The sequence below is a fragment of the Melospiza georgiana genome, chromosome 9 (assembly GCF_028018845.1).
Source record: "Melospiza georgiana isolate bMelGeo1 chromosome 9, bMelGeo1.pri, whole genome shotgun sequence".
NCBI classification, from domain to species: domain Eukaryota; kingdom Metazoa; phylum Chordata; class Aves; order Passeriformes; family Passerellidae; genus Melospiza; species Melospiza georgiana.
In genome coordinates this window covers 3436390-3575595 of record NC_080438.1, presented here as the reverse complement: position 1 = coordinate 3575595, position 139206 = coordinate 3436390, and the positions used below count along the sequence as shown (strand labels likewise).

At 48.1% G+C, this 139206-nt stretch overlaps 9 protein-coding genes across 12 annotated transcripts in view; 4 read left to right on the top strand and 5 right to left on the bottom strand.

Annotated features, from left to right (window-relative positions):
• Positions 1–21866: 21866 nt before the first annotated feature.
• On the bottom strand, positions 21867–37539 carry DARS2 (aspartyl-tRNA synthetase 2, mitochondrial). Of its 2 annotated transcripts, XM_058029923.1 has the most exons (17): positions 37364–37539; positions 36206–36305; positions 35402–35468; positions 35047–35148; positions 33866–33961; positions 32365–32488; positions 31076–31122; positions 30286–30392; positions 29464–29533; positions 28739–28918; positions 28280–28387; positions 27043–27105; positions 26722–26874; positions 25654–25872; positions 24631–24741; positions 24339–24414; positions 21867–23275 (listed from the first exon to the last, which is right to left on the bottom strand). In XM_058029923.1, the coding sequence occupies exons 1-17, from the start codon at positions 37431–37433 to the stop codon at positions 23088–23090; spliced, it is 1881 nt and encodes a 626-aa protein (XP_057885906.1). In that variant the 5' UTR covers positions 37434–37539; the 3' UTR covers positions 21867–23087. The 2 variants fall into 2 exon arrangements, with proteins under 2 accessions (XP_057885906.1, XP_057885907.1); XM_058029924.1 differs by lacking the exon at positions 35047–35148.
• Positions 37540–37736: 197 nt separating this feature from the next.
• Positions 37737–42725, top strand: CENPL (centromere protein L). The gene is made up of 4 exons (XM_058029933.1): positions 37737–37862; positions 37981–38232; positions 39197–39739; positions 40616–42725. The coding sequence occupies exons 1-4, from the start codon at positions 37740–37742 to the stop codon at positions 40685–40687; spliced, it is 990 nt and encodes a 329-aa protein (XP_057885916.1). The 5' UTR covers positions 37737–37739; the 3' UTR covers positions 40688–42725.
• On the bottom strand, positions 42457–68856 carry KLHL20 (kelch like family member 20). Of its 2 annotated transcripts, XM_058029927.1 has the most exons (12): positions 68776–68856; positions 66789–66849; positions 59513–60086; positions 55340–55498; positions 54192–54286; positions 52910–53025; positions 51942–52125; positions 50538–50681; positions 50162–50295; positions 49091–49299; positions 46467–46573; positions 42457–44917 (listed from the first exon to the last, which is right to left on the bottom strand). In XM_058029927.1, exons 2-12 carry the CDS (start codon positions 66809–66811, stop codon positions 44833–44835), a joined length of 1830 nt encoding a protein of 609 aa, XP_057885910.1. In that variant the 5' UTR covers positions 66812–66849; positions 68776–68856; the 3' UTR covers positions 42457–44832. The 2 variants fall into 2 exon arrangements, with proteins under 2 accessions (XP_057885910.1, XP_057885908.1); XM_058029925.1 differs by lacking the exons at positions 66789–66849; positions 68776–68856 and having other exon boundaries at positions 59513–60118.
• Positions 68857–74984: 6128 nt separating this feature from the next.
• UCK2 (uridine-cytidine kinase 2) lies at positions 74985–94746 on the bottom strand. The gene is made up of 7 exons (XM_058029935.1): positions 94499–94746; positions 84599–84758; positions 83556–83652; positions 82530–82672; positions 78100–78197; positions 76250–76298; positions 74985–75371 (listed from the first exon to the last, which is right to left on the bottom strand). Exons 1-7 carry the CDS (start codon positions 94595–94597, stop codon positions 75232–75234), a joined length of 786 nt encoding a protein of 261 aa, XP_057885918.1. The 5' UTR covers positions 94598–94746; the 3' UTR covers positions 74985–75231.
• Positions 94747–99958: 5212 nt separating this feature from the next.
• Positions 99959–118538, top strand: TMCO1 (transmembrane and coiled-coil domains 1). The gene is made up of 7 exons (XM_058029939.1): positions 99959–100094; positions 100804–100881; positions 104239–104298; positions 107693–107739; positions 108338–108405; positions 111892–112036; positions 118212–118538. The coding sequence occupies exons 1-7, from the start codon at positions 100025–100027 to the stop codon at positions 118308–118310; spliced, it is 567 nt and encodes a 188-aa protein (XP_057885922.1). The 5' UTR covers positions 99959–100024; the 3' UTR covers positions 118311–118538.
• Positions 118539–118655: 117 nt separating this feature from the next.
• ALDH9A1 (aldehyde dehydrogenase 9 family member A1) lies at positions 118656–126662 on the top strand. Its single transcript, XM_058029928.1, has 11 exons — positions 118656–118888; positions 119529–119674; positions 120766–120895; positions 121168–121302; positions 121758–121954; positions 122714–122854; positions 123511–123699; positions 124619–124706; positions 125017–125158; positions 125638–125750; positions 125851–126662. The coding sequence occupies exons 1-11, from the start codon at positions 118696–118698 to the stop codon at positions 125943–125945; spliced, it is 1569 nt and encodes a 522-aa protein (XP_057885911.1). The 5' UTR covers positions 118656–118695; the 3' UTR covers positions 125946–126662.
• Positions 126663–126871: 209 nt separating this feature from the next.
• MGST3 (microsomal glutathione S-transferase 3) lies at positions 126872–131856 on the bottom strand. Of its 2 annotated transcripts, none has more exons than XM_058029943.1 (6): positions 131784–131856; positions 129599–129722; positions 128786–128859; positions 128118–128175; positions 127375–127447; positions 126872–127082 (listed from the first exon to the last, which is right to left on the bottom strand). In XM_058029943.1, exons 2-6 carry the CDS (start codon positions 129713–129715, stop codon positions 126967–126969), a joined length of 438 nt encoding a protein of 145 aa, XP_057885926.1. In that variant the 5' UTR covers positions 129716–129722; positions 131784–131856; the 3' UTR covers positions 126872–126966. The 2 variants fall into 2 exon arrangements, with proteins under 2 accessions (XP_057885926.1, XP_057885927.1); XM_058029944.1 differs by having other exon boundaries at positions 129599–129719; positions 131784–131854.
• A 1779-nt stretch (positions 131857–133635) lies between these two features.
• Positions 133636–136433, bottom strand: LRRC52 (leucine rich repeat containing 52). Its single transcript, XM_058029934.1, has 2 exons — positions 135815–136433; positions 133636–133901 (listed from the first exon to the last, which is right to left on the bottom strand). Exons 1-2 carry the CDS (start codon positions 136431–136433, stop codon positions 133636–133638), a joined length of 885 nt encoding a protein of 294 aa, XP_057885917.1.
• Positions 136434–138388: 1955 nt separating this feature from the next.
• The window catches only part of NUF2 (NUF2 component of NDC80 kinetochore complex), an 11416-nt gene continuing 10598 nt past the window's right edge, over positions 138389–139206 (top strand). Inside the window, exon 1 of the mRNA XM_058029929.1 lies at positions 138389–138511. Coding sequence (XP_057885912.1) covers positions 138389–138511 — 123 coding nt within the window. The remainder of the gene's footprint in view (positions 138512–139206) is intronic.

Here is a 139206-nt window from a genome sequence, read left to right as displayed (position 1 = left end):
GTGAGGAGAGCGAGCATCTCACACGTGCTCTGTGAGACAGGGCAGGAGATGGGAGACACCCACCGAGCCAAACTCCCCTAGAAAATGAAAGCACACGTTCAAAAATAGAAATAAAAACGAGTTACATAAAGAGAGATCCGCAGATGTGTCTGTGGCTCAGCTATTTGAATTGTCCCCTGTGTCAATGACAAAAGTGTCTCCTGGCCCTGCTTGTGGCTCCTGGGCTCGGTGGCTGCCGCAGCACAGCAGATGCTTCTCCTGCTCCCTCCCAGCCCCTCCAGGCAGGCAGGACACAAAACCAACAGCAAAGCAGGGCAGGGAGCTCCAGGCTGAGAAGGGCAGGCAGGAACCAAAGGGAAGAATTTCCCCTTTAAAGCACTTTTATTACCATTTCATAATTGTTCTCCGAGGAAACGCTGCCGTGGCCAGAGGCAGCTCCGCGGAAAGCAGCGCTGGGGAGGATGCTGAGAGTGAGGAGCAGGGAGGCAGAAGGGATTGGGGCTGACACAGAGATGCTCTGTGCAGCCCTGGAGCCCTCCCAGCATCGCTGCTCTGCTCTCAATGTGGTAGCGGCTGTGCACGGCTGGGCAGCTGGGACAGACCCACCCCGCCCGACAGACAGACAGACAGACAGACAGAGCTCCACAGCGATGCCCTGCCATGGACTGCCCCGTGCCTCGCAGGGTTTGATGGAGATCTGATGCTCAGCACGGGGCAGGGAGCCAGCCATGCTGACAGACAAGGTTAATTTTCTGCTGGGGGATCATCCGAGGTGCTTGCAAGCAGCCTGCGTTCTGTGAGCTGACTATTGCGAACGAGCTGTTTATTGAGTGTTAAAAATCAGCCCCAGAGCTCGGGGTTGCGGCCCCAAAGCCATTTATGATGGACAAGGTCTGCTTCTGCTCTGCTCTTATCTGCTGGTATTCCGCAGACTGGGGCCTGCAGGGCATCCAGGTCCCAGCGCAAGGATTTCCTGGGGCCATTCCCTGCTCCAGGGATACACAGCTGAGCCAAGGGGAGGTCATTCCCACCACAGCAAAACACCTGAGCACGTGTTTAGTTTTAAACACCTCACCCAGGATGAAATACAAACACAGCTAGCCACCAGGGTGAGCTGGGATTTCTTTCATCCATCTCTGGAGGCTGCTGCTGTAGCCTGAGCTGAAATATAAATGAGGCGAGCGAGATGAGCTCGTCCTCTTCCTCCAGCAGATTTTTCTTTCATAAAAATGTCTGATGCATCCAGCAGCAGCTTCTCCTCGGCAGAGTGGCTTCCAGCAGTGCCCGTGCCCTGCCAGGCTGCAGGGAGATGCCAAGGCCCAGATGGGCAATGTCCCCAGAGCCGCATGGCAGGGGCACAGAGTGGCAGGGGGACAGGGCAGGATTGTCACAGCGCTGCTCTGGGGGCTGCAGGGATGAGAGAAGGGCAGCCCAGCAGGGCAGAGGAAGCTCAGCCCGCTCATTATGCAACCTGTGGGCTCCCCAGCGGGAGGAATTCCACAGCATTCCGCTGGGATGGGGCACAGCAGCCCCAGAGGATGCCAGCACCACGGGCCCCTTGGATTTGCCAAATAACCCAGTTTGTTTCCCAGCTGTGCCAAATACCAGTTTGTTTCCCCCACCCTTGGGAGAGCAAGGAGCTGGCCCTCACTGCTGTGGGGGTGTTACAGCAGCAAATTTACAGGAGCAAAATAAACCCCCCAGTCCTGCTGGTTGTTCCCCAAAGGGTGCACATGCCTCTGCTGTCTGCAGATTTATCTCCAGCCTCGGCTCAGCACAGCTCTCTTCTCTCCAACACGGAATCTTTTCGCTCCAGTTGGTCTCGTTTTTAACCAGCTCAGCCCCAGCGCTCAGTCACAATGTCACAGAGACCCAAACACTCAAAGCAGACACAATCCACCATTTTAAAACCACAACAGCAGCGAAGCAGGGCGGGGGGAGATGCCGGGGTGCTGAAGATCTCCGAGGTGCAGGCACAAGCACAGGCTCAGGCTGGTGTTTTCTGCCAGCATCAAAGGCCCAGCGTTAATCCCATTGCAACAGAGATCACCCAGCGCCGGTCCCGCTCCTCCCCAGGCAGGGCTGGGCTCAGCCTAAGCAAAGCTGAGCTTTCCCCGCCTGCTAATTAATTCCCAGCCGTGCCCGTGTCCCTTGGACCATTCACAAGATGCCACGGGACGATTGACACGGGGGGAGCAGCACCGCGGTGCCATTGACGGGGCGACATCCCAGCATCGCCCTTCCCCTCCCGCTTGGCAGAGCCGCCCTTCCCCGCAGGAAACCGGGCAAGGAACAAGTCAAAAATCCCTCCTCCCGCAGGGATGCAGACAAGGGAAGGCCTTTCATGACACTCCTGCCTCTTACCTGTGTGCAGCTACCTGGCTTTTGGTGCTGCTTGGGGCCCTGAGGAGCTGCGGGCTCTTGGAGCATGGGGGCGGGTGTGGGACCTGTCCCAGCCCCGTTATCCCATCAGGAGCATCACGGTGCCCCTTCCCGGGCTGCCCAGCGGGGAAAGGGACGGGAAAGGGATGGGAAAGGACGGGAAAGAGATGGGAAAGGGATGGGAGAGGACAGGAAAGAGTCAGGGAAGGGACAGGAAAGGGATGGGAAAGATACAGGAAAGGGAGAGGGAAGAGATAGGAAAGAGACAAGAAAGGAACAGGAAAAGTACTGGAAAGGGACAGGAAAGCACAGGAAAGGGATGGAAAAGGGACAGGAAAGGGACAGGGAAGAGACGGAGACATAAAAGGGACAGGAAAGGGGCAGAAAAAAAGACAGGAAGGGGACAGGAAAGGGATGGGAAAGGACAGGAAAGGGACAGGAAAGAGATGGGAAAGAGATAGAAAAGGGATGAGATAGGGACAGGAAAGGGATGGGAAAGATTCGGGAAAGGGACAGGAAAGGGACATAAAAGGGACCAGAAGGAGAAAGGAAAAGGACAGGAAAGGGACAAGAAAGGACAGGAAAGGGACAAGAAAGGACAGGAAAGGGATAGGAAAGCGACAGGAAAGGGATCAGGGCCTCACACAACATCAGAGCGAGGAAAGGACTCCTTTATTTTCAAAAACTCTCACTCCTCCACATTCCTACTCCTATATTATCGACAAACAAACAAAACAAAACAAAACAAAACAAAACAAAACTCTCCTTTACTTTTAATTAATTTTAACTAACTAAAACAAAAAAATTCCCTAAACCATAGGGGTTTTTTCCTTTTCTGAAAACCTACTCTAAACACCCAAAAACCTCACACCTATAACTCACCAAAACCTAAACTACAACATTTCCAACACTGACAAAGTAATAAAAAACTAAATAAACCAAACTACAACCCACAAAAAAACCTTTCTAAATTTATAATCTCTTTTAAAACAATGAAAAAAATTATTATTTAATATTATTCTTTTTTATATTAATAAATACTTTACCTATTAAATAAACTTTTTTTCCACTTTTCTCCAAAAAAATATTTTTCCCAAACCAATTAAAGAAAAACCCTTAAAATTTACTTTTCTAAAAAAACAACCTTTAAAAATTTTCTCCCAAAATTACCCTAAACTAAAACAAATACAACTTTTGGGCTCCATGGTCTTTGTTTGCTGTCACCTGAGTGTGGGAAATAGATTTGTAGAGAGATCTTAAAGTTTGATAGAAGGATTATATAGTATATATTTGTATGTAATTTTTGAGATAAATGTTGGCTTAGAAATGTTATGGAATAGGATAGATACAGTTGAGAGAGAAATGAAATTAGAAATAAGTTTTAAAAGATGGTTTTGTAAATAAGACTAGATATTTTAGAGAAATAGAACTATGAAAGATGTATTGTAGTAGAACTTAAAAGGGGTAATTTTAGGTAATTGGTTTTACGGTATTTATAGTGTAGTGTAGTAAAAATTGGTAGGTTAAGAAACACTTATAATGTACTGTAATTAGGAAATAGTTGACTTTTGACTGTGATGGTGTGAATTATAACACCTGTATTGTCTCACTCTTCACATGAGACTGAAAATAAAATAAAAGTTTTAAAAACTCTTCTTAGCTGTTCTATCTTTGGCTAGAAAAGAGTTTAACCTGACAAAACTGGTGTTTTGTGCAAGGAATAAAATACTGGTTAGTTCTGTGTTGTGAATTTGTGTGAAGACATGAAAGCCTTCTTGATATATCATATATAATATATTATATATCATATATCATATATTATATATCATATATCATATATCATATATTATATATTATATATTATATATTATATATTATATATTATATATTATATATTATATATTATATATTATATATTATATATTATATGTTATATGTTATATGTTATATAATATATTATGATATATTTTATATTATGTATTATATATTACATATGTTGTATTACATATGGTATATGTTATATGCTGTATGCATATACATATATACATTATATGTTATATATCATATATGTTATATGTTGCATAGGTAACATGTTATATATGTAATGGTATATGGTATATGGTGTATGTTATATTACATATGTTACACATTATATACATTTTATATATAAACCTTTAAAATAGTAATAATAGTGATGATGATGATGATGATGATGATGATGATGATAATAATAATAATAATAATAATAATAATAATAATACACAACTTTAAAATTTCTCTACAAATTTATTTCCCTGGAAGGAAGGGGATTGCAGTGATAGTTCAGCTTTTTGTGGGTAACTCCATTTTTCCTTTGAAGATAACAAACCCCCAAGCCTGGTGCTCCCCAGGGACACTGAGGGATGCCTTGGGGGTGGCCTGAGCCAGGGCTGCACATCCCAGAGCACCAGCTCAGCCTTCCCCTCTCACCCCCATCATTTGGGTCGTCCTGAAGCAGGTCCAAAGGGCTGACAGGGCTGTTTGGGGGCTGTAAGACACTCCAGCTCCCCTTTGGATGCTGTCAGGGAGCTGCTGGCAGAGCCCCCTGCAGTCCCTGACACACCCAAAATGGGGGGAGCCAGAGATCCAGACAGAATCCTGCCCAAAGGGCACCAATTCCTCACCCCACTGATTTTATTTCTCTAAAACATTGAGTGTGTAGAAGTGTGATCCTCTGCGAGGGAGGGAGAGCTTTGCACCTCATGCCTTTTTCAGCTTTCCCTTCCCCTCCTCTGCTCCAATGTTCTGCCTCTCAGATCTCACCTGGGGGAGCTCAGTTTGGTCAGAAGGGTTAAAATAAAGTCGAGTCAGATGTTTGAGGTATTGTACCCTCCCCAAAAGCCCCACTCACCCGTTTCACTCCAAGGCTTCCCACTGGTGTTTGCAGACACATGGATCTCTAGCCACAGGGCTGCTGTTAATAGAAATCAATGGGTGATGCATGGAATTACAAGTGCAGAATTTCCAAGTCAATACCCTGCCCAGCAGTTAACCTGGGAGCACACCAGCCCCATCCCCACCTCTGGGTGCCTGTGTTCAGTCACACACCTTCAAGGCTCACCTGAAACGATGAACATTCCCACAGCAGAGGACAGGATCAGTCCTACCGAGCAAAATCCAGTACCCTGCCTGCTCCACTGGCCTCAGGACGTTGGCACCCAGCTCCAGGAAAGCCCCTCCTCACAGATCACCCTGCCAGGAGCTGTCAGAACAGATTTCAAGTCTCAGCATTCCATCAGCCCTGCAAGAGAAAAGGTCTCACTGTGGGTCTGTGGCTCTGGACGGATTCTCTGCCTGGAACAGCACATCCAGGGCCCAAGGGATGATCACTTCAGGGCCTTTAACCAGGTATTGATGCCTCAGGTTTGAGTTTTTACATTTTTAAAATTCTGTGCTGCTTTAGTGTGGGGGTCTGGGCTTCATATGAGGGGATGGTGAGCTCTGTGCACAGAGCAGAGAGACAAAACAATTCCTGCTCCAGCTGGGCACCAAGGACAAATGATCCAAATCTCAGGCCCAAGAGCACAAACAACGTGGGCTGGAGAGAGAAAAACAAGAAGGATGGGACTGCATGGGCTAAAGCTGGAACTGGACAATTAACTCTAATATGGAAATAGAGCAGAACTTATAAAAGTGAGAGACTCTGTGACTGGGGATCCATTTTTTGTGACCATTTTGGTTCATCTTGGGCGTAGCCCTGGCTGGGCTCTTGTGCTGCCCAAGGTGGATCCATTGAGGCTTTTTAATAAATCCCTACTTTATTCTTTAACTCCATCTAGTCTGTTCTAGGTCAGCTCTGACAAGACATCATATCCCATCCTCATTCCCACCACAAGAGCAGCGAGGAGCTGAGGTTTGGTGCCATGACAAAATCATTGTTTCTCATCCCAGAGAGATCCCAATGGTGCTGGGGAGCTGGATCCCTTTAGGATGCTGAAACTGGGAGCACATCACTGCAAAGGGGGGTGTGGGGCTCTCTCTTGCAGCACTCTGTATTACTGACACCACTAACAAAGCTGCCAGGAGTCTCTGAGGATGCACAGCTTTCCTACAGCCCAGGGCTGGGAGATTTCCAAGTGACATCCATCCTCTGTAGGGCTGTTTTTAATGCAGATACACTGCAGAGCTATCGGGGAAGGTGGGCAAAAACCATCTTTGGGGAAAATAATCCCCATATCCGTGTCTTGTGGGGAGTGAGGAGCTGCCTGCTCTGTGCCCCAAGCCAAACTCCAAGTCTCTAGGAGGACAGACGCTCTGGCAGCCTTATAGGCTGGGATCTGACTCTCCCAGAGGGGGAAAAAAAGGGCAATTCGATGATTTGTGGTGTCCAGGACTTGCAAGGGGACACTGTCAGTGCCACTCTCTGTCACCACCATGAAGGTGCCCCCCAGCTTCCAGCTTCTCCCTGGCTGACCCAGGATTTCCAGCTGCATGTGGAAAAGCAGGTTTGTTTTGTATTGCATGCAAGATCCTAAACTTAGCGAGCAAGATGTTAATTTGGGAGGGGAAAATAGGCCATATTTATGTAACTGTGAAAAGCTGCAGCAAAAGGCTACGGATCCAATGGGAGAGGAGCGTCTGCTCCCAGCTCAGGGCTTTTGTGAGAGCTCCAGCAACTGCATATTCATCTCCCCACACCCCAAAGAACCAGCTTTGAGGCTTTCCAGGCTAAGAATAGAGGTCTTGTTGTGTTTGCTGCTCCACGGGCTGGGTTTTTGTCCGGGATTAGAGGCACCAGGGTGTGGAGCTGCAAACGGCAGCATCTCCTCCTGCCTGTCAGCCCAGCAGGGATGGGGAGCACAGAATAAAGGGGGAATTCATTCCCAGCCACACAGGATGGCATTAGTGCTGGCCCTCTGCTCCCAGAGACATCCCCCGTGGTGGATGGGGCACCCACAGAACACGACTCCCTTGTGCACAAACAAAAACCCGAGCAGGGCAGCTGGGGCAGTGCCACCACTGAAATTAGCAGCTCGTCCTGGCTGTGAAGCTGATGGCTTGGAGCCACCTCGGGTCCCTGCAGGGACAGACAGCTCCCTGCCAGCCATTTCTGTGACATTTCTGTCTCTTTCCACTCACATTCTCTGTCCTACTTAAACCAGGTTGGGAATCCAGCAATGCCCAGCCTGGGAAATGGGAACTCCAGGGATTTTCAGACAGCCCTGCACTTCAGGGGTCTTTCAGCTCCAGAAATCATCATGTGGCACTGCAGGGAAGCAGCACAACACTGCTCCCTGTTTGGCTTTGAATTTGTCACCCTGGGGCTCTGGGAAAGCCCCTTAAGGGCTGAACTGGGCTCACAAATGGCAGCAAAGCCGTTCCTGTAGGGAAACCAAGAGGAAAAGGAATTCTAGAGGCTCCTGTGGCCTCTGACTCCACTATTCCCTGAGCCTGGGGCCATATTCCTGGACACACATCCTAAAGCAGCAAGGGATGAGACTTCCAGAAAGGATGGTGACCCAGGGCTTTGGTACCTGTAGCCAAGTGAGAGGAATGGTGGATTTGTCTTTACAAACAAGCTGTGGGTCTGCTGGGAGATAAAACCAGCACTGGGAGAGAAAAGAAACAATGGGAAGGATTCCACTGATTGATGAATGGATAAAGCTATTTGCTTTTGCAAATGAACTTGAGGTTTGCTGATAAGTGAAATTAGACACTGAAAGATGAAAGAAACAATGGGGGAAAAAAAACCCCTAAATTCCATGAGAATTAAAGATTAAAAGGGAGGGTTGGAAATTAGAAGGGAATCTTTGGTATCAGGCATTCTGGGAAGTCTGAACCTCTCAAGTACCTCAGAAATGGGGGAAACCCCCTAAATTCCATAAGAATTAAAAATTAAAAGGGAGGGTTGTACACTAGAGGGAAATCTCTGGTATCAGGTGTTTTGGGAAGGCTGAACCTCTCAAGTACCTCAGAAATGGGGAAAGAGAGAAGGGAAATGCAGCTGGGAAATTGGGATAAAAAGGAGGCTGCGTCCTCCAAAAATGTGAGAGACCCCAGGGGAATGCCCCATGGCCTCGCCCTTTATTGGAATAAAGTAAAAGGACTCCTCTGTCTCCTTTTTGGACATAAACCTCTGGTGTTTGTGGGTTAAATTTCCTGACAAAAGGGCAGCACTGAGCACAGGCACTGGCTGCAGACACCAGGATGACTCCTGTCCACCAGAACTCCAGCCTGGGAGGTGAGAGAGGCCACCATAGCACAGACTGAAGGCTATGACTGATATGAGGTGGTGTTTCCAAATACATGGGGACAGAAATTGGTTTTTTGAAACATGCAAGGAAATGCTCTGCAAAACATGAATCCCCTGAGAGCATGCACAGTCTCTGGAGAAGGCCTTTCTTGCTAAAACATCACATAACAGAGAAGTCTCTTGGGAAAAGACTCTCTCCTAAAATAAATGCCCCTGGGAGCAACTGTCTCAGAAAAAAAAAAAATAGAAAAAGAAGTGTTCTAAAAGCTGCTATTGATTCTGTATTTACCCTCTCTGCAGCAGCAGCACACAGAGCTCAGAGGTGAGCCATCATCTCCCATGCCCCTTCCTAATCAGAGCTGAGAAGGATCCAGCAGTGATCCTGCTGCTCTCTCATTTCCTCGCCATCACTCAGACCTGCTCACTGTGAGCAGCAGCTCCACAGAATCTGTCCTGGGCTCGTCTGTGCAGCACCACAACGGGGCCATCCCATCTGCTGCTGTTTGTTCAGCCCTTGCATTGCCAGAGGAACATCTGGGAATGCTGCTGAGCCTCTGCTCAAAGCACAGGGACACGTGGGTGTCTCCCCATGGGCTGTGTGACCCCAGCACCGTTTGGCAAAGAAGGAGAGGCCAAGAACCAAGTGGTGCCTGCTGGAATTAGCCACTCTCGTGATGCTGGCTGTGAAAAATGCGTATTTTATTATTGGCTTTTCGCAAATATTAAAATGAATATTATATGTGTTGTGTTGGAAAGTGATGCTGTATTAATTCTCTTAAGTAGTGTGTTAAATATAGTTTTAGGTTATAAAAATTGTTAAAGTAGAAACTATGCTATGTAGGATACTTTTTGTAAAGATAGGACTTGCACTGAGATAGCAGCCACAGGACACCTCAATCTTTCAGAGAAAAAGAATTTATTGCCCTCTTATCAGAAGAAACAAACTTTGTCCTGCCTTGAAGGCACTGTTAGAATTCAGAAGAAGAAGCTGACGATGACCAGACAGAATCCTGTGTTTGAATGGAATTTATGCATCATGTATGAGGTGTATGAATATGCAACAGGCTGTTGTTTTTAAGGGTTAATCCTCTGTTAACCTGGGTCTTTTTTCGGGCTGGTGCTGCCCAGAAAAGGTACCTGGATGTCTGTAACTCTTTGTATTTGTTGTCTCATATTGTCCTAATTCAAATTATCCAAATTATTATTACCCTAATTGTATTACTATTTTTATAACCATTTTATTACTATTAAACTTTTAAAATTTTAAAAACCAGTGATTGGCATTTTTCACACTGGCCACCATCCAGGCACTTGGCCAAACACAATCCAGACACTCTGACCCTGAGGATTGGCTGCCATGCCTGGAAAACCACGTGCCAGCTCTGACTAAGCACCTGCAGGTTAATTTATCTTTCACATTTCCATTGGTGTAGCTCAGCAAAACCCAGAGCCACACTGGCAGGCAGCAGAAAATTGCTAATGAACAGCCATGAGTGGAGAAGGCCTGAAAATTCTCCAGGAAATATTCATGGAGCAACTGAACACTGAGGATCTGCTGTAGGGGGCATTGGAGACCAACCCTTCTGCTGCTGGCAGGAAAGATTCTCTGGATGTCTTTAGGAGAGGAAGGCAGAAGCATTCTAAAGCCTGGTCTAGCAGCCTGTTAAAACCTACCTGCCCTCACTGTGGTTTAAGGCATAAATCTGTATTTATTGCCCAAATTCTGCATATCCTGCAGTCCCCTTTTCCATGAGCAGATGTGTGCAAACAAGGTGACCCCCAGAGAGGGGGTTATATTTCAGGGTGTTCCATCACCAGCAGGAAAATGAGGTGTTCCTGAGACAACAGGAGTTGATGCAGATCCATTCTGAGCTCAGACTGATTGCAAAGACAGCATGGATGCAATTCCCAGGACTTCAGCCAACACCCACAGAACACAACAAGGTACTGTGTGAATAACATCTCCCTAAAAATCCAGTTCTGGGGACATGGTCATCCTCTGGGACTGTATGGTTAAAACCAAAAGAAACAGGCAATGAGATCAAGGAAAAAAAAATACTGGACTTCCACAGCAACCTAAGCATGAGCATCTCTCTGTCTGGGAAAACAGATGGACAGAAATGGAACAGAAATGGACTAAAGAAGCTGGAGTGGTCACAGAGTGTCACACAGCACCTCTGAGTGGCCCAGGGCATCACCATGCACAGCACCCAAAGAAAACCCCATTTATTCACCCACATCAGTCTCTGCCTGCCCTGCTGGCAGGAGGAAGTGTCACCACGTTTCTCTTCACAGAGAAAAGCAAGGCACAACTTCCCAAGAAATTCCTGAGATTCACATTCTCTAAACCTCAGAGAAAGAAAAACCAGTTCTTGTCTCATTTACTGCTTCTGTGTTTGTTCACGAGTAAAATACATTGTAGAAGATTGTTTACCTAAAAATAATTCGTAATTAGATTCTGGTGTGAGTATTTTGATTCAGTGACCAATTGAATCCATGTGTGCATGCTGGGACTGTCACTGACAGTCACGAGATGCTGTGCATTGTACAATTGAGTGCTTGGCAGATTCAGTTTAGATGTAATATAATACAAAGTAATGTAGTATAATAAAGTAATTAATTAACCTTCTAATAAGATGGAGTCCTCCTCATCATTTCTCCCTGCCACAGAGGTCAGCTTGTTCCGATAATGTGAAAAATGCCAATCACTTGTTTTTAAAATTTTAAAAATGTAACAGTAATAAAATTGTTATAAAAATAGCGATACAATTAAAGTAATAATAATTTGGATAATTTGGATTAGGACAATATGAGACAATAGAGACAAAGAGTTACAGACATCCAGGTACCTTTTCTGGGCAGCACGAGCCCAAAAAAGGACCCACGTTAACAGAGGATTAACCCTTAAAAACAATAACCTGTTGCATATTCATACACCTCATCCCCGATGCATAAATTTCATTCAAATACAGGATTCTGTCTGGTCATCAGATTCTGTCAATCCTAACAGTGCCTTCGAGGCAGGAAGAAGTTAGTTTCTCCTGATAATGGAGCAATAAATTTTCTTTCTCTGAAAGATTCAGGTGTCCTGTGGCTGCTATCTCAGTGCAAGTCCTTTCTTTTAGAAAAAAAGTATCCTACATAGCATAGTTTCTATTTTAACATTTTTTATAACCTAAAACTATATTTAACACACTACTTAAGAGAATTAATACAGCATGACTTTCCAACACAACACATATAACATTCATTTGAATATTTGCAAAAAGCCAATCATAAAACACATGCATTTTTTCACAGATAAGAAAGCAGCTTTTCTGTGCCAGGCTGCAGCCAGGCACAAGGCAGCAGTGAGCAGCTCTGCTCCGGCCCAGCAGGGACCGGCATCAGGGCAGTGTGCAGGGTCTCCTCAGGACAACAGCCCCAAAATGGGGAATTTTGGCTGAGAGCAACAGGAGGAGCCAGCAGTGTGTGTGTGTTTTGCTGTCTGCAGGGCAGCTCACACCCAGCGTGGTGTTTGCCTTTGCACAATGGGCTCCGTTTGTTGACTCGTGTTCAGCTTGTGACCCAGCAGCAGCAGCAGCGTCTGCTGGCACAGCAGCTGATCCTGCTGGGCTGCTCCCTCCAAACCCAGCATCTCACACTCGCTGAGAGCTTTCCATCACCATTCCTCAATTTATCACAGCTCAAAACATTTCCTTAGGTTTTAGGAGAAAACCTACCTTTAGGAGGAAACCTACCTTTGGGAGGAAACCTACCTTTAGGAGGAAACTTGCCTTTAGGAGAAAACTTGCCTTTAGGAGAAAACGTACCTTTAGGAGGAAACCTACCTTTAGGAAGAATCCTACCTTAGGTTTTTAGTTTTTCTGTTCTGCTTTTAGCTTTATATTCAGTGTTACTGGGATCTTTTCACAGGGTGGTAAAGACAAAACAATCCTGTTCCAGCTGGAGACTCAAGGACAATCTCTTCAAACTTCAGGCCCAGAGCATAAACAATGTGAAAAGAGGAGGGTGGGCAAGCAAGCAAGGAGGATGAAACTTCGTAATTTGAAGCTATTAATTGGACAGTTAACTCCTATATGCAAATGGATTAAAACTTATAAAAATGTGAGATCTTGTGACCCATCTTGGGGCCATCTGGGCAGATCCACAACCAGAGCCAGTGGCTCTGGTACTGCCAGGGTGTGACCTTTGAAGGCACTATATACATATATATATATATATATATTTATATATATTTATATTTATATTTATAATTTTATATTTATATATTTATATATTTATATTTATATATTTATATTTATGTATTCATAAATATGTTAAAATTTATATTGTATATTTGTATATTAGGTAAATATATACGTATATAATTATTTTATAAAAATGTATATAAATAAAGTTGAAATAGAAATTTTAAAATATACAGCAAATATAATATATCAATATAATAGATATAAAATAGTATAATATGTAAATAAAATCTATTATTTCTATATACTGTATAAATATAATTATACTTCTAAATATAAATATAAATATAAATATAAATATAAATATAAATATAAATATAAATATAAATATAAATATAAATATAAATATAAATATAAATCTATTTTAAAATATACTATAAATATATTATATAAATATAACATATAAATATATCTAAAACTATAATATGTTACATATAAAGAAAAAATATATTATTTTTATATTATATAGATATAAATCTGTAAATAGGAATTAATATTTATATATAAATATATAAATGAAGAGACAGCACTTGAATAAATATCCACTTTATTCCTCTTAACTCCATCTAGCCTTTGTTCTAGCTCCTTAAGGCATCACACTAGCCTATAGATTCTCAAATTTGTACTAGTTTGCTCACAAATATAGGAAACAACACTTTCTATTCACTGTCTCAAACTGAATTAAAGGACCTGAAAATACCCATTTAATTTTCCTTATAGCAGCCTTCCAGTACCTAAAATGGGTTTACAAGGAGCCTGGAGAGGGACTTTTCACACCAGCACTTCCCCAAAACAACCATATGGTTTTACCTGCCCAGCACCTTCCAGACCTGTGCTTTTTTTTCAGTTTTTTTGTCCTCCTGCAAGTGAAAATTAAACTGATCTGTAATTACCCAGGTCCTCTTTTTTCCTATTAGAGCCAGGTACTGAGTGAGGTTTAGAGCAGCCAGGTTCCTCACCTATCCACCCAAATTTATCAGAAAGCACCACAAATTATTCTGAAATCACTTCAAAGCTCTTTATTGAAATTCCTGCCACCCAGGCAGCCTGATTTCCCAAGAGCCCTCTTGAATGTAATTTTTTTCCCCTCTATTCCAAGCAAAGCCCTCACTATTTGTCATTATCACCAGCAGTGCTACTCAGCACTTCTTTCTCTTGAACTTTCTAACAATGACAACTATGAAAAATAACCATTTTGGCCTTCTTGACATTTTTTGATAGTTCTTCGTGTCCCCAAGATTATCCCACATGGACATTAACAGCCTGAGGAGGACCAAGGGAAATACTGACCTCGTTTGTTGTGATTAGCAGGACCACAGAAAGGAAGGGTTGTCACAGTCAGAACAAGTATTTCTTACATTAATGGACCATGATGAAGCAAAATGCATTTTTCCTGCAGGTTTAGAGAATAAAGCAAGCCCAGGGTTGCAAAGGGGAAGTGTTTTTATTCACTGAGTAGTGGCACCTTTAGGTCAGTGTCACAAAAAGCTCATTCCCAACAGCCCAACACTCCATCTATCATGAAATGTTATATGGCAAATTTATCCAGCTCCAGGGAGGGAGGAAAAACCTCCAAACAAACCTGCATCGGTTCAAAAGCAAAGCCAAGTGAAATGCAAGAGTTGCCAAAGAGGTCATAATTCAAATTGAGCTCAATTAGAAGCATCCCAGTGTTTTTACAGGGTTAGGTTCAAGTCCTGACTGTGCACAGCAAGGTGAGTGAAGCACCTAAATCCTCTTTTATGATGGACACAGCCCCCAGCAGAATTCTCCTCCTCAATTTTCCCTATCCTCCTGGTATACTTAACAAATAAATGAGCACCATACATCCACTACTACATAAAAAGACATTTCCTGATTATGAATTTGTTAAAATTACTACAGTTTTCTATAACTGCATATTACATGGTGCCTATTCTTCACTATAGGATGCATAGTAACACAGAATTTATATATTTACACACAATTTGTGTAGATTTGTAGCTTTTAGTTCCCACTTCTGTGAAAGACTAAGGAAAAAAAGCAGCAACCTCTTTTAGGATTTCAAAAGGAACAGTAACCCCCAGGAAAGCACACAAAAATCTTCTGTGTCACTGGCTATTTAAAGAACAGCTTCAGTATTTCCTACTGTTGCATAATAGATTCTGATTATTTTGACACTTTTCAGTATTTTTAAATCTTTTTTAAGCTGGAGCCATGGGGAGGCAGCACAAATTAGCTGCACCTTATTTTATTCCTGTCAGCTAATTCCTAGATCCTCCAAAGCTCAGTTATTTAGTCCTGTTCCTCACCAGAACTGCAGCAGCTGCTTTGGGAAGCCATGCAGTGTTCTGGGTCCAAAATCTGCTCCTGGATGAAATAATGAAAGGCTGCTCATCAGGCACCCCTCAGATGCTTTGATCAGTACTGCCAAAGCAGCAGTGAGGAGCAGAAAAAAGGCATGGAAATGACCTTGATGTGAAGAAAAAAATGTCTGCAGGCTCCCAGCTTCAACAGCAGGTTTTTTAGGTAGCGTTAACCAAATTATAAACTCACAGAAATTGCCTTTTCAGAAAGCATCATTCCAGCAGAACATTCCTGACTACAAAGCACATTAATTCAGTCAGCACAGTTATTTAACTGGTGAGTCTACATTTAATAGGTGTTTATATTCATTAATATTTATCTCATCTTCCACAAATGAAATTAGTAACAGCATGCCAGAGATTTTCTCCACATGGCTCCTGCAAATGCATTAAACCCAGCTATCTCCAGAGGCAACTGTGGGCAGAGCTTGGCCCTGTGTGTTTCTGTGGCAGCTGTGCTAAAATTATGCTCCTCCCATTAAAAGAATCCTTTTTATTTTTGCTGGATCTGGCTTTAGTTATACAATATTAACAGTGAAAATAGGAGCTGAGAATTCAAGGCTTCATATGCTTTCAGTTTAAATTCTATTTAGAGAATTCTCAGGATTTTATGAGACATCTTAAACATCCAAATCAAGCTCTCACCTTCCATAATTGCTTTGCTATGAATCTTTTAATAACTATTTTGTTGTTATTATTATTAATTTATTATTTTAATTATATAATCCTTTTCTATGAATATGACAGGGTAGCTTTTATATAAACTCTTGCCTTGAAAAGAAGCATGGGAGGTTAGAGATGAGTGAGATTTAAAGTACTCAGAGAAGGAAATGTATGGGTTGGGAGGGATCTTAACATCTAATCCCACCCCCTGCCATGGGCAGGAGAACTTCCACTATCCCAGGTTGCTCCAATCCCCATCCAGCCTGGCCTTGGACACTTCCAGGGATCCAGGGGCAGCCTCACAGGGAAGAAAGTTCTGGAAGGCCACAATGAGGTCTCCTCCCCAGGCTGTTTCTGGGATGCTCCCTCTGGGACAATGCCTGTGGCACCTCGAGCCGCTCAGCCTGTCATCCACCCACATCTCCTCATGGCTCTCTGGCAGCTTTGTACAAAGCTGCTAAAAAGGCAATTCCTCAGTTAGCAGGGCTGCGTCATCCTCCAGAGAACTCCTGGCTCTGGGCAGTGTTTGGCTCTGGCTAATGCCTCCGGTTTTGGCTTTTATATTTTTAAAATTCTGTGCTGTTTTAGTGTGTGGGTCTGGGCTTCATATCAGGAGATGGTGAAGGGATGGGAAACAAAACAATTCCTTCTCTAGCTGGGGACCAAGGACAAATGATCCAAATCTCAGGCCCAAGAGCACAAACACCGTGGACTGAAGAGAGAAAAACAAGCAGGATGGGACTGCATGGGCTAAAGCTGGAATTGGACAATTAACTCCAATATGCAAATGGAGCAGAAATTATAAAGGTGAGAGACCCTAAGACCAGTCACCCATTTTTGGGTTCATCTTGGGTGCAGCCCTGGTTAGGCTGTTGTGCAGCCCAAGGTAGATCTAATAAATACCTAATAAATCTCTACTTTAGCTCTGTCCAGCCTCAGTTCTAGGTCTGCCTTCCCAAGGCATCCTGGCCATTGTTGTTTTGCCACTCAGAGTGAAGTGATGATGTGTGAAAGGATGAGACTCACTCAGTCCTCCTCCTCAGAGCCCTGCTGCTGTAATTGCTGTCAAATTAGTTCTGTTCATGCTGCAGGAAAAAAATCTATTGAAGGCTTTTCTTTCCCAGAATCAGCCTGGATGTCTTTTCTCTTTACATATAAATAAAAATAATGGCAAGGAAAATTGAATAGATGACAAACAAGGAGGTTGCATTTCAAGGGACAAAATCAAGGAGCTGAGGACTTCATCTCCAATTCCCTTCAAATTGCTCAAGTAAACAATAAAATTCTCAGGACTGAGACAGGGTAATATTAAAAATCCAGGAGTACACTGTGATTGCTGTTTCAGAGAAAACTGCCACTAAACAGGCCCCTTGTACCAACTGTTCTCAGAAATGTTTTTATACTGTTCACTTGGGCAATTAGAAAGTGTTGTCCAAATCTGCTTCTTGTTTTTTCAGATAGAGTGGAGTGGGATCTTTCTGAGCACTTAATATTATATATATATATATATATATATATATATATATATATATGTGTGTGTGTGTGTGTGTGATTTAATGCTAGTTTTTGCACCAAAAAAAATCTAATCACTGGAACTGAAGGTTGGTAAATACTAACAGCAGGATGTTGGGGAAAAAACCTACAAAAACAACCAACAAGAGCATTCAGCTTTGGCCATCCAGCTGTCCATGGGTATATGAAAAGTCACTGCACTGAAGTCATGCAGGGATTTCCTCAGGAAAGTAGGTGAAATTACCTAAAACTGTACAGCTTAAAATAAATGTGAATAATAAAAAAAAAGAGAGGATATTAATTCATGAAGTTATAAGCAGAACAGAAAACACATAAGAAATTTGAATATCATTACTTCTATAAGCTGCATGGGAAAGCGCAATGATCAGGTGAGAGGTTTAAATTAAGCATGAGGAAGTAGTTTTTAGAATAACACATAATTTAACAGAACTCAAGGCTATAAAAATGCAGAAGGGAGTCTGCAAGAAAGAGGGGGAGGTACTTTTTGCAAGGGCACGTAGTGACAGGACAAGGGGATAGAAGTTTAAAGTGACAGAGAGCAGGTTTAGATTAGATATTGGGAAGAAATTCTGCACTGTGAGGGTGGGCAGGCCCTGGCACAGGGTGCCCAGAGAAGCTGTGGCTGCCCCTGGATCCCTGGAAGTGTCCAAGGCCAGGCTGGATGGGGCTTGGAGCAGCCTGGGACAGTGGAAAATGTCCCAGGGTGGAACTAGAGGGTCTTCAAGACCCAACCCAAAGAAATTCTTGGATTCTATGACTCTATAAAATACAAATATTGTTAAAATATAACCAGATTTATGGTGGAACCACCCTCAATGCTTTTCTTCAGCTCTGCAGTGAACACCAAGGCTATCAAAACATAACAAGCGAGCTGGCTCCTGATGGGTTATTAGAGAAAAATGTGACCAAGCCATCTGAACAGATCTGTCACGGAGCTCTGCTCGCTGAGAACTGTGCCTGGCACAGCTGGTGACTGCATGGAATCATCATTTTTTAATTACTGAAAACAAAGCTTCCAAAGGAACACAACAAACTGGAGCACAAGCCTGGAATCAGAGCCCAAATATTGAGATGTGAAGTCATGTGAAGCTGACATGGGGGATTTGCATCTGGCCCTGTTTAGGTGGCTGTGGTTGTCTCTGCCTGTTCTGTGAGCACAGAGGCTCAAAATGCACCAAGAATGCTCCAAACACACCCCAGGGCAAGCAAAGTTAAGAAATAACTGGGGGGAAAATAAAAATCCATACATCTGAGAGCATAAATTCTCTCGATCCTTCTGCTTCCCTCATTTCTTTGGGCTGCCTGCATTCAGTGCAACATCATTGCTCCTTCCCTCACAGTGGGAGAGGTGGAATCCAGAGCAGCAGAGGCATTCCTGGAATTGGAAATGTACAAAGTCACACCTCCTGCTCACACCTAGGATAAAAGAGCAGGTACAAATCCAGCTGCAAACAGCTGAAACCATTCTTCGAATATTTCTGACTTTTTACAAATACTAATACTTTCTGTTTTCAGCAGAATTGGGAATTCATCAGCACTCTGAACCTCTGGGTATCTGCAGCACAGGATTACACAAAGCTGCTGTGATACATTGCAATTTGGTAAATTATATTGTAATTTAGCTAAACTCAAGAGAGATACCAGGACAATACAGGATTAAACTCCATATTAAATTCTGGGAACACTTTCTGTCTTTGTGGCACTTTATACAAATAAATTTACCCAAACCACCTGGGATGGCTGAAATCAAGGGCTGCAATTTCTCCCATGGCTTGGAAACTTTTAAGAAACAAAAAAAAAAAAAAAAAAAAAAAAAAAAAAAAAAAAAAAAAAAAACACTCACACTTTGGCTGCTGAGAATCCCCCCCTATTCTGGAGAGGGAGGGAAATATCAGCAGAAATTGATCTCTGCTTCCACAAAAGGGTAATATAAATTTACTAGAGGGTTGTTCTGGTCAAATCTGTTGAAACATCCAGAGTAGGTTCTCCTAGAGGTGAGGAACAATCATTTTACCAGTGTTTTGTTCAGATCCAACAGAAGAAAATCAGTAAGAGGTGGAGTCAAAGAGTGCAGAGGCTCCACAGGCAACCCTGGCTCCTGCTGGAGCACTCCTTGTATAAACCCATTGCCCACCCTGATCTTCACATCCCATCTGTGCCACTTGTGAAGTTGTCTGGAGAGGAGAGGATCATGTCAGGGAACATTCAACCTCACATTCTTACCTGAAGAATAATTCTTAACAGATGAGGATTTGGCATCTTCTAGCACAGCTGACAGAGCAGCATTTCTCCACAGGTTTGCCTGACACACAAGGAAAACAACAAAGAGCAGAAGCAACAAGGGGTCTGTGATGGTTTCAACATCTCTTTCCAGGATCACAGGCTGGCATCTTCTCTCCAGCAAGCAGGAGATTCTGGTCTGCAAGAGGACCAGCCCTGATTTCCATGGATTTCTTTGTACTGCCTGTCTACTCTTGCTCCTACCAAAACATGCAGTGTGCCAAGCAGATTGTGGTTTCAGGGATTTTCTGTAGATTTGGCTTGCACAAGCCCAAGCACAATCTTACACAATGCTCCATAAAACAAAACAAAACAAAACAAACCCTTAGCATCTTCTCTGTGGCAACATTCACACAAACGTGGCAAACTCACACTTGGAGAGCCTTGGGAGCCTCCTTCATTCCCCAATCCAATCACAAATGGTTTTCCTGCATTTGGGACACACCTTTTCATATTTAACCTAATTGTGGCAGGACAGCAGCAGCTCAGACAAGGTGTTTGGCTGCACTTTTGATTTCTACCTGCAGTGATTCCCTCATTTAGCAGTGGGTAAACAACCAGCAGCCAAAGCTGCTGGCACAACAGGGATGTGTATGGCTGGGACACAGCTCACTCACATGTTTTAACAAGTGCTCTCAAAAAGAATGTTCCAGGCAGGGTTACATTTCTGCCTGAGCCTCCCAGAGCACCAGCTTCCCCTTGAACACTTGATAATCCTGATTTGGGACTCAGCAGAGGTAAACAGCATTTGCCTTTGCAAGCAGGTGCTAAGCAAGCAATATGCTACTCCTGATTTCACAATTAAAAAGCAAAGTTCAGCACATTTTGTTTACAGTTACTATAAATAAATAGCCTGGGGGGAGTGAAGAACTTTTGAGAGTAACTTATTTCCATGACCTCAAACAAGCCTATGACATCCCTGCTTTGGGAACACAGATGATCCTCAAGCAAATTCCATGCAAATCTTAATCACAGTACCAGTGAAGAAACGAAATCAGAAAATCCAGCATCCCATAAAGCAGCAGTCTGAATACAACACATAGCCTGCAGTGGCTGCACTTTGCATCACCACTGACAAGGCAGGAGAACAAAAATATCTGCTCTAACTGCCCCAGGGTGACTCTCCTCCCTGCAAAAGCAACAACAAAAATTAAATAATTGTTTTTGAAGTCACAGGATGTCCTCAGCTGGACAGGACCCACAAAGATCATAAAGTTTCAATTGAATCTGCTTAGGGATCTGTTTTTCAGGTCAGCTTCTCTCTGAAAACTGATCCTCACTCCATTACTGACAGCTTCTGCTCAAAGAAAGAAAAAAAAAAGGTAAACTCCAGATGAATTGATTTCAAATAGAAATGAATACCCCATATGAAGAAAAAATGAAGGAATTCAGTGTTTGGCTAAAATAAATGTGAATACAAATCCAGGATTGTTCTGTTTTAAGTAATATTTAACCAGCTCTGAGACTGAAATAACAATCATGCCAGAAATAAAGAAAGTATTTTCGTTTTACACATGTAACTCCATCATTTTATAATCTGCAAAGCAGCAGCAAGTCAGCTCTAATGCCACTTTCTATGGATGGTATTCAAAAAAACCCAAAAACCACCCTTAAGGAGAGGAGCTGCCTGCATTACTGATTGTCATCAGCAGGACAGCTCAGTATTTAAATAATAACTGTGAACACCACCATGTAGTGTTACCCCATGATGTGGAGACTGAGAGAGTGGCCAAGCCTTGGAGCAGACCAGGATGTGACAATCTGCAGGACAGGCTGGAGCTCAGTATCAGCTCAGACAAGAACTGAAATCTTCCTTCTCTCCTCCAGCACCTCCTCTGGCATGTGCCTCCTGCTGTCCTTCCCAGCTGGGACACAGGAGCTCTCCCTCTTCTTCCTTTGCACCAGCTTCATCAAGGAAACTCTTTTCCTCAGTTTCTTCACCTCCACCTCTCCTCAGAACAGTCACTGTGGATGTTCTGGTGTGGGACAGGGATGATCAGTTCCCTGGGAGGAAATGGCTGCTGCCTCACCACCACTGCAGCAGCAGGTTTGCAGAGCTCACAGGAGCTCATGCTGTGCTCCCACAGATTTCTTGTCATCTCCTGGAAGGGCCAGGGGTCACCAAGCCAAACTGACAGCTTGCTGTTGTAGAGAAAAGCCAAAGCTACACTCAGGCAAAACCACACTGCCAGATAAACTTTATTTATAAACATACAAACTCTTGAATGACTGTGCTGAAAGCACCAGGACCACAGGCCCCAAAGACACATCAACACCTCTTGGATGAGTATTACAAGGACAACTGTTGCAAACATCATCCATGCTTCTCTCCCTCTCCTTTAAAGGGAAAACACAGCTGAGTGTGAATTCCCCATGGCAAAGTTCTGCATGATCTGTATCCTCCATCAGGAGACAAGTTGCTGGCTGAGCTGAAGTTTGGCTGTGCAGTGTTCAGAGCTCCTGGTCCAGCAGTTTTATTGTCACAGTGCTCAGCTGATGTAATTTAATGAGGATCATGATTTAATTCCTGCCAGGGAAGCTGACTATCTCCTCCAGATTGTAGGAGGAATACTTTACAAGGGACATGTAAAAATTGGGAAAAACCAGAACCCATCTTCCTTCCAATATGACACACTAAAGCAAATAGTCTCAATATCCTATGCTAAAATTATATTCTTTGCTATTGCTTTTTTGCATGTCCTTCCCATTACCTCCCAAAGATGAATTCCTATCAGGAAGATCCCTTATCTACCTCCCACTCCATCCAGCCCAGTGGAGTTGGACTGTCCCCACCCTGCCACAGCAGCTGACATTTCCTGCACTGAATCCTGGCCTTTAGAAGCTGTAACCACCTCTGGCTGATCAGATCAGCTTACACCCCTGGTGTGAAGTCAGTTTTTCTTTGCCTCTTTTTCTTCAAGAGGCCAGGAAACCTGAATGTGATATGGCTCCAGCTCTTCTGGAGTTCTTGGGAGCCACCTTCATTCACCAATCCAATCACAAATTGCTTTCCTGAATTTGGGACACACCTTTTAACATTTAACCTAATTGTGGCAGGACAGCAGCAGCTCAGACATGTAAATGTAAAATGTAAAATTTGAGAGCTGGGAAAAACCAGAACCCATCTTCCTTCCAATATGACACACTAAAGCAAATAGTCTCAATATCCTATGCTAAAATTATATTCTTTGCTATTGCTTTTTGGCATGTCCTTCCCATTACCTCCCAAAGATGAATTCCTATCAGGAAGATCTCTTATCTACCTCCCACTCCATCCAGCCCAGTGGAGTTGGACTGTCCCCACCCTGCCACAGCAGCTGATATTTCCTGCACTGAATCCTGGCCTTTAGAAGCTGTAACCACCTCTGGCTGATCAGATCAGCTTACACCACTGGTGTGAAGTCAGTTTTTCTTTGCTTCTTTCTCCTCAAGAGGCCAGGAAACCTGAATGTGATATGGCTCCAGCTCTTCTGGAGTGACATAGTCTGGAGCATTGCCCATCAGGTCTCGTCCCCTGAAGGATTTTGGAAAGGCAATGACGTCCCGGATACTCGGAGCGTCAACAATGAGAGAGATCAGCCTGTCAAGTCCTACAAGCAGAAAACAAATTGGTCAAACATTTGAGTTATGGCTCTGTATTACCTCCCCTGAGTCAGAAAAATCAGAAAGATTGAGGAGGTAATATCACTGAGCTTGAAGAAAAAGAGTGAAGCAAGAAGCAAGTAAGGGAGGAAAAAAATTAATCTCAGCTGGTAGCAGAGAAAGAGATTTGCCTCGAGAGCAGAAATGTCTACCAAAATAAAGCTTTTCAATATTGCAGGAAGCTCTGTAACACACTAAGGGCTGCAGGACACAGACAGCAAACACAGCATAACAAAACTTGGGCAGCTGAATGGCAGAACACTGGCAGGGCTCTGCTTTACAGCTCAGGGCTCTGCATCAAGCAGTTTGGAAGGATTACAGCTACTGAGAATTCAAGAGGAACAAAAGGCTCTGGGTGACTGGATGGAGGAAGTCAAACTGCAAGACCCCAGGTTAAAAAAACTTCATTCTTTGTAGGCTTTTTTATTTTGGTGAGTGTAGGGAGGATGTTGTTGGTTGGTTGGGTTTTTTCCCCCTCTTTCTTTAAAGCATGAACTTGCATTGTTCTAGGGAAAAAAACAAACCCTTACATTTTCTGAACTAATGAGCAAAGCAGGTGAGGAGAGAGGGAAGTGAGATGGCAGCAGAGGGGAATGGTGTGAAACACAAAGTGCCATTTCTGTCCCATGTCTCCAGGCAGGCAGCACAGGGATCCTGCTCTGGCTGCATAGGAATGGGAACAAAGCTGACTCAACCTCACTGAATACAGGGTTTGCAGATCAGCAGGTAAGGACCATCCTTAGAGCCACCAATGTCCTTGCTTAAAAACCTAAACCCCACTGTGACTCTGGAGAGGAACACCCCAACTTTCTGCTCTTGGTGACCAGACCTCTGTTTCTTTCCACAAAGCTGCTGCAGAGATGGAAGCAGCAAAGCTTTTCCTAACAACCATGAGCCTTGTTCCCTGGATCTAGTATTAAAAAAACAACCAACCAACCAACAACCAAAAAAAAAAAAACAAAAACAAAACCCCACTGAAGACCTGCATCTGTAGAACTACAGATCACTTACCTAAAGCAATTCCTCCATGAGGTGGAGCTCCAAATTCCAAAGCCTCAATCAGATGGGAAAGCACCTCAGAGTCCTCCTGCAAAATCACATGAAGAGGTGTCACTGGACAAGCAATGCTCCTCCTGTTAGCAACACAAGATGAAGGTACAATGAAAGCATCCATTGCTCAGGGCTAGGAGTTATGTCTTTATCTGAGAAGATGAGTGTTTCTTTCAAACTATGTAATTAATATTTCAATTAATCCGTGCTTTTAAATCTCCAAGAGATCATTAGAGGCATCTGTAGGTGTTACCTTCAGCACTTTCTCCAGCACAAAACGCTGCTGTTCTGCACTGTGAATTCTGATGGAGCCACCTCCAACCTCATTGCCATTCAGCACAAGGTCGTAGTGCTGGCTACGGACCTGCAGAGAGACAGGGACAGGCACTCTGTGAGGCTGGCCCACAGCTGCCCCTAGAAACAATCTGCACAGAGATTCACAGACACTGGGAATGAAGCCCTGGAAGGTGTAAAACTGCTCTCTCAGGGGTACGTTGCAGTTCAGGTGTCAGTCCTGCTGGAGGTATGGGGTGCCTCTGACTGATGTGGGAGGAGAACAAATCCTTTTGAAAGGTTGATCAAACCTGAAGCAAATGAGATAGGTCAGAATATAAGATTTTGGTTTTCTGTCAGCTCCTTTTGCTGGGGCACATGTGAATATTTGCTATTTGCAGTAATCAGGAAGCCATCTCTTCCAGACACATACAAGATCATAGAATCACACTAGGTTGGGAGGGACCTTAAAGATCCTCTAGTTCCAACCCTCTGCCATGGGCAGGGACCCCTTCCTCTATCCAAGGTTGCCCCAAGCCCTGCCAGCCTGGCCTTGAACACTGCCAGGGATGGGGCAGCCACAGCTGCTCTTGGCAATCTGTGCCAGTGCCTCACAGGGAAGATTTTTATCCTGATACCAATCTAAGTCTACCCTCTTTCAGTTTAAAATCATCTCCTCTTGTCCTATCACTGCTTGCCCCTGCAAAATACCCCTCTCCAGCTCTCTTCTAGCCTCTTTAGGCACTGGAAAGGACTCTAGTGTTGCTCCTGAGCCTTCTCTTCTCCAGGATGAACAACCTCAGCTCCTTCAGCCTTAACTCACAGCAGAAGTGCTCCAACCCCTTTGATGATCTTAGCAGTCACCTCTGGACTCATTCCAACATATCTACATCTTCCTTGTGCAGTCAGTCCCATGAAACATCTCTTTTTACACTAAACCCAGCTGCTGCTAGCCTGGTTTTCCATGTAAAAGAGCCAGCACAGCAGGCATGAAGTTGGTTACCTTTGTGGGATCAGAATACAGGAGGCTGACATCTGAAGGATGAGGGGCAGTGAAGGGGTGATGAGCAGATTCCAGCTCAGTGGGATTCTCAGCCTTAGGGAAGAAGAGGGGGAAATCCACCACCCAGAGGAAGTGAAAGGCTGTGGGATCACGGAGTGCCAGCCCAGCTGCCTCCAGGAGGTTGGCACTCAACAAGCGCAAGGCTCCTAAGGCAGAGCACTGCAACAGAGAGAAGGCAGAGATCAGCCAGGGTGGTTTCACCACCAGGAACTCACTCAAACACCCACCAGGCAGAGTGTTCCATGAAGGAAGTACCACAGACAGCATCAGCTGGAATGCATTGCTGCCTTGAACACTTTAGCCTCATATTCTGAAACGTATCACCTTCCTACCAAGGCAGCAGCAGCACCAGGGTTTGATAGACACCAAGTAAGGAGCTTGGAAGTTCGTGTTTTCCCAGCTATTTCATCTTCAGAACTTTCTCAGACTAACCTGGATTAACTGGGGGACCACATGTAAGATCCACACTTTGCAGACTGAGAAATGAAGGCACAGAAGTGAATACAACAAAATGTTGGCTATTGAGCAAAGCGTGACACTTTATAATAAAACAATGCTTTGTTTTATTGTTTTATTTCTCTCTGCTCTTGCCAGTAACATCTGCTGGCAAGAACAGAGAGAAGGGTGGAAACAGAATCTCTCACCATTGCTGCTAATAAGTCATGCACTTGTGGGAGACACAATTACCTAGTCGACCTCATTTTCCAATCTGTTTGATGCTTCAAAAATGAAGTTAAAAAAAAAGAAGGCACTGATTTGTTGCAGGGTTTTTTACATTTCAGGCTTCATTTAAGTTACAAGTCCTGCCTAGAATTTGACTGGGGGCCATGAAAGTAATAGGCACATTTCATGCTTTATCTGCTGTTGCTATAGCTGCCGTTCCAGAGAAAGAGAAAATTAAATGATGACCTATTTTAATAATAAGAAGAAGCAGACTGAGGTCAGATAACATCAAAACCATCATCAGCAACATTCAACTCACAGAGCCACCCAAGAAAAGCCTCCTACCACTTGCTTGTGCTCTCCAGCTGCCAGCAGCACCACATCACCCTCCTGCATGTTCAGTGCTTGGATGAGCTCTGACTGCTCCTTCTCACTGAGGAACTTGGTAAGCAGAGATTTCAAGCTTCCATCAGGTCTGCAGATAATTTCCATGATTTCCTGGAGAAAGGTTAAGGGTATGTTCAGTGCAGTGCTGCCCTCTCTTGACTTAAAGCATTACATGCTCAGGCTCTCTCAGCTATTAAAAACTGCTCTCCTACCTCCCTCTGCCTTTATCACACTTTGTCACTCACCATTCTCAAAGCCTCAGGAGAGTTTCTGTCTCACCTGGTTAAACTGGGATTTTGCAGACTCCTTCAATGATCCCAAGTCTTTATTTGTGAGATACCTCTGGGGAAAGAGCAAGAGAAGACACAGCAAAGATCAGCTTGGAAAACTTGACTAGATATCAAATCTACTGATTAAGCTGGTTGCAAACATCTCAATTCTTTTGTTTCCAGCTCAAGTTCTTATGAAGGCTGTGGAACAGGACAGGGTCCTTAGCACTGGGCTGGGTGTCTGCTCTGAGGGCTTCTTTCAGGAAAAGACCCCTCCAGATCTACACATTTTGCCCCCCTCTCACAAATAAATGTATCTGGTCAGCAGGGTCAGGTCACTGCCTCCAGCCTGAAGAAACAAGGCTACACCACCACACTGTGGATGGGGAATGCAGAGCTCAAACTGGAGGAAGAACAGAGAAAAAACAACTGGGCTGACTCTTGCATGCAAAGCCATGCAGTAAATGAGGAGCTGCATCATGATCTTGATTACTTTTCAGCTACTCCAGTGTTTAGGGTGGGTCTAGATGACACTTTTGTGTTGCTCTAACAAACACATCTGTGCCCTCTCCTGGGAAGCCACTAACTTGCACTTTGTGCCAAACTGAAAGGAATCCCAAAGGAAACCATGGCCACAAAGCCCTGCTCCCCAGATAAAACTCAGTTTTTAGAGGACTTGTTTTTTCCATACTACCCAAGCTACAAAGATGTCTACAGCCAGAATTAAATCTGTTTCCTTGCCAAAATGCAGGACTGTGTCAAAAGTCTTCCACATCTATTATAAACCTTGATTTTGGTCCATGATAAGACACAAATTGTACCCAAAAATGCAGCTAAAGCAAACAAGAGAAGGACATGGAACCACCTGATCATTCTCTGCCTATCCCAGAGCTGTGCCATGCCCAGCCCCTAACCAGGACAAATCTCCTGTCACAAGACATAATTTATTATTGAGATGCACATCAAAAAGCTGACAGAAAGCAAGGTGAGACCTGAGAGGGTTCCCTATCCTCATGAGATCTTGCAGCTCTGTTGTTTTCCTCCTCTTCCTAAGAATAAAATACCCTTCCTGTTCCCTTTTCATTCTAACACCACTCAGCCCCACCTAACACGGAGTACAACCAATCCCAAGCTCCCTTAAGAACACCAGAAATAGCAAGGAACATTTCCATACCAACAAAGGAATTCAAATTAGCATTTTATTTATTCCACACAAACCATAAACAGGATGTAAGAGCATCACTTACCACTCCCTGAGGGATACAAATGGCTCTGATGGAGCCATGTGGGTAACTGAGGGCATTCTGCACAAAATGAATGTTTGATCCTCGTAAAACCTCACTGACATCCACGATCTGACAAAGGAGAGAGCACAGGAAAAAGCACTGCTGGTAGGAATACAAAGCAAAAATTCCTGCATCTGTGTCTTAACACCTTCAACACTATTCCCTTTTAGAAGATTTTGCTTTTAAAATAGTCAAGATACGTTGCTCCCTACATCACCTTTAAAATCAAGCTTTATTAGAACATATATTTTTCACAGTCAACTGATTAAATCCTCTCTTTTTCAGCAGCAACAATGGAACAGGCACCTTGGGTAAATTACAGCACTCAAAACTCCAGCCAACCATGTATCCATGATCCAAAGGTTATTAAAACACTGACTGAAAGGAAAAGCTGCAAGCTTTCAATGGGCAAATCCTCACCTTCATCCCAAAGCGAGTGTCTGGTTTATCAGTCCCATATTCAGCCAGTGCCTCCTCATATGTCATGGAAGGGAAAGGAGTCACAATGGAGCCTCTTTCCTCAGGCCAGGAATGTTGCAGGAGGCCCTCTATGAGCCTCTGGATCCCAGCTTGATCTATAAATGACATCTCTATATCTATCTTAAAACAGAGAACAAGGGGGGAATTCCACATTAGCTACAGGTTGTGCTTTCACGGTGCTTCTTGTGAGTACATAGCCAGCAGAACAAGAAACAATACACAAAATGACATCACAGCATGACTGCATTAGGCCAGGAATGTGTTTAGGATCACCCTCCAGGCTGATGACTCAGCCAACAACCTCCTCAGAGAGTGAATGAGGTAAGGATGACAAGGACACAGAAGCAGCCTTGAGTGAACCAGGCTAACTCAGCCTAGGATTTCAAGGCTGAGGAATGGCATGTCTGCCCTAGCAGGACAGGAGGAGATTGTATCATCATAGTAAAATCACTGCTGCAACGCAATTCCCACATCTGCACCTGGGGCACTGCAGCAGCCAAGGACAGCAACCACGCACTCATCCCACACCAATTTCCAAGGCTGTGCCAGTGAAACACACACCAAAGCAGCACCAGACTGGCACAGACTAAGCCTGCAGAAGGGAAAACAGCTCTGAGCCACTTGGGGTGAGGAGCAGCAGCAAGGCAGCAGAGGCTGGTGATTACCTGGGTGAATTCTGGCTGCCTGTCAGGCCGTGACCCCTCGTCCCGGTAGCAGCGAGCCACCTGGAAGTACCTGCAGTGACACTGTGACTTAGACCATGATTTAAAGTATCCTCAACTCAACTGTGGCTATAGAACTGAGCACACAAAGAGAAGGAAAAAAAGAAGTAAACCAGAAAGAGAGGGCTTTGCTCCCACAGCAGATGATCTTTGTTCCCATCCCTTCAAAAGAATGGAATCATAACAAGCAGTATCCATCTCTATATCTTCCAGAGGCACTGGAGACTGCCAGGTGAGCTGTCCCCCAAGGGCAGCACACTCAACTCTTTATTCCACCTTCACTGCACTCCAGGACTCTCATAACAGCCATGCAAAGCTCTCAGACAAACCTGGCCTGCAGTTCACTGTGAACAATTGTCTGTCTCCCCGTTCATCCATTTGATTTGGAGAAGTAAGCCCAATTAAAAGCTTTGCACTTGGGCACCCTGACATGCTTTTCCTTGTCTCAGTCATGCTCAGCTGCCCAGCCTCACCTCAATTAATTCTGTAGGTTACTCCTGGAGCAGCTTTCATCACACATTAAATTTTCTGCCCTTCAGGAAGGCTCTGCTTCAGATCAGGTTTGCATTTAACACAGCAGTAAAGATTTCAGCTTTCCAGAAGGATACATTTCATCTGACTGTAAAGTCTTAAATACTTAAGGATCTCTCTTCAAGACACAAATCCTTGCCAGTGAGGTTTTTTGGAAAGTTTCTAAACTTCAAAGATAAAGCAATCAAACCCTAGACAGGACATGCAGAGAACAGGAGTTCAAGAAACTCTTACCTGTCCAGGCCTCCAACCATGAGGAGCTGCTTGAACTGCTGAGGACTCTGTGGCAGAGAGTAAAACTTGCCTGCTTCCCTCGAGGGCACAAGGAATTCTTTGGCTCCCTGGCATCAGAAAGAAAATTTACAGAGTTCAGCAAGTAAGTGGCCCCAATTCCTAACAGAGCAAAAGGAAAGGACCTATTTCTCCCATTATGAAATCCCACATGTGAGGAAATGGCTGTGTATACATTACACTTCATATCTGTTAAGCAACTTGGTCCAAAATATCTGAAAGGAGAATTCTCTACCTTCTTCTCTGAGAGTCTAATGCATAACAGACCATCCAAGACTGGGGTTTAAATGCAAGAACTCCAGGGTAGCTGCATCAACAATTCCTCAGCTACAGCTCTCTTCTCTCTGACTATTTTTGAAATGAAAGAAATGAATATAAGATCAGAAATTTAATTTACTTGAGTATGATCTCTACAATAACCTACTGGTTAAGAGATAAATGCTGAAAAGACAGTGCTTTCAAATATTCTGGGTTTATAATCCCAGGGTAGACTTGCATTCAACATGTGCTCTACAAGGCAGAAGTTTATCTTGTTTGAAGGTTCAAAATTAAGACATGAATTATCATCTCTCCCCTTTCTCTCCCTCTACTTTTAAAAGAATTTGTGGAGGATATCAGAAGGTTCACAAGCTGTTATTTAGCAAGGGAAAAGCAACGAATGCTGAGTGGCAACTGGAAATGATTCAGCCCTGACTGTGCAGCTGTAGGAGGCCAAAAAGCATCACATACATACCCCTGGGGTTCTTTTAAACAGAGTTGGAGTTTCTACATCCACGAACCCTGGGGAACAAACACAGAATATGCTGAGAGGAGGGAGAACTAACATGACAGAGTAGGCTAGAGTAGGGTTAGTCAGCAAAATAGGTCGTGCAGCACACCATGGAGCCTCCCCAAAACCAACACACTTTACTACTTCTAATAATTACTCCTGTAATGACAGATCTAAAGGCTCTGAGCTACTCTGATGTCCTGCCAGAACTGCTGATGATAGGACTCCAAACAGGCTGAAAATGTGTTAATTCTCTACCTATTCTAAACCAAGCACTGATTTTCCAAAATGCACATCCTGATTTTAAGAGAAGCAAAAGCCCTAAACAAAATCCATCCCTCTGACATGCCTCAACTGGGTGACCAAAAGAGGGCAACTACCTGCGAAGTGTCTTTTCTCATTGGAAACAGCTAATTTGAAACAGGTTGCTCAGAGCTTCATCCAGCCTAGCCTTGAACACTTCCAGGGATGGGGCAGCCACAACTTTTGTGGGCAGCTGCTTTAGGCCTGATGAAGAAGTAGCACCCACCCCACCATAAGCAGACATTTCCTCATTGTGACCAGTTTGGAGCAGCAAGTTGGTTAGGAATCTCTGCCAGCACAAGGAAAAAGCAGCAGGGAGAGCTGGAATGTCTTGAATTTGTGAGGGTCCCGAGGACGAGGTGAGAGATGAGAATCTGACCCCATGTTCTCGGAAGGCATATTATATTATATTATATTATATTATATTATATTATATTATATTATATTATATTATATTATATTATATTATATTATATTATATTATATTATATTATATTATATTATATTATATTATATTATACTACATTATACTATACTACATTATACTATATTACATTATAGGATATTATATTATACTATAACTATACTAAAAAAAGGATATAGACAGAAGGCTTAACAAGAATGAGAATGAAAAACTCATGACTGACTCCTCAGAGTCAGTTGATGACAGAGGACTCCAAACAGACTGAAAATGTAATTCTCCATCTGAAATGTTAATTCTCTTGACACAGATGACAGTGATTGGTCATTAATTAAAAACAATTCACGTGAAACCAATCAAACATACACCTGTTGCATAAACGATCTCCAGCCAAATTCCAAAGCAGCAAAACAGGGAGAAGCAAATGAGATAATACTGTTTTTTCCCAGGAGAAGCAATCCTGGTGAGGGGATTTTTCAGAAGACATGACAGTGGCAGGAATGATTGCTGCTCCAAGCAGCTCCCTCACCGTGCAGGTTGCAGAGGTACTCGCGCATCCTCATCACCACGCGGGAGCGCAGCCGCAGCGCCCACTGCAGCCGGGAGCTGCGCAGGTCCAGGTACCGATACTGCATCCGCAGCGCCTCCGACTTCTGGGGACGAGAGAGGGGCAGGGTTAAGGACAAAATTCAAACTGCACGGCCAGTGAAGGGATCCTAAAGCCACAGAGAAAAAGGAGAAGATAAATAAACGGGTGATGCTCGGTTGCCGCAATGCGCCCGTTACGCACAACCTACACAAATATGGCAATTGCTTGGAAAAAAACCCAAAGTGCCCACAGAAGCTGGGGCTGCCCCATTCCTGGAAGTGCTCAAGCCCAGGCTGGATGAAGCTCTGAGCAACCCTAAGGTTCCTTCAAACCCAAACCATTCTGGGGTTTCACGAATCAAATAAAACAGCCCCATTTCAAACTCAAAAACCCAGCACAGCCCTATGTTGGAAATGGCAATGCAAGATGTTTTCAGTTACCATCTATAGGGTAATTGAAAACATTTGTCTTTGTCAAGTGGGCAGTTTGATTTATCTCTCTCTTTGAGTGACCACATTCACACCTCCCTGGGGAGGGGACATTGCTGATAACAGCTATTGAATGTCACTGCATGGCTGATAAGAACTACAGCATCCCATTGGGAGATGTGAGCCCAGAGGGAGGAGCCAAGCATTCCTGCCTGGATACAATCTGAGGTTTCAAACATTCCTACCTGGATACAGTCTGAGGTTTCAAACATTCCTACCTGGATACAATCTGAGGTTTCAAACATTCCTACCCAGATATAATCCAGAGGTTTTGAGACACCAGCACGGCTTCTCCACGGGATTCCCCAGAGGAACAGCAGCTGTCTCTCCTTCCACTGGATCTTCAGAGGAAGAATACATCCTTCTCTACAGATCCCTGCTCCAGCAGAACCACCCCTGACACTGCAGGAGGGCTGCAGCCACAATTCCAATGGCACTGCCACCAACACCCTGACCCACAGGGTGTCAGGTTGGGTTCTGACTCTGTCAGTGTTGTTCTAGTGTACTGCATTGTTTATTTTATTCTTTATTTTTTCTTCTCTGTTAAAGAACTGTTATTTCCTGCTCCCATATTTTTGCCTGAGAGCCCCTTAATTTAAAATTTATAGCAATTGGGAGATGTGGGGAGGGTTTACATTCTCCATTTCAGGGGAGGCTCCTGCCTTCCTTAGCAGATTCCTATCTTTCCAAACCAAGACACCCCATTTCTTTCACTCTTTCCTTTGCCATCAGTGCTTCCAGAAATCTGGAATCATTCAAGCCCTGTTTTCTGCTTAGCTCTAATTGGAAATAAATCCTCCCAGCAAACAAACAAACACCACCTCTGTTTTAAATACCATCATTCCTCCCAAGTGAAGTGGGGAGAACCAGACACAGCTCTCAGATGTTTTACTATCACCCTGGGCAAATTCCCAATTTAGTGAAAAGCCGCCACTTTGATAAGAAAAACACACCTTGATAAAATCCTTGATTTCAAAAGGCAGCTTCTTGCAGGAGTTTAGGATCTCTGCAGTCTCTGCCTTCACTTCAATATCCCCTGTTGGCATTTTCTAGAACAAAAAGGCAAAAAAATTAAAACTCAAAACAGTTGGACAAAGGTATTTCACAGATGCTCAAAGGGAAAAAAAGAAACAATGTGATTACCCTCCCTGCCTTCTAACACAGTGTACAAATCAGAGAGTTTCTCCCAAGGACAGATTTCTTCCAGGTTTCCCTTCTGTTCAGAGAAACACAAGCCACCTCACCAAAGATGGCAGCTTCTTTCCCAGTAGCATACTGGTCAATAAACAGCAAAACCACACAGTGTAGGTTTCAGAGAACATGAGCAAAAGCAGCCCTTAATATGAGTCAAAAAAAGGCAAATTAGAGGAACTTCTCAGAACTTCCAGTTCTAAACATCAGTTCTCAGAACTGGTCTTCTTTTGACTCCATCCCGAGGGAGGACAGGCAATGCCCCTCACGTAGCACTGAGGCACAGCAAAGTTCACTTGATCCTGCAGGACTCTCACTATTTACCAGGGGAAAGGACACACAGCCTTCCCAAAATAACGAAATTAATAAAAGAAATAAAGGCATTGCTTGAAGCCTGCATTTTAAGTGGATATCTAAAAGACAGAGCAATAAGGAGCTATGATCATAAATACAATCCTCTTTTTAGACCTGCCAGTTATATGCACAGTCCTGAAAGATCAGTCTATAGCTGATTACAGCTGAGGAATGCAGAACATTAAAAAATTATTCAACCTCTGTTCCCTATACAGAGGATATTCCTACAGCAGAATATTCCTATTCTGCTGGGAGACCAGCAGAATCAATAAACAGGTGGAACTCGACACGACAATATTTATTTTCAAGCAAAAGCAATTCCCACCACACTTTGAAAGCCTGGAAAAGCCAGCTTTATCCTTGCAAAGGGCTGGGATCCAGTTTAATTTGTGTGTGCCTGTAATGCGCTCTGAGATTCTCCTGTTATCTGACACAGTGTGAGGTGACATCAGTGCTACCTGAGGATGGGCTGTCACACAAGCAGAATCTGTGACAATGCTCTGACACAAAGCCCACCATAATCCCACCATCCAGGGGTGCTTCCTTCAAGGAATAAAAACTCTAGGAGTCCCCCTGACCCCATCCTCACCGGATTCTCCTGCCCCTGGGGCCGGGGGGACACTGTCCCAGTGACTCTGACCACAGACTCCAGTGGGGCATTGGACAGCAGCTCCTTCACGTGGGAATGTGCCTGCAGGGAGAGGATACAACCTCAGAGGAACTCAAAGAACAGCACAAAGGCACTGAGGCCAAGCAATTAAACCCAAAATCACTCTTAAGGCAGGGGGAACAGCACTGATGCTTCTGTTGCAGGGTCAGGTCAGGGCTCTCACGACACTGCAATCTATTTGTGACTCAGAGCACTCAGTTTGGCAAAGTGGCTGCTGAAGCCAAGCTACCAAAGGAAAAATAAAAACACTGATTCATGTTTTGGTAGCACTTACCTCATCCTGAGGAATGATGACCTGGGTGAGTCCCTGGAAATCCCTCAAAACCAGAAACAGGCCTTGTCTGATCCATGAAAAGCACAAAAGGAAGAACATTTTATTCACAGATTTGGTAGCTTCTGCTTTTTAAAGCATATGGCAACCGGCTACACTTTCAGTACCCTGCAACTCATCCCAAAGCACTCACAAGTACTGAATGATGGACACTTCTCCCACACCTGAACAATTCATTTCACCTTGTGATCAGCCTCACACAACATACAAATAACCAGGAGAAGCAGAATTTTAACTTGAGCTTTCATGCATACAGAGCTGGGGTTCGGGACATGTGAATTTTCCTGCTGGGAAACATCATTCAGCTAAAAACAAATGAGCAAAAAACCCTAAAGTTCATGTGGAATAAAAACAACAACAACAAAATCCAATCATAAGTCAAGAAGGGGAACACTCGTCCCATAAAAAGTTCCACATGAACAATCCACACTGCCAGCCCCAGAACCATAAACCTTGATTTGTTCAAGCTGCAGCAGGGACAGCTGCCACTGTGCTTTATCCATCAAAAAACTGCCCCATGGGACATGCTCTGCTGTCTTTAAAAACAAGATCACCATGACCACATTACAATAATCCTAACTCCTTTTCCTGGGTCCCCATTCACAACTGCTCAAAGATGAGACACTCAGGACCTCCTAAAACCAAAGAACTTTTTAACCCATCACTGGAGAGCAATGCTGGATGAAACACAGCTTAGAGTGGATGTGACAAATAATCATCTCCATTTTCACCATGGTTTGCACTCACCTTTGATATTGAACCCATCCATACAGGGTCACCTTCTGTCCCACGTGAGCAGCACGCAGCTCTCCACATGTGTTGGTCCGAGTGACAAAACTGTTGAAGTCTTAAATAAATGTAAAAAAAAATAAAATAAAAAATATTTATTTTATATATATACATAATCTCTCACAGCTTTTGTAGATGAAACAGAATAAATGGAGTTTTCCCTCCCAATAAAATTTGTACATATATGCAGAAGTTACTTCTTATCTAGATCCGGACTATGTTTATGTCATAAACATGAAATTAGGCTAATCTAAATGTAACTTAAACAGGGATTTTTTCTGTTTCTCAGTTCATAAAGATACTTGAACATAGCCTTGCTGCAAACTGTTTCCCTGCACATTTTAAGAGCAAGAGAAGCGAAAGTCACAGATCAATCCTAAGGGGTGCTGACAATTCCACATTTAAATCTAGAATCATAGAATAGTTTGGGTTTCCAGGACCTTAAAGCTCATCTCATTCTACCCCCCTGCCATGAGCAGGGACACTTTCCACTATTCCAGGTTGTTCAGAGCCCCATCCAGCCTGGCCTTGGACATTTCCAGGGAATTGGAATTTGCAGCTCCTCTCAGCAGGACCAGGACCCCACCACCCTCACAGGGAAGAACTTCTTCCAATATCCAACCCAAACTTGCCCTCCTTCAGCTCAAAGCCATTCCCCCTTGTCCTGCCACTGCAGTTCCTAGCGGTGACACAGCAGAACAGGGCTTAACAAACCAAGAATTCAACACACACGGAGGACACTCACCATGGAGGTGTTAATCTAATAGCTCCTGCCTGAAACAACTGGAAGAAGGCCTCAGCAATGGTTACAGAAAGGTTTGCACAGACCCCCGTGTGCCTGCAATTATGGCCTAACTCATAGATCCATTCACAACCCCTTACACAATGTGCAAGAGGCTCGGTTTGCAAGGAGAAGCCTGAAGGATACCAATACCTGATCTATAAAAAATTCTTCATGAGTGCCTTTAGAATTAGAAGAGATTTATAAGACACTTAGTAAACTGATACAGGGAAAATAACTTGTGATATTAATCGATTCTGGGGACTATCCTGACCTGTACCCCGGGAGAAAAAGGACCCAAACCTCGAGGGGACGGGACCAGCGCTCCTCCTCACCTGGAGCCGCAGGTGCGGCGGCAGCGGCCGCCCGGTGCAGCGCTCGCACCAGCAGCCGGGGCAGCGCCATCCCCAGCCGCCCCTCAGCCTGAAACACGGGGAGGAGCGCCGCGGATCTGCGCGAAGCGAAAAACGTGAGCTCCGGAGGGGAAAAAAGGGAAACCACGGCCGCCTCCTTCCCTCAGCGCCGCCCGCCCCAAAGATGGCGGAGGGGCGCGCCCCCCGCGCTAGGGCCGACGGGAAGAAGTTCGAACGGCGGAGGCGGGCGGGTCGAGGCGGCGGCGGCGGCGGCGGAGGCGCGGGCAGGCCGAGGGGCGCGGGCGGGCTGAGTGCTGCGGCCGGCGGGTCGAGGCGTGCGGGCGCCGCGGCGGGCGTCATGGCGGAGGAAGCGCCCGAGGACGGCGCGGCGCGGACCCTGCCCAGCCTCAGGCGGCTCTCCCGGGCTCTGCCCTTCGGACGGAGCCATGGCCGCCTCATTGTGCCAGCGCTGTGCTCTCAGGTACGGGGAGGCACGGGTGGTGGCACCTTCGTGTTCCCTCCGTGTCCCCTCAGCCGCGCTGCGTCGCGCGGGAAAGTCAAACTTGAACCTTATTCCTTTTGTTTTGTTTCCCCGCTAGGAAAAGGCTGACCCGCAGAAAACAGCGTTCCTGCTGCGGAAAGCCTGGACGCTGTACAGCGTGACCCCTCTGTACGGCTTCCGCCGCGCCCGCCTCAGGGACTACGCGCAGCTGCTGAGCGCCTTCATCGCCGCCGAGAAGCAGAAGGGGCTGGCGGTGGAGGTGGGCGTCGAGCTGGACATCAAGGTGGCCCTGTCCAGCCTTGCCGACATCAGGGGCAGCGAGCTGGACCAGGCTGCCCTCCTCGTGCAGGTGAGGGCGCTGGTTTTGTTCTGATGGAACGCTCTGTCTTGAAAGGAAGCCCCGAAGTTAAACCCTAGCTGTGTGGAATAACTAGTGGGGCATCCACTGTGGTTTAATGAAACTGAATCGTGTCTATTTTTAAGTGAAACTGAACATTTATAGGCTTAAGCTGTGCCAGGGCAGGTTTAGGTTGGACATTAGGAAGAATTTCTTTACAGAAAGGATGATAAGACATCGGAATTGGCTGCCCTGGGAGGTGGTGGAGTCACCGTCCCTAGAGGTGTTTAAGTTAAGACTGGATGTGACACAGTCAAAAGCCTGGTCTAATGACAAGGTTGAGCTTGGTCACAGGCTGGACTTGATGGCCTCAGAGGTCTTTTTCAGCCTAATTGATTCTGTGATCTCCTCTAAGCAATTCATACAATAAAGAGCAAGTTTGAGTTCAACTTTTTAATAGCATCTATATAGTTAAACAGCAGCAATATGTATCTATATTATACAGTACAACTATACATAGCAATCTCTGTCTGATGTTTTAGCTCAGCAGTCAATTTACTGCCAGGACTTGGATGGCTTATTTCTCTTCCTGGATAAAGCATAATCCCACTTCTTGAGCAGAACTTAATATTTCTGAAATGCTTTGCTTCAAGTGGAATGTGCTACTGAAATGTCAGGTTCATTGTGGCAATGGTTGTAGGATGTACCATGGGAGTTAAGCAGCAGAAACTCAGATCTCAGGACTGTTCCTAAGGAATTTAAAAGTGCTTTTTCTGCTGTTTTCAACATAATTGCATTCAGCTTTTAGAGATGTCATGGATAGACTGAATAATTGTATGTGTTTGACGCAAGGCAAAATAAACCACTTGTAAAAAAATCTTAAAACTTTAAATCACTATCTGTTTTTAGCTGATGAAAAAAAAAAAAAAGCCATACTTGCTTTGCAGCATTGCAATGCTTCTTCTCCCCACCACAGCTCTCCTCGAGGTCACGAAGCTCCTCCAGGAACTCTGAGGACAAACCCGTGTGGTTGGGCTGGTTCTGCTCCGTGTTTGGAGACGAGCTTTCCGAGAACGTGCCCGAGCACTTCACCTGCCTGCCGCTGTTCCTGAGCCACGGCGCCGAGAGCTACACGGCCCTGGTGGGCAGCTGGTTCCAGAAGACTTTCGACTGCTGCTTCAGCCGCCTGGCCATCAGCCCCCTGAACCTCAGCTGGATGGTGGCCATGTGGGCTGGCTGCAAGCTGGACAGAGCTGCCTCTGCCGTGGAACTCGTCTTCTCCGTGCCCCGCCTGGCGCAGCCGCTGGATATTTCCTACGCCATCCACCCGGAGGATGCCAAAGCTCTGTGGGACACGGTGCAAAAAACGCCGGGAGAGATCACCCACGAGGAGGTGGATGTCTTCATGGACTGCCTCTATGCTCACTTCCACAGGCACTTCAAGATCCACTTGTCAGCTGCGAAGCTGGTGAAGATTTCCACAGCTGTTGCCGCGGCACACTGCGATGGGATTGTAAAGGTGAGGCCCTTAGTTGTTCTAATGCTGGCCAAATTAAACAGCTGTACCTGAAAGTCTCATGGTTCTTTTGCATGATTTCCTACAAGGAATTGTTAAACCCTCAGCTTTTACTAGTCATACTTAGCTTTAGAGGTGGGGCAGCTGCCAGTATAGTATTATATTACTGTGTTGCAGCAGAAGATATGTGCCTGGGGCAGAAATAGGTGTATTAGCTGTGGTATGAACAGGAAAGTTTCTTAGGCCATCAAAAAAGTCATTTTGGACTTAAAAAGATCCCAAACTTCACAAAAAGTTCCTAGCTTTCTAGTATTGTAGTTATTAAGACATAGGCAGAAGACTCCTTCACATGTAAACCTTTTCATAAAGGTGCTGGTCTTTCTACAGAGGTTATCTCCAATATCCTTCAAACCACAGAATATTAATTCTTCAAACAATAAAGTATTTTCTTCTGGGTTAAAGAACAGTTCGTGTAAATGCAGTTGTTTAAAATTAACCTATGATGGCACTTGGCACATTGTGCAAATGCAGTTGTTTAAATTTACCCTATGATGAGGAGCACATTGCTTGCTTTTATCTGCAATAGCTTAAAACTGCCTGAAACAACTTTTCCTGTTGCAGTTAAGTACACAGAGATATCTCAGGCTTTCTGAATGGTGCTCCTGTGGAATGTGTGCTGTGTAAATTCAGATATGGCTTTTCATAATGGGACAGGATTCAAGTCATATGCAGTATGGGAGAAGTAAAGCAACAACAGAGCAGGTGAATAAACACACAGAACACTTGGTAGTTTCCTTCCAAGCAGGGCTTCAGGGTGTGGAAATCTGGCAAATGCAATTGTTGCTTTGACAGGCTTTTTTCTCTTTTTTTTTTTTGCAGATTCTACACAGCCAGTACCTGCCTGGAGTGCTGATGCTACTGACTGAACTTGCAATCTCTCAGATACAGTGAGAGCCATTTCAGTAGCTCTTCATACTCAAAAGGCTTTCTGTTTGGACAGTCTGTGCTGAGAAACCCCCAGGAAACTCACTCCTGCAGCATCTTCTTTCCTCTCATTCTGGCTGACTTTGGACAGACTGCGACTCCAGCACTTGGCTGTGTAATTCCATGCACAGCAAAGTCAAGCAGACATTTGGCCCTGAAGAAGGGCTGCAATGCAAACTTGTGGCAGCTTCCTGAGCAGCTTTGTTTTCTCAGAGTCACTCATTTCATTTATGAGCAGGTATCAGCTCAGAGACAAACAGTGCAAGTTCTTGGTGCAACTCCCTGGCAGGTATTTCTGTTGTTTCTAAGTTGGTTTTCACTGGACAGCCTAAGCTATGCAGACCTTGCCTAAACTGTGACTACTCTTGGGCTACCCTAAATGCAAAGTTCAGCACACCTGAGAAAGGGTGCATGCTGTACAATCCAGGGCAGAAAAATCCACGTTTCTAACTCCTTTTTTAGCTTGTTAAGGGTACTTGGTAATGGTGATAATGTTCATTTATGTTCCAGTTGGGCATGAAATTGGACATGAGGCACTTGTCAGCCTGCTGGTCCTCCCAGGCACATTGATAGATAGGAAAGTGAGGATAGGAAAGTGTGGATAAGCTTGATAGTTACTGGGCTTTGTCCTGATGTTTGTAATCTTGGATGTAATCCTGTAGGCCAGAGAGCTCTCAGGGTTGGAGCTGTGTGCTAGAATTTGATGTTGGATTCCCTCCCTTCTGAAGCAGGTAAGAGGTCAGAGGGACATTTAAGGAACAGAAAGTAGCACCTGCTGAGAGATTTTTGTAATACAGTACTAAATAAAGAAAATCTTTTCCATCTTTTTTCTCAAGGAAAGACCACCACTGTCTAATTAAATATATCCTTGCATGGAGCTTATTTCCAATTACAGCTTACCTGACCAAACCACCCCTTGTTACTTATTAAATGCTTCTCTGAGCAACAAAATTCCAAGTCTAATTTCTTGCTTCACACTTGTGCAGCACCTCTGGGAGCTGATTTGTACCATGACCTTCTCCTAAATAGGGGTGCAAGTTTCCTTTCTCTTCCCAGTGTAAAACTGCTTAACACATAACTGCATGCCTAGTTCCCAACCTGTTTCCAGAATTAAACAAAGAAACATGCACATGGTTTCAGATTCTTTACTAGTTGAAGATGGATTTTTTTTGCATGTTAAGGCTGAAGTCTGTAATTCTTACCCTGGTAAAAGCAGCTAAGTGATCTTCTGAAGGTCCTGACAGCTCAGCAGCTACTTAAACTATCACTTCTGGTGCTTTAGTTTCCTTATTAGAAATATCTCAGACAAAGTTTGCTCTCTGGAGTCAGAAGAGCACTGGACAAAGGAGTAGAAGGTCTGGAAATAACTGGCACCTGTATTTGGTTTGAAAATAGGACTGTTACACCCAGGGCTAAGTTTTAAATCTAATGCTCAGCTCTTTCCAACAAATTTGCATAAATAATCTCTAAAAACCTAAATTCTTACAGCCTCTTTTAACCCCTTCCTTGAGCTGTCCTCATTGTTAAATGAGCAGAGATGAGATTTAGCAGACAGCACAGATACTTCCTTCCACAAAAAGCTGGCTCAGAGTGATGTGAAGGGTAACAAGAAACAGCAGAGTTTCAAGCCTGTCTTACTGGAATTTATCTAGGGGAAAAAACCTCCTCCAGCATCTTTGTGCATATAAACCACAGAAAAACACCTCCCACTGCTTTCATTCACCCCAAGGAACAAACCAAGAACAGCGTAGAAGAAATTTATTAAGATAGCACTATTTATACAAGTTACTCATGCTAGAAAAAAGCATAAATGATACATGTAAACATTTGTTTACAGAATACTTGTTTTCCTTGTAAAGGTGCAAATGATCTTCATATGTAAACACAAGAATACCGACCTTTAGGGGGGAAGGGGTTTTTATAAAAGTTTTAATGTCCCATTTATGACTGTAGTGTATTTTTTACTATATTCAAGCACATTAAAGTCTGAGTTACATGAATCAAACGATGAAGTTAAAGAACTTAAGGTGTCAGCACTGCCTTTTTCATCTCAAGAATTTACAGTCCTCTTTTTCAAAATGAAATTTAGTAAAGGTCCACAGTTAGATCAGGTGCAAAAGGTCATTCTTCCATACTCAATAGAAATTACTGTAAAAACAGAACTGTTGAGTCTTGAGTTCTTCCCTGCTCTCTCCCCACTCCTGGGTGACCCCACAGTTATTCACAGTGCCAGAAAACAGCCCTTCCCCTCCAAACTCTTAAATGATCCTCACACCTTTCCCTGCTCTAACCACACACAGGCAAAGTGCACAAAGACCACTCAAAGAGAGGGCTCCATCCATCAGGGTCAGGAATTCTACAGACACAGACAAGAGGGCAGCTGAGCTGAGGCTGGTCTGAGGTTTTCTTTCCCCAGCAGGAAGGAGCTGGCTGTGGGTCTGCCCTTCCAGCAAGAACACAAAAGAAGTGGGTATCAGAATGAACAGATGATACCTGCACCCTGCTTCAGACAAGAACTGATATCAAACAGGCAACAGGAAGAAAAAGGCTTTTAAAGGTGAGCTAGATTTAAGTTCTGTCAGTGGTTGCAGGATAAAGTACCAGTGTGGGTGTAGCCAAACTGTATTCCACACCCAGCTGCATTATTTCTGGCATTATTCCTGGGAGTGGTGGGTCCTTTGACACAGGTGGGAGCTGAGTGCAATGTTCTCTGTCCTCACAAAGTGACAGCTGCACCCAGCCTAAGGGGGGGTCATGTCTGCCAGTGGGCAGAGTCCTATCAGGGACTCCCCAAACATCCTATGACTCAGGATTCCATCATTTCATTGGGAAATCCCTTGCTCTGGGGGAAGGATTCAACATTCCTGCCTGGATTTGAGGGTCCATGATCTGGGGGTTTGGGGATCTGGACACAACAACCACTACTGGACATCCAAAGAAGGACCAGGCCTTTCCACAGGACCAGTGCTTTTAACAAGACCTCATCCATCACACTAACAGGACTGCAACCACTGTTTGGTCAGGACTGGTTTTAAGCCACTCTTTGTGTACTCATTGCATTTATTGTCATCTCTCTATTGAATTGCAACTCTGACTTGAAATCTCTCACAAGGTCTTTCTGTGGGGTTAATTCCTCCCCTGCTAGTTTACCTTCAAACCAGCACAAGTTCACACACAGGAGAGAGAAGAGGAGAGAAAAGCTGAATTTTTGTACAGTAAAAAGGCATTGCTTGAAATCCTTTCCCTCTCACCCTTTTTGGGCACTTCACTGATTCAGCTGAGCAACGTGAGTTCCAGTTCTGAAAAGATACTCAGGACAGCCATCTCACAGCTCTCCTGTCCTCTAAGAGACCCCAAATCATACCACATGGGTTGGAACCACAGCAGCTGGCAGGACACAGCCCTGCCCAAATCACCAGCTGGTCGAAATGCAAGTCACACATATACATATATATATATATAAAATACATATATATATGCACAGACAGATGTATATAAAAAGCTGGAATCATCGCTGTGAGCGATACAAAGGAAATACATGATACAAGTCAAATGAAAAAATAAATATACTCTGTGCACAGAAAAGCTTCTGTGCAAAGGTGGCACCTTGCAGGTCAAGTACTTTTTTTTTTTTTTTTGAAGCTCTCTGTAAATAAGGCAAAAGCAATGTTTTCTGTATCACTTTCTCTTTCGCCCACCAAACAGCTGCCACATCCACTGCTCCCACAGCAGGAGGGAAAGCAGGAATCCCTCCTCCTAGCCAGACTCCCAGTACAGAGTGTATAGGCTCTACATCAGCATCCTTTTAGGCTACAAGAACTGTTACAGTTTGGTTTATTCCAAAAATGTAGAACTATTTAGAAAAAATACGGACATAAGCAACACTTCTACTTTTGTCCAGTGGTTCTCTGGAGTCTGACAACGTGGTCTCCCGCGGGGCACACTCTCACAGAAGTCAGTTTTTATAATTCCATAGAAAGAGTTCACCGACAAAGAGTTACATTGGAGCTAGACCGTGCATACTAGAGCTGCAAAGAGGTCCAGTGTCAACAAGTCTCTTCAGTTTGTTTTTCTAGGAATGAGAAGGCAGGGGACTCCCTCCCTCTGGAAGCTTACCATATATGAGATTCACAGTGTGTCATTTTGATAACCCCCACGCCTCCGCCCAGCCGCCGGTAGTTCATCCCGCCGTACAACCTGCAGAGACAACATTCCAGAGTCACACATCCTGCTCCATGGGGACACCAGCCTCTGGGAGCTGCCATGGCAAACACTGAACCATCTTTAATGTCTGCTTAAAGTGAAGAAGAGCTTGTGGAGCACCCATCTTACACACTTCGTAAGTAAACAGCTGTATCTGCTCGTGCCTTCCTCTCAGAACAGAAACTGCTGCTTGATTTGACACCAAATTTCTGTTAAATAAATACTTCCTGCTCCCTGTCTGGTAAGAAAAAGAAATTTGTAAACTCTAGCTGACCTTAAGCTAGGTTTTGGGTGTCATAGGACTAGGCTTAGTCCTCCTAATTCAACTAATTTAATTTGTATGTCTAAACCCCTACATTCAGCTGAGCTAACTGAGATATAACACATCCCAAGCACCATCTGCTGACTGCCATGGTGTCTGCATTTCACAGGGATATCAGATCCCTACAGATTGCAGCTGCCTGTCCCCCTCTATGCCACTGGAGTCTGCTGGCAGGAACAGGAGAAGCAAGTTCTCCAAACAGCTTTGTTAAAGCCAAATTGTAGCAGAATTGTTTCTCAGTCAAGCAGCACAAATAAAAAATATCTTCAAGATGCAAAAGAAAGGGGAGACCACAGAAGCTGGTCACCTATATTGAGTTCAGTGGAGGAAAAAACTGATAGTTTTTTCAAGCTAATAACACCTTGAATAATCTCCCAAGCTGTGTGAATGCCTGCCAGGCAGTCACTCCTAACTCTGGGCTGTCACAGGGAGTAGCTGAAACCATTCCACCAAGGAATCTGATGCATGTACCACTTTCTCTCTCTGGCTTCCTCAGCAGTTCACAAAGTACTGTGGATCCATGGTTCACCAAACCAAGGGAAATTCCTCCACTGCTGCTCATGACAGCCATTCTTATCAGTGAAGGGTTAAACTACTGCTATCACTAGTAAGAATAGGACATTAATTTCTTTCTATTCCCCACCCTTGCCAGATCACCACAGCAGCAAAAATAGCCACAGGTGCTTGATACTTTATGCTGATTACATTTGGGAATAAATACACAAGCAATTGTTTTCAAGTATAGTTATGACTAGAAAGGCTATTTTTCCTCTTTCTTTTCTGCTCAGCATATATTTTGATCAGCAATTTCATATTATTTGCCTCAGCCTGGAGATTCTTCCAGTGGCTGAATCCTGCTGATTTAAAGGGGAACAACATCATGTGCTTGAAGTGTTTCAGCTCCTCCAGAAGGATTCAGAAATCACTGCCTCACACTGAAACTAAGAAGTGATCAGGCCAAATTCTACATGGTGGCTGTGAGTTCCTTCTGCTAAGGACAAGCTCAGTTTTACTGGGATGCAGGAGAGACTCAACCCAAAATGAACAGAAGGGGCATGGTGAGATATTTTTCAAAATGTGGTTCTTTCTTGCAAGAATGGGAATGTTGTGATGGCTCTACCCCACACAAGTTCTCTGTTATGGTGTGTACCACATTCCTAATTTTCCTGGGACAGCTCCAGCTGGATTTCACTGTCTGATTGTCACACAAACTCAAGTTACCTCCACGTATTGGCATCTGGATCAAACACCTCAATGGTCTTCAGGTACGTTGTGCCATCAAAGCCTCCCACTGCCATCAGCTGTCCATTCACCACAGCCAGGCCAACCTGCAAAACAGCCATCAGACAGCAGCTACTTAGCTGGGATGTACTCAAAAGAAGGTTTAAAATGAAAATATTAATGAAACTATTTAATAACCGTGTTTGGTGAAAGGCAGTCTGCAGGAGAGGGTTGAGGTTTTTTTTCTTTAGGGCACGGCACAAATTAAATACCCTAAAAAATGAGACATGGAAAGTTAAATGTCTATCTCAGATTAGAGAATCTCTCAAAGAAAACGCAGAGGGTTCCCCTTATTGCCAGCTACAAGAAGTAGAACCATCTGAGTGATGATAAATACACGAGAATCTAAACCTTTTCCATACAAAATTTATGTTCTGGACTGAAATTTTTCCCCAAGAAAGAATATCTACCAGCCCACAACACTTGGTTAAAGTAGCAGAATCACAGGAAAGCCCCTGGTCCCAAACCTCTCAAGTTAGGGCTTGGACCACCTGTAAGCACTTTGGCCTCCAAACTTCTATTTAATCTTTGAAATCACTGAAACATCAAAACGTGGAGTATAACAAAGTGGAAAATGTGGAGTATAACAGAAAAAAGGGAAGGTACACATTGTAAAATGGTCCCTGTTTGGCTTTGAGGAAGTCAGGTGATCTGCAGACACAGCTGCATGTGTTTAGCAGTTTCTAGAGAAAGCAAATACAGAAGCAGCTGATAAAAAGTCACTGTGTGATGAGAAACTGAAGTGGACATGTTGGACAGCTTACTCTGTGCTTGGAGAACAGAAATAAATATGTATTCTCTGCCCCCAGAACCAGTGGTTACTCAAACTGTGATTCATACTTGCCTCACCAGACACTGAACACTAACTCACAGACAGAACTCATCCTCTCTTTACCACACAATCCAATATTTAATGATAAACACCCAGATCATTTCCATCTCCCAGCCATGATGGCTGCTGAAAACACTGCATAACCTGTTGTTCACACGAAATCACCACGATCAGCAGTGGATGGGAACTTGCTGTCACTCACAGCACTGAGGAGGAGAGGCACAGCCCAAGTGAAAGCCCAGGAGCCCTGTTCCCACACATGCCTCAAGGCAATGAGAATCTGCTGGGAATGTGTATCTGAACACATGCTAACCCAGTTTCCCAGCTTTTTCCTCTCAGCTAGTGGGTGTTTTCACCTCCTAATTCATCCAGAGAGATTCAGGTACTAATTTGATAGTGTTCTTTGGTGGTATTTCATACCAGGTACAGCTATGTCACCTAAAAGCTCCTCTGCTTCAGGCTTAGCTGACTGCATACAAGCCCCAAAAATATTTAAAAACACCCTCAAATGTCTCATTTCCCCATCTAAACAGCTGTGTGTGGCATGACTTGGCTATCTCTGCACCCTCTAGAGAGTTTTTTGCAAACTTTTTCCCTCACAGAAAAGAGGTAAAGATGCAGAGGAGGAAGCAGGAGAGTCTCATGAGAAGACTGACACTTCACCGTGTGCTCTCCCCACAACAAGAGTGACAATGACACCCTGCCCTGTGCCCTCTGTCCCCACATGGTGACAGGTGGCAAGGATGAGGCCACCAAGCCCCACCTGATGCCTGGAGGGGCTGCCTAGAACAGAGGGTAGGCAGTGTTAAAGGAATAAAGTAGGGGTTTATTAAAGGCCTTTAAAGGATTCACCTTGGGCAGTACAAGAGCCCAAAAGTGGCTCTACCAAAGATGGACCCTGGGTCATCAGTTTTTCCACTTTTATAAGTTCTGGTCCATTTCCATATTAGGGTTAATTGTCTAATTCTAGCTCCAGGTGATGCAGTCCCATCCTCCCAGTTTGCTCTCCTCAATTTGCTGTTTACACTTTTTGGGGCTGCAATGGTATCCTTGGTTCTGGAGCTGGAAAATGATTGTTTTGTGTGACTTAACTGTGAGGAGAACTTGCCAACACTTTATATGGAGTTCAGAGTTATAAACTAACGCAGTGCAGAATCTGGAAAATGTGTGTGAGAAAAACAGAACTTCCACAGACACTGAAGGATCTGATCTGCAGCCTTGGAAGAAGCTTGGATTGATGTAAAAGTACAATACACAGACATTAAGCAGAAAAATCATAAACTTATGCTTCTATAGTTGTAAGAGTATGCTTTAAATAAATGAGAAACTGTATTGATAAGATGGTGAAGGGTTTGTAATCTAAGGGTGTGGTTGTATAGAATAAACTGAGAGCTTAGAAGTTATGAGAATGTGCAAGTGAGACAAAAGCTCTTGGATAAAAGTATCTACAGTGCAGCAGAAGTAAATAAAGGTGATAGGTTAGAAAAGCAAAATAAATTCTGTGGCAACTGTCTATTGGATTAGAAAGTTCTATATTGCCTTGTAACAAAGAACCTGTGACTATTCTTGGCACGTGGCAAACGCTTCCTCCTCTAAAACCTCATGGGCTCTGAGACTGATGTTTATCTGAGCAATAAATAGTTCTTAGCTTGAAAATAGCCCCATCCCTTCATTTCTAAAGGCAACAATGACAGGAAAACACGAAATGTAAGACCTGAGGCATCACACTCACCCCGCTGCGCCGGGACGTCATGGCCACCACGGGGGACCACTGGTTGGTGCGTGGGTTGTACCTCTCAGCACTGCTGAGCTCTGTGGTGTCATCCCTGCCTCCCACAGCATAGATCATGTCCTGGTACACAGCACAGCCCAGGTGCTTCCTCCTGGTGCCCATGGGGGCTATGGTGTGCCAGCGGTTCTCCTGGGGGTTGTAGCGTTCCACTGCCGAGGGAGGGAAGGAGTGCGGTCAGCAGGGTTGGCAGGCAGTGGGGAGAGCACTTTGGACCTGATTTCCACACACCAAAAATGCCATAAACCCATTTGTTCTCTCTTTTCCAAAGCCATGAACCCCTTCGTTCTCTCTTTTCCAAAGCTATGAAACCCTTTGGTTTCTCTTTCCTTTCAAAGCCATGAACCCATTTGTGTTCTCTTTTCCTCCAAAGCCATGAACCCATTTGTCCTCTCTTTTCCTCCAAAGCCATAAACCCCTTTGTTCTCTCTTTTCCAAAACCATGAACCCATTTGTTCTCTCTTTTCCAAAGCCATGAACCCATTTGTTCTCTCTTTTCCAAAATCATGAACCCATTTGTTCTCTGTTCCAAAGCCATGAACCCATTTGTTCTCTCTTTCCTTCCAAAGCCATGAACCCCTTTTTTCTCTCTTTTCTTCCCAAAAACTCTTGCTAGTATCTCTCCTGTCTCCACATTCGAGAGGGAGCTGGCAGTGCTACAAACTGACCTGCAGCAGTTTTACCTTTGGCACCTTCTTTCCTACAGCAAAAATGGCTGCTGCAGGAATTCAAAAGAAAAGAAAAACTGCTTGCAACTCCTATGCAAATGATCAAATCATTGTATTAAGGACATACTGCCAAATGAAGCACTGAGAAAGTAAAAATATGACACACAACTAGGTAATAGGGCCTCACAAGTCTGGAGAGTGAGCTATTGTATGGTACAATAATATTTAAAGAAGAAAAAACTCCACAAACTGATCACTGAGATATTCAACAGCTATCTGGGGACATGACAGGCTCCCAGGACCAGGACAAGCAGTGACTGGGATGAAGGGACAGCAAAAGGCATACCAGTATTGAGAGGAGATGTGCCATCAGAGCCTCCCACAGCATAGAGGAAGCCTCCCAGCACAGCCACGGCCACTCCCAGGCGCCTGGTGCTCATGGAAGCCACTCGAGTCCATTTGTTTTCTTTGGGATCATACCTGGCACAAGAATAAACAGCAGAGCTGAGGGAAGTGCTTGACATCCTCACAAAGAAGCAGGAAGACTGACTTTATTCTCCCCAAACAAAAATCCCTGTAAGATTTGTACAGTTCCTATCTCCTCTCTCTCACCCTCACACTCTCAGAGGGTGCAGCTTTTCTGCATCAGCTGCACCCTCTAAGAGATCCTCTTTCTTGCTGTGCCCCACTTTTTTGGGTTTTTTTTTGTAATTAAAAAGTACCTCTCCACAATGTTGAGACAAGAGACACCATCCTGGCCACCCACAGCATAGAGGTAACCTCCAAGAACTGCTACTCCAACACTGGTCCTGCAGGTGCTGGTGGGAGCCACATCACTGCTCCACTGATTGGTCTTTGGATCATACCTGGAAAAAAAAAACCACACCAAACAGCAAAATTTATCTGCCTAGGTTTGTTTCAGAGTCTCCCATGCTTGGGAGCTCTACAAGGCTGTGAAACTTGCCTATCCTGAGCTTCAACTGCAGCACAGCTCTTTGTAAGCTAGGATAAAAGCCCTGAAGTGATACAATGCATCCCCTACATGTTATTCCAGGGATGTTCAAACTGCAGGTTGGGATGAATCAAGCTGGAGATCAAAGGTTCAGGCTCCTGAGAGAGACTGGCTGGCGTGTGGAAACTTGCAGCAGAGTTAACTCTGCTCTGCTCCCTGCAGTTCACACAGGAACTCAGCCAGCACTGGGACTTCCAGATAAAACATGGATGGACTTGGGAATCCAGAGAAAAAGAAATACAGTGCATAGCAAGGAAGTGCAGGATGTGGGAGATACAATGATTTGGGAATTTGGGAGCATTCAAAGAGATAGGTGGGAAGAAGGGGAGGCTCAAGGTGGGAGGAGGTATTTTTACAGCTCTTTGGGTTTGTTACAGGGCCAAGATTTAGAGTAGTAGGAGAGCTTGACTCATGCAGCTTTCAGGCATGGGAATTGCCCTATGGAGCTCCCAGAAACAGGAAGCTTGGTAAAAACTTCTTTGACTTTAATCTTTCACAGGCCCAAAACTGACCTATTTTCCTTCTTCTGCCTATGTGCCAAGGTTCCTTAACTCTCAAGTTGCCACTTGACAAAAAAAAAAAAAAAATCCAGGATCTTTCCCTCAGCATCTAAGAAATGCTCACTGTAACCCCACCTTCCCCAACAACACTAAAAACAAACCCTCAATTGCAAGGAAGGTCAACCAGGATCACCACTCCTTCCAACAACACACCCAGACCCATCTCCTACAGATTCCTTCCTTATGCAGAGGCTTTGGTTTGTCCCATTAAGCTGGGGATAATGTGGCACAGTGTTTTGCACCAGGGGTGTGCAAGGCAGGAGGAAATGGCAAAATGAACAGAATTCCTAAAAGGCTGCACCCAGGGTGCAGGTGAGCTGCAGACACAGCTGCATGTGTTTAGCTGTTTCTACAGAAAGCAAATACAGAAGCAGCTGCTAAAAAGTCACTGTGTGATGAGAAATTAAAGTGGACAGTGTTGGGCAGCTCACTCTGTGCTTGGAGAACAGAAATAAATATGTTCTCTGCCTTCAAAAGCAGTGGTTGCTCAAACTGTGATTCATACATGAACACTCACAGCTGAAATTCTGCACAGGAGCCTTATGGACACCTACCTTTCCACACTGTTCAGATAAGAGGAGCCATCATGGCCTCCCACAGCATAGAGGAGGTCGTCCAGGACGCTGACCCCAACTCCACAGCGCCTCTTGCTCATGGAAGCCACCATCCTCCACTCGTTGGTCTGGGGGTCGTAGCGCTCCACACTGGAAATGGCATCCCCGCTGCACCAGCCCCCCACTGCAGCAAACACCAAAAACAGGGTCACAAAACACTCACTGAGCTCACACACTGCCTCTGCTCCCGGCACAAATCCCCCCTTTGGACTTGTCTCTAAGTTGCTCCTTCTGAGGTTTGTAGTTATAAAATAGAAGGAGATTTTCAAGAGCCTGAACTGAAGTGTGGAGATGCTGTGGTTTGCACAGCACCAAATAAATCATGTGAGTAAGAAACGTAAGTTAACTCAAACTTTCAAATATTAATGCACAGGTCACATCAGAAATAGGTTGTGAAGACTTTATGGGAACACCACCACCAGAAAATCCTGCCTGGAGTCTCCTGGCCTAAGCCAGTGGGAAAAATGCATTGATTCAGAAAATCCTGAGTTGGAAGGATCAAAGTCCAACTCCTGGCCTGGCACAGGCTAGGCCCAAGAATCCCACGACATGCCTGGGTGTGTTGTCCAAATGCTTCTTGAGCTCCGTCAGGCCTGGTGCTGTGACCACTGCCTTGGGAAGTCAATTCCAGTGCCAGACTCTACTGTGGGTGTAAGAACCTTTATCCAATATCCAACTTAAGCCTCCTCTGACACAGCCCCAGGCCTTTCCCTTGAGTTCTGTTGCTGGTTACACAGAGCCCAGAGCAGTGCCAGCCTCTCCTCTCCTGTCACAAGGAAACCATGTAAACCACGATGAGCACTCCTCTCAAGGCAGAACAGACCAAGTGACCTCAGCCACTCAGATGGCCCCTCTAGCCCCTCCAGCACGTCCTGCTGACACACAGACACAGCTGCAGGGACACACACCTGCAAAGAGCACCTCTCCACAGCGGATGGGTTTGCGCGGCCTCGTCCGCGGTCCCTGCATCAGCGGCCGCTCCTGGGGCAGCAGCAGGTAGTTCTTGGCTTCATCCACCAGATCCCTGTGCAAGACAGGAAAACATTAACCCCCGGAGGTCAGGCTTAGGAGAAGGGGCCAATCAGAAGTGATGGGAAGCACTAGTCATGCACCTCAGGTATTGCCAAGTCACAGGAGAAGAGTGTGAGCAGCTCGGGTTAAATGCGCGCTGTCACTTCAATGCTCATTGGTTGTTTACGAGCCACTGACACAGTGACAGCAGCAAACCAGTGCTTGGCCACTGTTCATAATAGATACAGTTTGCTATAAAAAGACTGATTAAAAAAAGATATATGAGAGATTTGTCAGGCTTACTGTGCAGAAAAGAAAAATCCCGCCTGCCTCAAGCTAAACTGAACAGTCAGTGGTTTTGTCTCGGAAGAGAACAGGAGTTGGAAAGCACACAAATACATAATTCACACATGACCAATAGATGGAGATAGTACCCTTCTGATGAGTATTTTCTCCAGCTCACACTGTCCATCCATTCATGACTTGCCACCTGGACTAATCCTAATATTCCAAACCCTTGAATAAAACAAAAAAGAACAAAAAGTCCTCCTTGCCTCTACAAATGTGGAATTCCCCCAGTATGAATGCTTATTCAGGAAGAGAATAATTTAGCCTGTGCCCTGAACTTCTTTACAATATGCACAGGATAGATCATGTGCTTTGAGGATGATACAGAACTCTGCAGAACCAGAAAGGTGAGACTCATACCATAAAAAGAGGAAATGAAAACTTCCCTGCATTATCCTTGTGGGAAAGAGCAGACTCTAATCCCAGAGTTCAATTCTGCTATCAAAGTGCAGACATTCTACCTAGAAAAACTACTTTAGATCCCACAGAGATCATCATGAAAGCCATGCAAGAGCTAAGCTGCAATAAGAGGCCATGACTAGAGGGGGTGAAAAAAAAAAGGCAAAATGAAAACCAATACAGTGAAAGGTCTTTTACCTACATCAAACTGCACACTCAAATTTGCCATTTCACTGAAAACCTGAAAGGACAAAACCACTTCTAGGGTACACCACTAACTATTATGCAAATAGAAAACAATTTTTCCTGCTTCTCCTATCCTGCCAGTTGCCAAAGACGAAATTGTGAGGCATCACCCATTTACCAGTGACAAATGAACACAGTTTCAGAGGACAACATAATTCAATCCTGTAAATGGCTGAGGAGATTTACCTGCATTCCTCATCACTCTTAATGAGTGGATCAGAGCCCACTGTACCCACAAGAAACTTGGGACTCAGCAGGGGCAGGCGGACGTGCTGCAGGACCTGAAACACAAACCAGAACACCTATGGTGAAACCACAGTTACCCACAGAGATGCAAAAAGCCAAATGGAAAACAAGAGAATTTTAGCTGAATGCAGCTTGTCTCACAGCACATTTGCCTTTTCAATATCCCAGTTTAGATACCCAGCAGAAAATCAGTTGTCAGAAAGGGGCAATCCACTGGATGCATCAACAGCTGAAAGATGACAGCTGGAAACCTTTAGAAAATTACAGATGTCAAGACATCTGCCTGAACACTAGTTAAATTAGTGGTTTTATAAAGGATTTAGCTCTCTTAAACCTGAGTGGTATTGCAGAGTAAATGAACAATGAGAAACAACACATCTTTCAGAAGAGTTGAGAATTTGAAGGCCCAAGCACATACAGACAGAGGCAAACAGTTATAAAAGCATTAAAAGCTGCCTTGAGAAGAGCAGCTTTTTCCAGTTTGGTTTGTTTACTTAAAACCATTTTCAAAAGCTTTCCAGTAAATAAAGTTGCATTTAACATCTCTTTCCAAAGCAGAAACAGTGAGGCAGGCAGATGCTCACCTCTTTTGATCATCCAGCCCAGACTTCAGAGGCTTTGGGCTGACAGCTTTGTCAGAATGGGTTCTGCTCTGTGAAATGCCTTGGCTTAGATGAAGCATCACATTCCAACAAAACCATTCTGACAAGCTCCACTGTAACATCATGAGGGCTGAGGCACAAATCAAGCAGCAGAGCTTAAAGAAGCACTGCAAAGCAAGACAAGGCTTCCCCTCTCCACTGTGGTGTTGATATGACTCTCCAAGCAGTGCAGGCAGGTTTGTCTGGACAGACTGCTGGAGTGAGCTCGTTTGGCAAGTCCTAGCTGGGAACAATCCAACAAATCCCCTAATGAAGGCTCTGGCCAGCCTAGATGAAGGGACAGTGCAAACCACCTAACACAGGTGGGAGTCAGAGAGAATTTTGGTGGCTTTCCAACATTCAGAAGTGCCCTGGCACCACCCTACCATCCCTCCTTCATCTCTCCCTGGATAAAGCAGCCTGGAATGTCTCTGTGCCCAAGATCACCTGTGGCAGCTGGGGTCTCCTCTCCTGGATGCTGTACTTCACCCAGGCCATCACAGCGTTGAACACCTGCTCCTCGCTGCGCACGTTTAACTCGTCACTGGATATGATGTCTATGAGCTGGTTGGCAGGAAGCAGCATGAACTCCTCACTCTCCATCACCTGGGAAAGGCAGAGGAAAAAAGGAAGGGAGTAAGGACAAAGCATCAGAGCCATTCACCACTCCAGCACTTCATGGACTGAGCCAGTAAAAAGCCAAACCCCCATCAGTTCCAAGAACAACACACATAAAGGGTTTGCTGCACTGGGCAGAACACAGCCCCCAGCAACACAACAGGACACTTATGGATGGGCATGCCTTTTACACCCTTTAACACTTTTAAAGGGTTAAACCACACTGATCAGGTTTGAAAATTCAAGAAAAACAAAGCCTTTCTTTAAAATCAGCCTCCTCATTTGCCGTGTCTAATACATAAAGCAGAAATGAAACCACAATAAATACGTGACTAAAAAGCAGCACTGGAGCACAGAGATTTCCACAAGGAAAGCAAAACAGAGCACAAAAATAAGAGTCTCAAACAAGTTACCAGAGGCATTGCAGAGAACACAGAAAGCCTGATTTGTGGCAGAACAGAAAAGATTTCAGGAGACTCATCTGATCCTGCCTCTTTCATTTGCTCTAAATATACACATGGAGTGTGCAGTAGTCGAGATGCACTAAAGAGGGAATCAGAGCCTCCAGAGCCCCTAAGGACTGATCTCCTGTGAAAGTCAAGCCACTGACAAACACATTAATTCCTTCAGCATCCAAGATAGCAACCGAGTTTCTCAGGAGGCCTTGGCTGCTGCTGGGGGACTGCTCACACAGCATGAGTCACTCAGACTGCCCCGGGAGCTCACACACCACCACAGCTCCTGCACAGCCAGCAGACAGATGGGGAAAGGTACAAGAATCAAAATGCAAACTGCAGAAATGGCCTGCCTGATAACTGCCAGCTCACTTTCCCTGCAAGCACTCCCAGTCTGCAGCTGGGAATTTCCAAGAGGTTCAGGGACAGAAAATAACTGAATGCTGGCTTGCCCTTATCATCTGTGACCACATTAGAATTCCGTGACTTATTTCACAATTTGCTGCATAAATTAAAGAAAAACACTCTTTGACACAATCATCTCAACAGCAGTCAGCTGTGCAGTCCTTCTAATTACCTGAAGAAGTTATTTAAGGGCACTGAAAAAATATCCAGTTACTGACAACAGAAAATATTGTTAAAAAAAGAACAAAGAGGACAATGAGATCAGTTACCACACTTGGTTCTTGGGCACCCTGAGCTTTTGGGGACAGTAAAGGCCACAGAAAGGTTGGCCCAGAGACTCCTTCAGACTTTAAGTAGGAACTGGGTTGGTCATTAAAGATCTTTATCAGCTTTTTTCCATAGTCTCCCTTCCTCCTACAAAGCTTATGTGTAAACTTTACTCTGATGGTTTTAAATGCAGCTTCTGCAGAGTCTGGAAACAGCAGCTGTGGAAATTCCTGAGTTAAAGATGCTCATCCAGCCTCTCCCTTTGACCCTCAGGACATCCAGTTGCATTGATGGCCTCACAAAATTCAAAGCACTTCTTTAAACCAAATTATTACTACTGTGCAACTTGTTAGTTTACATAGTAAAACAAATCATTATTTAAAATGCTTTGGCTTTTTTTGGCTTAATTATAAGGACACTCATAATTATCTGACTAATAGTAATGATCTATTTCACTGACTTGCTTAGTGGACAAGAATTGGCTGGATTTCATTTCCTCTGCAGCATTCCTGAACATCAGTGCTTTTATAAACAGAGAGAATTCATGTCAGACTATACAATATGGAGTGCAATTTTTGTCTGTTGATAAAAGTGCAACTTGTCCACCCATAAATATATTTTTTCCCTACACACAAATGTCAAGAGACAAAAAAAAAAAAAAAATACAAAGGCTGTTCTTGTACAGTGGAGTTGCTAATAGAACCATTTCACATTAGATGCACAAAATCCACTAGGGGTTATAGGCAACAAATTAAATTGGGAGGAATGGAAAAAACATTTTACCAAGAAGTTAATGATGTAATGCAGCAACACACATAAAAATTTAATAGAAGCAGAGGTTAGCACAGCAGAGGACATGAAGCAATTCAAACTGCATTCAAAGTAACTGCAAGGGTTGGCCTGGTGCCTGCTGCTTAATATTTCACCTTGGCACCCAGGAAATTCCCAGCTCACGTTCCTTTCTGCCAGCTTGGAGGAACAATGACCACACAGCCTCTGCACAGGAAGGCAATTTTATTTTTTTTATCAGCTTTTTATTTCTTTTTTATCAGTTTTCAACCTCCACAGTGGATGATGGTTAAACAGACAAGTGCCTGGCTTCCCCCAGGGATCACCAAGCCACTCCCCAGATGGGAAATGCTGCCAGAATGGAATGCAATCCCAAGGAGCAGCACCACTCACACTGTCTGCAGAGAAACAGTGGAAGCAAAAGAAGTGATGATTAAGGATGAAGAGCTGCACAACTCCTGGGGCACTGAACTGGACACCAAAACCTGCCCGGGCCAAAGAAACAGTGCTCTAATCTAAGCCTCACTTTTCCAGAGGCTGTGTTTAAGTCAAGTCAATTATAATTTGCATCATCTTCGAGGAAGAGTGCTCTCTTCTCTTTTTCCTCCTTGTGCTTTAACAGGGATAAGGAAGACAGGAAGTTGTCTTCAAGGGACTGCAAAAGAAAAGAAGCCCATAGCAAGCAGCTCCTAACAGCCAGCTGTATGCATTAATACTAAACACTTTAAAACAAAACTGTCAAGCTGTTAAAATGTTATTTAGAGGCTTGTAAGCATGCCCTACTCATGTTATAACAAGATCTAATAGCCAGTAAAACAACCAAGCACTGAAAATAAACAACCATCTGGATAGCATCTTGCTCCCCCACCTCCCAAAAATAAAAAACAAAACCAAACAAATCCAGAAGAAAAGAAGTGCGGAGCAAGCACAGAGGATATGAAGTGGCCAGCTAAAATGTAGGGCTTTGGGAAACCACCTAGTTCTACAAAAAAAAAAAGACTCTCATCTTACCAGCAAATTCTGTTTGGTTAGAAAAGATGTATTTAATTGCAGCTTTTATAGTAAACTGATGTTTTGGATACCAAGAATTGTCTTCACTGTGTCCAACAGTTGTGTTCTGTTGTGTTGCTCCTGCTCAGATTTTGAAGTACTACCTGACTAAAATTAACAAATTCCAACCTGCTCCTTGCACGTTAGAAGGGAAAAAAAGAGACAAGCTGCCATCACTCACAGCACTTCCATACTGCTGCTTCTCTGGGGAAACTAAATTAGCACCAGGAGTTCCTGGAGTTCCTCCCTTTGGAAAGGATCTCCCTGTGAAGCTGGTGGGAAGAGGAGATTTTTCTGCAGCAGTTCAGTAAAGACCCACTTTTCTCTATTGCTCACACAATCCTTAATTATTATGTTGATCCTTCTCTGAACCAGCTGCTGGCATTTTTTTTTTCACCAAAAAATCATCTAGGCAGAATTAACAAAGGATGAGAAACTTGAGTTTATAAAGGTCAGCCACAATATTACACATCTGAATTACTTTCAGACAGCTTCTGCTGAATAATAGATGCAAAACTCTAGTTCTGCTACAACCAGGGATTTGGAGACTCCCCTGAGGCAGCCTCATGCTCCCTCAAACACCCACTTTGTCAATCCCAGAGCTCAACATCAAATTCCTTGGGTTCTATTGATGTGTTATCCTTACTTTTAACACCTTCCCCCTCTCCAACCATGTAGAATCCAGAATATTTCTGAAAGAGGAGTGGAATATGCAAGCAGGACAGATTCCATGCCAAATCCACCTGCACCCACAGCCTTGCCACCCACATAGCATACACCACACACCTTTCAGGGAAGAAATGTTGTGCATCAACCACTGGTACAAGACAGTCCTGCTACCTCTCTCCTCTTTCCTCCCCACTTAACATCTGGCACCCATCACCATGGGTCCCATCACCGGCACCCATCGCTATCAGGGCACAGAGCAGGTGTAAAGGCAGGATTTGGAAAAAATGACAAAATGAGAGCTGCTGAAAGCTCTCACAGGCCACATGGATGCATTTTACAGCACAATTCCAGCACACCAGCTCCTTACCTCCTGGAAGTTGTGCTGCGTGAATTTGTCGGCGATCCTCAGCAGCTCGCGGCACGAGTGAGTGTCGGCAAAAGCCCGGATGCCCAGGCAATTGGAAGGGTCCAACTGTCTCTTGAGGAACTCACAGCAAGCCTCCTGGATCTCGGCCAGCTGGAGAAGACAAGCAGCTGGCAGCAAGGTCTGGACATTCCCCTCTTCCACGGTGATCTGCGAGGTGTAGGCGAAGTCGATGAGCAGCTCCATGGCGCGCTCGTCGATGTCCCTGATCACCACCTCGGTCTGCCGCGACTCCGCCAGCTCCCCGGTGAACATGGCTCGGAAATAGGGGCTGCAGGCCGACAGGATCACCCTGTGGGCGTAGATCTTCTTGGCCCCCACTACCAGCACCACATCGCAGAGCTCCCTGTGCTTCCTGAGCAGGTTGATGACCTCCAGGGTCTGCCGGGGGTGCTTGTCGGAGATGTAGGGCATGCGCGCGGGCTGCGGCACCCCCTCGGGCAGCTTGTTGGGGTCTCCGAGGGTGCAGCGGCTGGTCACGTCCATTCCGGTCTCTCCTGGGCGAGTGCTGGCACACCTGCAGCGCAGGAGATACAGATACAGCACCATGGTCAGGGGTCCCAGAGCCAGCCGGGAGCTGGAGCTCCACAGCTCGCACCGAGCGCGAGCCTGAGGGACACAGACACGAGCCGTGCCCGTAAGTCCACGGCGGGACACGAAAACAAGCACGTGACCACATGAAAGAGGAATCCATCTCCAAGCAAAGCTAGCTTAGAAGTAAACAAATGCCAACTTGCAGCAGGCTTCTATTTATTGCTATTTTTATAGGCTTTGGATGACACACGGCTGTAATATCCAGCTACACGTACATATTTATGAGCTGAACCTCGCCGTAGCCTCGTGTGGTAAAGGCACATTATCCCCATTTCACAGAGTGACTCAAAGCACAGATTAGCTGGCTTGCCCACTGTCAAATGCTGGAGTTTTCTTTGACAGAGGTGGAGATGGATTTCCAGCTCTGTGATTTAACCAAACTTCTCTGTTCTACCTATGTTTTTAATGGGGTCACTCATCACTGTAATGTCTGAACACGCTCAACTGTCACACAGACTTTAGGAGCTCAAGATGGCCTGCAGAGTACCATGAGCATCTTTCAGGTTCACAGAATACCCGTTTTAATCATCACCTCTTCAATTATCTTTGAGCTGTGGAGTCTCCTGACTCAACCCACCCTCCCTGACACGTGTCCAAAGAAGGTTAATCTTCCTCAAGAATGGCAGAAGGCAGGCAAAACCAAATCAAACCAAACAGGAAAAAGATAAAACAAGTATCCACCACTATCAACCAGCCAAAAAAGGAAGAATAGGAAGTCAGGATGGTAACTTTGAGGTGAAGAATCACTTAAGAACACATAAACTAAGTTACTGGCACAGAGAAGAAACACAGTCTCTTCCCAGTTTCAGAGGCAATTAGGAAAAGCCAGGAAACTGCTGCTTGTTCCCACATCAAAGGAAAAGCATCACTTAGAGCAATTAAATGACATTGAGCAAAATATCAGAATATTTATGGTTTATCACCACTGAAGATGTACTGAAAGACCCAAAACATGCTGGCCACTACCAGTTTTTCCCTGATCCACTGGCATTTGTGAGCTGTCACTACCCCAGTGCTCTTATTAAGAGTTAAAATGAAATCAAGCTTGGCTTTGCCATGGCTCAACGTAATTTGCAGCAGGCTTGAAGGAAAGGATTAAAAAAAAAAAAACCTCACATGTTTTCCCCTCATTATTATGTCAAATGCACTTTCTAAGCACTGGGAAACCAGTCTCTGCAGGAGTTCAAATTATTTACTTGCATCTTAGCCTGTTTCCCATTCCCTCCACACCCTCTCCTTGATCATCATATTCAGATGTTTTAGACCATTACTTCCTCCTCCTCCTCCTATCTTGGTTACACAGATCCAGCTGGGGGTCCCCTCTGGGTTTTGCTGCTTGCTCCTGCTCAGCCTCTGCACCTTAAATGCCTTGGATTTTTATCCCTGCTCCATCTTTTTTACATCCATCACCGTTCTGCTTCCCTGACACCTCTGACAAATCCTCTTGCTCTTACACTGCCTCTCACTCTCCTCCACCCACTCCTGTCCCTCACAACCCAAATTCACCTTTGGGGGGCTTGACAATCATTGTCAAAGCTCTGCCAAGTTCCTCACAAACAATGCATGAACTAAATTGCCCTTGCAGCAACACACACCAGCCACAATTAATGGTACCCCTGCAAAAACCCCAAGAAACCTGGGCTGAAGATTAATTTACCTAATTGGCTTATTTTCCCAGTCCTTAGCAGCCAAGGCCAGAAGGTAAGTAATTTAATCCCTCTACCAAAAGATGGAGAAAGGTGGTGACAAACATTCCTCTGTAGAGTTTGGCTCTTGCTAAGCAAGCTGAGTTGATTTTATTGTGCATTAAGTGTTTTGAACTATGTCAAACCAACCCTTGGAAGGAAAAAAAGAACACAGTAAGAGCTCTTTTAAGACACATGCTACAACAGTTCTGGACAGTTTGTCTTGACCAGGCTGTCAGTCAAAGAACAGAAGAAGCATTTTTCAAATAAAAACCCATTTCATGTAACTACAGCACACAGGAGATGGTGCACATCCAGGACAGGGCATCCTTTTGGAAAGCACACAACCCCTCTGTAACAGATTTAGGCAGTAACCCTTGTCTTTCCTAGCCAGGACAGAACAGGATTTTTCTGCCCAAATGAGGCCCTGCTGAACACATCTTTAACTCACTGAAAATGTGTCTGGTTAGCAAGAACTGCAGTCATTCCTGCATTGTCCCCACCAGCATTTATCTGAGAGCCTGCATTGTACTCAGCCTCCTTACTCCTGGGGAGAAAGTGCTGGTTAATGATTAAAGAAGATTGAATAGATGGAAAAAAGAGTAACAACCAAACATTCCTGATTCACCCACAACTTATCTCTGGGTGCTACAGAAGCCAGTGATCAATTGGCTTAAGAATTTCCAAGCTAGATCAACCCAGATGCTTGATGTGAAGCTCGACGGGTTGCTGCTACACACAGGCACAAAAGTGTGAATTTAAAGGACACCTCTGCTGGCTTGTGTCTCCACAAAGCTTGTAATTCCACTGCATTCTGTGTGCATTATGCATAAATATGCACAGAGAATGAAATGATGAGTCAGTGGCTTAGAGGTGTGAAAGACAGAAGGCAGTACTTGATTCTCACATGGCAGGGGAGCTGCCTCCCCCCACACAGAACTCAGAGCTGCTCCTGAATAGCCAGGGTGATTAAGGAGGGCTGAGGATCCAGAGGAAATGTGTGTGTGCCTGGATAAAAAACATTCACACCCAGCTATGCAGATATTCCGGGATTAGCTTCCATCAAAATGCAGGGCTGGGGAAATCAGCAAATACAATGGGATTAAGAAAGGGCTGACAAAGGATCAGTTTTTGTAGCACACTGCTGAGAAGTACAAATGGGAACACAGGCAGTCTGCAACACTAAGTCAGCTAAATAAACAGGCTGCTCTGCCTCCATTTTATTCCACTAATGCCCAAAATTTCATTCATTAACAGGGGCATGTATGAGACATCCATCTTTACAGCAGCTCCTCCCAAAGTTAAAAAAATACCTAATAACACACACCTAGGGAAAATTCCCTCCCATGCTGTCATAAGGGCACCTTAACTTTCAAATCTGCAATTTTTTAAGATAACGTGTTTTAGCACAAGATTACAAAAAGGCTTTAACATAGTTCAGCAGAAAACAACAGGCTGACCTAAAGCTTATGAAACACACGTTTCAGGCTAAAAACATCAATTGAAATCCAAAAATCATGTATTGCTGGAGTGGATTTCAGTGGCAAGAGATTTTAGTAGCAAATAAAAATAACAAAGCAAACTGGTAGTGATTTCTGTCAATGCCTTGATTTGAAATTAAGAAATATTTCCTATACTCATTACAGAGCTGTAAGAACAAGGGTCATTGACTTGGCCCAGCCTTTGGCAAGAAAAGTCACCACCACAACATGCCAACCAAGTAAATGGAAATGCTTTATTGTGGCATCAGTACCCTAGGCATCAAGTTAGCTAGAAGTCTGATTATCAGGAAAAATACCACTGATTCATTTTCTTGCCCAGCTAGCAAGGTTCCAGTAAGTTTCCTCAACAAAGTTATGCAAACAAGCAGATAAACATGACTGAAATACTATTTGACATTACACAAAAGGAAACCAACAAGGATCTGGTGTATTTGCCTCTATTTATATTGCTTGGTTTGAATTTTACTGACCAAGAACAGAAAATTCAATTTCACTCTGACTGAGGAAAATGTGACATGGTGCTGAACTACTGTGACATCCCAGTTAGGGTGAAACTGAGGATGCCCATACTCTAGAAGAAGAGATCATTACTGGAGCCTTCCAAAACCTTCCTGAGCCTTTTGTAGCTTGTTTTGGGCAAGAGCTATGTCCAGGTAGATGGATAACTCCTGAGCGCATGACCAGGATCTGAAGCCTCCTTCCTCCTGCTGGGTCTGGCTGCTCTGATCCAGCACTGCTGTAAGCTGGGAAAAGGCTGCCAGGAAAAAGCTGAGTGAGGAAGAGCTGGGAGAGCTTCCCCAGTTTGTTTGGGAGCTGCTCAAGCCCTCGTGCCTGAGCTGTGTTGAAGATATGTCTGCAGCTGACTGCGCACCCACCCATCCTGAGCTGATTTCCCTGCTTCCTTCCTCACCCCTGCTTGCCCAAGGGGTCCAGGACTCCTGTCTGGCCCTGGCCATCAGATCTGCTCTGCCCTCCAAGTCTGGGTGCTGTGGGACCATGCCCTTCACCCAGAGGTCCCTGCTGCCTTGTTTTTCCCCTCAGCAAAGCCACATTCTCTTGCTGAGAGTGAGCAAGAACAGCCTGCCCCGGCCACCCCTTCATTCCTAATGCAGGGTAAATCCTGTTTGCAGCAGCAATTCTGTGTTCCCTGCTATAATCTTGACAGGAATAGCTGGAATTCCTTGTCTGTTCAAGCTGTTCCTCCTCCCCTCTGAATGCTGTACACATTTGATACCATCTCACTGTGTTTATTAACCCATCACTGGCCAAGCCCCACTCCCCTCTTTGACACAGGGTCTCTCACTTTTTGGTCTATTAGTGTATAGGAGTTAATGGCTTAATTACAGCTTTAGTCCATGAAGTCCCACTTTTCTTGTTTTTCTCTCTTCAGCCTATGTTGTTTATACTCTTGGGCCTGAGACTTGGATCATTTGTCCTTGGTCCCAACTAGAGCAGGAATTGTTTTGTCTCCCTACTGTGTGCAGAGAGCTCATAGGAAGCCCAGACTCACACACTAAAGCAGCCCAGAATCTAAAAACCATTAAAAGCTCAAACCTGAGGCACCACCTGGGCAGGCAGAGCTGTGGATCATTATTTCTCCTTTCTGCCCCACCTCACGTGGGGGTGTTAAATTGGCTTCAGAGCCCTGAGTTAAAGGATAAAAGAAAGTGCTCTGCCATCTGCATAGCTGGAGTTCATAGGAAGATCTGTGCTCAAAATCCAGTCAGGAACATTTTATCATTTTCTGCTAAGACAGGCAATAGGAGGAGAACAAACAGATTTCAACAAGCCACACTGAAGCCCTTAAAACAGGCAAGTGTACTCCAGAACTGGAGTCCACAGCTCACAGCAGAGATGTGCTTGTCAGGCCAGGCTGCAGCAATAATAAAAAACCTCCACTTCTTCACCTCTGTGCTGCTGTCCACCACAAAAATTAAAATTGACTGGCAGCCAGAACTTCCACAATAGCAAATCCAAGGCCACAAACCCACAAACAGACACACCAACTCCAGCACGTGAATTCTCTGCCTCAGTGTGACACAGAAAAGAGCAGGCACAGAAACAACTTTAGAACCTCAATTTCCCCATCAGGATCACAAAAAGGAGGGAGAAAGCAAGAACACAAGCCAAGCCAGTTATCAATTTTGTGTCATTCTGCAAAAATATCTTGATAAATGGAGCACAACATCAAAACCTAAAAAACTGGTTAAGATTTAAACAATCTCTACTGAAGAGGGCTACAATGAAAGAAAGCTCATCTGCTATTTAATCCATCCTGGAGGAAAAGGAATTCACTGCAAAAGTCACATACAGCTCCTCACTGAACAAACCACATTTCTTATCTTGGCAAAAATGCAGCACAATACCCAGGCTCAGCCTCTGTCATGTCCCAGGTTTACTCACTGCTGAACTGCAGCAGCGGCACAGCAAATTAAATTCATTAAAATGCATTTAATTAAAACGGCATTGTGCCATTCTTCAAGGGTTTAAGTGGCTCCTTCCTTCTTGCCTCCTTACACAGAACCCAGGCTAATGGTTTCTGTGGCTAAGAATGCTCTATAGATTCATCTATGGTTAAAAGCCTTGCCTTCCCTTACATGAATGTTTATAGATTTACCCACAATAAAGCTCTCCTCCTTTCAACATCCCAAAGAGCACAAACAGACCAAGCAAGCTGCCTGAGCTCCCTTCAATCCATTCAGAGCTGAAGAACTTCAGGCAACTTTGCTTCCACACAGCCTCCATCATGCACAGAAATGTATCTGCTGCTAAATTTTGATGTGGGATTGCCATCAAGCAAGGAAAATCAACAAGAACTAGCAGGGAACCATGTTTGCAAACCTGTCATCGTGCTGAACTACTGTGACAACTCTTCACTCTATGAGAGAGAATGTTTTTGACACAACCACAGCAAGAACTCCCCTGAATTAAACTTCAGCTGCATCTCCAGCTCATTAGAACCGAGGCAGCTGGCATCCATAATTAGAAAAGGAAATCTCCTTTTCACCCAAGACCTCACCAAACTCCCTTCCTTAAGGGAAAAAATAATACCCCTTGGAAATCAAGTTTAAATTTATTCCTGGCAGTCTATTTTTCCTATTTTCCACAGCTTTGATGCCTAAGTAATTAAATACTGAATTTTAAAGATTATAGTAAATGGGGGAAGTGGAAAAGGGGATGGAGAATTACAGAATTAGAGTAACTTGTCTTCCATACTCTCCCTTAAAGACATCTGGCCTTGTAAATACTGAAAACTAAATACATTTAAGAAAGGACTAAAGAGGAATGATTTATTTCCCAATTCCCCATAGCCAGGCTTAAAAAAAAAAAAAAAAAATCCAAAACCACACAAGATTTTACAGTCCAGGCACACAGCAAACCAACTCACATGATTTATCCTGTTTGGGGAAGAGAAGAATAATTGTTTTTGTGTCTTACCTGCGCATTGGCTTTCCGTCCATGCACCGAGAAGAGAAACCTTCACCCTACACTTCAAGACCTGATCCGACAGGGAAACAAAAAAAGAGAAAAAAAGGTGATTTCCTATGGGTTACTTTTAATTTTTGAAGGAATGCTTTGCTAGGCTGTGTCTCTACAAATAAGCTGATATCTTTTTGGCATTCTGATAGAATGGCTTGAAGTTTTACATCTCTTGTGTCTCACTATTCATAGAGACTGAAAACAGAATAAAATCTTTTAAAACATCTCTCAGTTACCCTGTCTCTGTAAAAACTAAGGAAACCAACAATTTCCAAGTGAAAATAACCTTCCTTCCCCTCTTCAGTCCTAATGTGCCTTTGAGCTCTTGTCCAGTTATAAATTCACATCCCAGATGAACAACACCCGGACCGCAGAAAATAAAGCAGAAGAAAACATCACCAGCATTAAAAACACTTCCACCACGGCTGCACAACGATTCCTCACCAAACAGAACACACACATTATAAAGTCAGCACACTGCCTGCCTCCCTGAATCCTTAAAACTGTTCTACCAAAGGGAAAAATATCTGAAGTGACAGGGTGCTCACTGTCACTCCTTGCTCGGAGCCAGGAGGTATCTCTCCCTCACACATTTAGCAGAGATTTAAGGCAGGCTGGCACCTAATAAACAGCACAGCGCTGCTCACCAGCTACACTGCAGAGCCAGGATTTGATAGAAGATAAAACTTGTGTCTGGAAATTGAAGATAACTGTGCCCCAGAGGTAAGAGGGATGCTAATAATGCTACTACATCTGCAAAGATGAATGATGCTGCCTGACGTTCGCTACACTTCCACTCCAAATATTCATTTTCTGAGAGTAATAACAGTTGCAAACTGCACAGGCCTTTCATATTCAGCCACTAACTTCTAATTCTAATGTAAATTAACCCTTTTTACAAGGGCATCGCTTTACCCAATTTCATTTTTGATAGCTATTCACTTAGGAATACATTTAATTCAATTATTATTCGAAGCAATAAGCCTAACTTTTTTGTAAAAATCTATTAAAAGAACAGAAAGGTGTTCTGCTTCCACACTGATAGTCACAGGCTTCTACCTCTCCAGAAATGAGCAACCACTGAACTATGGGAAAAGCAATGACAGAATGAGAATGAATTAAACCTTAAAATAAACACAAGTAGCATTCACAAGAGGGAAAAAAAATATAATTAAATTTAGGGAAAAAAAAAGGTCGTTTTTGGAAGACTGAGACTGTCAGACTGGAACCTTATTTCACAGGCAGCACTCTCTAGGAGCATTATCCCAGACACACCAGCGGAGCTGGCTAATGAAGAATAAGCTCAGACTTGCTGTCTGCCACACTTGCAAATTACTCAGGTTCGCAGCTCCCTGCAAATAAAGACAGGCGATTCCTCACGGTTAGGGCACCGCATAGCGATTCCGAGGTGATACCGGGGCTGCCGGGGCACCGAGCACCGCCTCATCCCGCCGGGGCACCGGGCACCGGGCACGGCCGCGTCCCGCCGGGGCTGTCCCGTGAGCCGGCAGCGCCGAGCGGCCCCCGGAGCACCCCGCACACGCGAGGGAACGTGCGGCAGGCTATTCTTAGCCCCCCCGATTGCATCAGATTTAATCCCCTTAAACCCACGTTGAAAGCCGGGGAGGAGGGGGAATCACACACACGCATATACAAGCAAAATAAAGGCATTTAAACCGCGCTGTCCGCGCGGCAGCAACAGGCTCAGGGGCGGCTCTGCCAGCACAGCCCGGCCCTGCAGCCCCCGCGGCACAACTCGGCTCGGCCGGCGGCAGCTCCTGCGGGACGGGCACCGCACCTCTCCGCCGGGCCGGGCCGAAGGGCCACGCCGAGCCCAACCCGGCTGTGCCGAGCCGAACCGCGGAGCCCACGCTGCGCCAGCCCGCCCGGGCAGCGCTGCCCGGCCCACCCCGCACCCCCCGGCCCGCAGAGCCGCCTCACTCACGCCGGGCGCGGGCTCCTCGCCACCGCCGAGCCGCGGTCCCGCAGCGCCGCCCGAGCGCCTCCTCAGCCGCAGGAAGCGGCCCGGCCCCCGCCAACCGCCGCCGAGCCGCGCCCGCCCCTTCCGCCCCCGGAGCCGCCGCCTCAGCGCGGCCCGGCCCCCAGGCCGTGAGAGGGAGCCCCCAGCGAGGGGCAGAGCCGCCGCAGGCACCGGGCTCCGCGGGTGCTGGCGGAGAATCAGAACGGGCAGCGCTGGGAGAGGGATTTAAAATGACACCGGGCCCAGGCGTGCGCCCTGCGCGGCCGATGGAAGCGCTAAAGCAGCGCCAGGTCCAGACGCCTCCTAAACAGCGACTCCAGCACCTCCCTGGGCAGCCTGTTCAATGCCTGACCACCCTGACAGTGATTTTTATTTTCTGATCTCTAAGCTGAACTGCCCTGTCTCAGCTGGGCAGTTCTTGTTCTCCCAGCAGCAGAGCCCGAGCCCAGCTGGTTGCACCCTCCTGTCAGGTGGCGATAGCGATGAGCTCCTCCCTGAGCCTCCTCTTCTCCAGGCTGAACACCCCCAGCCGCTCCTCAGGTGTTTTCCAGACCCTTCACCAACCTTGTCCCCCTTCTCCCGGCACACTCCAGCACCTCAATGTCCTTTTTAAAGTGAGGCACCCAGAACTGAATGCAGCCTCACCAATGCCGAGTACAAAGGGATGATCACTTCCCTGGGCCGCCTATCCCTCCATAATTCCAGATTAACACCACTTCTCATTTGCTGTGGGTGATGCATTTCTCAACGTGCCCGAACTTGGCACACGGTGTGATTCTGGGGTTGCCCTGTGCACGAGGAGACCTCATTCATGTGTATAAATATCCAAAGGGGAGATGCCAAGATGCTCTTAGTGGTGCCGGCCACTGGGAGGAGATCCACAGAAAGTTCCTTCCACATGAATACAAGGAAGAACTTTACTGTGCAGTGATCAAGCACTGGAACAGATTGCCCAGAGAGGTTGTGAAGTCTCCCTGGGCAGACATCCCAGACCTGCCTGGTTACAAAGCAAGGCCATGTTCTGAAACGGCCCTGCTAGAGCAGGGAGGTGGCACCAGATGACCCTCAGCGCTCCCTTCCAACCCCACCCATTCTGCTATTCTGTGCAGGGCCACGAGCTGGATTTGGATGATCATTGTGGATCCATTCCAACTCAGGATATTCTGTAATTCTGTGAACTTCTGGCTTTCCTCTTAACATGGATGACCATGTGTCCCTGTAAGGTGACAGTGCCCAGTGCCTGCCTATGGCCTGCTGGGTTCCTTAGTCCTTAGAACCTCCAAGGCTGGCAGGATCACAACTGGAAGAGGAGCAGATATTTGGAAGTAGCTGGATAACAATGCCAGCTGGAGTGTTTTCATCCAGACAGCAATGAATTCCATTCAGGATGGCAACCAGCCACAAGGTGCCTCAGCCCACCAAAGGCTCCTGTGGCTCTTCCACTGCCTATGCCCTCTTCTTCTTGCCTGCCACCCTCCCAGAGGTGTTCGCAGGCATCCCAAAGGCCAGGAATCTGTCTCCTTAAACATGACAGAGCATGCCCGTGCATCAGATGTGTCACTGAAACTCAGCAAAATTCCTGCTAGGAGCAGCCAACTTCTGGAATCTTCTTAAATGAATTTTATTGTTCCTGAGGCACGTGCCCTTTCGGTAGGAAGGGCATCCAAGGATGGAGCAGCAAGGAAGGCAGGGGTCAGCCAGGCTGCTGCCTGTGAGCTTCCAGAATGTGTGTGTGCTCTGGGAGACATGGGAGAATTGGGGTGGCAGAGAGCAGGCACCCCACATTCCAGGAGGAGGCCAACGTTCCTGGGGCACAAAAACCTCCACTCCTTGTCCTTGCCCAGGTGGACATGTCCTGGCTGCTCTGCAGCGCCTGGCAAACTCTGGGCATGCTGGGCCTGGCTCACATTGCCCCCAGCATCTGGAGAAATGTGCAGAAAAACCAGAGATGGGCAAGCAATCTAAACCAGTCCCACAGGAAGGGACGGGTTTGTGGGGTGCAGGTAAGGCCTGGCCCTGTCATTTCCAGGGATGGGGACAGCCAGCTTGACATTCCACAAGGACAGATTGCCAAAGTGCACCTTCCCATGTTCTCAGCTGCACAAGATGAGGGCCAAAGCCATGGTGATGCTCAGGACCAAAACCATGATGCTGATGTTTGGGGGTTTTTTTATCACCTTTACCTGCAGGAGCTCCAGCACCAGCACTAGCAGAGAAGAAGGGCAGGAGGAGTTTGGAAATCCCCTTGAGGAGGGATATAGCTTAGAGCCAAACTCAGGAGAAGGGATAAAGCTCCTCTCCCAGTGGGGAAATATTTCAAATTCACAGACTGGCTGGGGTTGGAAGGCTCGTGGCAGCTTGGTTTGTCCAAGCCCATGCTCAACTGGGGTTTCTCAAAACAGTTGCTCATAAACTTCTGCAGTTTTGATATCTCCAAGAAAGAAACTCCACAACCCCTCTGAACAAGCCATTCAGAAAGGTGCCAGTGCTCCATTACTCTCCCAGCAGATGTTTCCTTATGTTCAGAGGGAGCCCCTTCTTTTTCAGGTTGTGTCCATGTCCAACCACTGGCTGTCTTTTCACCTTCCCTCCTGCTATTTTTATACATTAATAGGATTCCCCCTCTGCCTCCTCCAGCCTGAACAATCCCACATGTCCTAATCTTTCCCCACAGGAGAGATCTTCCAATCCTTTCATCATCAATGGACTCTCACCAGTAGCTCCTGTACTGGAGAGCCCAGAACTGGACACAGCACTCAGGTCTGGCTTCATCTGAGCAGAGGGGAAGGATCACCCTAACCCAAAACTTCCCCTAAAGCAGCCCAGGATGCCATTAGCCCTCTGCTAATGGACAACCAGGACCCTCCCAGCCTTCCCTGTGCATTCCAGGTGTCCCAGCACGTACTGGCACGTGGGATCATTCTTCCCCAAGTGCAGGACTTTGCAATTCCCTTTGCTGAACATCGAAAGGTTTGTGTCAGCCCATTTCTCCATCATGCAGGTCTTCAGTGAAGGTGTCAGATGGGCTGGACCTAGTGACATGAGTTACTGGTGTTCCACCAGACCTCACATCACTGATCACCAGAGACTGGGACCAGTCTTTCAGCCAGTTTTCCCACAAGTTACTGGTCTTCCACCTGACCTCACACCACTCATCACCACAGTCTGGGACCAGTCTTTCAGCCAGTTTTGCATCTACCTCTGGGTTTTTCCAGCCTGTACATCACCACTACCAGGAGGTTACAAGAGATCCCACCAAATGCCTGACTCAAGCCAAGGCAGACAACATGCCCTGCTCTTCCCCCACCCTCCCAGGCAGTCATTCCTTCAGAGGGTTATCAAGTCCTTTAAGCCTGACTTCCCCTTTTTGCACTCATGCTGACATCAAGTGTTTTGCCACAAACCCTTTGCCAAGAGTGTCCCCTTGCCTGACACCCTGCTGGTGCTAATGCCACCCTGCCTGTGAGGGCTTTTGATGACTGTCACTTATTCAAGGCACTGGGAAGGGCTGGACTTGTCCAGCTCTGCTGTTCTGAGAGCAGAGGGGTTTCACAACAGCACCCCAAGCCACATGTGCACCAGGACATGCAGAGTGTGACAGATTGAGTCTTGACGCATTTTTGGGGTGCATGTGTGTGGGGAAAGGCACAGGTCAGGCCTTGCCCTGGTGAGGCAATGCCCTGCTCTGCACATCCTCCATCCCTACAGTTTGTATGCCAACCCTGAGGGGCTGCCAGGGGCTAAGGAGTAGATAAAGCTGAACTTGAGGTGAGCACAGGTCTTGACCCTATCTCCTTTTGGAGTTTTCATCAAAAGAAACACCTCTGGTAGCTATATGTGTCCTCTTTGCTATATTTTCTTGCTTTCTTCAATTCCCTCCTGTTGGAATTCATGAATAATTTAAAATTGAATGGGCCTAAAGTTTGCAAAGTTGAATGGGCCAATTGAATTCTCTGAGGTGTTTTATGTTTAGTGTGTGCTACTCTAAACCTTCAGTCAGTTCTTTGATTTTCTAAATTTGCCATTTGGTTGTTTTCACCTCTTGAGAGTACCTTGTCAGTATTTCTCCTGTGCATCTAAAGCAGAGCACATCAACAACCACCAGCCCTTTTAGAGCCTTGTCAGGTGACTTTTTTGGGGCCTTACAGTGGGGGGAACCAGCCAAAAGACAGAGCTGCTGCCTCCTTCTTCACCAAGGGACTGATCTGTGCCAGCAGCTTTGCTCTGCCAGGTCTGGCTTAGACTTGCAGAATTAAGACAAGGTTGGCCAAGCCTGTTTCTATCCTGGGACTGCAATCAGCACCAAACAGGAGACAACACCAGCATCCATTTATTCTGTCTTTATTCACTGGGGAGAGGAGGCCAGTATTTTACCTTGTCTTCTGCATGAGCCCTGAGAAGCCTCACCAGTTCTGCAGAGCTTTGGTCCCTCTTACCTACACAGAATCAGCCCTTGGTCGTGGCAAAGCTGACGTGCCTGGAGGAGTTTTGGTACACAGGGAGAGGGATACAAGGAATGAGTCTGCCCCAGCAGCAGTCACTGGGGGAAGGTGTTTCCTTTCTTGTTCTCTCCAGGATCAAAGCTTGTCCCAGCTCACATCAGCCTGGAGAGCAATGGAGCATGGTCCACTAAACTGTTAACCACAGAGCAAAGCCAATGCTCTGGAAAGAGTGAAAGAACCATGAGGGAGCAAGGCTAAGGGTCTCTGCTCCAAGCTTTGTGGGATGCCTGTGAAATTTTGGGGTTGACAGGGCAAGTCAGGCTTAGCAGCACTGGCAGATGGATCTTTGCTGGCCACCATCCCACCAAACCCCCTCCACTGTCTCCCACCAAGCCCCTGCCCCACCTTGCAGGGGGATTCTGCAGGCATCCCTAAATCTGCAGTACACCCCACCAGCCCCTCTGGACGTGGCTGTTGTAGCACCACCAGGTTAGGCAAGACTAACTCTCACCCTGGGCAAGGGAGGGCACTGCCTGGGCAGCCCTTGGGACAACAGACTGCAGGGACAGTGTCCTCCCCCAGGACAGTGAAAGGGACACAGGCAGGCTCTGCAAACAGGGAGCAGAGGACTGCTTGGCACCCAGTTTCACACTGCCCAGATGGGATTTGTGGATGGTCCCCCATGGGGATGCAAGGCAGCCCAGGGACCGCTACACACTGCTGAGCCCTCAGCTCAGCAGCTGCCTTTGATCAGCCAGTGCCCCTTTCTTTCAGAAGAGGCTGGTTGTCCCTTAACCATACCTCATAAACCCCAGAATCCCCCACACAAGAGTAAAACCCATGCAGGTGAGGAATGAGACACACCTCTGACCTGCAAGCCAACCTCCAGGCAGGTCAGCCCAGGGTGAACCAACAGTGCCCCCAAGCTCCAGAGGGGCTGAAGGTATCCACGTGCTGCCCCCACAAGCCGGGCACTGAGACTGCTCAAAAGGCTGTGTTTATATGGCCACATACCCAGCAGGTCCTCACTGCAGGGTGTGGCAGCAGCCCCACACCTGTGGTGGGAAGGGGTGTCAGGCACAGAACGGGGTGCTGTTGAAAAGCTGGGACTTGGAGCTGCAGAGAGACAGGGAGAGATACAACCCATCATTCTCCCAGCTGCCAGAAGCAGTGTGCAGCACCTGCCAGCCAGAACCAGGCTGCTTGAACAGCAATGGCAGGAAAAGACAAACCCAACCAGGTGTGACACTCAGGCCACACTCTGTGGAAAGGCTGAGACTTGGAGCTGCAGAGAGACAGGGGGAGATCATTCCCCATCATTCTCCCTGAAGCAGTGTGCAGCACCTGCCAGCCAGAACCAGGCTGCCTGGACTTGAACAGCAATGGTAGGAAGAGACAAACCCAAGCCAGGTGTAACACTCAGGCCACACTCTGTTGAAAGGCTGAGACTTGGAGCTGCAGAGACAGGGGGAGATCATTCCCCATCATTCTCCCAGCTGCCAGAAGCAGGCTGCTTGCCCCTGAACAGCAATGGTAGGAAGAGACAAACCCAAGCCAGGTGTAACACTCAGCCTGCCCAGGATGGACACCACCATGGTCCTGCCTTCCTTACTGAGTTTGAGGTGAAGTTCCTGACACCAACACCCCCTAGAATCCCCTTTTCCCCACTCCCTCCCAGCAACACTGAGCCTGGCAAATACCTGACAGCAATTAATTTTACGTTATTCTGCATTTACGCAAAAATAGAGCAATTCTATATTTATAGAGGTTTATAGCCGGATCCGTGCTGGAGGAGTTATGGAGCAAGGCCGGGAGCTGAGGGTGGTCCGGGCTCCCGAGCAACCGGCGGCTTCTCGTTGGGCAACTCCAACATACAAAATTAAAGGCATTCGTCTCCGTCTGGTTTCTTAAATAGATAAGGGGGGAACGAGTGGACAGTATGTACAGAGGGGCCGTGCTGGCCTCGGCTCTGCCCGGGTCAGTGGGGCCGGCTGCTGGACTCTGAGGGCTGCCGCTGGCGCGGGGGAGTGTAGCCATTCAGGTACCCGTTGCTCTGGCGTTTGCTGAGTCCTCCGTTAAGAATGTCCTGGATGTGCTGCACTATCAGGTTTATGGCCACTGTGAGCAAAAGGGGGAGAGAGAGTGTTAGGATGGATGCAAAGATCAAGCAGAGCTGAGGTAGGGTTGTGGCCCTGCTGTCCCTCCCAGTGTTGTCCCCTCCTATTCCCCCCCAGGACTGATCCCTCTGCCACTCAAGCCAGGACAGTCAGGCTGAATCCAGTCAGGGTGGTGGGGCTGATCCCAGCCAGAATGGTCAGGCTGAATCCAGCCAGCATAGTCAGGGTGATTCCAGCTAGGATGCCCAGGCTGCTCCCAGCCAGCATGGTCAGGCTGAATCCAGTCAGAGCACTCAGGCTGAATCCAGCCAGAGCACTCAGGCTGAATCCAGCCAGGTTGGTCAGGCTGATCCCAGTCAGGATGTCCAGGCCAAATCCAGTCAGAGTGCTCAGGAACTCAGGCTGACCCCAGCAAGGACAACCAGGCTGATTCCAGCCAGTGTGGTCAGGCTGATCCCAGCCAGTGTGCTCAGGCTGAATCCAGCCAGGACACTCTGGCTGATTCCAGCCAGTGTGGTCAGGCTGACCCCAGCCAGGATGCCCAGGATGATTCCAGCCAGGGTGGTCAGGCTGACCCCAGCCAGGACACTCAGGCTGACCCCAGCCTGGCTGACCCAGCTGCACATTGCCTTTTGTGGGATGAACCAAGAGCTAGCCTGGAGGCATTAGAGAAACACACACTCCCAGTCAATAATGCTGCAAGCAGGAGCAAAGGGAACAGGCTCATCTTGGCACACCTGTGGTAGCAGCACTCTCTTGGCAGTGCTACTCTCAGGCAGTGGCCTGAGTCCCCTCTGGGACAGCTCCAACCTAACTCCACTGCAACAGCAGCAGCCCAAGTCTGGCTGCCAGGGCAGAGCAGCAGGGCCTGGTGCTTACCTTCATTATCTGCTCCTCTGGGAATGATCACATCAGCGTATTTCTTGGTCTGGGAGGAGAGAGAGCATTTTGTTACAGGGAAAAAGTGGAGAGACAGCGGGCTGGGGCATTGTCCCTGCTCCCTGGGGCAGCTCCTTGCCCTCCCCAGACCCTCTGGGAGGGATGTCATTGCTGATAATACATTTTGGATGCTCTTATTTGTGTTCTGCTCTACGTTTCAAGGGCCATGCTTTGTGCCCTGACTCCATTTTCATGAGCTCATACAGAAGCCAGTAAGAGGCACCCTGAACAAAACCTGCAATTAAGAAGCCTCATAATCACAGGACTCCAGCAGCTGATGCTCTTGGGAACACCATTCCTCCTGAATCCACCCCAGACTTGCTCCAAGAGCACAAGCTGGCATGGCTGGGCACAGCCATGAGATCTGCCTGGGAAGGGGGGAGAATTCTCCACCACACCACTTGCAGAGGTGTGATTCAGGACACCAGTCCTGACCTAGATTCCCCTGCAGGTGCCAGTCTCAGTCTCCTCCTCATTTGTGGCAGTTTTACAGCTGACAGCCAAGCCCCACCAAGCCAGCTGGGCTTGATGGGTGACACCTGACACCTCCAAGTGCTTCCAGACATATCAAAAACCACCAGGATATGCTGGACCATTTCAGTACTGGACCACTTGGCTCAGAGCTGCTTTAGGAGTCAAATAACAGCAGCAGTGGGTGCTGAGCCAACAGCAGGTTGGAAGTGAGAGCAGACCACTGCAAAGCTGTGGGTAGAAACAAGGCAGTTCTGTGCCCTCCTTGTTTCACACTTCATTCTCCTACAGATTCTTCATCAGAAAAGCCTGACACGGCATCTGCTGCTCTGAAAAACTGTGGATTTAGAAGAGGAGCCTTGCAAGCTGGACCTGCCTCTCAGGAAAAGCCTTTCTGGGCTTTGGAATTGGTCCCCAGAGCCACAGCTGAGTGAAACTGGAAAAAGGGAGCCGTGCAAGAGCCAGGAAAAAATCTTGCAGCACAGGATCAGCCCCTCTAAAGGTAAGGGGCAGAGCTGACCAGACAGACAGGCATAGGGATGCTCCCAAGGTGGGAGGCACAGTTTAATTCCTGCCTGTGGTGCTGGCCAGCACTTCCCAGGTTTCAGGACTCTGCTTGCTCACTTCCTCCAGAACTAAAAAATAATCCTCATATAAAAATATAAAAATCTTCATTACCACATCTGCTTGAGAAGCCTTGAGAAGCAAGGCACAGGCTGCTCTCCATGAGAGCCAGGAAAGGTGTACAATGGCTGATCTGCAAACATGTTATTTCCGTGCAATCCTGCAGTAAATTCCCCCACACAGTCCCTGCCTGCCAGGCAGCCTTGGCTCTGTTATCAGCTCCCAAAGGAGTTTCCTTTCTCCAGGCAGGCCTCGTCCCCCTGGCCACTCAACAGCCACATCCCACTGCACAGGCAGAAGAAGAAGCTGCCCTGCTCTCCCAAGCACGAAGGCAGCAACACTGCAGGGTGAAAAGGGCAGGCAGCACAGCCCAAAAGAGGAGGCAGACACAGCAAACACTGCCTGGGGGCAGAGACCTCCCATTCCCCAGCTAAATACAGCCAAGGATCCTCCCTGCCAGGCTGAGCTGCCCAGAGGTTTGTCAGCCCTTGCCCAGGGAGGGATTCCTCTGGCCATGCTGCCTTCCCAAAGGGAAGGGTGATCTCACCGGGCAGGCAGTGGCTGTATAAACAGCCCCCATCACAGCCTGCCCTGGCTGCAGAGAGGGAGGAAGGCACAGGGGGCAGATCTGAGCCCTGGGCAGACACCAAGTGCTCCTGTTGCAGCACTCTCATGGGTGCACTCCCCTGACTCACCGGCAGGCAGAACTCCTCGAAGGCAGGCTTGACAAAGGTGATGTACTGAGACAGGATCTGCTCCAGGTCCCTGCCTCGCTCGCTGATGTCTCGGAGCACTGAGGGGAAGGTGGAAGGCACAGTCAGGAGCTGAGGCACAACTCTCTCCACCCCCCTTCCCTTCAATAAGTACAGCCTTTGGATATTTTCCCTGAGATCTCTGTTCCTGCAAGCTGCTGTCCATGTGTCTGAGCACACCCCAGCCCAGCTCCATGCTTTTAACCTCCTTCCAAGTCTTCCTGGGAGCCAAGGGCTGCCTGACCTGGCCAAGGGCTTTTCTTGGCCCCCTTCTCGGCTCTGCATGCACATTCCAGCTGTAACCAGTGCCAGCCCAGTCCTGAGTGCTCCCAGCCTCAGCCTTGCCTCCCTCCTGTCACTCTGTCCTGCCTGTCTCGGCCATCCCAGTGCAGAGGTGCCCAAAAAGTAGAAAATCAGTGGGGTTCAGCCACACACACATTAGGGCACCGTTTAACTCAGTTCTGCAGAGGTGGGGAGGGTAAAACTCACCCACCTGCACAGCTCTGCCAGGCTCCTTGTGCTGTCCCCAGCTAGCAGGAGAAGCAGAGGTGAGGGGGTCAGCTCGGGAGGAAGCCCAAAGGCAGGAGAGCAAACTGGCCTCCTGCTTGTTCTGCCACTCAGGCCTTCCACCCTGCTTGCATGAGCTTTGGGCCAGTGCCATCTCCAGTCTGACACCACTTCAGGGTGGACAAGTGGCCCAGTTCAGCAGGAATTCAATCCTCAGGGAAGAGCCAAAGCAGCCCTGTGGCTGAGCAGACAGCTCTTGGCTGTCCCCAGGGGGCTGCTGGCTTTCCCCCAGCATGTGAGTGCCTGGCACTGGCTTTGGAATGAGCCTTCCCTCGTGTCCCAGGCAGAGCCAAGGCACAGCACTGCCCTGCCAGCCTGCCTGACCTGCTGGGCAGCACTGCCTGTGTGCTCTCAGGGCCAGGACACTGCTCTGGCACTGCCCCCATGGCTCTGTTTGTCCTTGGCCAGCAGCTTCACAGTGTGGCCTTTCACAGCCCTGCAGGGGGAAGTGATGGGGGGAAAGGGCTGGCAGCAGGATGGGAACCAGCAGCAGCTTCTCCAGAGAGCAGGAGCGAGCCCCATCTTGAACAACACAGAAAAAGAGGCAGGGAAAATATATCATTCTTGTTTCCCAGCTCCCACACCTTATTTGCTGGGGTGCAGGAGGCCTGTGAGCTGGGCAGGGGCTGGTCCTGACAGGGTAAAGCTCTCCTGCCTCTTCCCAGGGCAGGATAATCACCCCACACACAAACACAGGTCAAACACCTGCTGCTGTACCTGGCCCCAAAGCAGCAGGTCCCAGGTAAAACCACACACCCTGTCCTGAGGGATTGCTGGCAGGGCAGGCAAACATCCCAAGGACAGATTGGCACCTCTCTGAAGCCAGCAGGTCCAAACTCAAACTGGACCCAAAACATGCATGTGACCTGGTTTCTTTTTTAGGGAAACAGGCCAAGGACAGGGCAGTGAGGGAGCTTAGCCACAATGAGGTCCCTGAGCCCCACGGATCCCTGTCTGAGGCACCTGGCAGAGCCTGCCCCTTGCACTCTGCTAGCAGAACTTCTGAGGTGGGCACAGTGTGAGCTGCACACACTGAACCCCAGCAGTGCTGATTAACTGAGCTGTCAGCTGCACTTCCAGGAACCTCACCTCCTGCTGCTGCCCAGCTGAAAACCCAACTCTGCAACCCTTTAGGGCTTCTGGGACACAAAGATGACTCAGGGCCACATCACAACACAAGATCCCAACTTTGGCAATGAGTTGCCTCCAGCCACGTTCCAGGGACATGATTATACCTTTGGCACCTCTCACACAGGCTCTCCTTTCCCAGAAATGACAGGCAGACATGCAGTAAACAGATTTGATGCTGCAGTGGTCCTACCAACTGCTGATGGCAGGGAAACGGGCAGATTCCTAGCAGGAGAACAATGAGCTGCAGTAACCAGGAGACAGCAGCACCTCCATCAGCAAAGCTGCCCTTTTGCAAGTGGTTGATGGTGGGTGGGAGAAGTACAAGGCTCACAAGAGCAGTGTGAGCACAGCAGTGACCCCACAACTCCACACTACACACCACCTTCTCCTGTTCTGAATGACCACTAGGACAGATGGAGCCCAAAGTCAGGGGCTAAATTAATTCAGTGCACACTCAGATCTGTTACAGGGGCATTCCATAAAATAGGGGATTGATATTTGTGTGAAACACCAAAGGTGGGAAATGAGAATGGACTGGAGAGTGTGGGGCCTGAGCATGATTTAAGTGGTTTGGAATAAGGGCTGGAGAATGTGCTGGTTTTGGTGGGGATAGAGTTAAATTTCCTCACAGTGGCTGGTGTGGGGCTGTGTTTTGGATTTGTGCTGAAAACAGCACAGATAACACAGGGATGTTTTTGTTATTGCTGAGCACTGCTCACACAGATCCAAGGCCTTTGCTGCTCCTCACCCCACCCCACAGTGGGGGAAGGGACACAGCTGGGACAGCTGACCCTGACTGACCCAAAGGATATCCCACATGATGATAGAAAGCTGGGGAAGAAGGAGGAAGGTGAGAGGAGACATTCAAAGTGATGGCACTTGTCTTCCCACATACCCATCACACACCATGGTGCCCTGCTTTCCTGGGGATGGCTGAACACCTGCCTGCCCACGGGAAGTGGTGACAAATTCCTCCTTTTGCTTGCCTTGTGGCTTTTGCTTTACTTCATAAACTGTCTTTGTCTCAGCCCACAACTTTTCTCACTCTCACCCTTCTGATTCTCCACCCAGGGCAGGCTGAGCAGGGAGCTGTGTGGGGCTGAGCTGCTGGCTGGGGTCACTGTCACCACCACAGTGTCCTACCCTGTGGCTGGGTGTCGCCCTGAGCTCCTGCACAGCATTTTAAAGGATTAGGGCTCACATTTTGGGACCCTGCATATCTCACATCTCCCTGCAAGTGACTGTGCTGTCACCTCCCTGGCTGAGTCATGCAAGAACAGTGGGCAGGGTCAAGAGGGATTGCTAAAAAGGAGATGTTCATCAGTGCTGATGACATCCCAGCAGCTGAGGAGGCTCTGCATGTGTCTGACAGCAGGAGGGCAGGCAAGACCAGCTCCACTGCAGAGTGGAACATGCACACACAGTCCCAGAGTGACGCACTGAGAGACGCGCTCCCCTCGTCACAGCGCAGAGCTCTGGCAGGGACTGCTCCTCTTCAGTCATCTTCTGCATCCCCAGGCACCCTGTGGAGCCTGTTAGAGCCAGCCAGGGGTAGCAATAGTTCAGACAGAAGTGAATTCTGCCCCAAGAGTCCCCAGATGGTTTTTTAGTCACCCGGGAGGTGCTGCATCAGTGACCCACCCCTCAAAGCTGCTTAGAAACGAAGGACATCTCAAGTCATGCAGGCCCTGCAGTGTGGGTGTCCCTCCCCATGTCAGCTGGCACCCCACAGCCAAGCCAGCAGGACTGGGGAGTCCTGGAGAGGGACAATTTGGTTTCTAGGGCTCTTTGCCCCCAAAGCCACATCCCACACAGAGGCTCCACAAATGTACAACCGGACTCCCCATGTGCAGCACCCACGGTGGACACCATGGCCCAAATGCCCTCCTCAGAGCACACCCACAGCCCAGGTCCTGAGTGGATCTATCAGGCTCTGACTGAGCTGCCCAGATGCTCTGCTGTGCCCTCTCTTCCCTGCTGGCATCTGCTGACTGGCAGCAGCTGCTGCTCAGCTGCTGGCACCGGGCTGGTGCCACGGGGCCGTGCGAGGACACGGCACACTCAGCACTCATCAAAGGAGGAATCCCAGCCAAGGCAGCAAAAATCCCACTGAATCCCAAGAGACACACACAGAGCAAGCCACAAGCTGCCCTAGTGACACTCTGCACTGGGCAGGAAAAGCTCCACAGCTCTTCACAGCTTTGTGCCAGCTCTGCTCTGCTCACTGTCACTGCCTGTGTGCCCACAGCAGTCAGGGGCATTGGTGTCCCTGCTCACTGTGTGCCCACAGCAGTCAGGGGCATTGGTGTCCCTGCTCACTGTGTGCCCACAGCACTTAGGGGCATTTGTGTCCCTGCTCCTGTCACCTGCCTGTGTGCCCAGAGCAGTCAGGGGCATTGGTGTCACTGCTCACTGTCACTGCCTGTGTCCCCAGAGAAATCAGGGGCATTTCTGTCCCTGCTCCTGCCCCCTGCCTGTGTGCCCAGAGCAGTCAGGGGCATTTCTGTCCCTGCTCACTGCCACCTGCCTGTGTGCCCAGCTGCCCAGAGCAGTTAGGGACATTTCTCTCACTGTCACTGCCTGTGTCCCCAGAGAAATCAGGGGCATTTCTGTCCCTGCTCCTGCCCCCTGCCTGTGTGCCCAGAGCAGTCAGGGGCATTTCTGTCCCCGCTCACCTCTGCGGGACAGGCGGGTGTCGGCGTCCGTGTCCACGAAGAGCTTCATGCGGAACAGGTCCCTCACCTCCTGGCTGTAGAAGGCCAGGATGCCCTCGAAGAGCACCACGTCAGCAGGGTACACTGTCACCGTCTCCTCTTTCCTGCCATGGAGAGCACAGTCAGACCCTGCTGCTGGGGGAGGCTGGCCAGCACAGAGAGAGGTGTGGGGGAACAGCTGTGCTCCTAAAGCACTGCTCCAACCCTGGGACACCACTGCTGCACCAAGGGGGCAGGAGAGGAGGGAGAGAGGAGGGAGAGAGGAGGGAGAGAGGAGGGAGAGAGGAGGGAGGGAGAGAGGAGGGAGAGAGAGGAGGGAGAGAGAGGGGAGAGAGAGAGAGGAGAGGGCAGACCTACCCCTGGAGGGAATCCAAGGCATACGTAGGCTTCCTGGAAGGATAAATGGCAAAGCAGGAAGCACACCAGCCCTTCTCCCCCTACCTGGGCCAGCTGCTGCTCACAAGGGTTATGTGCCAAGCTAAAAAGCCCAGGGAACCTGCATGGCCAGCTCTGCTTCCCTGGGGAGCAGGCAGCACTTCCCTGACAGCACAGTGATTTTGTGGGAAGCACAGCAGAGCAACGCCATCCACGACCAACACAGGCATGCAAAAATAAGCTGAACACAGGCAAGGGGAGTGGTACAGGAGCAGGAATTGTTGTTGTCCTCCTCCTTTCCTGGCACTGCCAGGGTGTTTGAGGCTGGAATGCTTGTTAAAGCTGCAAACACTGAGTTTGTGGGGAGAGGACCATGGATGGGGAAGAAAAGGGAGGTCATTAACCACCCAGCGCTGATGCCTGGATGTTACTGGATGGTTACACAGCTTTCCAGACCCTCTGCCTGAGATGCTCTAACCCAGGGCTGGAGGAGTTAGGATGGGAACTTTGTGCTGGCACTTAGGCACCCAAGCAGAGGGCAGGAGTTTGGGCAGGGCAGGGCTGCCACAGGACATTAGCAGAGGCACAGCAAGGCAGGAGCAGCTGTTAGACCTGGAGTGGGAGACAAAGTCATAGACAGGAATCTGGACCGTCTTCCCTTCTGTGATCTCTTTGAGCGTTTTCACGATCAGCTCGTTGTCAAAGGCATCTGAGGAGAGAGGAAACGTTACCCGAGGCAGCTTTGCAACCTCTCCCACCCACCAGCTGCTGAGCTTTGCCCAAGCCAGAGTCGTTGGCACCTCACACTGGGGACAGACAGACACACAGTGAGGAAAGCCCTGCACCTCCCCAGGGAGCAGGCAAGGCCACGGGGCTCTGTGGCTGTGCAGCAGCCTGGGATGTGGCCTGCAGAGATCAATACTGTCCTTGTGCAGCACTGCTGCCAGCCCAGGCACAGGAAGGCATCTCCTCCAGGGCTCCAGCCCTCAGACAGAGACTGCAGCAGTGTTCCAGCAACACAGACAGGGCTCTGTTTGCTCAGGGCTCGCTGCCTCTGGCATTGTCTTCCTGGGGACCAAGGGACAGCAGCTCTGGAATTTCCCCACTGAGCCCAGAGATGGTTCAAAGAGCCCCTGTTGTGGTAACAGGGCACGGCCCCTCACTGGAAGGGTTTGCAGAGCAGCTGCACAGCTGGTTCCCTCCTTGAGGGAGGCACAGGGAGCTGCTGGCTCCAGGGACTCTGCCAGCCCAGATCTCTCTGGGCCTGACTCAGCTGCACCAAAACCCAATCTGTTCCTTTGCTGCCTGCTCTAGGTGAAGGGTATTGGAACAATATCACCTTTAAGGTCCCCTCTAACCCAAACTATTCGATGATTCTACAATTCTATGAAAAACTTGTTCAAACTGAGGGATGTTTTTGCAGGAAGAAGAGGGTCTTAAGGAGTTTGAGGGTTTATAACCTGCTCTTTCACATCCCAAACACTCCACCCCATTTCCTTCCTAAGAGAGATGGGGGGGGATGACACACAGGTGGTCCCAGCCACAGGAGCTTGACTAAGGCATCCCATGAGGATTCAGAGCCCCAGGGTCCATGAAGGGTCTCCATCCCTGTCCCCACAGTGCATGGCAGAGCCCCAGGGCTGCTCTCCACTCACCTGGGTGGTCAAAATTGAACTGGCCTTTGAGTGCTTTGGATTTCTGCTCCGAGGTGAGCACCCTGTAGAAGCTGTCTTGGCTCACGATCACCACCTGCTTCTGGCGATAATCCACCTCGTTCTGCCCCAGCAGCTGCACAATCTTGGAGCACACTGAGGACTGCGAAAGCAATAGAGCAAAGGAGGCACATCAGCAGCAATTACATTTGAGCAGCACAGGGAGGACTGTGGTGGTATTCACAGGGGTCCCAGGATGAGGGAAGAGATGAGATCTTGACTCCATGTTTCAGAAGGCTGATTTATTATTTTTTAATGTATGTTATATTATATTATGTTATGTTATACTATATTATATATTATTATACTATATTATATACCATACTATACTATATTATACTATACTATATTATACTATAATATATTATACTATACTATATTAAAAGAAAATTATATACTAAAACTACACTAAAAGAATAGAAGAAAGGATTCCATCAGAAGACTAGCAAGGAATAGAATGATAATAAAATCTTGTGACTGACCAGAGAGTCCGAGACAGCCAGACCGTGATTGGCCATTAATTAAAAAAAAACAAGATGGACCAATCACAGATGCACCTGTTGCATCCCACAGCAGCAGATAATTATTGGGTTTTTTTTTCCTCTGAGGCCTCTCAGCTTCTCAGGAGGAAAAAATCCTAACAAAAGGATTTTTCATAAAATGTGTCTGTGACAGAGGATGTCTCCAGGTAACACCCCTGCCTGCTTGCTGCACCTCCAGCCAAGAGTCTGTGGCTTTCCCAAAGCCACCGAGGCAGCAGTGCTCCAGAGGCATCACCATGGTACCCTTTAATGTGACAGCAGCACCAAGTTTGCTGCCTGCCACCCTCTCCTCCGCCCCTATAGCCTGCCCACAGCTCCTATTCTGGGCACAAGTGGCAGCAGAAAAACAGTTGGCTCCTGCCTGGGTTCAGCCACGTGCCATGGGCACTTTCTCCTTCAGACAGCAGTCTTGGCTCCCCCAGCTCTGCCCCATCCCAGAAACCCCACCACAGCACTAGAGAGAGCAAACAAAGCCCAGGATGGGAAGGTATGAGGAGGAGAGCCCATGGGACTTTATCAGGGATCTGTGCCACAGCTGCCAGGGCTGGGAGGAGCCAGCACATCCTGGTGCCTGCTGGCACGGGAGGCTGGGGCACTGCAGAGTCAGCAGCTGAGCAGCCACGTGGGCCTGGCTGCTGGCACGGGCAGCGGGCACCTGGCACTGCCCACGGAGCAGGCTGGGACAGGGCGGCTGGCACCGGCTCTGCTGGCACCAGGGCACGGCCACCACTGCCACAGCTCTGCCACAGCAGCCCAGAGCCTGCTGCAGTCCCTTCTCCTTAGTCACGGCAGTCCTTGGGGGTGACTACATTGCAGCCTGGCAGCCAGCACTGCCCCTGCCACTGAGAGCCACTGCCTCTGCCCCATGGCACCGCTGCCCAGACAAAGCAGCTCCTGTGCCAGGGGGAACAGCTCCCACTCAAGCAATCACACTGTGCCCAGCTGAGCTGCTCCTGGCCCTGGTCACCACAAGGGTTGTGCTGAGCCCTGTGCCTTGCAAAGAGCAGAGTGCTTGCCCCAGCCTGCCAGAGGCTCTTTCCATGCTCCTGCCTCCTGGATGGCTCAGCCATCTGCTCCATACCTGGCTGGAAACTTTGAGCTGAAGGCAGCACTGGTGAGAGGGAGCAGGGAGGGGAGTGCATGCCTGGCAGAGCTCACCCCAGCAGGCAGAGGGCAAGGCTGTTTGCCTGAGAAGTGGGAGATTTGACAGCACTCCCCTCTCCAGAGACCTTCTCTTCCCTCCAGGCCAGGCTGACCTGCCTTGGCTGTGGCCACTGGGCTGTGAGTCATGCCCAGCCTGGCTGGAGAGGCTCACTCAGCTCTGCTGCAGAGAGAACCAGCTCCAGCTCACCCACAGCAGTCTGGGCAGCCCTGGGCACCAGTTTGGGTTTTGGCACAGGGATGGGGTCTCCTGAGCATCCCACCTTCTTCTCCTGCCTCTCCAAGCCAGGCTGGCAGCCCTGCCCTGCAGCAAGCTGCTCCCACCCAGAACAAAGCCCTGCAAGTCCGTGCCAGTCACTCACCCTTGCACACAGGCAGGCAAAGCCAGAGCCTGCTCTCCTTTTCCTCTGTTTTCCCACTCCCCAAATCCTTCTCTGATACAACTGTTTATCCAGCTGTATCCCATAGGTTCTGCAAAACTGGGGTGTGTTCAGTGCCTCTCTTCCACCTTTCCTGGCTGCTCACTGCCCCAGACACCACTGCCTGCCCATGCAGCACCAGGACACAGCACAGCAGGGCTCAGCCTTGGCTACAGCTGCCCAGGACACCAAACTTCCCAGGCCCTCTGCCATCAGGAATAAAGTGCCCTTCAGCACAGCCACCCAGAGAGATCCCCAGAGCCACAGGTTCCACGTGGATCTGCACCCCAAACTGCTTTTGCCAGCCCAGGGCAGGGAGCAGGACTCCTTTCCTTTGAATCAGTGAAAGCAGCACATGGATTTGCATTCACTCTCTGCCCTTGGACCTCAGCATGTGTACTGGCAATAAAATCATCACAAATGGTGTCAGTCTTCCTTCTGCCTTGTGCACACTACTCTCAGGTCTGTGGATTCTGGAAGGTGGAGAAGAGCCTCCACCAGCTCTGAAAATCACCCTGCAGCTCCACACCTCACAAATTGAGACACTGATAGTGAGAAAAGCCTAAATAGAATGCACTCCAAAGCAGCTGGAGACAGGAACACGTCCTCCCTCCAGGTTCCAGACCAGGAACAGATTGGATCCCAGCTGCATTCACAATCCAGGGCTCAGGGGAAGATGGTGCCTCTTGGAAAAAGCAACCTGGCAGACACAGTGGACCCTTCCCTTGTCCCTGGTGGGCTCTGGAGAGATGGCAGGAGTGGTGGAGAAAGACAAGCAGGAGGACATCCTGCTCTCAGCACCGAGCTCAGTTTCAGCCTGGCTGAGCAGGGATGGCACCTGCTGGCTCTGGGAAGAGGAGGTGACACCTTGGACAATTGTCACCTTGGTGCTGCAGGTGTGGGCCAGGCACTGCTCACATACTGCACCTGCATGTTCAGCTTGCCTCAGTCCACTCCAGGCTGGATTCAGCCCTCCTTTGCAGGGCCCTGAACCTCAGCAAGGTCCAAGAGAAGGTTTTTTTCCTTTTTTCACTATCATTTGTGGTAGGAACAACAATGTCTCATGAGGGGCAGTCCCTGATGCCAATGTGAACAACTCCTACAGCTGGACATGCAGTTTTTCCCCTTGGCTGATAAACACTCACTGTTAAGGAGGAAGAAAAACCAGAAACATACAGCTTGGAAACTCCCCTACACAACAGGAACAGAAACTCCCAGCCTCAGGAAATGTCCCCCCAAATAAATGAGATATTCCCTGCTTAAACCCTTTTCTCCCAAAGCTGCACAGCATACATGTGTGGCTGTGAAAAGATCCATCAATAACTGGAAATGAGCACAGCCAGGTTTTGGAGAGACCCACAGATGCCCAGTAAAGCAAGAACAAAGCATGACTCCAAAGAACTGTGCCAGTGTGCCTCAGTCTTCGGGCAGGGGACACTTGCTGACAACAGGCACTTAGCAGCCACTTGAAGGGGCAGCCTGGGCTCAGATTCCTTCTTTTGCTGCTTCTCCCCGGGAAGAAGACAATTGTTTCTTCTCCAAAAAGCCCAGGAGTGCAGAGGACGCCTTGAGAAAGGTGACTTGATGCCAATACACAAGCTGGAGGGTTTGAAGCCCATCACTAGCCATGCCTTACATGACACAACTCATCTGCATGAGAGCTGTGCCAGAGCTTCTTGCCTCTGCTCAGCCCCTTTCCGTACCCACCTCATCCATGCACACCTTGCCACGAGCCAAAGCTGGTGATTCAGCTGCAGCAAACTCCAGGCAACAGGATGCTGCTTTCTCAAGCAAAAGGAGAGAGCTTTCCCTCCTCCAGAACTTGGTTACAACTAAATATAGCCAGGCCCCAGCAGCCTCTGTGGTTGCCAAGCAGACCTTTCCCATGCAGCCACATGGAACTGAAGCAGGACTTTCCAAGGGACCCTGGCTGCTGCCATGGGTCACGAAATCCCACACACTCCAGGCTGGAGCTGCACTCCCTCAGGCTCTGCGCTCGAGCTGCTCCCTGGGAAAGCTGTGCAAAGCAGCCCACACCTCCTGGGGAGGAAGGTATCAGCACAGCACCACGGCAGCCACAGCTCCAAGAGGTTATTCCTGAGCAGGAGCAGCCGCAGTTCCCCTTGCAGGACTCCTCCCCTGAACCAAGCACACAAACAGGCAGTGTTCAAGGAAGAAGTACAGCTTTATTCTGCTAGGAAGATGCAGAGGGCACCTGGAGAAGAAATCCAACATATTTTCCCAAAAGGAGAGAGGTGGTACACAGGGGAAGAAACAGATGGGTGTTTGGAGGCCTACCTCGAACATTTATTTGGAATACAATAATTACATATTTAATTCACATTCACTCGTGGCCTATAGCCAGCTGCTCAGATATTCTTCAGGAGTTGACTAATTCCCTGACATTATTATGCAGATTATCCCACAATCCCTCCTGGGTAGCTCTGATCAGTGAATATCACTTCTGATAGGTGTTAAGGAGGAAGCTGATGGACAGTGCCACTGTCACCCACCAGGTGAAGGGGCCAGGACACAGCTGATGTCTCCAGCCCCAGGAGGGCAAGAACTGGCTGGCAGGAACTCCAAAGCCTTGTGCAGGTGGATATGCTAAAAGCCACACGCTGACAGCAGCCTGTCCATCCCCAAGGAACCCAGCACTGCAGAGGGATGCTCAAGGTCCCATTCCAGCTGCACAGAGGACCTCCCATTTTCCCAGGGACTCTAAATGAGACACCCAGCAAAAGTGACTTAGCCAGATCAAGTGATTCCAGTCCTAAAGAAACACTGGAGCTGCCAGATCCCTCAGGAGGAAGAAAAGGGTTGTGTCAGAAGCGTGGAAAGCAATGCACAGCCTCCTGCCACCACTGCAGCCTGCTGCTCATGAGGACAGTCCTCCCCAACAGAGCAATGCCCTTGGCCCAGAGCACAACCAGGAGCCAGGACAGACTGCAGCAGTCCCATCCCAGCAGGGAGAGGTTATCTCCAGGGATATCAGTGCCATAATGCCCTTCCTGCAGGATCTGACTGGGAGCTGGCTTGGCAGGAGCTGGCCATGGCTCTGCAGCTGCAGCAGCCTGCTTGGGGTGTCCTCATCACACCTCTGTGGATAAAACAGTCTCCAGTTTTGTGCTCTGACAGGATTTTCCCTCAGATCAAACATAAGGAACCACTGTAATTATTTGTTTAATTTCTCTGCTGTCCTCTGTAGCATGCTGCCCTTATCTCCTGCAGCACACGAGTTACAGATGTTGGTCTCTTCCTGAAGGTTATGGTGATTATAAACTACCAGGAAGCATTTGGACTGGGATGACACACAGAACAGACAGCAAACTGGGAAGGGTCCCAAAGCATCCATCAAATGCCTGTGACTGCAGACAGCCAGTTCATGACCCACTCCATCCTTTCCAGCCCTAATGGGAGCATGCACATGTGGCAACACCAGGACTGCAAATTTAGTATTATTCCTGAACCAAAAGCCTGTCTCTCCACCCAGAGCACTCCCAGGCAGGTTCACCACCCTGCCTTTCCCTGTGTGAGGCACAGGCCAAGCAGAGCAGGAGGGGAATAGCCAGGTTTCTATTCACTCACCCTGGGACACTGTGCATGTGATCAGCAATCCAGGGCTGGAGCATAAACAGGCACACACAGAGGCTCTAAACACAGATTACACGCAGGGAGGAAAACAAGCCCTCTAACACAATCCCTCCCAATCCTCTGGTTTTAGGCACAGGATATTTTTCTCGAGCCCCTGCTGCAAACTCCATAGCCCAGAGCTGGCTGAGCCCACGGGACTGTGGTAAGCAGGCTCCATAATGAGCACATATTCCATCAGTAACAGGAAAGGGCTGACCCATCAAAACGCCCTGTGGATCAGTCTGATCAGGGCTGGCACACAACAACGTTCTGCTAGAAAGTTTGATGAGTCTCTAGCACACGTTGACACCAGTGTTTAACTAGTCAGACCTTGTGATGCAGGGCTCCTGCCAGGCACAAACCAACGTCACCAGGAAATGGTGCTGAACCGGCACAGGGCTGCTGCAATTCCTGTTAGTCCCCCTCCCGTGGGGGAGCCATTCCCGGATCTCCCCCGGCCTTCTGTGCCAGCCATCCGGGTGGTGACATTGTGCCAGTGACCCCAGGCTGTGTGGGGGACCTCTGCCCTTGGTGGGCTGAGTTGTCACAGAGGAGGCTCCACGAGAGATGGAGCTGCCCCTTGCAGCTCTGAGCACACCTTCCCTGGGGGCCAACGCTGCTGTGCCACCCTGGCAGGGCAATGCCAGCCTCCTGGCTGGCTCACTCCCGCAGCCTGAGCCAGCCCTGCCAGTGTGGTGGAGTCAGTGAAGAGCACACCTGGCTGATCACAAGGCTGTAATCTTGGTGCTCTGCAGGCTGGAAACTCTGAGGCTGCATGTTCAAACAGACATTGGGAACTGGATGTGCTAACTCAAGACCCAAATGATCTAACTACCTCCAAGGCTGCAGTGGCACCCATGCTCAGCCCTCACTGCCATCTGAGCAATGAGCAGCCAAACAAAGCAATCTGTCATTTCTCACAAGCTCCTGTTGGAAGGCAGCAATCAGCACCTCACTTCACGTGGGGACAATTAATGCTTCAGCCCGAGCTCCAAGAGCTCTCCCCACCCCTGCAGCCACCCCAGCACCAGATGCTGCTGCTGGGAGCAAGCTGCTCCAGGCACTGCTGGCAGAGCTGCAAGGTCCCTAAGCTGAAGTGAGGACACAAAGAGCTTTAGGGGGGTATCCCAGCAGTTCCCAGCTCATCTCAGCAGCCAGTTTGCTGAACTTTCCTCCAGCCTGCAGCCTGGCTGCCTGCCTTGTGCTCTGCAGAGTCCTTGCTGGTCAGGAATGTCCTGCAGGAGCTGCTGGCAGAAAGGCCACGGGTGTAAGAGGGAACAAGAACTCCAGCAGAACGCTTGAGAACAGACAGGGTGAAAGAAAATGTGACAACAAGCCTTGGGAATTGCTCTGAGGGAATGAGGCAGTTGCAGTGCTCTTCATGTTTGGAAGGATGGGGGTCTTAATGGCAAGTGATCTCCACCCCAGGAAAGCACAGACTGCACAGTGCTTGGGTTTCAGGGGACAACTCTTTTTTTTGTTTTTGTGAAGAGCCTGTCCCAGCTGAGCTGACTCAAACCAGCCGCTGTGGAGCTTGTGCTGCCCTCACAGGGGCTGTGATAGCCCAGACTGCTCAGGGCCTCTGCAGCTCCCCAGTTTTGCTCCCAGCACAGTCCAGCTTTCTTCCCAGAGCCAAAAACCAGGTTCTACCCTTATTTGAGCGGGCAAAGTTGCTCAAGCCACTTTTGCTCACTAGGGAAAGAGCACTCAGCCTTTGAATTTGAGTTCTCACAGATTTAAGGAACACTATCCAAACAACCCCAGCTTTTTGGGAAGGATGGTTGTTTCCAACACCAGCTTCCCCAGGGTACCACGGCACACAAGTCACAGCCAGCTACAAACACATCCCATCCTTGCACAGCCTGACCCTGCTGCTGCACCAAGAGGGATGGAGGGGACTGTGGAGCCTATTGTCCCGATGTCAAACCCAAAAGCAGCAGTGGGAGGAGCTGCAGGGGGCCTTGGAAGGCAAATTCCCTCTGTTATCTTCGGGCTGGTGTGCTGCCAAAGGGGTGTGTTGGGACAACAACCCGCAATTGGTGTCGAGGCCAGTCGGATGGATCTGTCACTTTCCCACTGGGAAAGGCGCCTGCTTCACTCCCCTGCTAGCACTCACTTTTCACCCACAGCCAGCACATCAGCACGGCAGCCCCTGGGCTGGATTTTGGCTGCAGGCAAGCCCTTAGCTAAGCAAACCTCATCAGCCCCATCGCTGCTTTCCCAGAGCGTGCTGCAGCACCCGGCACAGGCCGCTGTCACCAGGCAGGTGAGGGACAGCCCCCACATCCCTGCGTTGCAGCCACACCAAAGGTGAATCTGAGGAGCTGCGGGCGCAAGCCTCAGGTCATTTTTTTCCTGTTTCTTGGAGTTTTTTGCCAGTATATTTCTTGTGGCCTTTTCCCACCAACTTTGTAGCGATCTGCTGGACTCCCTTCAACAGGCAACACTGCACAGAGATTTTCAGTAGTCACTGGAGGGGGGGGGAAATCAAAGCTGAGAGACAGGAAAAGCCAGTTAGTACATCTCCCTTGCTAGAAAAGGACTATTTCCCTATTTTTTTCCTAAGACAGCCTGCTGCTCTTGAGCATTTTCACTTTGAAGTCGAGCACCACTGTGGTGCATTGTACTGTAATCACTGCTTTTACCTTGTGGGCCTGAGACACCGTGTTCAGAGACATAACAGTTCAGCAGCGCCAGACGCGATGTTATTGGGACAACTACAGAGAGGCAGACCCACGCATCGGAGAACAGACAAACCCAGCGTGTTTGAGTCACCAGAGCTGTGCTGCAAGAACAATCCAGCTTTCCTTCCCACCGGAGGAGACTGCATCCTCTCTCTCACCATCCCTCCCCTGTTACAGCTGGATTTTTCCCCCTTGCAGCAGCAACAGCAGTCCAAAAATCAATAGGGAACTCGGAGACACATGCTTAAAACACTGGGCTGAGATACAGCAGTTGGGTTGTGCCTTCAAGAGAAGGAGGGATCCCCCGGAGATCAGCCCGCAGATCCCAGGCTCATCCTTCTGAATGTGCCAGCCCACATTCAGTTTCCTCAGCAATAAATATTTCACAGGTATAGAGCTACTTCCAAATCTATTCATCCTTTCCTAAATACAGCTAGAACGTGCTGCCCTGCATACGAGTGCCGATGAGCTGCGGAGCTGCTTTTATCGCTCTTAAATAAGAAGGGAAAAAAAAAAAAAAAGGTATTTTCTTTTCCTATTAAGAAAGAAAGTGACCTAGCGAGGTTAAACAAATTCAGACGGGCACACTGCATGGAACAAGGAAGATAAAACGCTGAAAAGCTGCAAGGCTGCCGTGCACTGCAGTTTGGGTGTAGCAGCCTGCCGGCAACACCCGCATTGCCCCGGCGGGCGATGCCCCGTCCGTGCCCGCAGCCCTCGGCCCGCTCCGCTCCCACCTGCCGCTGCCAAGGGCCAGCCCCTCCCGGCACGGTAGCCAGGAGGTCCTGCTGCCGCTGTGAGTCAGCATTTGCTGCAGAATCCCCGCTCCTGCCACCCTAAACTTGGGCAGAGAAGGGCACCCCCATGCACGACCGGCGGGGGTGGAAATTAAAGAATTGCATCGGCCCCGAGGTGCCCTGCGGGGCGGGCAGCGCCTGGGGTGGGTACGGGTGATGGGGAACGGGGGAAGCGCTGACTACAGGACCACAGAAGAGATTCTGGAGGGGAGGGAGATGCCGCCGCTGCCCCGGCCGAGCTGGGGCCACCCTTGCTCCGCACAGCGGCCCCCGGCTCTGCCCGCTGCCACAGAGGGACACAAGGTCCCGGCCGCAAAGAAGGAGCGAGTAAATCCCGCACCCACCCCGCACCCCCTCCACGTGTCCGCGGGGCTCCGTCCGCCGGCCGGGCAGAGGCCTCGGCGGCCGCGCTCCTTCCCCCGGACCGTCCTTCTGCGGGCAGCCGGCTCCATCCGCAGCCGCGGCCCCGGCTCCTCCATCAGCCCCAAGCCCGCGGCCGGGCCGCGGAGCAGCGCACGTGGCGGGGCGGCCGCTCGGAGCCGCCGCCGCCGCTGCCATGTGGCCGCCGGCCCGGCCTGGCGGGCAGCTCCCCCGCCGACCCCCGCACCTTGCCGCTGGCCGTGCCGCCGCTGACCCCGATGAGGAAGGGCTCGCCGCCGCTGGGCTGCCCCTGCTCCTCCAGCCGCTGCTCGCTGTCCCCCGCCATCCTCCCCGGCTCACCGCCGCGCCTCCTCCGCCTTCGCTCAGCCGTGCGGGGCTGGATTTATCTGATGAGTCAAGGGCCTTCCTCCCCGCCTGGTTCACATCCCCGGCGCTGCGGCTCCTTGCCAGGTGCTGCCGCAGCTGCACATGCTCCGGCCCAGCCCGCCGGCGGGCGGCACTGCGGCCACATGGGCCCGCACCGCGCCGCCGCCCTCAGCCCGCCCGCCCGGCCGCGGACAAAAGCGGCGGGCCCCGCGCTGCTCCCGAACCCCGCACTGCTCCCGAACCCCGCACTGCTCCCGAACCCGCTCCCTTCCTCTCTCCGGCCACTCCGCTTCATCACACACCACGGTGGGCCCCGGCAGAACCTCCATTGTTTGTGTCCCACGCTGGCCAAGGAGGCCAAGGGCATCCTGGTTTGAATCAGCAATAGTGTGGTCACCAGGACCAGGGCAGTGACCGTGCCTCTGTGCTGGGCACTGCTGAGGTCGCATCTGGAAAACTGGATTCAGTTTTGGGCCCCTCGCGACAAGAAAGAAAATGAGGGGCTGGAGTGTGTGTAGAGAAGGGAACAGAGATGGGGGAGGAAGGCCCGGGGGCTCAGCCTGGAGAAAAGGAGGCTCAGCAGGAGCTTTATTGCTCTACACCTGAAAGGAGGTTGTGGCCAGGTGAAGGTCAGCATTTTTCCCCCGTGTAACAAGAGATAGGGCAAGAGGAAATACACTAAACTTTTTCCTAGGCTTGCGTGGGTAGGTTGGGTATTAGGAAAAATTTCTTCACCCAAAGGGTGGTCAGGCTTTGGAACAGAGTACCCAGAGAAATGGTGGAATAATCACCATTTCTGGAAATGTTCAAGAACCACACAGATGTGGCATTTGGGGACACTGTTTCATGGTGAACAATGCTGGGTCAATGGCTGGACTTGGTGATCTTGGGGGTCTTTCCCAACCATAACAACTTTCTGATTCTCCCACCCCACCTGGGTCCTGGTCCTGCAAAGCATTCATAAATTATTATTATTATTATTAACAATTCAAATCTAGGAATAAAAGTTATGCTTATGTCTTTGGCAAATGGGATCTGTCTGGGAAGAGCCATGAGCGCTCTGGAGGCCAGGATTCAAAGTCAAAATGACCTCAACAAAATGGAAAAAGGATTGGAAATACGTAGGGTGCAAGTCCACGCAGACAAATGTGATATGATCCATGACAATGTGAGATAGGAGCCTGCTGGTTAGCCAGGCCTTTTACAGATAAAGATCTGGTGTAGAGTGGATCAAAGAATCAATTGGTGATGCCCTGTGAAGAAGGCAAACATCCCACTGGGGCATAGAAACATCCACAGGTGTCATGCTTAGAGAAAGGTGAGGCCTGGTGGGAGCTCAGGAGCAGCCCAGGGTCTGGCTTTGTAGGACTGCAAAGAGAGACCTTCCCCATGTTTAGTCTGGGGAAGGTCTCTGCTGCAAACAACTATATAACTATTTAGAGCAATACAACATCTGCTGGGCTGTAAGGCTGTGTGGACATGATAACTGTTTCCAAATACATAAAAAAACTGCCACAAACAGAAAGCGAATAAGGAATAAGTTTCTTTTACCCTTAAGGACTAAAACAAAATGTTGTCAGCTGAACACTGCCGTTACAAGGACAATTCAGGCACATTTTCTAGGGTTGAAAATGGTTAAATCATACAAAAGGTTGTTTAAGGAGACTAAGGGCTTTGAAATCTGAGGACTAAAAATAAAAAATAAAAAAGAAAAACCAGTAAACATGCTCCTGTATGGAAAGTGTTCAGTAGTGCTGATCCTGCTTTGGAGCAGGAGCAATGCCCCAAGGTTCCTCCCAGCCCTGTTCAGAGAGGATCAGAACTCTCAGTCAGGTTTCTAACTTCCCACTTCAACACAGCAAAGCAGATGTAGAGATGTTTCCAGACAGGTTCCATGCCCCCCATCCCACAGGATGTGAGAGAGGATCCCCTCAGCAGCCCCATCACACAGGATGATGTCCCCCATCCCGCAGGATGTGAGAGAGGATCCCCTCATCACCCCCATCACACAGGGTGATGTCCCCCATCCCACAGGATGTGAGAGAGGATCCCCTCAGCAGCCCTGACCCCTCTGCCCACTGCTCCCCATTCCTCTCCAGCAGTGCCAGCATGGGAGACTGGCACAGCATGCAGCCCTGCCAGGGAAGGAAGTGCTATATATGGATGAGAACTTCCTGCAGGGATGAGTTCCCGTGGATTCCCATGGCCCCAGGCCAGTTTCCAAGCACTGGCCATGGGCACAGCTCCTGCACACCCCAGTGGGACCCAGGAGCTATTCACAGCTCTTCTTTCTTACCTCAACGCTGACACAGTTCTACGTGGATGGCAAAACCCCCTCAGGAGAGAGAGAACTCCAGGTTCTTGGGTTCTCCTCCTGCCTGCCATCACTCCTGCCCTGCTTGGGGACAGTGCTGTTTCAGGCTGTGCTGCCCAGCTTGAGCTTCTCTGGAGGATGCCCATCATGGCGTTTCAGCTCCAGGTGAAAATGGACTTGTCCTTCATGTGGCAGGAGCTGACACACACCTGCAGGGGAAGGAGAAGTAAATTCCTCTTGGAGGGGGTTGAGCTAAGGATACCCAAGGCTTATTTATACAGAGCACAAGGAGAACTTGAAAAGGTCAGGTTAATGGCTCTTTCAAAACCAGGCCAGGGCTGTGACCTAGAAGTGAACCAAATGCAAGTCCCAGTTAGTTTCAGATGGCACTTTTCCTCAAAACTGAGAATTTTACACACCCTTTTACTGGCTGCTGGTCACTAGCACACTGTGCAAAGCAACTGAACATTTGTTCAGTTTAAGCTTGCAGACCTCAGTATGTGAAACCTTCTGGGATTATGTGTCTCTCTAATCTGGTTTCAAGGTTGCCTCCATAAATATTACCACTTCTATATCTAGAATGTTTGTGGACTACACCAGCCCCTGACTCTTGAAACCAGAGCGATGTATTATGCAAATGCCTTTCTTTTTCTCATATCCCAGGCTGGTAGATCAAACCAGACTGCACCCAACTCTCATCTGTCCTTTACACGTTGATCAAAGCACAAGAATGCTGTTTTGAAAAGGAAATGCCATTGAGGGTAATGTGCTGTGTGTTGTCTGTAAAAAGGATCTGCTGATAAGGATCCCCGTGTGATTCAAAGTGACAGGATGAAATTACAAAGAGCCTGTTGTCACCTCTACCTCCAGTTCAAAGCATGGACCCTGCAGAGAAAAGAGGTTCATGGTTCACTGACCATCTCCTCCTGGCCTGCATCTGCCAAAAAAACCCCACTCAGTATCAATAAGTGATACCATGTGAATAATTTCCCACAGCAGCATCTGAGAAACGATTTCAAAATACTGCTTTGATGCATCTCACAGCCAGGAAAGTCAGGGAGCTCTAAAGAGAGGGAGAGAGGGGGGAAGATGGCACACAGCACAGGCAACTGCATGAGGTGGCACAAAATAATATAGAATCACAGAATGCAGTGGGTTGGAAGGGGCCTTACAGCTCATCTCGTTCCAAGCCACCTTCCACTATCCCAGGGTGCTCCAAGCCCTGTCCAACCTGGCCTTGGCACTTCCAGGGATGTGGCAGCCACAGCTTCTCTGGGCACCCTGTGCCAGGGCCTGCCCACCCTCACAGGGAAGAATTTCTTCCTATAGATCACAAATCCTTCTGCATCACCAGCTGTCAGCATTTTCCTGCTGCTCACCCCGAACAGAAACATCCACCCTCAGTTCCATCCCTGTTTCCCTGATGACTCTGAGTCCCATTTTGCTGACATCCAGTTCTCAGTTTTGCCCTGGTGTTGCAGGAGGTTCCCTGGACATGGTGCTGGGACTTTTCCCACCTCCCTGTGACGTCTGACACAGCCACCTGCACACAGGTGGCTCTCTGCTTTCCTTGTGTGCCTGTCCCCAGATTTGCAGAGGTTGTTTGCTGTCTGAGCTCACACCTCACTCGCTGTCTTCTCCTCTTTCTGCACGCTGTGTTTAATTTAAGGGTGGTAGATTTTTTCCTTTCCCTGTTTTTCACTCAGCTCTGCCCCTGTAATCTTCTGTCACCAGCAGCAAACTCCTCTGTTACGTAAGGACAGGCACAAACCTGCCCTTCCCTGCTTGCCCTGTTTCCTTTTCTGTATTTCTGCTTTCTAGGTCTCCTCACCCCATTACAAACCCACGGGTTTGGTCTAGTTCTGCTGCACCAGATGTAATTGCTGGAGCCTCAATAAAAGTCAATTTGTCTGCCAAATCCTTGCTGCTGTTATTGCACTGGCCTCGTTAATGCACTGCATAGTGCCATCCCTTCCATGAATATTTTACACACACGAGCAATGGGAGATTTGAGTCCCTGTGAATCACAGAATGCTGTACTCCTCTGCTGGCTGTACAAGGGGCGTGTGGGACAGCAACAGCACCTGGTAAAGGGCAGGCAGCAATATTCCTAAATATTTGATCCCAGAAAGTGCCTCCTGGTGAGATGCACTAACAGGCTGTTCACAGAATGCTAGAATGGTTTGGGTTGAAAGTGTGAAAAATGCGTATTTTATGATTGGCTTTTCTCAAATATTCAAATGAATATTATATGTGTTATGTTAGAAAGTGATGCTGTATTAATTTTTCAGTAGTGTAATAAATAGAGTTTTAGGTTATAATGTTAAAATAGAAACATGCTATGTAAGATACTTTTTTTGAAGAAAGGACTTGGACTGAGATAGCAGCCACAGGACACCTGAATCTTTCAGAGAAAGAGAATTTATTCCTCCATTATCAGAAATGAACTTCTTCCTGCCTTGCTCAGCCATGATGACACCGTCAGGATTCAGAGGAAGAAGATGACACTGACCAGAGAGAATCCTGTGTTTGAATGGAATTTATGCATCATGGATGAGGTGTATGAATATGCAACAGGCTGTTGCTTTTAAGGGTTAATCCTCTGTAAACGTGGGTCCTTTTTTGGGCTCAGGCTGCCCAGAAAAAGGTACCCGGACTGTCCATAACTCTTTCTCTCTTTTGTCTCATATTATCCTAATTCAAATTGTCCAAATTATCATTACTGTAATTATATTACTGCTTTTATAACCATTTTATTACTATTAAACTTTGGAAATTTTAAAAACAATGATTGGTGTTTTTCACAATGGCATGACAACAGCGCCGCTGGGGGGCGGGGCCACCGCCGCCACCGGCAGATTGACAGCAGCCTCGCCCAATCAGAGCAGCGCCCGCCGCGCATTCCCCGCCCTTCACCTTTCCCGCGGCTTCTCGCGGAGCCGGCGGCGCCAGCCGGAAGTGCAGGTGGTCGCTTCCGGGCGTTGCTAAGCAACGAGGGGCCGCAGCTTCCGGGTGGCGGGTGCACTTCCGGGTGCGCCGCGCTGTAGCCGGGTCGGGGGCGGCGGCAGCACCATGAGCACCATGTTCGCCGACACCCTGCTCATCGTGTTCATCTCCGTCTGCACCGCGCTGCTGGCCGAGGGTGAGCCGGGCGGGGCAGCGCCGGCAGCGCGGCAAGGCGAGGGAGGCTGCGGAACGGCGCTCGGGGTCAGCCGGGGCTGGCGGGGAATGGCCCCGGTCAGCGCTGAGCTGCGGTGCGGAGCGCTGGGAGCTGGGGTTGCTCCCTGCAGGAGGGAGGGAGGCTGTTGGAAGGTGAAAAGGGACGGAATGGTTCCTCCATAGCTGTCATGGGAAGGGTGTGAGCGAATCGCCTGCCCTGGCAGTGATGGTGGCTTCAGCTGCTGGAAAAGGTTGTTTTTATGTCCGTGGCTGAAACAGGGGCAGATTTTTAGGGAAGTGCTGCGTAGGTGTCTTTTGGGGTAGTCACAAGTCCCAGGTCCCGTTTCTGGTGTTGTGCCGTATCCTTAAATTCCCCTTCTAACCCCTGGCCCTAAATTCATCCCTCACCGCCAAAACAGGTTCATCAATACAAATAAAAACTCGTTTCTGTTTTACACCTACAGCTCCTTTCATGGTTTATTCCCCCATTCCATTTCACATAGCACTTGGAATGGGGATTTGAAGGGAAGGCATGGTGCAGTTTGCTGCTGCTTTGTGCTCCCTTATCTGGGTTCTGACAGCACAGGGGTTTTGGAAACATAAATTTAATTGCTGCAGGGTTTGCTCCTTGCCAGCAGCGTTGCTGCAGGAGGTTTTTCCCTGCCTGGCTCCTGGCTGAATGTTTGTTTCAGGTATAACCTGGGTGCTGGTCTATCGCACAGACAAATACAAGAGGTTAAAGGCTGAAGTGGAGAAGCAGAGCAAGAAATGTAAGTACTCACCAGGGGCTTGTTTCTGTCCTTAATTCTGTTTTTTGCTGGAAGAAGCTCAGCCAAAGACCTTTTCCCTTGTGTAAATTGCCTCTCCTGTCAGTGGAGAACAGGAGGAAGTAAAAAATTGGTCCTGGTATCTTTTTTTTTATGCACATCAGCAGCCAGTGTGTGAAATAAATGTCTGAAATACATTCACAATGTCAGAAATGTTCAAAAATGCAATTTCTGCCTTTCAGGGGCAAAGAGGAGAATCAGGTCCGTAGAAAGAAAAAGTTAGGGTTGAATAATGAATACCATGAGGAAAAAGCATTTTATGTAAAGGTTAAAAGTGGTGATTGATGGTGGGGGGTGAGTAAGGACAAAGCCATCGTAGAAAGGTCTGAGCAATCAGCTGATGGAAAACCAAATGATCCTAATGTAAACTGGAAGCAAATAGGTTAGGAAATATTAGGGAATGAGTTCATTCCACAGAGAGGAGGTAAACAAAGTGTGAGGGGAGAGGGGAGCTGAGGGTGAGCAGTCAGATCTGCATCAAATATTGAGAGAAATGGTGAACAGGAGCATGGAGTCTGTCTGTATCAGAAGCCAAGTTTCAGACTCAGAGAAATTCTGACCTTTTAGCCTCAGCTGTGTGCACCCTGCCCAAGTTGCAGCAGTGAGAGACAGCACAGGACAGCTGGGGCCAAACCAGAGCTGGTTTTACCTTACAGATAAATCATGGTGGTGTCAGTGCTTTTAATGCTGGGAGAACAACATTATCCCACGTTGCTTTTGCAGCCCAGCTTGTTTCACATTCCCCTGGGCAGTTTGAACCCAGGAGCTGCAGTGCAGTCATGTTTGTGTCACAGCTCCCACATTTTTGGGGGTTTTTGTCACCACAGCAGGAGCAGATGGGGATTGCATCCCTGCCTGCCTCACTGGAATCCCACTGCTCCTGCGTGTGGGATGGAATGAGCCCCAGAAGAGCAACTTAGAGAAGGAGTTGAAAGCCAGCTGCAGATTTAGTGTCCCCTTGTGTTTGTGCTGCTCAGCTCCAAAAGCAGTTAGCAGGGCTTAATCTCTGGGGTTTAATGAGTGCTGAAAGGGTTTAATGCTGTTTGCTTTTATAGGTCTCCTGGTGTCTAGGCTGTCATCTGTGAAGGGAGTGATGAAGGGTTCATGTGTCTCAATCAATTTCTGAGCTCCTTGTTTGATTCCCCACCACCACCAACAACAAAAAAGATGAAGCTGAATCAGGAGTCAGTAAAAAATTCAGCTTTGCTTTTTTCCCTTCCCCTCTTGTGCTGAGGACAGCTGGCTGACCTGAGGGTTTGCAGCTTGCCAAGTGGACCACTTGAGCCACACCTTTCAGCTGTTATCTAACACATCTGAAACAGGAAAAAACACATTGGAGACCTTTAAGCTCTCCCGTGAGAGCCCTAGCAGATCCTTGGGATTTGCAAAAACAAAGGGGCTGGCCAGTGTGCTTGAGCAGACATTGTTACTCCTTAATTTCATCTCTTCCTGTCCCCTCCTTCCTCGGGAGAGGCTCAGCCCTGCCTGAGGCTGCTGCAGGCATGGTTCTGGGTGAATGCAGGGCTAAATGGACAGGGCTGAAAGCTGTCCCTGGAATTTCTGATTTGTTGGTGTGGATGTTCCCATGGGAATTGGGGCTGGGAGCTCCTGGGGCTTGGCATGAGTTTTAGCAGCACTGCCTAGGGTTTAGAGCTGGGGCTGTGGGGTGATGTGCACAGGGCAGGATGGGGTTCCCAGCTGGATTTGACACAGGGAAGGTTATGGACACACCATTCTGTGAGTGCATTGTGGCATCTGACACCTCTCCAGTATTCCCTGGGGACTCAGGCTCCCTGTTTTCCTCCCTGCCCACCAGAGCTCCTCTGGTTCCTTGGGAACAGCAATTGTTTCTCGCTCTGTTGCCATGGAGGGATGATGTTGAGGTGGCTTGTCTGGGCTGCTGTGATTTTCTCAGCAGTTGTGACTGACTCACAGGCGTTCCTAAGGCAGCTCTGCAGATCCTGGTGTGGCTTGGAAGGTTGGCTGGCTTCATTTCCCCTGGGCTGTGAAATCAGGGCTGTACTGAGCTGGTACTCCATGAGGGAGGGCAGCCCCAGCACTCAGGTGTCTGTGAGCTCACACTGAGCCCAGGCTCTGGTTTGGGATATGCTGTGACCATGTTCACAGGGGTTTTAGGGTGAGGGAAGAGATGAGGATCTGACTCATGTTTCAGAAGGCTTCATTTATTATTTTATGATATATATTATATTAAAACTGTACTAAAAGAATAGAAGAAAGGATTTCATCAGAAGGCTGGCTAAGAATAGAAAAAGAATGATAACAAAGGTTTGTGGCTCAGCTCTCTGTCTAAGCCAGCTCACTGTGATTGGCCATTAATTACAAACAACCAACATGAGACCAATCACAGATGCACCTGTTGCATTCCACAGCAGCAGATAATCAATGTTTTTGTTCCTGAGGCCTCCCAGCTTCTCAGGAGGAAATTTCCTAAGGAAAGGATTTTCCATAAAAGGTGTCTGTGACAGATATGGTACCTGCACTTTGCATAAATACACTGAGTTTAAAGTAAAAAAAGTTGTTAGAACATGGTCATGCTTCATCATCCTTGCATTCTGGAGTACTCTTATTATAGATCTTGAATAAAAGTGTCTCTTTCTTCCTGGAAAAGCCCTTTTTGCTGTCCCAGAACCTCATTTGCAGCACATTTGCTGTGTTCCATGTCCCTGTGCTGCCTCTGCTGGCCTGCCTTGCTGCAGTGGTGGTTGGTGCATGTCTCATGTGGGGTTTTAGTACCTTTGCCCTTAGGCTTCTGCTTTAAAATATTGGAAATGCTTCGGTGCTAATGAATTGAAGAATGGAGAGGCTGTGGCTGCCTGCTTGGACAGCATTTCCCCTGAGAATGCCTGCCTGTGAAGAAGAGATGTAGGAGAACACAGACTTTGCTGTATTCTGCTTCCCACTGCAGATAATCAGGAGCAGAGCTTGCCACAAAGCTCTTTTCATCCCACTTGCTGAATCAAAAGTACTGTCTGATGCTAATGACAAATCAGCAAGGGTGGCTTGAGCCAAATTTGTCCCCAGACTGCTCTGTCCACAGTGCCATGGGCTCTTGACAGAATTCAAAATTAACTCTTAAATATGTTTGTATCTTATCCAGGGTTTTGATTTTTTTTTTTTTAATTAAAAAGTGATTGGTGTAGGTAGTTGATAACTTCTTGATTCTGAACATGTTATCAGTCCTATTTAGCTGTTTTTTGTGCCCCTGTTCTGCAGAGGACTAAAATGTTCTGTTGGTGGTATCACTGTGCAGAAATGATGGAGGATCTTTTCCTTTTGCAGTGGAAAAGAAGAAGGAAACCATAACTGAATCAGCAGGCCGACAGCAGAAAAAGAAGATAGGTAAGACTGGCACCTCAAGAATGGTGAAAAGTTGAGAAACTGATGGAAGTGATTATCCTTTCCTTCCTTTCAAGGCTGTTTATTCATTTGCCTTGCTCTTGCAAGGCAGGAGAGAGCCAGCCAGCCTGCCTCCTGATGGTTTTGGTCAGATCACTGGGAGGAGCAGCACCTCTTGCTGAGCTCCCTGACTTTTCCTCCCATTTTAGCCTTGATATCTATGGCTGTTACTAACTTCAGCTGTCAAAGTCTTTGCTGCAGTGCTGTAGCTGTAGGACTCAAATTATGATTTTTTTTTCTCCCCTCTCATTTGTACATTTTAGAGCTGAAGATGTTCATGTTAACTATAACCATGCTTAGATTAATTTCAATCTTGATAAATCAGTTTTGCTCAATTTTAGGCAGTGATTTATTTTTCCATTCTTTTTCATTGTCAGTAAGCTGAATTCTTTCAGGGCTAGGGTAAGTATTGACCCAAGCAAGACCAGAGTGAAGAGATGTTGAAAGGTTTTAGGAGGATCTGCCGTCTGCAGGACTCGCAACGTGCAGCAAAGCTCAGTTCAGTTATTACAGAGATTGTGGCAGGAACACTTTTGAGAGCTCCTGGGAGTTGGTTTCCTCATTCCTCTGTAACACCAGGTAGCTGGATTAGTCATTTGATCTGTACAAAGCTTGGGAATTATAAACACATCTTCAAACAGCTCTTCCTAGGTAGAAAACCTGTTGTCGTTAGATTCCTGAAGGGACAGGAGCCAAAATGCTTCCTCTTGTGCATTTCACTTCTTAATCTTGACTAATCCCTGCCTGGGATGAACACTGCTTGGTGGAAAAGGCAGCTTTGAAAGTGACCATGTGCAACAACTGCAGATAACATTAAATAAAGAAAGTGTGACAATGACTTTTTTGCAGGGCACCATCCAAACTGTGTTCCTAGCAGGCAATATGTGACTTGTGCTTGGGCTAAACCAATAAACAGTAGAATCTGAGGACTTCAGATGCTCCACCAGTTTTTATACACTGAAATAATCTTGTTTTGCAGATGGAAAACAAAGCACAAAGGGACAAAGATCAGAACTTAGGAAACGACCACTGATTTTGTTTGCTGTGATGCTTGCTGGCCAAGCCTAAGATTCTGACACTGATTTTTTTTTTCTCTTTTTTTTTTTTTTTAACAAGTGTGCATAACTTCAGTATTTCATTTGTGTTCAGGCAAAGATGAATTCTTGGTGTTCCTGAAAAACCAGACCCTAAATGTCACACTGGACTTCCAGAAAATGACTCAGAGCTGTTAAGTTGAAATCTCTGATCTCAGTAACTTACTGGATGTCAAATCATTCTGCAAGATGGGGCATTGTTGTCACAGCAAATCTACTTGTGCTGGAGCTCTTCCAAGTTCTACCATTTTAGTTAACAAAAAGTAAATATTGAGCTGAGGCTTTATGGATAAGTAACAGCTGTGGTACAGACCTGCCTCAGTTGCCATCTGTTCTGCACACAGAATAAGACAGGAGGTGTGTGGATGATACTACTTGGTTTCATAAGGGATGAATCATGCTTGTGCACAAGGAGGTAGGGGGAAAGTAGCTTGGGAAGGCTTCATTTGGTGTTTCCTACATAAAAACCTTTATTTTTAGCTAAAATGAATGCATTGTCACATTTTTGGACACTGCTGGAACAGGACACCTTTTGCACTGGTTTTGCCTTCTGTCATTTGAGTTTAAAGGGATGATTTGTTAGCTTAAACCTTGCTACTGCTTTCTGTATCCATGTGCTTCTGGAAGAAAAGACAGAGATTCCCAGGAGTGCACACCAGTGCTGGATGGACAGCAAGACTAAAACAAAATAAAACAAAAATCCCCAGTCCTGGCAAATCTCTAGCCCTGTATCCTCATGGTTTGTGTTCCAGTGAGCTCCAGGGAGCTGCTGGTTAACCAGTCCTCTTTCTCTGTGCCTTTTCCCAATTGTAAACTACCCAGCAAAGTGCTGATGTGTGATTTGGGGAGGAACAGACCATTGATGTAAGTTGGTAGATCACCCAGAATGTGTTCATTTTGAATCTGTAGAAATAGGTGAGAGCCAGGTCAGGTATATTGAGCAATCAGAGCTGTGTTCTTTCCTCCCTGTAACCTTTAACCCACCTAAATAGATGGTTAATTATGCAGCAGAGGGGAAAAAACAAGTATTTGTGCCAAATGTGATTCCTGAAGAGCTGGCCTGTGCTCGCTGAAATGTCCCAGGACACAACTTTCTACCTTGCTCAGGAAACAGGTGTCTGAAAGGTTCCTGCCAGAGGGGCTGGTTTGTAGTTAGGAGCAAGTGGAAATAGCAAAGAGGCTTCTGAGGAGTTGGGTAGGGGTGCTGCTGTTGCTTTTCATCACAGAATCTGTGAATCCCTGTGCTTGGCAGGGGCTTGGGAGAGAAATTTTGGAGTTTCTGAGGTGTGGTACTGAAAGTTTCTGATACTGAAAGTTTCTGGTACTGAAACTTCAGTGAGGATCCCTCAAAATTCCCATGCTGGATAGGCCTTGGCAGTCCTGCATCCTCCCCTCTTCACTGATGCTGTTCTTTGGGTATTCCTTCATCATCCACGTCCTTATTGCAGCTGGCTGTTGCTTCCCACCCCCTCTGGATCCATCCAAGGCATGATGGAGACAAGGGACAGGAAAGGTGACAGATAGTGGATGATGCTGAAGGCCAGAGCAGCCCTCCAGTGAGGAACATGGAAAATGCTCTCTTGAAAATCTGAGTGTCTTTGAAGTCTGTGGTGATTTAAGGACAGACTAAATTTCCATAATATTTCCTGCAAAGCCCAGTAATACACTCATTACTGAATTTCATGTAGGAAATCTCTTTCCTCTTTGGAGAATCTCCTAGGTGTGAGAAGAGTGCAAAATTCATTACTAAGACCAGCAGGATTTTGGCATTGCTGAGGTGCAGCTCCCAGCTCTGTGCATGGTTTTCCCTTTGGAGACCTCCAGAAGGAAATCCTTATTTATTTGATGTATTTATGCTGGTGTGCAGCAGATTGATCACTGCTCCCTTTGGGAACTGTGCTAGAGGAGCACTGTTTTTGTTTCCTGGCAGCAGTGCTCATGCTCCTGAGTGAGTTGGTTGAGTTAGCAAATCTGACTTTGGGTGCATTTCTTTCAAAAATGCTGAATGTGTGATTCCAGCCGCCTCCTCTCTTTGTGCCTGACTTGCTGCATGTTGCTGTGCTGGAGAAGCAGTTGGCTATGTGCAGTTTTTCACTTTCTACTGTCTGGCAAAGAGAGCTGGAGTTGATTTTGGAAGTGTTATTTGTTTGGAGAGCCAAAGAGGTTAAGTTTTCCTGGAAATGAAAACACTCTGGTTTCTAGGTTGACATAACTGATTATAACTGTTGGTTTTGTCTTTCCAGAGAGACAAGAAGAGAAACTGAAGAATAACAACAGGGACTTGTCAATGGTATGAACATTTAAAGCCAGTTCCCAACTGCTGGAGATTCAGTCAGTTTCCCAACAGAAAGATTTTGTTCCATTGGCAAAGAAAGCTGCTTTTCCTCTGGAAGGGTCCTTCTGGATTTTCTCTGATAACTAGAGATTTTATTTTGAGCCACAGAGTTAGTGCCTCATCTCAGGCCAAACCTTAGCTATTTCCATCTTTAGAAGTCTCCATGATGATTTTCAAAGTAGAATTAATTTTTGTGGCTTCCTAAAGCGTTGGTCACTGTAATGATTCCTCTGCTGGGAGTCCCCTGGGAATCTCCCTGGTGGGTTTTATAGGCTTAAGGAAAAACTAAAACCAGCCTGGGGAAGGTAACAGGACAATCCTTGAGCACTTGTTGGTTTTCTCTCCCTGCAGTAGCACCTCCCATCAGTGGCTGCCTTTGTACCAAGTCTCTTGAGGATTTCTCCAGTCATTTTCACAACCCCTCTGTGTCCTGGGCCATCCTTTTCCCCTGTTGATTTCAGTGATCTGTACAAAGCCTGTTTTTAAGGGTGTGAGATCATAAGACCTCAGTGTGGGCCTGTTGTTTTGAATCTCTCTGAATTTTTACTCACAGGTTCGGATGAAATCCATGTTTGCCATTGGCTTCTGCTTCACTGCCTTGATGGGAATGTTCAACTCCATGTAAGTATCAGCTTCCTGCATTGTTTTCTGAAATTTTTATGGTGAACATATTTTCCACCTTCCCTTCATCACTTGAAATGTTAAGAGTGACATTGTCCAGCTAAGAACCACAAATAAATAAATGGATCCATATTTCATCTGGAGAAGTGGTGGTTTGGTCATCACACACATTTTCTGCTCTAAGGGGAACATTGAGTACTGAGCACAACCAAACTGAACAAATTGCCTTCAGTCTAGACACAGCTTTAATATCTTTTCTGCATGGGAACATCCTGATTAGGGCAAGTTTGGTGCGTGTCAGGCAAACATCTTCAGTCTTCAGCTGCTTTGGCTTTGCTGTGATGGTGTGACCAGAGTGCTCTTGCAAACAAAACTGGGTCAGCTCCCTTGCCCTTAGAAATGAGCTGTAATTGCTGAGTTTGTTGTTGCCCTACTTGAGGAAATCAGAGTCTAGATATAAACAGGTCCAGGCATGGGCTCCAAGCTTAATTTGTTTTAAAAGTGAGCTGGGAAGGGTGTAGTTTAAAAAAAACAAACAGACAAGAAACCTCAAACTGGTTTGCACGGTTATAGACAGCTTTGTTTCAAATATGCAAATCTGAAAGGCTGTGCTTGGCTTTTAAACCTTGATTTACTTGAAATATGAACTGTTGGCTGTTAAATCTGAAGATGACATGAATATTGTTAGGATAACCTTTAGGAGATTGCTTGATATCTGGGAAATATCCTTGCCCTGCAAACAGGAATTTACATTCTTGGGCACCAAAGCCTTTGGCTTCTGTGCTGGCAGTCCCCAGGATACACTCAATTGTTATTTTACTGGAGATCTGTGGGTGGATAAATTGCAAACATGGGGTAACATAATAACAGAAGTGCCACTGTGTGGATCCTTTATTTGTTCAGCTTAGTCAGACTTCAGCATTCTGAGCAGAGCAAAGCAGCCCAGCACTGGAGTATGTTAAAATTTGGGCTCAGTCTTGAGTCAGTGATGTCTCATTTCACTGCAGGGCTGGAGGTGCATCATGAGCAATGAGGGGTCTGAGGGGGCATTTGTAGGGTTGCACTTGAGACTTGCAAGTGCTTGCCTTGCTCTTTGGGTACAGTACAAACACCAACACCTGCCCCTAAAGCAGACTGAAAAACAAACTAAAAATGCTTTACCCCACTGTGCCCTCTTTCCTAGAGGGGGAAGTAGCAGTTCCTCTGAGTGTTCTGTGACTAACAAGTACTGCAGAACTGTAAGTTTGTTAAGAACTTTAGGAAGGGGTTGATTTGGGTTAAATTCTATATTGTTCCTTCTTTCATAGATATTAAAAAAAAAAAAACAAACAAACTTCTACGAAGTTTACTTGTCTTGTTCCTCTTTAGAGGATTCCTGCCCACATGCTGCTGAGCAGATGATGTCTGCCTTGGGGCCTATCTTTTATTTAACTGCCTCTTTCCTTAGAGGCAGTGTGAGCAGCAGGAGTATCCATGGAGGCACTTGTGGGTGTGGGAGGAAAAGGAGGAAAAGGGTGGCTGACACCTGCAATGGCTGTGGCCACGTTTGCTGCTTTTCCTGTTCTTGAATGAGTTCATGGCTGCTGGGAAAAAAGGAGCAGGAATTGTGTGCAGGCAGCACCCTTTGGACAGGTACTGTGCAGATGCTGTGCTCTGTCTGAGCACCTCACCTCATTGCCAGGTGTCCCCTTAGCCAAACTGGAAATCACTGGGATGGTTTCCCCTGTCATTCCTGGAGTGGCAGCAGGTTGGAAATGTCAGCAGGGCTGGTTTAAACCCAAGGAGCAGAATGCTGTGCCCAAGACAAACAGCTGAGGGACTGTTGTTGTTTAAAAGGTTCATTATGGCACTGAGATCTGCAGCAGCAGTGGCCTCCAAGCCACCAGGGATGTCACCTGGGGCAGAAATTACCTTCTGTGTGTCTCAATTTTCTCTTGCCAGGAACTTTTTCATGCAATCACTCCCCCCTGCCTTACTCTAAGAGTTGTGCATTCTGGTACCTCTTAATAACTGTGAAAACCTGCTGGAATTAAAAGCAGGTACCTGAGGGTGCTACTGCTGAAGTACTTGTCATTCTCCCAGCAGGAATAACGCAGAATTTTAAGCCACTGGGGGATGTTCCAGGGAGATAAACATCCGTTCTGAGCTCTTTTGCCAAACTGCCTGTGAGATGTAAACAAAGTTGGCGTGTGTTTGAGCTGTGGCTGTGTGAATGCATCTCCACAGGAAAGAAAGCTCATTTAGGATCTCTTGAAACAAGAAACACCTGTTCGAAAATCAGCACATGCAGAGAAAATAACATCCAAATGTGCACATGCTGATGAGGCATCATACACATCTACATCAAAAGATTGGGTTGACTGGTCTGGCTTGGGAGAAATCTTTGCTAACTGGCCAGAATTCACACTCTGCCTGATGCCCTGGAATGTGGGCCTGGAGGGATTCCAGGAGTAGGATATGTGCTGGGAATATGCAGTATCATCCTGTCCCTGCACTGCCTTCATCTCCACAGCTAATGCAGACAAACTGGGGCTATCAAGTGCTCCTTGATGGCTCTCCTGTGCATCCTGAGGAGCACAGCTGCTCCAGGGAAGGAAAAGGTGTCTTTGATTTATGCTCTGGTTTAAAAAACGCTGTTTTGCTTGAAGCAGAGGGTCTGTCTTGTTGCAGTAACTGCAGTACAGCAGGGTGACAGTCATTCATCTTTTATTGAAGTGCTGACTGTGCTCTGGGAAGTGATCTGCTAAATCTGACTGGGAAATAAAATGCACCAGAAAACTGCAAAACACCGAGATTTCATGAAGCAGCAGCTTGTCCAGCTGATCACTTCAATCACTAGGAAACACTTTGATTGTGGTGAAAGTGTTCCTGAGGGAATCCTACCCTGTGGAGGGCTTGGAGAGAGAGATGTCTTTATCCTCCTTGTGTGACAGTGTTCACAGGGGTCTCGGGTTGAGGGAAGAGACCAGGATCTGACTCCATGTTTCAGAAGGCTTGATTTATTATTTTATGGTATATATTACATTAAAACTATACTAAAAGAATAGAAGAAAGGTTTTCATCAGAAGGCTAGCTAAGAATAGAATAGGCAAGGATGATAACAAAGGTTTGTGGCTCGGCTCTCTGTCTGAGCCAGCTGGGACATTAATTAGAAACATTGGCCATTAATTAGAAACATCCAACATGGGCCAATCAAAAATTTACTTGTTGCATTCTACAGCAGCAGATAATCAATGTTCACATTTTGTTCTTGAGGCTTCTCAGCTTCTCAGGAGGAAAAATCTGAAAGAAAGGATTTTTCATAAAAGATGTCTGCGACACTCCTTGGTGCAGTGTGTGGAGAGGGGCTGGAGAAGGCAGCAAAGCCTTTCAGCCTTCCCTGTTGCCTTCCCTGCTCTGGTGGCCTGTTGAAGGTGCTCACTTGTTCTTCTCATATCCCAAAGCTCTTTGCTGTCTCCAGTGGTGATCCAGTGCTCTCTTTTCCAGATTTGATGGCCGAGTGGTGGCAAAGCTTCCATTTATCCCCCTGTCGTACATCCAAGGTCTCTCCCACCGCAACCTCCTGGGTGAGGATTACACCGACTGCTCCTTCATCTTCCTCTACATTCTCTGCACCATGTCAATCAGACAGGTGAGTACACTTTCCCTGGAGCAGGGAAGGCTTTTCCCCATCCAGGAAGAGGAGTTGTGCATGTGTAATCTTGGATCTGTGTGTGGTTTCTGTGTTTGTCTTCGTTCCTGTGCCTCCTATTCCAAGCAGTTCTAGGTTGGGATCGTTAAAATTGCTGTCCTGGATGGGCCTGGAAGATTTGCTGGAGACTTGCACCAGGGCTCTAGGACAGAGTTGGCAGAAATGGATTCCTGAGCTGTGTGATAACTTTGTGGGTTGCCATACCAAGAGATTGTGTCCATCAGAAGCTGATCTAAGTCCTGCTCCTTAGTAATTACAACTTTTACAGCAATATGTGCATCTTTACAAACAGCAGCATCTTTAGGGGGAACTTTCTAGGGGGCTTGCAGCTCTGTAAAAGTTTCAGCAGTCCATAAAGTTGCTAGAAAAGTGAGGAAAGAGTTAAAGCTGCTCTCTTGGGCTTGTCCTTCCTATTTTTGCTGGCTGCCTGATTTTTTTCAGAATTTTAAGAACTGTACCTTTGGTGTCAGGTCTCTCCAGCATTAGGGACGTGGCACAGAGAGGGGTCTGGTATGATAGCCAAGAGCAGGCTCCACAGAGCTCTCCAGCAAAGCTCCATAGTCCCACCTTTTGGAAGAGGATGAGGATAAGGGACCTGTTCAGGAGGGTTCACTGGCAGCTCAAGTGGCAGAATGGCTGGGGAGGACAGGAGGACCTTCTCAGTGCCACAGGAAGTCTGTTTTGTTTTTCACTTTCCCCACAGGGTGCTGGGGATAGGTTAATGTACTCTGGATTGCTGGTGCAAGTAGCTGCAAATCACCTTCCCTTCTGTATTCATATTTCCCTTTTCTTTGATTCACTTCCTGAATTCTTGCTGCTTTTCTCCTTAACCCCCTTGTTGCTTTTCCTCAGGGTGCCAAGGAAACTTAGACTAAGGGATTTAGACTTAGATGAGCAAAGGGAGGTGGTGTGTAATGCCAGGAGCTGGGCTGAGCTTGATGGAGCAGCTCCATAACTTTAGTTCCTTTAGTCACAAAGTGCATGCTGGTGGGTGGAATTCCCCATAGCCCTTTGTACTGGGTGTTTGTGCTGGAATGGATCCCAGATCCCTGTCCAAAAGCAGATAATGAATTGTAGAATCATTTCTGCTGAAAGGAACATCTGGGGGTTCACCCCTCACCCCAAGCAGGCCCAGCTTCACCAGAGGCCAGGCAGGGCCTTCCTCACTGTCTTTGCTGCAAGACAAACTTTCACTTCCCAGTGGTAGAGAAGGGTTTGCTGCTTTGAAAGCTCTGAGGATCACCTTCCAGAATTCTGGAATTCTGGTCTGATGCTGTTCCTTCAGGCAATCTTGGCTGGTGCTGCTCTGTGTTACCTGTTACATGGAAAGTCCTTTCTTTTCAGTGTTGCAGATTATGATTTGGGTTGACTGGGGAATTCTTTTGCTAAAAAATCCCTCATTTGTTTTGTCCACAATTCCTGTGGTTAATTCTAATGCTGGGTATTTCCTGATGTTCTATATGGTGAAATTTGTGAGCACCATGAACTGAGGGGCAGAAATGCCAAGCTCTTTGCAGTGGGTTGTGCTTTCCATAAACTCCTGGAAAAAAATTGCCCTTGTGCTTGAGATGTCCCTGTGGAGGAGGAGAGTTTATTGCTCTGGAGAAGGGTGTGAGACTGCAATCTTCCCAGTGCTGCATTATCTACGTGATCATGGTTAACAATTCCTGCACTCCTCCAGCTGTCAGGCAGCTCAGCTCCTTCCTCCTTGCTGCTCCAGGGAAGGGCAGGGACACCTCAGTTTGCACAAGAGCTCAGAACTGAAGCTGTGATTGCTGCTGGCATCCTGCTCTTGGCTTTATTGCCACTTGAAAGCACCTAGGTGATAACAGCATTGGGAAGAGCAGAGCTGTGACAGGCTGGGGGAGAGGGCAAGAAAGTAATTAAGGGCTTAAAATGGTGCCAGAGACTTGCACTTGGTGCTCTCAGTGACCTTGGTGGTGAAGGCTTTGTGAGCCTTTGTATTTCCCTGTGTGCAGAAGGGGAAATCTTGCCAGGTTGGCTTTGAAACTGGTGCTGGCTCAGGGGAGGACAAGTGGTGTGGGAGTTGGTGTCTGGCTTGATGCAGCTGACACACAAGAGGAGGAGTGCAGATGTACCAAAAATCAGGGAAAAGGTTGTGAACAAAGCAAGGAGGCCACAGTGCCTCAGTTTTTCCTTAAATCCTGGAGCTGCCTGTGAAAGCATCAAAGACAGGGAAGAGAGATGTTCCTGTGGAGCTCAGAGGTAGAGCAGGAACTCGGCTGTGTGTGAAAAAACAGCAACCTGGTGGGAAATGCAGGGGAGGCTGCCTGGGCGGTGATTAAAGTGACATTAGTGGGACAGGCAGGAGCAGCATCAGGGACTCTCTTCATGTGGGGGTGAGAAACTCTTCAAACACTGACTGGGAAGCTTTGCTGCCTGTGACCTGGCCAGCATCTCCCAAAATAGTCACCTCGCCGTGAGTAACTTCCTTTGCGCTGTTCCCAGCTCTCCCTGGCACGTAAATCCTGTCCCCCAGTTCCTCCTGCCTTCCTGTTTGGAGAGAGGAGGGCTGCTGGGAGAGGCCTTCCAAGGGTCCTTGAGCTGCTGGGATTTCAGCTGGGAAAGTCTGCTGCTGTGCTGGGTGGGAGCTGCAGTGTCAGGGTTACATCCTCTGTGGCTGCTCCTGGTTGTGAGCTCCCAGCCTTCACCTGTGCTGGTTGGGAACAGGGATGTGCTGCTGTTCCTGGGCTGTTTGCTGCTCCTCACTTCCTTTTCACACACATCTGAGCTGTAGATTAGGCTGCTTCTCACCAAAATGTATTCCCAGTGGGAAGGGGAGCCAGCAGTTATCCCTGCTGCCAGGACTGTGCTTTCCCACAGGGCCTGGTCTTAGGGCAGGGAGCCACTTGCTGCCTTGTCTGAGGTCCCTTCTGGGTTTGAAGACCAAAGCAGGAGCAGGTCCCCAGGAGTAGCAGCATCTGCAAAGTACCTGTCCAAAGGGTGCTGCTTTGGGAATAAGTTTTGGTGAGAAGCAAAAAAAATCACCAAAAATCGCCAGATGTGGGAAGGGGAGCCAGCAATCATCCCTGCTGCCAGGACTGTGCTTTCCCACAGAGCCTGGTCTTAGGGCAGGGAGCCACTTGCTGCCTTGTCTGAGGTCCCTTCTGGGTTTGAAGACCACAGCAGAGCAGCTCCTGTGCTTCCTTCAGTCATTTGAGGGAAGATCAGAAGAGCTCAGATGGGGGATTTGGATCTCTAAATATTTACTCTTCCCTCCCTGCTCCTCTGATGATCATGCTTGTGTCGGAAGCAGGCTCTGCAGATTTCCCTGTCCAGCGTGGCCCGCAGCAGACGTGACAAGGTTTCTGCTGGACCCTGCCCCATCTTTGGTGTTTGCAGGTGTAGATTTCAGGATTGCTGTGCAGCAAAACACGCTTTGGAGCTGGTGTGTGATGTTTTCTGCCTTCCAGAGCAGGGGGAGACTGTCCCTTCCTCTTCAAGCAGTTGGAATGAACTTTAGCACCGCAGTTCTCCACTTTGTCCCTGCTGGAAGGAGCAGGGAGGAGGCAGTGCACGCTTCCCTGGATCCCTGCTGGATCTCTGCTCCGCGGGTGAGCCGCTGGAAGCTGACAGCGCCCGGCTCCTCTCCTGCTGGCTCTGCAGCACCCTCTGCTGTGCTTGCTCTGCCCCTTGGCTGCTCCTTTGTGTCCGTGCCTCGATCCAGGAGACACTGGGGGGAACCAGGGCAAGGAGGTAATGCTCTCAAGCACATTCAGTTGCTGAACATCAAGCAGGGGCTGGTTTATGTATGCCATGGGCTAAACGTGATGTAATTCCTCTTCTTGTGTTCCTTGTGTGTGGGTTGAAGCCTTCCTTTTCATCATCTCCAGCTGAAATGAATCCTGATTTTATCTTATTTTAGCTACTGTGGAATTGGAAAACTATCTGATTATTTCCCCCCCTTTTCGTTCCTCCCCTCCCTTTTTCCCACTCCATTTCCCCCCCCCTTTTTTTTCCTTTTTTCCCCTTGTTTTCTTCTTTAGTTTATTCTCCTTCCATGATACAAAAAGTTCAAGAGCTCTGTGCCCTTGCTGTCTGACCTATCCTGACAGTTATTTTGGAGAGGACACTCAGGTTTGAAGAGAATCCTTCCTCTTTTTGTTGTCTTCATAGCCAGCACTCAGGTGGTGACACAAGGAGGACACAGTTGTTTTATTCTTTCCCCAGGAGCAGCATCTTGAGCTGGACTCCCTTACAGTGAAGGATGAAACTGAAAGAACTGAGGGCTCTTTGTAGTTGCACTGTTGTGAAATTTAAAAGACATTTCACAAAAATCAAGCAAAACATTCACATTTAAATATTTTGCTGTGATTTTTTTTTTTTTTTTGCTTATGCCTGGCTCTGCTAATTATCTCTTCCCCTGTTTGTTGTTTTCCACTGAAACACCCTGCTCAGATGCAGATGAGGTCATCCCAATAGTCAGGTTTTGGGGTTTGCTCCATATGTCCTGTTGTCCTGCATGTCTCCAGTGCCCCATTGATCTGTGTGCAGAACAATTAACAGGCATTCATGTTAATTCTGGGCCTAAGCTCCTGACTTGCACTTGGCACATGCTCTGGTTGCCATGCTGCTGTCCCAAATTCCAGCTGCATTAGGAGGCTCCAGCTGCCACGGCCAGCACCAGCAGCGCTTTCTGGAATTTGGGAAAACCCAGGGCTGCCGAGTCTGCCCATGAGCACTGCTGGGAGCCTGCACTGCAGTTAAATTGCAGTGGGATTTTATGGAAATAGGGTGTGTGAAGACAGCTGACTGTGGGGTGTGTAGCTGGAAATGGGAAAGAATCATTGTCCAAAATACGGATTTGGTGTTGAGGGGCTTTTGTTGAGCTCAGGAGGAATGGCCCAGCCATTCTTGTCTGGCTCCATGCTGAGCTGTTTGAGCACCTAGGGAGAGAGGGTCAGTATATGATGGATTAAGATTATGTGGGTGAGAACCTGAATCTGTTAAAACAAATGTGGAGGTTTTACTTGTGCTGCTGGAGAGAGTCCAGCACAGAGATGATTTGGGGTCTGGAACATCTCTAAAGATGAGAGACTACAGGAGCTGGGCCTGTTTAGTCCAAAGAGAAGACTGAGAGGGAATCTTATAATGTGAAAATCTCAAAGGTGGGTTTCAAGAGGATGGTGCCAAAACTTCAGTGGTGCCCAGCAACAGGATGAGGAGCAGTGGCCATGAATTAAAAAACAAATTCCACCTCAGCATGAGGAAAAAAATCTTTCAATGAGGGTGCAGAGCATGGAACAGCTGCCCAGGGAGGGCGTGGAGTCTCCTTTTCCAGAGACATTGCAAATCCATCTGGATGTGTTCCTGTGTCACCTGCTCCAGGTGACCCTGCCTTGGCTGGGAGGGTTGGACTGGATGGTCTCGAGAGGTTCCTTCCAACCCCAGATTTTCTGTGAGCAGAGTTGGGATTTCTTCCTCTTTGTTTCCCTTGCTGTGAAAAATGCGTATTTTATGATTGGCTTTTTGCAAATATTAAAATGAATATTATATGTGTTGTGTTAGAAAGTAATGCTGTCTTAATTTTCTTAAGTAGTGTGTTAAATATAATTTTAGGTTATAACATAAGGTTAAAATAGAAACTATGTTACGTAGGATACTTTTTTCTAAAGAAAGGACTTGCACTGAGATAGCAGCCACAGGACACCTGAGTCTTTCAGAGAAAGAGAATTTATTGCTCCATTATCAGAAGAAATGAACTTCTTCCCACCTTGCTCAGCCCTGAAGACTGAGAGGAAGCTGACACTGCCCATACAGAATCCTGTGTTTGAATGGAATTTATGCATCGTGTATGAGGTGTATGAATATGCAACAGGCTGTTGCTTTTAAGGGTTAATCCTCTGTTAACGTGGCTCCTTTTTTGGGCTTATTTTGCCCAGAAAAAGGTACCCGGATGTCCATAACTCTTTGTTTCTATTATCTCATATTGTCCTAATCCTAATTGTCCAAATTATTATGACTCTAATTATATTGCTGTTTTCATAACCATTTTATTACTATTAAACTTTTGGAAATTTTAAAAACAAGCGATTGGCATTTTTCACGCTTGCCACACTCTGACCTGCCGTGGTGCTCTTTGTTGTTCTTGCAGAACATCCAGAAGATGCTCGGCCTCGCTCCCTCCCGGGCTGCCACCAAGCAGGCAGGAGGCTTCCTTGGCCCCCCACCTCAGGCAGGGAAGTTCTCCTGAAGCAGAGCCCTCAGGGAAGCCTGGCCAGTGCCACCAGCCTGCCTTGGGGAGCTGACAACAGGGATTCTGCACCAGGCATCGCCCGTCTGAACCCCGGCTATGCACTATTGACACCATCATCCATTCCGAGCGTTCCACCAGCGGTTGTTCGTTCATCCAACCAAGAAACTTCTCTCGGAAGATAGCGCGACCTTTGTTTCTGAGTAATAAACGGCATGGGCATGTTAATTTATGTTAAGAACGTCTCTTAATTGGGTGCTGGGGAGCGGGCTCGGCTGCCTGGCGGGCGGCACGCCCCGGGCGGGGCGGGCCCTGACGGTGAAAAGGCGTCTGAGGGAGAGGCGGCGCTTCCCGGCCGCGGCGCCTCACGGGATCCATCCCGCCGATGTTGGCACATTCCCGGCTCCCCAGCCTCCTCCTCCAGCTCCCCCGGCTGCGCTCAGTCGCTCCCGGCCTCGCCGCCATGAGCTCCGCCACCGGCACCCTCACCGTGCAGCAGCCCCTCAACTACCGCGCGGGAGCCCGCGTCCAGCCCGCCGACGGCGGGCAGCTGGAGGAGGTGTTCGAGCCGGCCACAGGTACCGACCGGGGAAAGCTCCGAGGGCTGGGAGAGCTCTGTGCCTGTAGGGCCCGGTGTCCTCGGCTTTCCCCCAGCTCACCCGGGTGTCACATATGCGGTGTCCTGCTGCCCCTCGGCCACCGCTGCTGCAGTGGCGGAGCTCTGCCTCAGTGTTTGGCCATCATCGTTCTTCGTGCAAAAATCAGCTCTCGCTCTGTCACTGCCTGATTTTGGCAAACCTCCCCGATTTAAATATCTCTGTAGTTATGTAATTGTAGTTATCGGTGTGTAGCGTTCAGCAGAATCGTTTCTAAGCGTTTAACCCTCCTGGGGGAATGTGTAACGAGAGCCTTGAAGAGGGTGGTGGAAGTGTAACAAACTCAACTGGAAAAGCCAGAGATTTTGTAGCAACTGGAGGTAATTAGTAACCAGAACACGACTGTGGGCAATGTCAGCTCTTTTAATTGGAACCAGCTGAATTGCAGCACCTCTTCTCTGGCTGAATTTTGATTACAAATCAGTGGGTTTCAGTGGGAAATTCTGTGCCTGGTGTAATTGGCTTGACTGAAGTATCTGGGGTCTGGTGCAAGTAAACCACATTCTGGACCCCTTTTCTGAGATTTCCGTCTCATTTATTCCCTGTTCAAAAACGTGCCCAGGTCGTGTGCTGTGCAAGCTGCCCTGCTCTGGGGAGAAGGAAGTTGATCTGGCTGTGCAGAGTGCAAAAGCTGCCTTTAAAATATGGAGTCAGATGTCAGGCATGGAGCGGTGCCGAGTGATGCTGGAGGCTGCCAGAATTATTCGGGTATGTTGGAAGGGACAGGGGTGGTTCTGTCTCTGAGCTTCCTTGTGGCTTATTGTGGCTCTTGGAGGCTTCAGCAGGACTTGCAGAGCTCCAGGAGTTGCTCAGGAGTTAAAACCCACCTTTGGCCAGAAGAGACAGGAGGCTGTCTCAGGCAGGGCTTTGCTCTTATCACTGGAGTCAGCATCCGTGCCTGCAGCTTTGGCCTTATCACTGGATTCAAGGCCACTGTGTGCTTTCTCAGCTGAATTCTGTTAGACAGCATAAAACTGAAGCGGCCCATTTGGCATCTTGCAGGCTTTGTGGTTCTTTTAACAGCTGCAAAGATTAAATTTCAGTGCACACAGTTTCAGAGCTGAAGTTGCATAACTGGCATGGCTGAACTTTTGGCTTGTTGGAGGCTGTTGTTACATGACTGGAATGTGTCCTGGCAATAAGAGAAAGTAGGAGTACTGGTTTTTTATCTGTCAGATAATACACATGGGAGGATGCACATAAGTGAGGTTTAACTCAGACTCCTTTCTAAGATAACAGGTCCTTGGGCTTCAGAGTTAATCTCCATCAAGTTAATCTCCATTAAGTTCTTACACATCTGTAAGAACCCAGACCTTCCCCAGTGTGTATAAGTCATGAGAGAACTTTCCTTTATGCCAAACTTTTGCTTTTTCCAGACTTCCAGAGCAGGGTGACATTTCTGTTAAAGGATGTCTCCCTGCTGCATTGCTTTGTCCCTCTTCACTGGCCTCTGGTTCCATCCTGATCTTGCTGTTTGCTCTTCCCTGAGCACTGCGGTTCAGTTCTGCGAATTCTATCATTGTTTGCCAGACGGCTTCTCTAAGTTCATGTTTGTTCATCTTTTAGATAAACAGGGATGTTAAACAAGACTGGACCAGCAGTGAACCCCTGCAGCTTTCCCTCTGACATTGCCCTGCACTCAGTCACCATGGGGACATTGATAAACAGCAGTTGGGAATGTCCCTTTTGGAGATGCCCGTTTCTCGTGGCAGGATCTCGTTTGGGATTTGTGTGCTGTCTCCTTGTGGTGTTCTGCTCAGCTTCTCTAACATGTTGTCTCTGTCCTGTGCTGCTCACAGGAGCAGAGGGAGGAAATTGCCACCATGGAGACCATCAACAATGGGAAATCCATCTTTGAGGCCAGAGTGGACATCGACATATCCTGGCAGTGCCTGGAGTATTACGCAGGGCTGGCAGGATCTCTGGCGGGTGAGGAGTTACTGCAGTTTGCTCTTTGCTCTCTGTCCCACCTTCCCTGCTAACTCCAGTGGCACAAAGCCATCTTTGCTGCTGATTTCCCTGAGAGATGGGCCATTCCTAAAGAGCTTGGAAGGGTTCTGAAAGCACTCACACGCCTTCTGTGAGCTTGCTGGGGTAAAACTGTGCCTCTGCTCCCAGGCAAAGCCAGACCTGACCCCTGGGGCTCTGACCAGACAAGAAGGGACTTTGCTCTTTTCTACCCTCTGGCTGTTTCTTTGCAGGTGAACACATCCAGCTTCCAGGGGGATCCTTTGGGTACACTCGGAGAGAACCCCTTGGGGTGTGTGTTGGCATTGGAGCCTGGAATTACCCTTTCCAGATTGCCTGCTGGAAGTCTGGCCCCGCCTTGGCTTGTGGTAATGGAGCCTTTCTGCCCACCCCAGTGTCTCCTCAAAGCCAAGTGATCCTGTGGGGCACAGTGATCTCTGGGATGAAGTCTATGATTGCCTTGAAGTGTTGAAGGATTAGCAGAATGTTCAGGCAGTTCCTCTGGCAGAAAGGGAAGGGAAATGCGAGGAGGAACGTGTCAGATGTTGAGAGGTTAGGAGTGCATCCAGAAAAACACAATAGCTTGGCTTTGTACCAGATGGGGAAGGTCTCTGGGAGTGTCTGCAGGGCAAGACCAGCAGCGCCATCTCCCCCAGCCTCTCCCCAGCAGCAGTGATCAACTGAAGGTGTTTCCTCCTCTCCTGGGGGAAGCTTCTGGGCTCTGTTGAGACAAACTCACAGTGTGGGGTGGGGATTGTTGTTGTTTGTTCCCTGAAGCAGTTTGGGTGTTAACCCCACCTCGCCTGTGTCTGGGTTCCCTTAGGCAATGCGATGGTCTTCAAGCCTTCACCCTTCACCCCTATTTCTGTGGTGAGGCTGGCAGAGATCTTCACAGAGGCTGGAGTGCCCAAGGGGCTCTTCAACGTGGTGCAGGGTGGGGCTGCCACGGGCCAGCTCCTCTGCCAGCACCCAGATGTGGCCAAAATCTCTTTCACTGGCAGTGTGCCAACTGGCATGAAGGTAAAGACACCTTGAGACAAGGGTTGTATCAACTACAATCAGTCTGTAGTTGATACCCCCTTGAGCTTTTCTGCATGGGGCTTGTGAGTGTGGCAGCATTTTTGGGGCTGGGCAAGGAGGTTGCAGCACATAGAGGGTCATGCTGGGGATCCAGTTAACCTGCTGGGCATGAGCTTGGGAGAGTGGACCCCTTGGACAGCTTCACTTGCTTAGCCCCTGTTTGCAGTGAAGTCTCTGAGCTGCTCAGGTGGGTGTTGATGTTGGGAGGAGAGTACATGAAACAGCAGCACTAGAAAAATGTGGTTCTGGCTGCTATAAAGCACTAAAGCTTCATGCTACCTACTGTTTTAAAGCAAGGGGATAGTTTCTGTGAGTTTCTCACCCTCAGTTTATTATTCCAAAATAAAAAAAAGACTTTTGGGAATAAATTCTGAGTTGAAGGAGGGGAAATGTCCCATGAATGCTCCCTATGTGTGTATACCTGTGAGTTGCAGTGACAGATGGCAGCTAAAGCTGCCTGCAGCTTACACTGAGCATGAGACTTCCTGCAAATGCCTCTCCAGGTTTTGTTGGCTTTATCTGTACCCCCAGACCCTCTGTGGCTGTCCTCATCTGAACTCACCACATCTAGGGAGCCCATCTTGCCCTTTGTGCTGCTTCTCTTGTTGGTGATTAGCCCTTTGTGTCTCTCTTGCCTCTCCCCCCCAGGCTCCCCTTGGCCAGTGGATCACTTGTCTCTTGTGTCCTTGTTCCCCTCAGATCATGGAGATGGCAGCTAAAGGGATAAAGCCAGTCACCCTGGAGCTGGGGGGCAAATCCCCCCTCATCATCTTCTCAGATGCTGACCTGGAGAATGCTGTGAAGGGAGCCCTCATGGCCAACTTCCTGACTCAGGGCGAGGTGTGTGTGTCTGTGGGGCAGGGTGGGGCCAGCCTGTGCCCTCCTGTAAGTCAGGGGTGCCCTGGGGCTCCCATCCTGCCACACCTTTCCCTGGGCAGTGTCACAAAGCATGCCCTGGAAGGAGCCAGGGTGTCCCAGCAGAGTGTGCCTTAGCCACAGGGCACACTTAGCCAGTGTCCTGTCCTTCCCTGGCACCAAGCACCCAGCTCAGCACAGCTGCTCCTGTGCCCTGGGCACCAGCGTGGCACTCATAGCTCAGGAGAAGCTGTGCTGGTGTCCCCTGGAGGAGCAGCAGGTTCCAGCCTGGTGTGCTGAGCCTGAGGACAGGCTTCTGTCCTTCCCAAATTCGGGATATCCCCCTGTGCTGCAGGTTTTGTGCAATCCTGTTGGCAAATTTGCTCAGCAGGGTAATTTCTAGGAATTCAGGAGTCAGCTCAAGGTCTTTGCTGCTGGTGACCTGATGCGTTTTTGCCACCTGGTGGCATCAGAACCACGGTGTCCAGCAAGGACTGTTGAGTGCAGTCACAGCCCCAGGGTGATCTCCTTGTGTTCCTTGTCCCCAAAGGACAAGGAGCTTTTCCAAAAGCCTCTTCCAAGCAGGGAAGGACTGTGCAGTGCTGTGTTTTCTATTCTGAGCTGCCTGTCCTGTGTCCCAGGTGTGCTGCAATGGCACCAGGGTGTTTGTGGAGAGGAAGATCCTGGATACCTTCACGAAGGAGGTGGTGAAACGCACCCAGAAAATCAAAATTGGGGACCCTCTTCTGGAGGACACGCGGATGGGAGCCCTCATCAACCGGCCCCACCTGAATCGTGTGCAGGGCTTCATCAAGCAGGCAAAGGAGCAGGTGAGGTCGTGATGCTGCCCTGAAATGCCTCTCCTGTTGGACAGACACACTGCCAGCTGCCCTCCTGCCCTGTGCCTTCCCAGTTAAGCTGGGTTATTTGGTTGTTTTTGGTTTACTCAGTGGGTGTGTTGGACCACTAGATACAGAAATCTGTGGGATCTGCTGGGAGGCATCCCTGGGTCCTCAGAGAATTGCCTGATGTAGTTGCTGAGCCATTTTCCATGATATTTGAGAAGTCACCTTTGAGACATAGGTGAAGTCCCAAGCAACTGGAGAAGGAAAAACACCCATTTTCTAAAAGGAGGGTGGACAAGAGCCTGGGAATTCCAGACCCATCAGCTTCACTGCTCTGACTGTGTAAAGATCATGGAACAGATCCTCCTGGAAGTTGTGTTAAGGCACATGGAGGACAGAGAGGTGATTTGAGCCCAGTACAGGGTGCTGCACCTGGGTCAAAGCAACCCCTGCTACCAATCTAGGCTGAGGGATGAGCAGATGGAGCAGGGAAGGACTTCCTGCAAGGAGGGACTGGTGGATGAGAGGCTGGACATGCCCCAGCCATATGTGCTGTCACCCAGAAACCCCCAGTGCCCTGGGCTACATCCAAAGCAGTGTGGGCAGCAGATGAGGGGGAATTCTGCCCCTCTGACCTGCTCTGCTGAGACACCACTTCAAGCTCTGGAATCCTCAGTACAGGAAAAACAAGTGAGGAAAGGCTGAGAGCTGGGGTGGTTTAGCCTGGAGGGGAGAAGGCTCTGGGTACACCTGATTGCAGGATTCCAGTACATAACAGGCACTTAAAGAAAGATGGGGACAAATGTTTGAGCAGAGCCTGCTGGCATAGGCCAAGGGCCAGCCAGAGCTGGGCAGGATGCTCCTGGATGTGCCTGCATGCCTTCCTCTCTTGGCTCTTTTGCAGGGGGCAGAGGTGCTGTGTGGTGGGGACCTGTACGTGCCAGATGACCCGAAGCTGAAGAATGGCTACTACATGAGGCCCTGTGTGCTAGGTAGGCTCCATCTCAGCCATGGTACCATGGATGCTGTGGGATTTCTCCTGAGAAATGAGTTCAGCTTTGTAACCTGGTTCTGTGATGGCCCCAGCGTGGATGGACACTTGGATGGGGGTCCTAGAGAGAGCTGAGGCTTCCCAGAAGTGCATGCAGGGAAATCTGTGCTGTTGGTGCTTTTGGGGTGCCAGGGTGTGCCTGGCTGCTCTGCCATGCTGGGGGCTGTCTCCAAGGCTGTGTGGGTTGCTGAGTGCACAGGCTGTGCTGCTGCTCTTCCTCCTGAAGCCCTTGTGCTCTGCCACGCTTCCAGGGAACTGCAAGGATGACATGACGTGTGTGAAGGAAGAGATCTTTGGGCCTGTCATGGCCATCCTGCCCTTTGACACGGAGGAGGAGGTTCTGGAGAGAGCCAACGCCACTAAATTTGGCCTGGCAGGTGGTGTCTTCACCAGGTATGACTGGGCAGTGTTTGGAATCGTGCTGGGGACTGAAATACTGCAGTGATTTGCTGCTCCTCTTGCAGTGCCTGGGCTTCCAGAAAAGCTGAGGCAAGGGATTGCCAAAAAGGAAATCTGTAAATGACTGCACATCTCCCTTTTTTTTCCTCAAGTGCTGGGTGGGCCCAGCTGTCCCTTGGGTTCCTCCCAGCCTGGCTTGGCCTGCTGCCTGCCTTCCTGCCCCTGCAGCATGCATCAGGAGCCTGCTGTGCTGCTGTTGGCTACTTGCCCCACTCTGTATTGCTGGTGTCCCTGTCCTGCCCTCTGGAACTGAATGCACTTGGAGCATCCTTGGGAAGTGGTGCTGCCTCCTTGGAGCAGGCAAAGGCAGAGTAGGGCAGGCTGGACTCCAAAAATCCCTGCTGGCCTTTCTGCAGTGGGTGTTGCCTGGCAGGGAAGGAGGGGGTCCAGCTGAATTTGCCCTTTTCCTGCAGGGATATCCAGAAGGCACACAGGGTAGTGGCTGCTCTCAAGGCTGGGATGTGCTTCATCAACAACTACAACGTCAGCCCAGTGGAGCTGCCTTTTGGGGGATACAAGTCCTCAGGTGAGCTCTGTGTGCCCTCCCCTGGTTCCTGCCAGCTCCAGGGGCTGTGTGGCCACTGGCACTGCTGGAGCTGTGTCCTCACTGCAGCTCTTCCCTGCAGGATTTGGCAGGGAGAACGGCCGGGCAGCCATCGAGTACTACTCGCAGCTGAAGACTGTCTGTGTGGAGATGGGGGACGTGGAGTCGGTGTTTTAGTGCCCCTGGGGCCTGTCAGGGCAGCATCAGGCAGCTCCTTGCTGCCAGCCAGAGATGTGGATCATGTACACAGCAATAAAGCACCTACAGTTGTCAGTGTCCAGGGGGAAGCTGAGCTGGAGCAGCGTTTAACCACCCTGCTCCTGGACACGCAGGGCTCAGCTCTGCTGGACAGAGGGAGGCTCAGAGCAGGAGGCACCAATCTGGCTTTGGGCAGCAGCTCCTGCAGCCACAGAGGTGCTACCAGAGGCTTGGCAGTGGCCAGACTCCCCAGGCTGTGTGCCTTGATTCCCATTGCCTTCCACCCTCTATCAGCTTCACTTCTGGCTTAGGACCCTACATCAATGCAGGTTTGAGCTCTAGGACACAATTATATCCTGTAGCTATCCTGACTCTGTCTATTCTGTAACCCCATAAAAGCCTTAAATGCCTCATTGTTTATTCCCTCTAAACCCTTAGTAACCTCCAGTTTTGATTTTTTCTATCTGTACCTTACTCACACTGTGGGGAGGGTTGGCTGATGCTGCCTGGGCCAGGCATGGCCTTGGGAATCACCTCCACACAAGAGTGGGGGTGAGCTCCAGCATGGAATAGTGAAAGCTATCTCACTTCCTTCCTGTAAACTTACTGTTCTTTATACACATGATGAAGCAACAACTTCAATTGTTTTCTTATGTCTTTTTTTTAGCAATCAAATAAATACTCACTCTGGAACAAGTTCTCAGTGTGACATTAATTGAGGGGTCCAGAAATGGGGTTGTTGCTGTGTGAGTTAAATGAGCTGCAAGGTGGCTTTCTGATCACTAAAATCATAAAAGCTAGAAGGAACATCTCTGCCTGACAGACAGATTTCTGTAGTCCCACAAAACCAGAGTAGTTCTAGCATTCTGCAGAGCTTCTTAAGAAAACCCTCTGTAACTACAGAATGAAAATAAAGAATGGACAACTTCCTTTTATTGAGAAAGAAAAGGAAAAAAACCACAGGAAGCCAAGTGTTCCAAAAGAAAACAGAAAAGTCCCTTTAGCATCTGCAGACGAACTGGCAGCCCAGCTGCTCATAGACTGCATAGACAGCTGTGCCCACCAGCCCAAGGAGTGCCACGGAAGCAAAGGACCCTCTCCTTCGATTTTTGGGTTCTGGAAAAAAAAAAAAAATCAGAATTTGTCAGTTCACTAAAAGACTAGCCCAGCCTGGAGAGTGAAGAGGGAGCAGAACTAAAGGGAAACTCCACGAGCTAAACAGCTCAGGCCTCTTAGGGTAGGCATTCCTGCTGGAGGAGAGCTTTTCCCAGGAGCAGGAAGAGCATGCTGCAGTGCTGGCAGCCTGTAGATCTGCACCCTTTCCTCCACACCTGGCTGGGAGCCAAGTCCTGAGGTCACTGCAGGAGCCCTGAGTGCCAACAGTGTGTGCTGCAGGGCACAGTCCTACCTCCCGTGTAGTAGCCATAGGCATAGATGATTCTCCCAAGGACCCAGGTCATGCCAAGCCCTGTGGCCACTCGCTGCAGAGAAAGGAGAAGAATTAAAAGGCTTTGGAGGCTTGAGCAAAGTTGTGCAGGCAACCAGGGGCTCAATCTCATTTTACCCCTGGCTTCTTAGCCAAGGCAAGGAGCAGGATGGTGGAGGCAGCTGCTGCTCCACTGCCTCCAGCAGGTGTTCCAAACTTCCACCTTGACTCTTCATTTAGAGCTCACTCCAGTGTGGCTCCCATTTGCCAGATGTGTTTACACTGCTTCCTTCCCTCTTGGAAAAGGAGTCTGTCTTCAGGAAAGACCTAATTTGTCTTCTGATGGCAAAGACAGAGCTACTGGATTTGGCCTATCTCCTCCCAAGTTGTCTGCATCTCTCAGTTAAAAATAATCCAGGCTTTTGTTGACTTCCTTTGGCAGGGCTTGGAAAAACTGGCCTGAAGGATTCTTCCCACTCAGTGACTGGAGGCTGCAAATGCTTTGCTTTGTCTAACAAGGCACCTTTAGGGGAAGGGCTCTAACAGCTGAAACAGCAGTAACGAGTTTATTACTTGTGATTCTCCTGCAGGAGACCTTCAACAATTACATTTTAAGAAGGGGCACTGCTGTTAAGTGTGATGTGCCTACTGAAGGGGCTGTCTTGGCCTCCTGCCCCCCACTTTGCCCAGGTCAGGGAGCCAGAGCACAGTCCTGCATCACTTACCGGGTGGTAGATTCCACTAGTGCCTAAAAAGAACAGGAAGGCAGGGTAATCTTCCAATCTGAAAATAAAAGTGAGGGGAGGTTGTGTTTGTGCTCAGGCTGCTTACAAAGACAAAACTCCAAGAGGGCAGAAACTGCAAACATTCCCTGCCAAGGGCATTTTGGGCTCATCACCAGTCTCACTGTGGCTGAGGAAAGAAGAGATCTGAGCACACAATTTTAGGGGCTTCCTCCCAGCCTGTGCCTCTCTCCCAGGACACCCACCCACCCTTTCCATTTTGTTCTCTGAGCCACTCTAACCATTCCCCAGCAGTTGTGCTTCCCAGCACCCCTCTGATGTGCTGCTGCAACCTGTCCACAGCAGCTGGGTGGACTTGGGCCTCTCCCCAGAGAGACCTGGGCAGCACAACAAATCAGAACCTTCTGGAAACAAGATTCCTCACATCTTAACATCTACCCATGGAAGCAAACTGGTGGGAACTGGGGAAGAGGAGACAACTTCACAGCACCATCCCAAGGTTTAATGCATAGGAAGGAGCCAGCACAGCCTTCCTGCTGAGCTCTGCAGGCTGAGCCTGGATCAAAGCAGAGGCAGCAGCACCTCTGGGGCCAGGGGCCCTGTCCCCAGCCCTGTGTGTCCCCAGGCCCCTGCTCAGAGGGGTCACTCACGTGTTCTGGTGCGCACGCTGGATGCAGTTGAACATCTGCCCGTTTTCAGGGTCCGTGCTGTACATGGTTGGGTACTGCCAAAAAATAAACCAGCAGCAAAGCTTCAGCAAGGGAGGCCTGCAGCTCCTCTCCCCAGGAGCCCAGAGCTGCCTGCAATGGCAGCTTAGAGCCTGTGCCTGCCCTGGGGCTCTCTTCAAGGCCACTGCCTGGCTGCAGAGGCTTCCCCAGGCCTCAAATCCAGCCCTCAGTGCACCACACACACTGGCTACACGTGCACCAATCCTGCCTTGATGCAGCAGGAATGGGATCACCCCAGCAGGCAGCTGGAGCTGCCCTCCTGTTCACCCCTGCCTGTCACTTCCATGAGTGGAGTGGTGAAAGAGCCAAGGAGCAGTGGTTTGTGCTGAAGCCAAGTGGCACAGCAGCCACTGCATGCCATGGGCCTGACTCACAGCTGTCCCCACCCAGCCCACAGCTCTGCCTGCCACAATGGCTCCCCAACATGCTGAGGGAAGGTCACTTGAAAGACCTGTGACAGCGCCCACATGCTCCCCCTGAGTTTGAGAAAGCCTCCTGTCACTTTTGTGCCACTACCACCCCTTTCCCCCAGTGCTGCATCAAGTCTCATTTGCAGGGAAAAAGGGCAGAGCAGTTTCTTGCCCATCAGTGCTGCCAAGCTCTTTCAGCTTGGTGCCAGGCACCTGATGCCCCAAATCCCAAACGGTGTTCAGCTTTCTGGAGAGCCATGTCAAGCAAGTCACCCCAAACTGATGAAGGTGTCAGCAAGCTTGCCATGCCCCACAGAGCACTCACCTCCACACGGTACTTCTTGCGGGCGTTGCTCACATTGAGGGCGAGGTGTGTGACCATGACAAAGCTGGCAGCCCCAGTCAGAATGACGTAGCCATACTCCTTGGAGAGAACAGCCATGGTGCTGCTGCCAGAGAAAAGGAGCCTGTGAATGCTTGGGGAAGTGGCAACACGTGAAATAAATGCACGGAAGAGTTGCTGAGCTTGGACTCCAAGAGCTACCAGCACAGGGAACTGACAGAAGGAATTTGTATCTTTTGTACCTTTCTGTACCTGCACAAAGCAGGAGTTCTCTGCATAGTTCCTGTCAAGCAAGGCTTAAAATCACCTAAGCTATAGGTCTTTCCACCCCCAGAGCTAGGGGCCACCACATGAAGTCAGTTTATTTCCAGCCTGTTCCCTAAAGAGAGATGTTTCTTCATGCACTGGGAACCACACCTGTGGAACTCCTTGCCAAGGGACATTGTGAGTGCAGGCACTTCTCACAAATTAAACAGGAAACTGGGCGAGTCCTGGGAGTAAAAGGTAAGCTGGGAGTTAGAACCTGGCTCAGAAATCCCCTGAGCTGGAAGGAGCTGGGCTACATCAGTGATTAATTACATTTTTATTGTATTTATATGAGGTCATCCTCATATAAAATACTAACAAAACCCAGCACCTCAGCAACAATAACTGAACTTTTGGGTAGAGCCACTGGCCAGATGACTGATGCTCAGCCCTGCAGCTCCCAGGAAGCCTCTCAGAGTCACAAACTGGTGAACAGCTCCAACAACACACAGCTCCTGGCATTTACAGACATCTGCACCAGCGGCCAGGGGACACCAGGGCCTGCGTGGCTTTTGTGTAATGGTTCTGTGCTCCCTCATGCAGGCCTGGGACAGAAGCACAGGGCAGAAGGTGCAGCCTCTGCCATGGTGCCCCACATTCCACATCCTCACTCTTCCCTGCTCAGCAGCCCCCACAAGCCTGCCCTGCTTCACTCCAGCTCCCTCTCTGCTGCCAGAGAACACAAGGGCCCTTCCCCACAACCATCCTGCACAACCCCAAACCTCAGTCTGGGTCGCTCTGGAGGGTGCTGCATGACACAGCCCAGCAAAAGACAGCAGAGAGCTGCCTCCAGCACGGAGATAATTCTCCCAATCAAACCCCAGTTGGTGCCTCCACGATGTTTGTGATGAGGTTTTGGTGCCTCCCTGCACTGATCCACCAGCACAATCTGTCAGTGTGGGGAAAAACAGGCCACACCTCAGGGAACTGCTGCAAAGTCTTCCTCTTGCACCCCTCACAAGGGATCTTTGGGGACCACAGGGTTTTATTTCTCATTTGCAAAGGATTATCATTGATGGAGCAAGGTGAAGACAGCAGCTGGCTCTGTCCATGGCAAGTGAGGTAAACAATTATCAGTAAGAATATTAAAACCCTGAAGTAATGAAGAAAAGCCAACTGCATGCACCTGTAATTGAGGTTGGCACCTGACAGGTGACATACTGAAAATAAAACATGTAGAGCAGGTTGGTGGTCACATTTCCCCCTTCAAATTACAAGGTTGCTGGGGAACCGGGCATTTTGTCTTCCAGCAAGAAATGATAATCTGGGGGTTTATCTTGGGAGCAAAGAGCACGGCAAAGCATTAAACCGGGTGTGTCATAAAACTCCTACTCTTACACGACTGATATCAAAGTGTACCTCAAGCCTTTGCCCTGGTAATTTAGTGCCATATAAATCACTCCAAAGTCACCAGGACTCCCACGGTCCTTTCCGGATTGTGGTGCCCGGAGCGTTTCAACAACTTTTGCCCGCAGCCGCAAGGCCTTTGCTGTCACGGAGCACAAAACTCAACTTCTCCCTTTTTACCCTGCGATGTTTCCATCGGGAGCCACAGACACGAGATTTGGGAGCGGGAGGAAAAGGGTCCTTCCCAACTCTGCCACAACACTGCTGTGAGTCAGCAAAGCGTCTTAAGGCTCCTCGAGCAGCCCCACGCGTGGATTCGGACCGGATTAGCCCATCTAAGCTCAGCCCTTCGAGCCGGCAGAGCGACAAAAAGGGGCCGGGCCGAGCCCTGCCCGGCCTGCTCGTCCCGCACCCCCTTCCCCCGCAGCCTCCCCCGGCGGGGAGCTGTCCACGGCGTTTTCCATGAGGACAAGCTGCCCCTGGGCGCACCCGCTTTCCCCCGGCCCGCACTCACCCTCAGCGCGGCGCGGAGCGGCGGCGGGACGGAGCCGGGGTGAGGAGGGAGCCGGGGCGGGGGCGGTGCCGGGCCCGTCCCCTCAGCAGCAGCGCCCGCAGGCGGGGCCCGCGCTCGGCCCGGCGCGATCGGCCTCGTGCTGCCGGGGCGGAGGGGGTGGGGGTTGCTGAGGGCTTCGCTGTACCCTCGGCCTATTCCCCGTAGCCGTGCTGCCATTTTGCCCATTCGCAGTTTACGGTTTAATGGCTCAGGGTTTGGTAATTCACCCCGTGCTTGCTGAAATCTCCTGGTTTGCCCTGTTAGCTCAGCAGACCCTGCAGAGTGTTTCACACGTGGAGTTGCTGTGCTGGGTCACTGTGAAAAATGCGTATTTTATGGTTGGCTTTCAACAATATTCAAATGAATGTTATATGTGTTATGTTAGAAATTGATGCTGTATTAATTTTCTTAAGTAGTGTGTGAAATATAGCTATAGGTTATAACAAAATGTTAACATAGAAACTATGCTATGTAAGATTTTTTTTAAAGAAAGGACTCGCAGCGAGGTAGCAGCCACAGGACACCTGAATCTTTCAGAGAAAGAGAATTTATTGCCCCATTATCAGAAGAAATGAACTTCTTCCCGCCTCACTCAGCCCTGAGACGCCGTCAGGATTAAGAGGAAGAAGTTGACACTGCCCAGACAGAATCCTGTGTTTGAATGGAATTTATGCATCATGGATGAGGTGAATGAATATGCAACAGGCTGTTGCTTTTAAGGGTTAATCCTCTGTTAACGTGGGTCCTTTTTTGGGGCTTATTTTGCCCAGAAAGAGGTACCTGGACCGTCCGTAACTCTTTGTTTCTATTGTCTCATATTATCCTAATCCAAATTATCCAAATTATTATTACTCTAATTAAATTACTATTTTATAACCATTTTATTACTAATACATTTTAAAAAATTTAAAAACAAGTGATTGACATTTTTCACAGTCATGTAAGCAGATACTTCCCTTGGCAATTCCCAACGCTGGTGGTAACAAGGATCTTACATCTCCCTGTGGATGCAACTCTGACACTTTGGTATGGACACACAACCCATTTCCAAGAACATTTGGAGAGCATGTAAGCAATATTTTTACTTTATAAAACATTCCAGTTTTAGGGTTGTGTGACACAAAAGCATAGCTGGACTTTCCAGTTCATACAACAGTGGAGGCACAGGCAGTCTGGCTGCACTGCAGGAGCACAGAGGGTTCTTTTGCTGTCACCAGTGTAATGGGAAAAAAAGGAAAAAGCAGTGGGATCCTGGGCTCCTAAAAGTGCTGATTTTAATCTCTTTGCCTTTCCAAAGCAGGAAGTTCTTGGATTCTCTGGGGCCCTAGCAATCCAGTAATTCCCTGGGGCCCCAGCTGTGTAGGCTGATCCTTGTAAGCCCTGCTGGCTTTTTTGGCCAGGAAGGACCTGGTGACCTCCTTGGCTACAGCAGAGTGCCAGGACCTCTCCTGTATTTCAGTACCTTCTCAAGCCAGTCCTTATGTCCCTACTGTTCTCAAGGTAGGGTGGAAGTGGAAATGCCTGGCACTGTGCACACCTCTCACACCTGCCCAAAATGAACATTTTGCCAATATCCTGAGTCCCAGTGGCAGAAGACTGGGTAGAGAACAGCAAGTGAAACTGGAGCACAGCAAGTGAAACTGGAGCACAGATACTTCCTTCTCTTGCAGTTTTATTTCACTTCCAAAAAAAAAAAAAAAAAAAAGAAAAAAAAAGAAAAAAAAATCCAGGGTGGGACAACATGGGAAATCAGGCAGGAAGGTAGGAAGGTCCTGCCTTTGGTTCCCACAATGGGAGTTCAGGAGGACTGATTCTAAGTGGCTGTGTCTTCCTCCTCCTCCTCCTCCTCCTCCTCTTCCTCTCCCTTTGAGGCATGGGCCTCGTAGATGACAGCACAGACACCAGCCAGCCAGGCTGCCATGGTGCCAGCAAGGAAGATGCAGAAGCCCACGAGGCCCAGAAAGACATAATCCTGCTTGTGCAGCTGGGTCAGGCAGCTGAGGTGGAGCTGTGCCTCTGCTGCTGGCATCCTCAGGGCACGCAGCCCTGCTGGGGTGTAGCAGGTGATGTTGTCAGCATCTGCAGAGAGATGAGCAGAAGCAGGACTCTCTAGCCTGTATCATCATTTAATGAACAGGAGTGCTGGTAGAAAAATTATGGGAGGCTTGCTAAAGGCCTGAAAAATAGCTGCAGACTTCATGCCCTCCTCCCCATGGCTTGGGTAAAATCTGACAGCCAAACTCATGCCAAAACCTGTGCTAAACCCTTGCCAAACCACAATTCCCAGGCTGCCAGAATATTTTTGCTGTGTTGGCTCCATAGGATCATATTGCCCACTGGATTATGCCACTGTGGCAAACTGCTGTCCCTGCCCTCCTCATCTCTGCTGATTGAGCACTTTCATCTTCACATAAGAGCACCTGTGTTTGCTGTTTTTTTTTTTTTTTTAATCTCAAACACCTTCTGAAGTGATACAGCCTAAATGATGCTGGAATAATGAGGCTGCTCTGGGTTTGACAAGGTTTGCAGTCATGCACAGCCTTACCTGCTCTGTGAGGCAACTCATCAATGATTCAGTTCCACTGAAATAACAACCATTCCCTGTCATATTGCAATATCTGCAGTGATAAAGCAGATGCTGCCTGCTCCCTTTCAAGTTAGTGAAGGATCAGTGTGGTGCAGGGTGTGCCCCCAGCCATCCTCTGCAGGTTTTGAGCCCCACAGACACGGTCACTGTGGTGGGGACATCCTGGATGGACAGGGTGGAAGAGCCTGAGGGAAAGGGAGCACTGCTCCATGCATGGGATGGAATGGGAGTGGTGGAGGGGGATTTTTATTGCATTACACTGTATTGTATATGGCTGAGTGATGTTGTTCATGCTGATCTTGATACTGGCCCTGAGTAAAACTGAAGAGCTTTTATCTCTCTGTCACCCAAGTGCAGCCAGACTTGGGCAGCTTTGTGTCAAAACTCTGATGCACAAACATTTCTGAAGGTCAGGAGCCTTGCTAAAGGCCAGGCTGGGGTCTGCTTGCAGCAGATTCCAGAGCTCTGTCCCAGTATCCCTTTGGCCTGGAGCAACCCTCAGTTTAAGGCTGCCTTTCCTACTCCTCCCCTCCCCAGCAGCCTGCAATGAGCTTTATTCTCCTGTTGCAGGGTTCAGTGGGTTATCTCCAATCTCACTGCTGAGAGCTGTACTTTATTCCACTGTCCCATAATTGCCTGTATGTGGGAAAAGAAACCCTTTATTGTCTATAAGGAGCTTACTACATCTAATAAAGACACTGAGACATCTTTAATTCAGTTCTGTCCTAACACCAGATTCCAGCTGCCCTTCCCATTTTCCCCCTTGGGCTCTTTTGTAGCCCTTTCTTATTCAGTGGACAGACTTTCTCAACCAATTGTCTCTTGCAGCTCTCTCTCACCATTGTGCCCTGCATTACTGAAACCAAAGCTTTTCTTGTTCATGTTTGCTGTGCTGCGTCTCTTTCCAGTCTGGAAAAGCTAAGTCCATGTGCTGCAGCTGCAAAGCAAAATATCCCCCTTGGGACCAGTGTTTTTATGGGAAAGGGAACTGGTGATTGCCCTGCCTCAGCCTCTCCAAGACCCAGTTATAGAATCTCTCAATATGAAGGGCAGCTGCTGACTTTGGGGTGGAGACAAGGCAGGAAATTCACAGCAATGATTTTCCCAGTGCCCATCTCCCTAGAGCTGTGTGAGGCTCCTCATTCTTGGTGCTGCAGCCTTGGGGTGCTGTGCCCCCAGGGACACCTGAGGCTGGATCCAGGTATTTTTGGGAAGCAGCATTGTCCCAGCTGCACACTACACCTTTGGGGTGTGAACAAGAGGGATTTTTCATGCGTGTAACCCAGCTGCTCCCATCCCTGGCTTGTGTGACAGCAGAAAATGGCATGCAGTGAACTGAACTTTTGGGAAGGAGAACAGAGGGCTCTCTCTGTTCCACACACATCTGTGTTCACACAACCCTCACCTGGAAAATGCACACCGCTCTCCATCATCCAGGTGATGAAGTCCAAAAAGGAACAGTTGCAGTGCCACAGGTTGTCACTGAGCCCCAGGAGCCTCAGGTTGGGCAGGTCCCGGACGGTGCTGGTGTCCAGGAAGGTCAAGCCAGTCCGGCTCACATCCAGGTGCCTCAGCCAGGTGTTGTTGGCAAAAGCATCTTTCTCGATGGCCACAAGGTTGGGATTGTCCGAGATCTTCAGTACCACCAGGCTGAGGAGGTGGGAGAAGGTGCTGAAGGTGACCTGGGAGAGGTTGTTGAAGCTGAGGTCGAGATAGACAAGCCTGGCCACGCCAATGAAAGTGAAATCCAGGTCATCCCCCAAGAGGTTCTTTCTGCAGTCCAGATAGACCAAATCAGCCAGGAAGCTCAATTCCACTGGCGGCAGGTACGAGACGTTGTTTGCTGCCAGAATCAGCTGCCTGGTGTCCAGAGGGATGTCCACAGGGAACTCCTGCAGCTGCTGCCCGGTGCAGTTCACCTCCAGGTACTGACAGCTACACCTGCTCGGACAGCTGATCCCCTGGGATGCCATCCCCAGAAGAAACACGAGGCTCAGGGACCGTGGGCTACCTGAAGGAAACATGGTTTGAGACCTTCCAGGCTGCTTAGCCCTTCATGGAGTGCAGGCAGGCAGCCCTATGGCAGCTGCAGTGCCCCTCCCAGCCATGCCGAGGAGGTGCCCAGCTGCAAGGCTGTCGGGAAGCACTCTGTGGCTCACCTGAGCCCTTGGCAGAGTGCCCAGCTGGAAACCGAGCCTGGCTTTTACATGGGCAAGTGCAGAACGGTGGCTGGAGCGTCTCTGTCTCACACTCGGTGCCAGGTGACACCTCCGTGATGTCGGTGGCTTGCAGGAGCTGCCTGCTTTTGGGGACACTGCTGTGACCTTGCTGGCCTGCTTCCAGCTGGGTGGAGGTGTGGGAGGCTGTGCGTGCTGTGGGAGCATCGGAACTTTGTGGGGAGAGTGTGAACAGCCCAAATTCTGTCAGAAATGATATTGTGAAAAATGCATATTTTATGATTGGCTTTTCACAAATATTCAAATGTTGTATGTGCTATGTTAGAAAGTTATGCTGTGTTAATTTTCTTAAGTAGTGTGGTAGATATAGTTTTAGGTTATAATATAAGGTTAAAATAGAAACTATGCTATGTAAGGTATTTTTTTTCTAAAGAAAGGACTTGTAGGAAGATAGCAACCACAGGACACCTAAATCTTTCAGAGAAAGAGAATTTATTGCTCCATTATCAGAAGAAATGAACTTCTTCCTGCCTTGCTCAGCCCTGGAGACACCATCAGGATTAAGAGGAAGAAGCTGACACTGACCAGACAGAATCCTGTGTTTGAATGGAATTAATGCATCATGGATGAGGTGTATGAATATGCAACAGGCTGTTGCTTTTAAGGGTTAATCCTCTGTTAGCGTGGGTCCTTTTTGGGGCTTATTTTGCCCAGAAAAAGGTTCCTGGATGTCCGTAACTCTTTATTCCTCATATTGTCCCAATCCAAATTATTATTACTCTAATTATATTACTGTTTTCATAACCATTTTACTACTATTAAACTTTTAAAAATTTAAAAACAAGTGATTGGCGTTTTTCACAGTGTCACACTGCAAGGGGTGGTACTGGTTAGGCGAGAGTCCTGTGCAATGTTGGGCTGGCATCCCATCCACATGGAATAAAACCTCCTTCCAGGAGCCAGGAGGTTTTATCCCATGTGGAGTAGCGTGTCCAGGTCTGGGGATCTCAGCACAAGATGTGGACATGTTGGAGAAGGTCCAGACAGGCCATGAAGGTGCTCAGAGGGCTGGAGTAACTCTGGTATGGGGACAGGCTGAGCTGGGGCTGTGCAGCCTGGAGAGGATTATGGTGAGACCTCATCCAAAGGGTTTTTGGAAAGGAGGAAGAGTGACTTATTACACGGGCAGGTAATGAAAGAACAAGGGGAATGGCTTTAGACTGAAAGAGGGCAGGTTTGGAGTGGATGTTAGGGAGAAATTCTCCCCTGGGAAAGTGATGAGACACAGGGTGACCAGAGACGCTGTGGCTGCCCCATCCCCTGGAAGTGTCAAAGGCCAGGCTGGACAGGGCTGGGAGCAACCTGGGATAGTGGAAGGTGCCCCTGCTCATATCAGACGGAAAACGAGGTGACCTTTAACGCTCCTTCCAGGGATTTTATGACTCTTGCAGAGGCCGCGCCAGCCCCGCTTGACGGCCCCTCAGGGACAGCGCCGCCTCACCTCGCCCTTCTCCTCACGGCCCACGGCCGCGCCGGGGCGGGGCCTGCCAAGCCACGCCCACCACGACACCGCGGCCGCTGATAGGTTAGGAGAGGGCGGGAACGCGCTGAGCCCCGCCTCCCGATGACGATGCGATCTTTGATAGGTCAGCTAGGGTGCGGGGGCGGGGCGTGAAGGATTCAAGCAGCGGGCGGGCAGCCGTGCCGCCGTTGTGTCCCTGCCGTGTCTTCGCCACCGCTACTGCCGTGTCCCTGCCGTGTCCCTGCCGTGTCCCTGCCGTGTCCCTGCCGCCACCGACGCCATGGAGACCATGACCTTCCCTCGCTACAGCCCCGACGACATCATCAGCTACCTCCGCTCGCACATCCTGGAGGGCGCCGAGGCCCGCAACCTGGTCAAGGGCGACGTGTTCGGCAACCCCAGGGTGCGTGAGGGGGGCGCGGGGCGGCTCCGGGCCCCGCCGGCTCCCGTGTGGGACGGGCACGCTGGGCCGCCCCGAGAGACCGCGGGGTTGGGTGGAACGGGCTGGGGTGGGCTCGGCGCTCTCCTCGGGCCTCGCTGGGAAGCGCAGTGCTGTCAGCTTTGTGAACTTAAAGAATTCCGGCGTGAGGTCTACTTGGAGCTACAACAGAGCTATGTAAGATTAGGTGCTGTTTTAATCCAGATGCTTATAAAAGTATAAGTGATGTTAACCTAGAATTAGCAGCGTGAAGGTTGTGCTTTAACTTCGGGTTTAAGCAGCGCATGGCCTGTCTTCCCCAGGAGCTCAAAATAGTTCAAACAGCTTTCGGATCCATTTAGTGCTTTTAAACCCCTCCCTGCTTCACCCCCTTTCATCACTCTGAGCGTTTAGTGTTAGTGAGTGAAGAAAAGTGGCTTTAAAGCAGAGTTGATGCCTCTGAGTGATTCCTGGTGATGTTGTTGCCTGTTTTTCAGCTTGCGGTGAGAGGAGTCTGGCCCTGTATGTTTAGATGGTTTTTAAGAAGCAAAATTGATCACTCATTAGTGCTATTAATGAATAATTGTATGGCTTGTGGTGATTTTTTTCATCTTAATTTTAATAATTAATGAAGGGCACTCGTTGCTACACGATTATCGTTTCTGTGACCTTTTTTAGGT

Bases quoted from the DNA above. Each gene is read 5' to 3' on its own strand.
- DARS2 (XM_058029923.1), bottom strand. From the start codon at position 37,433: ATGGCGCTGCCCCGGCTGCTGGTGCGAGCGCTGCACCGGGCGGCCGCT. The intron at 35,469-36,205 runs GTGAGTGCAAAC...TTCATGGATCAG, and splicing joins GGATGGGTTCAATATCAAAG to ACAAGGCCTGTTTCTGGTTT. The intron at 32,489-33,865 runs GTGTGTTTTTCT...TCTCGTCCCCAG, and splicing joins AAATCAAGGATTTTATCAAG to AAGTCGGAGGCGCTGCGGAT.
- CENPL (XM_058029933.1), top strand. From the start codon at position 37,740: ATGGCGGAGGAAGCGCCCGAGGACGGCGCGGCGCGGACCCTGCCCAGC. The intron at 37,863-37,980 runs GTACGGGGAGGC...TTTCCCCGCTAG, and splicing joins TGCCAGCGCTGTGCTCTCAG to GAAAAGGCTGACCCGCAGAA. The intron at 38,233-39,196 runs GTGAGGGCGCTG...TCCCCACCACAG, and splicing joins AGGCTGCCCTCCTCGTGCAG to CTCTCCTCGAGGTCACGAAG.
- KLHL20 (XM_058029925.1), bottom strand. From the start codon at position 60,118: ATGGTGCTGTATCTGTATCTCCTGCGCTGCAGGTGTGCCAGCACTCGC. The intron at 55,499-59,512 runs GTAAGGAGCTGG...TGCCTTTCCCAG, and splicing joins CGCAGCACAACTTCCAGGAG to GTGATGGAGAGTGAGGAGTT. The intron at 53,026-54,191 runs GTAAATCTCCTC...TGTCTTGCACAG, and splicing joins AAGAGTGATGAGGAATGCAG to GGATCTGGTGGATGAAGCCA.
- UCK2 (XM_058029935.1), bottom strand. From the start codon at position 94,597: ATGGCGGGGGACAGCGAGCAGCGGCTGGAGGAGCAGGGGCAGCCCAGC. The intron at 84,759-94,498 runs GTGCGGGGGTCG...TTGCTTTCGCAG, and splicing joins GCGGCACGGCCAGCGGCAAG to TCCTCAGTGTGCTCCAAGAT. The intron at 78,198-82,529 runs GTGAGCGGGGAC...CCTTCCCCTCAG, and splicing joins CACCCGCCTGTCCCGCAGAG to TGCTCCGAGACATCAGCGAG.
- TMCO1 (XM_058029939.1), top strand. From the start codon at position 100,025: ATGAGCACCATGTTCGCCGACACCCTGCTCATCGTGTTCATCTCCGTC. The intron at 104,299-107,692 runs GTAAGACTGGCA...TTGTCTTTCCAG, and splicing joins ACAGCAGAAAAAGAAGATAG to AGAGACAAGAAGAGAAACTG. The intron at 112,037-118,211 runs GTGAGTACACTT...TTGTTCTTGCAG, and splicing joins GCACCATGTCAATCAGACAG to AACATCCAGAAGATGCTCGG.
- ALDH9A1 (XM_058029928.1), top strand. From the start codon at position 118,696: ATGTTGGCACATTCCCGGCTCCCCAGCCTCCTCCTCCAGCTCCCCCGG. The intron at 120,896-121,167 runs GTGAGGAGTTAC...GTTTCTTTGCAG, and splicing joins GCTGGCAGGATCTCTGGCGG to GTGAACACATCCAGCTTCCA. The intron at 125,159-125,637 runs GTATGACTGGGC...CTTTTCCTGCAG, and splicing joins GCAGGTGGTGTCTTCACCAG to GGATATCCAGAAGGCACACA.
- MGST3 (XM_058029943.1), bottom strand. From the start codon at position 129,715: ATGGCTGTTCTCTCCAAGGAGTATGGCTACGTCATTCTGACTGGGGCT. The intron at 127,448-128,117 runs GTAAGTGATGCA...CTTTCTCTGCAG, and splicing joins CTAGTGGAATCTACCACCCG to CGAGTGGCCACAGGGCTTGG. The intron at 127,083-127,374 runs GTAGGACTGTGC...TTTTTTTTCCAG, and splicing joins CTATGGCTACTACACGGGAG to AACCCAAAAATCGAAGGAGA.
- LRRC52 (XM_058029934.1), bottom strand. From the start codon at position 136,433: ATGTTTCCTTCAGGTAGCCCACGGTCCCTGAGCCTCGTGTTTCTTCTG. The intron at 133,902-135,814 runs GTGAGGGTTGTG...ATCTCTCTGCAG, and splicing joins GAGCGGTGTGCATTTTCCAG to ATGCTGACAACATCACCTGC.